Source organism: Monodelphis domestica, chromosome 6 (assembly GCF_027887165.1).
Source record: "Monodelphis domestica isolate mMonDom1 chromosome 6, mMonDom1.pri, whole genome shotgun sequence".
NCBI classification, from domain to species: Eukaryota; Metazoa; Chordata; class Mammalia; order Didelphimorphia; family Didelphidae; genus Monodelphis; species Monodelphis domestica.
Window position 1 is genome coordinate 263034495 of NC_077232.1, and position 144179 is coordinate 263178673.

Here is a 144179-nt window from a genome sequence, read left to right on the forward strand (position 1 = left end):
AAATCACTTAACCCCCATTGCCTAGCCCTTACTTCTCTTCTTCCTTGAAACCAATATACAATATTGATTTTAAGACAGAAATTAAGGGATTAAAAAATCTAATTCTCAAAACTTGAAGTGGCTGCCTATAAATATGAACCCCTTAATCTAGCATTTACAATCCTTTATAGAACAGTTCCAATTTAATTTTCAGACTCAACCAGAATTTGTGAAGTGTCTAATATTCTTTTTCACATTCTTGCTCCTTAATGGTCCTACTGATATTCTGTCATAATCTCCCCCATCCCAATGATTCTGAACCCTCTATTATTATTGTACAAAATTTGTTCTCCATCCTCCACTGTTTGCTCTCTTTCTCCCATCTTCCTCAACTGTACTTCCTGACATATCCCATTCTAGGGATGAGTTTATTCTGTCCACTGTACCTTCTGGAATGCTTATTCCATAATTAACCAATTTTCTTTCATCTTAAAATTTTTTTCTTTCTCACTCACACCTTCTGACTCTTATTGAGACCTGACTTCTTCTTAATGACCCTGTATTTCTAGTCACCCTTTCTAATGCTAGCTGCACTTCTACTCATACCTTACCTCCCAACACACACACACACACTCTTTCTCTCTCTCTCTCTCTCTCTCTCTCTCTCTCTCTCTCTCTCTCTCTCTCTCATCAGATCCCATGGATGCAACTGTGTATATGATTCTCAGATCTCTTTATAGAATCTTAAGTTCTCTCTGGACCTTCTCTCACTTCTCCAACTACCTAGGAGACATCTCAAACTAGGTGTCCCACTGGCATCTCAAACTCAACAGAGCCAATATAGAACTCATTGTCTTTCTCATCAGACCATATCCTATTCCCAATTTCCCAATTTCACAGTCATTTTAAGACTTCTCCTTCTCACTAATCTGACATTTCCAATCTGTTTCAAAGTCCTGCTTATTTTACCTTTAGAACATTTCTCATACACATATACTTTTATCTCCTCAGGCAATAGCAATCCTGGTGCAAGCTGTCATCATATTTATTGCAATAGGTTTCTGTTCCTTGCCCCAAACCTCTCTTCCACTACATTCTATTCTCCACCTGGCTACCAAAGTGACCTTCCTAAGTTGCAGGTCTGTTCGAGTCATAGGCTACTGTTTGGACACCAGGATTTTGATAGTTGAGCCTGTGGTCACTCAAAGCCGAGGGTCCTGCTGTCTAGGTGGAGCGGTCAGGTGAATAATGAAAAGGTGAGAGACAACTGAGTGCTCAGAGCTGTGCTTAGGCATCATGAGGTTGTTCTGCCTTGGCACCGAGTTTGTGTTTATTATGTAGCTTCAGTGAGTACATGCTTTTCTGGCACATAATAATTTTTCAACATACATGATCTTCTACAGATAATTGGATATATCACACATTAACAAATCACTTAATCAACATTCTGTGATCATTTGCCATGTTGCTACAACAGAATGGAGATGAATGACATAGACAGGGTTATCTGGAGGTTAGTTCCCCTGACCTGTGGGATGACTAGCTAAGGGAATCATTGTTGCTTTTGATCAGCTTTCACAATCACATTTACTTAGGAGATGGGTAATAAAACATTTTGTAGCTAGGTACGGGTTAGAGGGTAACTTAAAGCAGACCAGAATTGGAAATTTCCTCAATTTCCAAGTTACATTTTTCTTGTGTTTCATTAAGGCACCTTTACAATGTTGCCCAGTGATTGTAAACATAACAAACTACTGAAGGTGTGTGAGTAGCTTGTGTTTCAGAGGAGTAATTGATGTGGTGCTTGTATGTTTGGCTAACAGATGGGTGTGTGACCTCTGAATGTACTGCTTAGAGAGAAAGGAGGGGGTAATGGGTAATGATCTTTAGGTTTGAATTCTGTGAATGTAATCTTTTTGGGGTAATAATCTGGAAGTAATCCTCCCAGTGGGACATATGTGTGTTAACTCTGTAAGTATTTGCTCTTATATTATTTCTCCTATATTGGGGAGAGAACAATAATCATAACAATTCAATTAGTAAGGGAAGTTAGTGAGACAAGTCACACAAAGGGGGCTGAGTGGGTACCTCATCTTTTCTGAAGGTTGCTCTGCAGCCTTCATTTCCCAAACTGAGACTCTGTCAGACAGCAAGGGTATGACAGCTTTCCACAGCCATGTACCCAAAAATATGCATCATTCTGAATTCTAAGTTCTTCACCTTCACCTTTCTATCAGGAGGTGTTTCTTCTCTGTAATCCTGGTTGGTAATTTCACTGATACAAAATCAACACAATAGTATTCCATCACATGAATAATTCTATAACCTATTCTTCTTTTCCTCAATATAGAGTCAAACTCTCAGATTCCTATTCTTGGTCACTTTGAAAAAAAGCTATCGGTATTTTTGTACATCCTTAGAATTTGTTTTGCTTAGGACTAATCTCTCCCTTAATCTACCCTTCTTCTAATTCCCTCTTTCCTCCTTTTCCCTTTCCATCTAATTCTTCTGTTGAGTTTATTTCTCAACCCAATTTGAGTGTTGGGTTGAGTGTTAGTGGGTGTGGGTGAATGTATTCTTTCTTCTTTTGACCAGTTCAAGGTAAAAAAGATGGGGTTCAAGTGTCAACTACTTCCTACTCTCTCTTCCTTATTTGAATAGATGTCTGTTTGTGTGCCCTGAGTATATGAGATAATTTCCCCAAACTTCCCTTCCCTTCCCTTCCTTCCTCTGTTCCTTTTTCCTCTCTTTTCTTATCATCAAGATATAACAAAATTATTAGCAGGTCTTGTCTAATTAAACTGCTGATGAACCTGATGATGACAGGGATCAGAGGGAACATAAGTATCATCTCCCATTGAATATAAGTAGTTCCTCCTTGATTAGTTCTTTATCATTGTTCACTGATATTTACGTTTTTGTGTTTCTCTGAACTCTCATGTTGAACTTCCCAGTTTCCCTGCAGCAATCCTTTTTTATCAGGAATGCTTGGAGGGCATCTTTATTGCATTAAAGATCCATTTTTTCCTATAGCATATTAGATTTGCTGGATAAATTATTCTTAGCTGTTAGCATATTTTTTGCCTTCTATAATATATTTCAAGTTTTAAATTCTGATATAATAGTAGCTGCTAAATTAAACATGTTCCTTACAGTGGTTCTTCAGTACTCTTTTTCTTTCTTTCTGGATATTTGTAGCATTTTTCCTTTGACCTGGAAGTTCTGGTTTTTGGCTATGATATTTCTGGGAGTTTTCATTTTGAGCTCTCTTTTGAGAGGTGTCTAGTGTCTATTTCCACTATTTCCTCTAGTTCTAAGAGATCTGAGAGGTTTTCTTTGAGGATTTCTTAAAATAAGATATCTAGGCTCCTTTTTAGTTCATGAGTTTCAGATACTGCAATGGTTCTTAAGTTTCTTCTTGATCTGTTTTAAGGCTCAGTTGTTTTTGCTATGAGATACTTTACACCTAATTTTTGATCTTTTGATTTTTTTAATATTTGTTGTTTCTGCATAAAACCATTGGCATCTATTTAGTCCATTTAATTTTCAGGGAATTTGTCATTTGGGCAAGGTTTTGCATCTCTTGGGTCATGTTGTTAATTCCCCTTCTGATTCTTTCTTCCATAGCTCTCATTTTTATTCCATTCCCCTCACCCCCACCAAGCACTCTCATTCCCTTTAAACAAAAATTTCAACTCTTTTAAAAAATTCTTATTTCTGATTGAGTTTGGGTTCAAGCTGTGTTCATCTTTGAGGTTTTGCTTGTAGATGATTCTTCTGCACTTATGTCTTGAGTGTCCCTGCCGCCAAAATAGCTCCTTATGGCAGAATTCTTTTTTTTTTTTTTTTGGTCTATCCATTATTCCTTTCTAGCTTTTAATTTTAGACTCAGTGTTAAAAGCTTGACTGAGCAATATTTCTAGAGGGAAGGTCTGGGCTGATGTTGCTGCTGCTTTATTGGAGGTATTAAGTGCTATTTTATTCTAGAATTTCAGGAACAAGGTGGGAATCAGCAACCTTTTTGTGCTCCCAAAATGGTCTAATGCAGGGCAAAGTCTGATTGATGCCTCCACCACTCTGAACTCTTCAAGTTTTGGCCTGGGTTTTGTTTGGTCTGAAAGAACAGATTACTGTTAGACACCATCTCTATCAGCCAACTGGAAAATTCTTTTGGTTGAGAGCTTCAGAATCATTGGCTCCTCTTTGGTCTGGAACTCTTACCTTAGTTATTACTCTACAGGTTGGCTAGAAGATGACAGTGAGATTTTGCTTCACTCCTGAAGTTTGAGTCATATTGCCATTGCTGCTGCTGCTACTGGCTTTCTAAATTTCATCCTTTCTCCATACATAGCCCATGGTGTCCTCCCAGGAGAGCCAAATTCCTTTGCATAATCCCCTTCTTGCTCCACTCTGGATCTGTGACTCAGGCCTGGGTAGTAGGCAACATAGCCTCCCATTTGCACAGGTCTGTATCATAATAACTCTGTGGATATGGAAGTGCCCTATTTTGAATCTGGAACCTCTTCTTGTTCAAGTACTCTGCCTCTCCCTGGGCTCTAGAATATTCCTAACAGTATGCCCAACCTATCTTCAGTTTCCACAGATCCCCTTGTCTGTCTCCCTTTGCTGAGTTGAGCTAGACAAGTGACTTACTGTAACTTTTTTCTGAATTTTACAACAGGATTCAGTCTGGTGCATTTTCTAGATCTGCTGGAGAAGCTTGTGAAGCAGTTTGGTTGTATTGCTTCCTCTTACTCCACCATCTTGGCTCCACCTTCTGCTTCATATTTCAATTTTTAAAATGTTGAACCCATTCACTAAGAACTCCCCTTCTCCTCTCTTCCTCATGCCATGTCATTCAGATATCTTCCATTACTATTTGCTCTTTCTCTCTGCTCTTAGATGAAAAGGTAAGCCTTCTTCTTGACTAGGTCATCCCTTCTACATGCACCCTAGATTTCATCCCCTCCCTTCATCTGTAGCAGATTGTCCCGCTATGATCCCTAACTGATCTCACCATCAACCTCTCCCTCTCCACTGCCTCCTGCTGCCTACAAACTCTTAAAAAAAACCCTCATTGAAGTCGATCATCTACATCACACTGGAAGCTAAAGTGGAAGATGGGTTGAAATGAGAAAAGGCTTGAGCAGGGAGAAATTCTTTTTTTCTAAATCAAGATCTGACTGAGATGATGTACTTCTCTTACATAATGAGCTCCAGTGATTCCATGTTCCCTTAGGATGCCTCTATTTGTTGTTTCCAGGTCTTCAGCACCTCTTTTCTTCCTGTCTTTCCTATGCTTTACTCTTGCCCACAAACTCTGCAATCCAATTACTTGCTGTTCCTCACACATGACCCTCCATTTCCTGTTTCCATGTTTTTTTTACTGGCTGTCCCCTCATACATGAAGTGCTCTTCTCCCTCATCTCCACCTCTTAGTGTCTCTTGTTTCCTCTAAGACTCTTCTCAAATCCTTCTTTCCTTAGGAGGCAAAACCTGATTCTTCTAGCTACTAATGCCTTCCATTCTCAAATTGATTTCCATCTAATCTAATCTATCTAAAATACAACATATACCACATATGTATATTGTATTCACGTGGGTTTTTTTACATGTTGTCTATCCCATTGAAATGTATGGCATCTTGAGAGCAGGAACTATATTCCCTGCCCACAGTTTATAACAGTGCCTTGTGTGTAATAAGTAGTTAATAAATACATGTTAATTATTGAGGTAGGAATATGACAGCCCCCCGGACCACAGCAAGGAGGTACCCTGAAGCCTCTGGTTACTGGCTCCTACAGAAGCGCCCTATTCCAAATCACCCTCTTTCTGGCTCCATCAAGATGCATCTCTACCTACTCTAACATAATTCTGTCTGCCAGATCTGGGACCTGTCTTTGTCCCTATCCTCACCCTTATTTAACAACTCTGGTGGAGATTTTGAGCCAGTCAAGGATCAGAAAGCAGAAGAAGAGTTATTTCAGAATCATGTCAGAGAGGTGGTATCCTCCAGAAAGAGGTCTCTGGAAGAAAGACCCATCTGTCTCACCTTAGTTATGGCTCTGGCAATAAGACACACAGAGATGATCCATCTGTAACTCCACTATAATAAGATGATATCATTATGGTGGATAGAAAAGCCTAGGGATGGTGAGATCTTGGAATCTGTCCTCAGACACTTCCTAGGTGTGTGACACCGGGCAGGTCACTTACCCTAATGTCTATCCTTTCCAACTCTTCTACCAATATTAATACTTAATATTGATTCTAAGCCAGATGATGAGGGTTTTCAAAAAGAGATAAAAAACATGATTTTGACTACTAAGAAGACCCAAGTGAAAGGCTTGAAATGCAAATGCATCAATAACTGAGATAGATTTGCCCTCTTTAGAAGAGGAACTTGGCTCTATTTTCTTTCCTCTAAACTTAGAGCAACTAACACTAGCCACTGGGTTGTAGTAAAAAAAAAAATGCAATCACAAGAGCATGACGATATACCACCAAGCAAATAATTTTTAGTCAGTCCTAGACTGTCATCCAACCTGGCTGTGAGCTGATAATAAAGTCGTTTGAGTTTTGATGTGTGATTCAAATTCACATTATTGCCTAAAGGTAGTACTTGGGGTCTTGAAAGTTAACCCTTGGGAAATCCCCTGAGCATCTGTACTGTTGATTAATGTAACCAGCCATTTTGTTCTCGCCAAATGTAGCTTAGAGAACATTCATCTCTCCCTAAGACATTTGACTCTGGAAACAGCAATGAAAAAAAAGTGCAGAAGTTTCAGCTAGCTTTTTCATTTTTTATTCTTTCCTTTGCCTGCTTGGTGCACTAGCCTGACATTTTTCTTTGTTCTTATGGGCATATATCTAGCTTCCTCCCACAGATTTTTTGCATGGCAAGAAGGATACAGACTCTAAACAGTATTCTTCCCCCACAGATGTCAAAAATGCACAGGAGTGCACTGTGTGCCAGGCTGTGGGTGGCAGAGAAAAAAAGGGGCCAAGACACACGCCAAGCCGGAGGGGTTTCACTGTAGTGATAATGTGGTCTTGTCCCCATCACTGCAGCAGTTGTCATTTACATCAATTAGTCCATATTTGATCATTTAGAATACTGGGGGTTATGGGTAGTAGTACAGATGAAACTGAAGGTATGCGTCCTTCACTCTAATCATTCATAGTTTAGAGGATATAGCCTGACAGACAGACGGGAAAATGGCATTTGAACTCAAAGAGAGAAAGTAAATGCCATGTGCAAACTAATAAAACTCTTTGCAACTTTCAATATAAATTTGGTAAGATAAAGAAAGGGAACCAGAGCATTACAGAAGCCAGTATATTCTAGTCCAGGAATACAGCCTTGATGCTCTAATACCCCTAAAAGAGAAATAGGCACTTTGTTAACATGCACTGACTAATTAGCTATCATTGTACTTGGAAACCTAGATTATCATCACCCCCATTTTGTGAAGAAGTCTAATGGCTTGGAAGATGGAGGGAATTATGTAGGCCAGGCTCATCCCTATGAGGAATTTTTTGGTTCTATTTTTGATTTTTAACTATAGCAACTGTTGGTAAAGCTTCGTTCCCAACCATTTCTCCTTACCAGTAAGGCAGATTTATATTTGAAGGAGGAAGGTGAAGAGAAGATATCTGGGCTCAAATAAAACTTAATTTTAAATTCATGGGGTACCAGGTAGATAGATGATGGTAAGTTCCAAGTCCTATTCCACTGAGAGCACAAGACAAATTATCTTACATATAATCAAGTAAATCCAAGATTATAGATTAAACAAAGTTAGAATTAATTCCTACCTGTAGTTTGCCTGAAGGGAAAGAGCTGCTTTACTCTGTCCAGTGTCCTGAGACTCAGTAGTCTCTTTTATTGATTGCTGAAAACCACATTCATAGTAGATCCTCTGACAAAGCCAGCTCACCTGATGGTAGGTAAGCTTTAAAAGGAAAAATAAATAAATTGGATTCCCATTCTCCCCCAATTTCTTTCAGTTGAGACTTCATTTTCAAGCCTTTCCTCCTAGAACCACAAAGTCCAAATACAAAATCAGAGTTCTTGTATGTTCTTTGCCATCTTAAATAATCTGTAGTAAGTGAAAAAGTCTCACTAGCCAGTGGAATATAACATTAACAAATGTGCAAAGATGCTAGTTTAGGGGAATTAATAGCTGTGAAATCAGAACAATGTGAATTTAGTGGTAAGTCTGCCAGTTATGGGACTTTGGGAAAATGGTAGAATGTAAGCCCCCTGAGGGCAGGTACTAATTTTGTGTTTGTATATCTATGGTCTAACACCAGTACTTAGCCCATAATAAGAACCTAATAATTTTTTTCAGTTGGTCAATTTGCTTTGCTAAAGTTTAGTTTTTTTACTTCTAGAATAAAGATAATAATGCTTATTTTTACTCACTCACAAGTTTGTTGTAGAGATCAAATTAAATAGAATGTATTGTAAGCCATAAAGTCCTCTGGAAATCTATTATTATTATTATTATTATCATCATCATCATCATCATAACTGTGTGCCTGACACATAATAAGTACTATATAAATGTTAGCTAGTAGTAGTAGTAATCCAGCTATTATTAATCTAGTCCAAGAAACAGTTTTCATAGGTTGTATTTGTTGCCCAGTTGTATCCAACTCGTTGTGGCCCCATATAGAGTTCCCTTGGCAAAGATAATTTTCTTCTCCAATAGATGAAGGCACATAAAATTTAAGTGACTTACCCAGAGTCGCTTAGCTAGTAAGTGTCTGAGGTCAAATTTGAACTCAGGTCTTCCTGATTCCAGGTCTATCACTCTATCCATTGAAGCACTTTCCTGCCTCAAAGGTATTCAAACCTAAAACTAAACCACCAAGGAAATGAACTAAGAAGCATATGTTGACTCTTCATTTTTCTTTTCACAGATGAGACTTTAAAATTTATTACCACACCCCCCATCAAAGACCAGGGAAGCACCAGAGGTCTGTATGTCTTTGTGTGGAATGGGAAATATAACTCCCTCCTTTTTTCCCTTTTGGACATTTTCTTAGGATAAATCTATGAATCTTTCAGAATGTAAGTCATGTGTTTTTCCATGGAAATATCACAGAAGTTTCTGCTCACATTTCATTGTGCATGTGTTCCTGTGTTTGCCTGCAGTGGTTAGGAGTGATTTAAGTAGCAAGCAAGGGAGCTCAGATTCATTATGATTTCCCATCTTCCCCCCAGGAATCCCATGAGCCTTCTTGGGTCTAGCTCTGAGTCTGTAAGGACAAAATTGGTCATTAGCCTTTTGGGAGTTCCTTACCTAGTTCTTTTCAAATAGCTACAGGTAGGATTCCTACAGGAGCATTTTCATCAAACATAGACTCTAGGAGGTTGAGGAGGGGAGGATGGAGAGGTGAATAAAAGCCAAAGCCTTAGTGATAAACTTTATTCCAGAAATAGCTTAAATGGAGCGTTATAAAGGGATGAGACAGTGAGACCACAATTGTCACTGAAAACATTTCTATTAACTCAAGATAAAATTTATTTCTTGCTCTTTCTTTTTTTGAATGACAGACTCTGGCACCACAAGCTCCCTTCTTATCAACTCCTCTTATTCAAGTGAGTAAATATGAATCCTTTTCCCCTAGTCTTCAAAATTCCCTAAGAAAACTGTGTGTGTGTGTGTGTGTGTGTGTGTGTTGGTGAGGATGTCTCGCATGAAGGGAGTGATTAGAGCACAGGTAGCCTTATCTCCAACCTTGGTGAACCAAAGACCCCATTATAAAACCAATCTAAGCATCCTTGCTGTAAGAATCCCCTCAGAGGGCAGCCAGGCTTAACAAGCATCCCATCTGCATTGCTCCCTCACCCTAGGGCACTGCAATTACTACTAGGGATGAGGGTTGAATTGATGTGATGGAACACAGATGCCCCATAGAGTACAAACACCAAAAGCCATGTACAAGTGAACATTAGTAGACCTTCAATTTAACACATATACACATATACAAAATCTTTCTGACTTTTCCTTCTCATATATATATATATATATATATATATATATATATATATATATATGGGCTCATAGAATTTATTCATTTAAATATAAATAGCTAATGTCTGAGGAAAGCAAGAACTAGAAAATTCAAGAATTGGAGTTTTAGTTACATATAATGAAGGACAATAAGCTGTTATTGAATCAAAGATAAATATTTGCACCTGAAGTAATAATAGGTAATATGTATATAGCATCAATGGACCAGACACTTTACAAATATTTAATTTTATCCTCATAATCCTCCTGGGAGATAGATGTTACGATTATCCCTATTTTATGGATGAGGAAACTGAGGCAATCAGAGGTTAAGTGGCCAACTTAAGGTCACTCAGCTAGTGTCTAAATCTAGATTTGCACTCAGAGTATTCCTGACTCCAAGTCCTGTGCTCTATCTAGCTATCCCATGGAAGAGAAAAATGGCTTCATTTCTGAATGACGTCCCTGTGAAATCCAAATATACCTGTCAATTTATCCATGCTTTCATTCACTCATGGATATTAATGGTTTTACTTTCATTCTAATCAATTCAACCTAAAGGCTTATAATGTGCCTAGCCTTTGCAACAGAAATATAAATAGCCCTAAATAATGAATTGACTAGATATTCTCATTTCCTGGTGGGGGAAGAAATGTTATTCACCAAGAGTAGGAGAGGTTAGAACGAAAAAGGCTGTGCTTCTCTGCTCCGCACACGAATGCTCATGAACAAGCACATGTGTATAGGGAAACACATCCTGTATACCTGTATGTTTACCTATGCTCTCCCCTTCATTGCATAAGCCTTGTCTCAGAACAATTTTTCTTATCTGGGAATACCTATGAGAAATGATGACAGCTGTTCAAAGAAACCTGCCACACATTCTAAGAAGGAATCTAGCTGAAAAATTCTACCTTACCAATCCAAACCATTGCCAGGAATATTCCTTTGTTGTTGTTTTTTTAACAGAAATCATTTTCTCTTCACCATTAAAAGGTGATTCTTAATTTTTCATTGAATTGAGAAGGTATCTTGTTTCCTTTTCTGCCTTCTCGTCCTTTGAAGGGACATGGTGGAAAAAAAAAACTCTGCTTCTTTAGAATTGTATTGTGATGGAAACAGTACAAAGGTGTACCAGGTGTACAGCCACTAACTTAATTATAACATTATAGGAAGGCTGGCAGTAGCTGTGAGCAAACCTATATTACAAGAGAATCCGCCACTACCTGGATTTCTTTCCAGCCCTAAGTACCCTGGCCCCACCCCAGTTTTCCACACAGGAGCTAAGAATCATTTGGAGAACTGCTGAGAGGAGAAAAGTGATAGATTTCCCTTCTGCTTGGAAACCATTTTTTTTCCCCAGAAAGGTTGCAAGAGTGACATCAAGTGGATTCATCAGAAATAACAGCTATAGAATCTCAGAATTGAAGTGGGTTTTTTGATCCAATTCATAATAGAACAGAAGTCTATCATATTATAGACCCAATAAGTGGTCTTTCAGCCTTTGCTTTAAGACCTGTAGGGGATGTGAACTTACTGGCTGCTGAAACAATCCTTAGCAAATTTCCCTTTAGGTTGGCTTCACTGCAACTTTCCCTCCTGGTTATAGTCTTTGGGGCCAACAGAACAAGTCTAATTCCTTATTCACATATCATTCCCCCATGTCCTCGAGGGTAGTTGTCATCTAGCCCTTCTCACCTTCAGTAGACTAAGCATCACTTTTTCCTTCAACCAGTCTTTGTATGGCTCAGTCTCTCATTCTTACATCAACCTGGTTCTTACATCAACTTTTGAACTTGTTCCCACTTTGTCATTTTATTTCCTAAAATGCGACTCCGAGGAAATGAATACAAAATATATATGTGATTTAACTAAAGTAGAATAAACACCTGGCACTAATAGGAGCATCATCTGCCAACTTCTAGGCTTTCCGCCACTCTCAATGGAGCCTAAGATCCAGCGAGCTCTTCTGATTCCCTTGCCAGACTGTTTACTCAAATTGGAATTGTCCTTTACAAAAATTTCAGATTTTATCACATAAACTGTCTTCTAGCTACATCTGTCCCATCCTATACTTGAACAATTAGTATTGTGAACCCAAGTGAAGAAATTTAATTTATTCCTATTAAATTTTAACTCCTGGGACAGTTAGATGGTTCAGTGCATTGACAGCCAGGTCTGGAGATGGGAGGTCCTGGGTTCAAATGTGACCTAAGGCACTTCCTAGCTAGGTGACTCAGGCACAATTAACCCCAATTGCCTGACCCTTAGAGCTCTTCTGCCTTTGAACCAATATTTAGTATCTATTTTTTTATTTAAATTAATTTATTTAGTCAATTTAGAACATTATTCCTTGGTTCCAAGAATTATATTATTTCCCTCCTTCCCTTCCCTCAGCCGACGCACAATTTCATTGGGTATTACATGTGTTCTTGATCAGAACCTATTCCCATGTTGTTGGTGTTTGCACTAGGATGTTCATTTAGAGTCTACATCCCCAATCATATCCCCTCAACCCATGTATTGATGCAGTTGTTTTTCTTCTATGTTTTTACTCCCACAGTTTTTCATCTGAATGTAGATAATGTTTTTTTTTTCCTAGTAGATTCCTCCAAGTTGTTCAGGATCACTGTATTGTCACTATTACATTTGATTGTACCATAGTGTATCAGTCTCTGTGTACATTGTTCTCCTGGTTCTGCTCCTCTCACTCTGAATCACTTCCTGGAGGTTGTTCCAGTCTCCATGGAATTCCTCCACTTTATTATTCCTTTGAATACAATAGTATTCCATCACCAATTGATACCACAATTTTGTTCAGCCATTCCCCAATTGAAGGGCATCCCCTCATTTTCCAATTTTTTGCCTTTAGTATCTATTCTAAAACAAAGATAAGAGCATTTTTTTTGTTTTGGTTCATGTCAACTCCCTAGATATAGGCCATTGTATGCCCAAATGAGTACTTTTTTGGATCCTGACTCTGTCATCCATGACATGAATCAACCTTCCTCACTTTGTGCCATCTTATAAATTTGGTAGCAGAGACAGGGAATTCTAGCCTCTCTTCAAGCCATATACATGACAGTCATCCAAGACACCAATAAAAATAACGACCATCCCAAAGCCATAGAAATCCTTGGGGTAGTACATACATGCATACATCCACGGACCATTCAACCATTTCAGTATCCAACAAAATGTTCTAGGATCTAGTTTATGTCACTCCATTTTCTCCACAAGAATAGTATGAAAGATTTGCCAACTTCTTTGGTGAAATAGAGCTAGGTTATGTTTATGGCATTCCTCTGATGTTCCAGTCAAGTAATACTGTTAAAGGAATAAAAGTAAATGATATTACAGGCTGACATATGACCTGAAGCAGTCATGCTTGTTCTTAGTGATTATTGTTTCTCCTTTTAGCAATTTAAAGGATTAAAATTTTTTTTGATATCTTTTGTTTTTATATTGTCCTCATTTCTAAATATATCTCTTACCCACCAAGCCATTTCACTTGTAACAAAGAATAAAAAAGAAATTAAGGGGAAAACAGCTTCTCTTTTTAAATACTCACCAACCATCTGTTCTTAAAAAGAAGAAGCTTATTAAAAATAAGCTATTCTAGAATTTTTGCCAGGAATCGAAGTCCAAATCAATGAAGATTCTACTCTGCCCTTAGAGACACATTTCTGTCTCTAAGACCTAGGCACCTCTCCTGTTCTTTATGATTCTTCAATGACCACTTACAATAGCTCAGCAATCACATCTGCTACGTTATCCAGCATCCATGGATATACAGGGGGTCACCCAAATCTGCAGCTTTAGGTTGCACTTTGGGGACACCAGGTATAGCTCTCCTGGGTCTATTAACTTGACTTTATTAAAAGGTGCAAAGTGTGTTCTTTTACCTTACAACTTAACTCAGAAGTCAACTCCCCATTTGCTAGAGCTGGTCTTACATTTTTTTTTACATGGTAGAGACAGAAAGAAGCAAAATAGAAGGGCTGAGAAGTTCTGTTTTCCCTTTATCATCTGTTGGCATCTCATCTATGTCCTTCTTTAAGCTTCAACACAGGAAAATAAAAAGAACAAGATCCTTTTCTGGTTTTGTCTCTTATGTTCATGGCCAGATCAAGTAATTTGAGTGTTCCTAATGGTACTCTTAAAGGAGGATGCCCGTTCTGGTCCTCACCCTCCTTCTCTCTGACAATGCATCCTTTAGACCACTTCTCTTGAAAGATTCTTAGCAGGTAAAATGTTGTAGTGCAATCAGGCTCCCTGTCCCTTTCAATATGCTCTGGATGACTTGTAACTTTCATTCTCCAGACATGGTAGTGCTTTGCAGCTGTGAATCGCTGGGAGGATGTGATATTAAAAAGATATGCTTTTGTTTCAGGGAGAACTTGGGACTATTTAAAATACTACTCGGTCTCTCAGATATATCCCAGACCATTTCTGGGCTCTGTTCATGACCTATTCACAGTGTTCAGCTGAAATACATATATTCATAGACTAGCCTTATGGGTTATCCTTTCAACTGCATGTGATGGCCTGGAAAATAGACATTCCTTTCCTATTTGTGTTTGTTTCTGTATTCTGGTGGAATGTTTAGGCCAGCCTTTTGGGGAACTCACTTAAAAGGCTCAGCATTGTTTCAAGACTTGATACAATCAGTACAATGTGATCCAGAAATAGTCCCATTTGAAGAATCTCACAAGCTATAGACAATCTCTTGCACCGGGAATTCTTCTATGTGTGTCTTTTCATTTTAGTTATTAAAAATCATTTCTATTAATCATTGCTTCAACTAATGGCAATAATTCCTTACCCCCAACACAAAAAAATGAAAACAATAAACAATCACAGTTATAAACCACCACCAAAACAAAGAACACCCAGAATAGTGCCATTCAAGATTCCTAAATTAGTCATCTGGCATGATTTTGCAGTCTTGCATATATTTTATCCAACTTCTGACATCACATAATCACACCAAGCAATTAGTAGCATAATAATAATAGTATTTAAAAAAACACTTTAAAGTTTAAGAAACACTTGAAAAACACCATCTCTTTTATATAGAAATTCTATTACAATTCACTTCCCCTTTACAGATGAGGAAACTGAGGCAAAGATTAAGCAACTTCCTCAAGATCACACAGCTAGTAAGTGTCTGAAGTTAGATTTGAACTCAGATCTTCCTGATTCCAAGTCCAGAGCTCTATTTAGGTACATAGTATGTAAAATGCTAAATGTGAAAGATAGAAGACTTGAGAGAAAAATTTGAGTAGAAAAACAACGTCCATCACCTTCTTAACTTTTTCTAATCTCCCTTCCAGACTCTAGATTCATATTCTCAACTTTTTAATTCTTTGCCTCACTGAGGCAAAATACAATTAAATGAACTAAAATTTCTATGCCTAAATTTTAAAAGACTAACTTTTCTCCATTCAAAAAAAAATGAAGGGGATTTTCTTTTTACTAAACAATAAAAGAGGCAGATCATGACACCTGCCTATACAGTCTACCTCACAGAATTATTATGAAGATACGAAATGAATTTGTGTGATTCTCTTTTTTAGGCTATTAAGTGCTATACAAATGCAATATGTTATTAATCTTAATATTATGATGATCTATTTATTCTCTAGTAACACCCCTGAATCATACAATTTCCTTACTCTTTTTAGGTGTGATTTTGCCTGTCGTTATTGCTCTGATAGCAATAACACTCTCAATATTCATTCTGGTAGGACTGTACCGAATGTGTTGGAAAACAGACCCAGGTATGTGTTTAATATTTTTTTGTAGGAAGGAAAAAGGCAAATTATCCTAGCCCTTACCAATTTTAAGTCTCAGGGGAGACAAAAGTATACTACTAGAGAAGAGAAGGAAGGAGAAGTATCATTTCTTGATTGTGAGTTTTGCCCTCTTCTTCACAAAGGGTCAGACAAGAAGCATCCTTACCTTGCAATCTCATACAGGTAAGGAGTAGGGATGTTATGTTGACTCTTTCATATTTAGAGAACCATTGGGGAAATGTTTAAGTGCTTAGCACTACTAAGTGAGATTTTTGTACCTACTTCCCTCTGTGAAAAAAGTATCATTGCTATCCAAACATAATGTATAGTGTGCTAGATGTGGAATGAGAGTTGCCTCCATTTGAATCCTACCTCACATATTTACTAATTATGTGACTGTGGCAGGTACCTTAACTTCTTTAAGCCTCAGTTTCTTCATCTGTAAAATAAAGGGCTTAGATGCAATCCCTTAGGTCCTTTCTAGCTCCAAATCTCTTGATTCTAAAACCAGAACCCAATATTTCAAAAGAATGGGGTTTTCATTTGACATTTATTTTTTAAATATCACATAAAATGGCACCCTTGATACTAAATATTTCATTGAAGAAAAGCCTACCAAACCATTGTCAGATGTATAAAATCAATAACAATTATTTTTATAAGACATACAAAACCACAGTGTTCTTGGCTCTGCCGGCTGGTGAAGTGTTACTAGCTAGCTCACAAATGCAGTTCCTGGGACTAATCAATGATTATAGGGCACACAAATGGTTTGAGGCATGAACAGGAAAAGTCCAAGTTAAAATTGTGAAGGAAAAGCAGCCATATTCATTTCAGCTCTCTGTGGGAAAGAAGAAGAAAGCAAATCAATCTCCCTCACCCTGTTAAGGAAGAATGTAGGAAGGGTCCTGAAGATCACCTAAATTTCCTTAGAAGGTTTCCAAGAGGTGGGGGAGAGAGCATTTTCATGAATTAGTTTAATTTCCTTTACCTTCTAAACCATCGGTTCTGCCTTTTATGGGGAATCAAAAAACCTAGATAAAGCTAGTGGGTATTGTCAGTATGTGAGCGAAGAATCAGGAGCTGAATTCATCAGTCAAAACATTTTAAACTGACGAAGTAGTTTTTCATTTAAGAATCTAAAAGTAAGTTATCTGGAAAGTTAATTTTTTCCCTGTGAATGAGGACGTTTGTCTGTGGGTGAGGACTCTCAGAACAAAGTCCAAAGAGAAGCAGCAGCTTAAAACCAAGGGCACAAAAACAAGCTTCTCATAGGTACCTGGATAATCACCAAATTAACCAACATGGTCTGAATGATGTTCAATTTGGAGAGAAAAAGCAAAAGTTCCAGCATGGTTATCATGGTACCATTGCCATTAAACACCAGGAATTAATAAACCCTTCAAGAATGTGAGTGAGGTTTCTCAAAAAAAAAAAAAAAGGAAAACTCATCCTATTAGCTCCCTGTAAGAGTTGAGGATGTGGGATGGGGAAGGTAAGCGCTTTACTTGAAATCAAAAGATTTTAGCTCTAGTCTTGATTCACCATTTGTTTTATGACCTTGGGAAAATTGTTAAATTTCTCTGGGCTTCAGTTTCCACATCTATAAGATGGGAATAACTGCCCACAGGGGAAAAAAGATTGGACATGTTCTACCTGAACCAAGAGGACACAATTGTGAAAATTACGATTAGATTTAGGCTAAATATAAAACTAACAATAAGAATTGTCTATAAGTGGAATGTCTTAGCAAGTAGTAAAGATTTGTAGGGACACAGAAATTAAGTTGAACCTGGATGACCATTTGCCATGGATTTTGTAAAATTTTTGTTAAAAAAATAAAAAAGAATGAGGATGACTACTGAACCCTGGGACAGATAAGTAGTGCAGTGGACACTGATGTCAGAAGGACTCATCTTCCCAAGTTCAAATCCACACTCTGACACATACAAGCTATGAAACCCTCAGCAAGTCACTTAAAGCTATTTGCCTCAGTTTCCTCATCTGTAAAATCAGCTAGAGAAAGAAATGGCAAACTATTTCAGTATCCTTGCCAAGAAAAATTGAGATGGGTTCATGAAGGGTTGGACATGACTAAACAATAACAACAGAAGATGATCCCTAAAGTTCTCTTTGGCTCTTGGCATTCTACTCTTCCTTTCTCAGAGGGGATTCTAAGTATATCAAATGAGATAATTCATGCAAAACTGCTGTGTGAACTATGAATGATAACAAGATTCTCAGAGCCTACCAAAGGGCCTGGAACATAGCAAGCACTTAATGAATGTTTGTGAACATTCATCAAACTGTGACAATGCATATGTTATGATATAAATGGTTAAAAATGTCAATTTTCAATTGTAATGGTGAGAAAGCCAATTCAAATGAAGAAAAGTATTTATGAACATTTAAAATCAATGAGTAAATGGTTCAATTTGAAAGGAAGCTATTAGAAATCTGGGTATGACATATCTACACTTGTGAAAAGTATAATTAATGAAATTATAAAATTATTAGAAGACTTGATTTTTAGAATAGTTGACTTCTGTGAATTAGAAAGAAAAAAATTAATCTTTATAGTTTAGTTTGTATTATTTCTCTGTAGTGAGAATCAATTATTTTGAGTTGTTTTATTTTTCCTTTTTTCATTTGGACTATAATCCTCCAAAAAATCTTAGTCCCTACCTCATCTTGGGATAGAGGTGACTCTGGGTTCCTGAAAGCTTTGTCTGCAGAGCACAAGTTTCAGCCATACTGGAGAAACTTCAAATATGGCTGTGACAGAATCAGTCATTTTTCCAAAGACCAACTTGATTAATTTCAGAGAGGTACAGAACCAGTGGTCTGGCCATATGCCAATTATTTGGGCCAGTGGGAGAACCATAGCAACTAATCAAACCAAGAAATCACAAATGTCTCTCAGTTTTTGTGGCCCCCTTCTACTTCTGTGGTGATGGTGAGAATCATAGTGTTTTAAGACCAAGGAAAATTTCAGTTTGACTTCTGGTACTTGAAATGTGAGATACCTGTAAAATAGCCAAATATATTTCTGGAAGAACTAAATCATATCAATCTTGACATTCTTACATGATCACATAAAAGAGAAAGAAGTTGTAGCTAAATGAACTCATTGGGTTCTTAGGTACCCTTTGGAGAAGTTAAAAAAGAAATTGGTACAGTGGGATTTATGGTATTATAAGAAACATTTAGCATAATAATCATATGTTCTCATACTAAATATAAGTATTTATAAAAAGGTTACTATGAAAAATAATTGCAATTTATGCACCAGTGAAGGAAAGGAATATGTCCAAAGACATGTATATTATAAAAAAAAAGACTCACACCTCTATATCATGAACATTGTATTTTTTAAAGGGCAGGTAAGTACTATTTATAGAATGCATAAATAATATTACATGGAACAAAATTGATTTTATTTTGAAAGACAGGAAAATGCCTTTTATTGGTATAGGAATTATGCCTCAGTTAGTTTTGTATAGTCAGACCATTGACTTGGAGCTAAAATCAGAATGTTATTTTTTTTAAAAAGAAGGAATAAAGAATAACAATTAGAAATGAGAAAAATATATGGAGTGCAAATAAATTAAAAGGTAATTGAAAATAAAATATATGAAATAGACAACAGAACTGACATTGATGCCAATTATAACAATTTTATACAGAACTTAATGTAGATTAATTATTACCACAAGGAGATCAAAAAGGTTAAGCTTAATTAAAAGACATCTGAATTATTTTTTTAATATGGAGAGAGAAGGTTACCAAAGGCAACACTGGATTAGAATATAAACTCATCCATCAAATTTTATGAAGAATGATGTATAATTATGAATGGTATCACCTCATACAACAGAAAAAGCAACACAGTATAAAATCAGTTTAAGGCAACTGTGGAAAAATCCTAATTAGTCACTCCGAGGGCATTCAACAATGAAAAGTTTACCACCCAGTTGTTCCCCTGGGTAGAGGATAGATCTCAGAGAGTTCCTTCCAGATGTTCCATTTTTTTAAAGGTGACCCAGAGAAGCCATTTCATCATTTCCCACTAGCTTCAGGATTTTATGATGAATCCATGTCTACTGGATATCCTTTCTCCATTATCCACCCTTACCATCTTCTTTCAGCTTTTTTTATGTGATGTCCTTTCTCATTTGACCATGAGTTCTTCAAAAGCAGAAACTGTCTTTTGCCTTTCTTTTTAAATCTAGATCTTAATAAATGTTTATTGACTTTTTCTCCATCAAGAGTGATAGATTCACTATAACTGAAAGTAACACCACAGTCCCTGAAGTGCTCTTAGAAGAGGAAGAAATGGCACTAAAGAGAACAAAGATAAGAAAAGCAGCTATATTGGACAAATATAGTGAAGGGAGATTATACTGGAGGCAATACAACTTTGAGGGTATTAAAGAACTGTGTATAAGTTATCTAAAGGAGAAGACACCAAAAGCATTGTAAAAATATTGAACCTTGGTGATTATGGGGGTAGAGAGAGGGGGAAAGGTCAAGAATAAGTACATCAATGACTATTGACCTACATGCTTCCTCTCCAATTTATAAAAAGACTTTATCAGAGTAATCTAGACATAAATTGAAGGCACCCATACCCATTAACAAGGGGACTAAGATGGAGCAAGAAGTAATATGGAAAGATAAGTAATATTCAATAATGGACCATCTTATTTTGCAACATAATGGTAGATATAGCAAGGACATAAGATTCCTTTGTGTTTCTTCTTTGTTAAAAAGCTTTTAAATGGAAAAAATTACTTTGCAAGATCTTTTATAGCAACTGTCTCCCATCAAAAGACAGAGATCATTCAGGATTCCTTATAAGATGTTATAATAGAATTAGTCCTGTTCTATGATAATTGAATAAGCCTCAGGTGAGGCATTAATGCTCACCAAATGTATTTTAATTATTAATTAACTAATTAATAATTAATTTATATTAATTTGCCACAATGGTAGAAGAGACGTGGTGCATAGTCCAGGTCAAAGAGGAACTTTGGGGGTAGCTAGGTGACTTAGTGGATAGAAAGTAAGGCCTAGGGTACGAGATTCTGTGTTCAAATATGACTTCAGACACTTCCTAGCTGTGTGACCCTGGGCAAATTACTTAACCCTTGTTGCCTAGCCCTTACCCCTCTTCTGATTTTGAACCAACATAGTATTAATTTGAAGATGAAAGGTAAGAGTTTTAAAAAAATTCCCTGTTGATCATAAGGTCCTCTTGATTCTTTTATTTGTAAAGGATATTATAGTAACCAAATCAAACTTCAGGACTTTAAAGAGCCTCCAAACAGAACTCAAAAGAGATTGATGTGTCTAAAGACCAAATGGATGAAAAATGCCTCTTGTCATAGACTAATAGACAAATATCACAGCAGGCCAAAAGTTCCTCCTGGCTCTTTAATACCAAGCAATGAGGAAGTTCTGTCATTAGTCTAAGTCTTTAAACCTTGACTTAATCAAGTTTCAAGAATGGTTTCAGTATCTTATAAGGAAAAAAGTAGCCTATTTTTCAGAGAACTAAGGAATTACTGTATTGCTCATAACCTAATAACCCATAGATCCCAATAATAGATGTATCTGGGATAGAAAATATAGATAGAAGGTGATCTTGGCCCAGAGTTGGACAGAAGAAGTTGAGCAGTTTGGATAATGTTCAGAAATTCTCATCCTATCACCTCTTTTTTCTAACCCCAAGCTTTCCATGTGAGCATAAGACCATTTTTCACCACCGCCATTTTTATTTTGGATGCTTAATGAATCTTAACTGTGAACTATTGCCCCTGAATACCTAAAGTTGAGCATCAAAAGTTGAGTAATAGAGTAGTACAGGGTGAGGCGCCATCAAGCTATAACACAAAACCAATAAGTCAATTAAGAACCAAAGAAGAAGTCAATTAAGAATGTAATTAAAACATTTTTATATCAGGAAGAAAAAAGGGGAAGCTCCCATGGCAACAATGAAAGATGAACAGTGCTCTATTCATACCTGACCTGTAGAATGTCAGGACAGACTGAGCAAGGTCTAGAGTATGTTGAGTGGAATTGATGTGCTAAATTTTGGGGAGAACATGGGCAAGATTCTCAAAGGAAAGGCAGAAATGAGCTATCATCTGAACCATTGGAGGGAGCCAACAAGCCAACAACTATATAGATGCAAGATATATGGAGATAGATAGATATGAGAGAAAGACAGAAATGTATATATTTATATCACGCTGTGGACCTTTTGACAAAGAAATAGTTATTTTAGAAAATATAATCACAAATATGCAAATTTAGTGCATCTCCAGCATGTGGGAGCATAATTTCCCTTCCCCTTTATACCCCCTCCATCTTTGGGGATAGGAAGAAGATTATTATGTATGTATGTATGTATGTGTGTATATAGAGAGATATATATAAATGCAAATGAATATACACATACATATATAAACACGGCTGTGTGTGTGTATATATATATATACATATACATACCTATGTATCAATACATAGACATACCTAAATGCATGCATGCTATACATGATATAAATGTGAGATATAGATGTATATCAGCTAGGTGGTACAGTGGATCAAGTACCAAGCCTGGAGTCAGGAAGTTTCCTCTTCATAACTTCAAATCTAGCATCAGATATCTATAAGCTATATGACCTTAGGCAAGTCACTTAACCCTGTTTGCCTCAGTTTCCTCATCTATAAAATTATTTGGAAAAAGAAATTGCAAACCACTCCAATTTCTTTGCCAAGAAAACCCTAAATGAGGTTATAAGGAATCAGACAGAACTGAAAAAGATGACTGCCCACATTTATATTTTATATATACATATATGTATACACATACACATTTATATAGTATATATGAATATATACATATACACACATTTATATTATAGGAGTGATAGAGAATGAGGGAGAAGGTTTACAAAAGTCAGAGGCTTGGAAGGCTATTTCAATATTGTATATATGGGAAGGAAAGCACTTAATGAAAGAAGGAATAAGGCTACATAAAGGTCCTTGTCGATTTGGATGTGGTAAAATTGAGTGAGGTCCAAAAAAAAGGTCATTTTGAAAAATAGCCAAAGAAAACCCTCATAACAGAATAATTGAGAGACCAGATGTCTGTGAAACATGGAGACCCAAGCAAGGGACGACTCCAGTTTGGCAATATGTTTCAGCTAAAACTAAAATCCACAGACGAATCCCAGGACACATGGAGATCTAGCCACAGCTTGGGTGACGTTTCTGTGGGGCTAGTTCCGACCCTTGCCTTGAGAGATAATTACAAGCAGGAGTTTGTGGTACTGCTGCTCTACAAAGACTATGATTTGCATCCTGAGTAAGAGAAATGCACAAAGGAGAAAGTGGAAAATCCAATTCCCCTCTCTGGAAAGTAATTTAATCCATTGTTCCTGGAAGCCCTAGAGTGACATTAGATATTTGTAGAACCTGCCATAATGGGCAGTATTCTCATACAGCTGCGTGGAAGCATAGGGCCCCCCAAAAACTCAGAATTCTCTTAATTATTTGGGAATGAAATTCTCTGGATCTGACCTGATCAGGAAGACCCCAGAAATTCCAGTATGATTGGTAAGCAATTCTAAGGCAATGGTTTATGGGGGAAAAGAAACCATAAGTTGGCTCTAGGACCAGCAATACGGAATTCTGAAGCCACACAGCATCATTCCTTGGACATTGGAAACTGTTAATAAAAGGTTTTGTCATTATATTTTATTTTGTCTTCCTACAGACAGGGATTGGACTAAAAATTACTCTTAAAAGTTTCCTTCTAGATAGAAAATTCTATGATTCAAACATAAACTCTCTACTGTATTTTATTCCAGGTACACCAGATAATGGAACTGACCAGTAAGTAAAGCCATGATTTTTTTTTTCCTTAGGGACATTTATAATGGTGGATTGATAGGCATTGGCATGGGGCTATAGAAAGATCATTGGCTTTCTAGATAAAGAACCTGGGTTCCAATTCTGTTTGCTTCATTTACTTGTGTGGTGAACCAGGTACATTATTTCATTTTTTTTTAATTCTGTTTCTTCATCTATAAAAAGAGAAAGTTGGGCCATCAGTCAATAAACAATTGTTAAACATTTATTAAGCACCTAGAATGTGCCAGACACTGTACTAAGAACTGAAGTACATGGCTCCTAAGTCTAAGGTACAATAGGATCTCATTTTATAGGACCAATACATCTCAAGACTCTTCATGGGGGGGGGGGCAGCTAGGGAGCCCAATGGATTGAGAGTCAGGCCCAGAGACGGGAGGTCTTGGGTTCAAATCTCACCTCAGCCACTTCCTAGCTGTATGACCCTGGGCAAATCACTCAACCCCCATTGCCTAGCCCTTACCACTCTTCTGCCTTAGTACCAATCCCCAGTATTGATTCTAAGATAGAAGGTAAGGGTTTTTAAAATATGTATATTTTTAAAGACCCTGAAAATGTCACATAATACTAAATAATACTACATAATATTAACCCAAATAAGCATTTTTTATCAAAAAATACCTAGACACTTTTTGAATTTCTTGGGCTTATCAGAGCTATCAGCATCACTACTCTTGTGCTTCGGGGCCATTATTAATGACCAAAGAACATTAATGAAACAAAAAGAAGCACTTCTCTCACGCTGGCATGACTTATTGCAAGTAAGAACTCTGGACAAAGACTGATGATGTAGGAGCTGATGTTTGGCTCAAAACAATGTAATGACTCATTCTAATGTTTCTCAGAGTGAGAATGAATATGATTAGGTGAACTGCTACAAAATTTTAAAGTAATTAAATATTTTTTTTATTTTCTATATTTTCTTCCTTTATTTTTAATTGCAAATTGCCTTTACCCAAATTTCATATCTGTTGAGTTCATGTAAAAGAAGGTCCTGCTTCATTCTCTAGATTCAAGATCCTATTGGCCTATATTTTTAAAGTATGTCAGAAAGAGATGAAGTCTTTGAAGTTTACAGACCCAAAAGTAACCACCAAATCAGATATTTACTAGTTACAATTATAGGCTAGTTATTTAATTTCCCTGAACCTCAATTTCCTCATTAATAGGATAAGAATAATAAAACTTGTACTTCCAGTCTTAAGGGAAATGATGTTAAGGGAAGTGCTTGGGAAACCTTAATAGGTTGTAGAAATGTGAACTATGTACCTCTCTTTTCAAGAGAAGTGCAATATAGCACCAAAAAAAAATTTTATTACGTAGCTAGTATGTGCCTGGAATGCTTCTAGCTTCTGGGGATATAAATAAGAAAAAGAAAAATAGCCCTTGTCCCCAAGTTGTTTATTTTTTATATAAATTTTAATATAATTTATTTATATTTTATATGTATATAAAATATAATTTAATATAATTTTAATATAAATTAATATTTATATTAAAGGAAGGCAATATACAAAAGGATGCAGGGCAGAAAGGACATAAGTGAATAGAAAGCCTACTTACTACATAGGGTTTGGCAGACTAACAATTAAAGATACATGGAAATTCTATAGAGAAAGAGTAATGATGTTCAAAGAGGTCTTGCTGTAAAGGGCAGAATTCAGGGATGCTATTCTGGGTTGGAACATATTAAGGACATCCCCAAAAAAATATATTTTGAGAAAAAAAAGAAATTTCTAAATACTTAGATACCCCATAAAAGAGAGAAGGAAAGGGAAAGGGAAAGGGAAAAGGGAGAGAGAGACAGACAGAGAGAATTTGCTATAGTAAAGAATATTCTAAACTTTGATTGGATTTCCAGATCTTACACTTTTATTGCTGAGTTGCCCTGAACAAATCACTTAACTTCTATGGGTCTCAGTTTCCTCATTTATAAAAATAGAGGGTGAATTCAGTGATTGTTAAGATCCCTATCTCCTTTCAATCTACGATCCCATGAGCTATAGCACAACTTGCCCAAAGAAATTTGCAGCCTGTAAACAAGACTAAACTGAGCCCTGGGTGCCTGCTTAAAGAATAATTGTACATGACATTTTGAAGCTGACCTGCATGGCCTCATCCCCAAGAATGACTGGAACTGCAGAGTCTTTGTTAAAAATGGCAAAATAGTTGGAAGCAAATAGTCTGACCATTAGAGCCAAGGTGAGAGAGAAAGAGAAGACCTAATTATTTTTAAAGGCAAATAGGAAACCCCACTTTGAATATACACATGCATTTAGGGGGAGTTGTATTAACCTCAACCTAGAAAGATGGAAAGTTGTTGATTTTTTTTTTAATAAGCATCAGAAACTTTTAAACATTTCTTTTCCACTCTGCCTCACCACATGAAGTGAGAATAGAGAATTTGGAATAAAGATAGGAAGGGAAGAGGGGAGAAGAGAACAAGGATGGGTATCCCTTCCACATTGCAACTTTCCCCATCTCAGTATATTGATTGTCAGAATTGAAAACAAATGGGAATTTTGGAGTTTTTTGTGGAAGCCATGGAGGACACGCAAAGGCCAGCAGACAGCAGAGAATAAGTTTAGAAACTGTTTAAACGATGACCAAATACTTACCACAATTTTTACAATAAGGTACTATAAACACCCCAGGAAAGAAAAAGAAAAAAATTCAAATTTTTTCTTCGAAAAATTGTACATTTTCAAGATTGCAAGAGTGTTGTGCCCATCACCCCTGCAATGTAGAAGGGATAGCTGTGTTTATTTAGCCCCTTCTATGTGTCAGGCATTATACAAAGTGCTTTAGAAATAATATTTAGAAATATTGTCTTCTTTGTCGATCAAAGCAACGCTGATGAGAAAACTCAAGCAAACAGAAGTTAGGTAATTTGTTAGGGGTGGGGCCACATGTCTAAAGGTGTCTGAAGCCAGAATTTATTCAGTTCTTCCTGAATCCAGGTCCAGCATTTCATACATGTGCCAAGTACTCATACAGTACTCAGGTCTGTAGGAACATTTCTCTCTCCTGTACTTTCTATCTCAGTACTGGAGATGTATTTAATGCATTTATTCTGAAAGGTTCAAGTTGGTCTTTCTTTGCTGTATCTCATGGATATTTTTTAAAACAATCTATTTGGTTTGGGTGAAAAGGAGAGTGAAAAGACTGTGTATGCATATATGAATAAACATAGTGTTTACTACAGACATAGACAAGTAACTATTTTTTTTAATTTTTCTTTATGCACTTTTTTCACAAATAAATCATGCTAATTACTTTGGTACTAACTTAATCTTTCTAATATTAATAGGCCCCAATCAGATAAAGAAAGTGTTAAACTTCTCACTGTCAAGACAATTTCTCCTGAGACCAGTAAGTACCTTTTTATTGTATAGAAGCAGGATGTTTTACTTAGATTTTGGTAATGTAAAAATGGCATGAAAACAGCACTTTATTAGAAACAGTCAAGTAGGAATTCCAATAACTCGAAAATCATTTTAAGGGAAAATGAGGCATGGGGATACCCCTGCCTAATGAAGATACTGGACTAGATGACCTCAAAATGTGTTTCCAGCCCTGCTAGAATAAGAAGAAGCGGGTGGGATGAAGAATGGGAATTGACTTAAAGAATTTCTAATACCAATTATGTCAGGAAGTATATAAGTCTAGAAACAACTATATTTTTCAAATGTTTAAGCATTTACCCTTTGGGGAAGCAAAAAAAAAAATCCAGAATGGAATCCAGCTTATTAACTCTCTCATTAAATTTATTAACATGTATTAATTGCCTACCATATGCCAGACTCTAGAGAATGCAAAAAAAATATGAAATAGCTCTTTCCCTCAAGAGAATATTGTTAAGCAAATCTAAAGTAGATATGAAATATTTTGAAAGAGAGAATAAGAGTTAACTGAAGATTCCAACATAGGTCTTCTGCAAGAGATGGTGCTTAGGTTGAGCCATAAGTAGGGATTCCAAAAGCAGAAGTGAAGAACAGACCATGGGACAACCAATCTATGCAAAATTCAGAGAGATGGGAGATGCAAAGATCAGTGATCCAGTTTGAATAGATCATAAACATGAAGGGGAATAATGTACAATGTTGGCTGAAGCTATACAATGAAGGATTTTTTTTTATTTGATCCTAGAGGCAAAAAGGACCTTACAGTAGGTAGAGCAAAACTCAGGAGAGAGACAAAAGTTAAGAAGAAATCTAGGAATCACTTTGTTGGATTCTGCATTATCTACAGAACTACTTTTCACAACTGAGAAAAAATATCTGCAACTCAGAGATTATACGCATTAGTCAACGTTTATATTTTTTCTTTGGAAGTTAGGAATGATTGCCATCCTTGATCAAGAAACCTTAGTTCATACTAAAATTCTCCAATACATTTTAAAATCTGACTTTCTCTCAGAGTTTTAATATATCAGTCATTTAAAGTAAAGCAAAATTGTGTCAGAATAATCTTTAGATATAGGTTCATTTGGGGGAAAATGTATTTGCCCTTAAACTGAAATTTTGTGAAACTAATAGCTGAATAGTCATGTATTAGTCACTCAAACTCTCTCGAAGAACCAATTTCTAAACTGAGGGTGATAAAAACACCATACCCATGCTACAAGACTGCTGTTAGGATTAAATGAAACCTCACATATAAGTCACTTTTCAAACCTTAAATTTCAGTTATTATTATTGGGAAAATTTGTCCTCAGATTTTTTAGGTCTAGAACTCTGAGGATCCAGAAGCATGACGAAGTATAGAGTTCTTGTGTGCTGAGTATGGAGTGGAGGAATACTTTAATGGGGGGTTATGGAAGAAGAGATGTACCAGAAAGGAAACTAATCCCCTGTATTCATCTCTTCCTTCTGAATTTTTCTTCTACAAGTTTACTCTGAGCAAATTGTCTTTTCTTATCTAGAAATGTGATTTAGCCTTGTTCCATTGCCAAACTTATAAACTCTGATTTTCTGTTTGTAACCTCAGCATTTAGAACAGTGCTTTATACATAGTAAGTGTTCGATAAATTATTTTACCTCCTCATTCAAGAAAGAAGTGTGGTGATCTGGGTTTAGCTTCAGTGCTCTATGCCTCTCTAATATTCATTATGGGACTAGGTCAGAGTGTGAGCATCTCTTGGTAGCTGCTCTGTCCTCCCTCCTCTTGCCCCACTTCTCTCACACATCAGAGGCCAGAGATTTAATCAGCTATACCCTCTACAACAATAAATTCCTTTTTGTTCTAGAGGAAATATAATTGTTTTGGGGTCCACATAACCCATTCCTCAGCTAGTTTACAGAATGTATTTTAAATTAAAAGTTATTAATACAATAATAATAGCCAAGAGCCCCTAGTTAGAAAACTTACTAATACATGGACAGAGATTTAGCTCTCTACCCTAATTGAAATTGTGGATATTTCCAGCTAACTAGTCTACCATGTTCTTTTTCTTGGCATGACCTAAGTAAACAGATGTGCAATAAAAGTCTTCATGACTTACCATGAGCTTTTAATGGAATTAAATTAAAACAATTAATAATATCTATAAGTAAGTGAAATTTTGTTTAAATTAAGAGGCATTTAGTTGGAAAATTAAGTCATTCCTTCTTTTCATGGGAAAGTTAGATAGATATCAAAGTGGATAAACCACAGGGCTTGAATTTGGGAGGACCTGTATTCAAATGTGGCCTCTAATACTAACTAGCTATAAGATCCTGGCAGAGGCACTTAATCTCTATTCATTTCAAAGTCTTCATCAATCAAATGGAAATAATAATAACACCTACCTCTGAAGATTGTATGCCATATAAATGTTAGCTACTATTCTATTCTATACTAATCTATTACTAATGTTCCTACTGAACTGAGACTACTGTAATCAAATCTTTTATTTTGACCCCTACATACTACATTTCAAGCTAATTGATCCAAGAGCTCTTTTTTACCTACTTTTTTCCTACCCATCCACTAAAAAGTCACAAATTGGAATGCCTCTAAAAGCCTACCCTATTTTTGAGTTCTGGGTGGGTATATTTTTCAAATTAAAACACACACACACACACTTTTCCTTGATGGTTTTCTGCCCCAAAACAAATAAATTTATCTTTTCTAGAAATATAATCAGAAAAATTAACTAAATTTTCAGACAGAAATTCATAGGCTTCTTTCAACAGAGAAGTTTTGCAACTTCTTGTATTAAAATGAGCCTATAAACTATATATATATATATATATATATATGCATATATATATGTAGTGATGAGATAGGGTATGATAATGTGCATGTTCATAAGTGAATTTATTAAAAATATTTATTGAGCTCTAATTATGTGCAAAGTACTATGCAAGGTATATTGGGTGACATAAGGATAAATTAGACATGTTCCCTGCCTTTAAGAAGCAAGGACAAGTCAGTTGGGGGGATGGAGAGGAAGAGATAGGATATGTACAAAAATAACTGTGATAGAAGGCAGACTGTGAAACATGCCATAAGAGAAATGAGAGGTGTGGGTATTCAGTTGAAAGAAAAAATCATGTCCATGCAGTCATGCTTAATCATATCTCCACCCACTACCCTCAAATGGAATTGGCATTTGATTTGAGCCTGGAATGATGGGTAGATTTTTATATAAAGGTATTACAGAGGTGAAATAAGAAGGGCAGAAAAAGGGGAGCATTCCAGGCACAGGGAATGATATAAGCAAGGGCATTGAGATAGGAAATGGTGGATGGGATGTATTTAGGAATGACAGGCATTCTTCTCAGTTGGCTGGGTCAGAAGTTTTCTGAAAGGGAATAATGAGAAATACGTCTGAGCATATTGGTTGGAGCTAAGAAATAGAAGAATTTGGATTTATTCACTGGGCAATAGGAGTAATTTAAAATTTGGGACCCAAGGAGTAGTGATGATATTTGATGAGGGGACTCAAAACCATATTATATAAGAATCCATTGAGGAATTTGGAGTGTTTTGCCTGAGAGGAGTTAAGGGATACAAGAGAGCTATCTCAAAATATGTAGGCAATAGACACCACCAATGGTTCAAGTGATGTAGAAGACTTTTTACTCAGTATAAGGAAAAACTTCCTAATAAATAATTGTTCCAAAGATGTATGGGAAGTAATTTTCTCATCACTGAAAGCCTTCAGAAAGGGGCTTGATGATCACTTGGGTGCCTTGTAAAAGAGTTCCATCCTTCAAGTATGGGGTTAGGCTGGAAGACCACCAAGGTTCCTTTCAACTCTAATATTCTATGACTGTACTGTCTGAGCCATGCTTGAGGAATACATCCAGATACATCTGTTTTTCAATGGTGAATAAGATAAATTGGACAAAGGAAAAACCAGAAGCATTTATGTAGGTTTTTTATAAGGGAAAGTTAATGAGTGTTTCATCTCCTAATATTTCAGATAGATGGCAGCACTCCCCTACCACCAGTCCATCATCTTGTCAAATGACTTGCTACCTACCCTGTGCCTACCCTTGACTCCACTACCCCTTCTAGTTCTAAAATCATAATAAAATCAATACAGTTAGAGATCCTGGAAAGTATATGGCCATTCACTTCCCTGTATTTCCCCTTATTCCTGTAACTTTCTAAACCTAAAGAGCCCTCCCTATTCACTTTTCCCCAATGTTATTTCTGTCTATTAGAAGATGTCTTGAAGACAGAAGAATCTTTGATTTTAATTTTGTGTCTTTTTCACGTAACACAGTGATTGACAAATAGTAAATGCTTAATAAATTACTTTTCATTCATTCATAATGAGGGTCTGAATTTCAATGATGGTGGAGAGGAAGGAAATAAGTGTTTCTTAAGCACCAACCATGTTCTAGAAACTGCCATAAAACTTTACAAATAATATCTCATTTGATCCTCACAACAACCCTATGAGCTAGGTTTTATTGTTATCCTCATTTTTCCAGTTGAGGCAACCAGGAATTAAGTGACTTGTCCTGGGTCACACAGCTAGGGAATTTCTGAGGCAGGAGTTGAACTTAGGTCTTTAAAAAAAAATCTTTATATTTCATCTTAGAATTGACACTAAGTATTGGTTCCAAGACAGAAGAGTAAAAGCTTGGCAACTGGGGTTAAGTGACTTGCCCATGGTCATACAGCTGGGAAGTGTCTGAGGCCAGATTTGCACCTGAAGACCTCTCATCTCCAGGTTTGGTTCTCTGTCCACTGAGCTACCTAGCTTGTCCAGAACTCAGGTCTTCTTAACTCGAGTGTCCACTGTGCCACCTAGTTTTCCAAGAGTGGCAAGAATGGGGTGGATTTGAGAGAAAGGAGGTGATCAACATAATAATATAAAAATCTGGCAGAGAATTCCAGGAAGATGAAGATAAGCATCAAGCCATTAATTTCACAATTATGGGGGAGAAGGATTCTTAGACAACTAAACAGATTATCTATTCTCTTCTTTTTCTGAACTGGAGAAAAAAGCAAGGACAAGTAACCTCTGAGGCCACCAGGAATGTTCCCAATAGCTTTCTGTAGTAGTTCAACTGCATTTAAATCTATGTCCCAGTATAATTTACTTTTTTTTTTTAACACTTACTTTCTGTTTAGTAACAACTTTAAGAAAGAAGGGTAGTAGCTAAGAAAATGGGATTAAATGACTTACCTAGGGTCAAACAGATAGATTATCTCCTTTTGAGTCGAGAGTATGTATGACAGGCACCAAATACTTTTTTATATAAAATCTATCCATCCAGGTCTGCTTTTCTGAGCTCCTCACTAAGCAACTATTCAAATCAAATATCTTTTGAACTTTTACATGTTGATTCTGGGAATTTGAGACCATTTTTAATATAAGAGGTAAGGAGCACAACCTTATAACTGAATGGAGGTCTGAAGAGACCTTCAGTTAATTGAAAAGACAGTTAAATTATTTTGTGACAAGTACTATATTAATCTGAATATAGTATATAGAATATGCCCCTTTTCTTTTAATGTAGATTTATATGGGAAAATATATATTATATGTATAGGTTGTTTCAAAAAGTCATTGAAGCATAGCTTAAAATATATTAAAATATAGCTTCAATAAATTGAAACTGCATTAATATTTTTGGGACACAACATATACACACACATATATACATGCACGTGCATACACATAGTTAATGGGCACCATACATATACATACACATATTGATGTGTATATTTAGTGGGAAAGATATTTTTAATCTATGTATGCTATAGAAGTTTTGAAGTCCTGAGATTCATATTCCCACTGACAGATCAGATTCCTAGAGTTTGGCTATGTTTCCTCCTCAGGAAAAAAATGTATAAATAATAATATATTTTTAAGTTTAATCTGAATTATTAACATTTTCTACATCATTTTCTTAAGTCTGGATCAAATTCAAATCTAAATCTTACATAAGGATCCCTGTGGAGTTGACTAAGAAAATCACATTATCATTATCTATGTTCTACCGTGATTTTTATTTATTTTGTTAAATAGGATAGCAAGGTGGCTCATTGGACAGAGTACTGAGTCTGGAGTCAGGATGAAATTAATTCAAATCCAACCCCAGGTACTAACTAGCTATAAAAATACATGGATTTATCTTCCTATATAGGGCCCAGGCTTAACCTCTTGCCTCAGTTTACTTCTTGTAAAAATGAGGATAATAATAGCATCTACCTCCCAGCATTGCTCTGAGGATCAAAAAAGATAAAAATTTAAAGCACAAAGTACCACAGTGCCTGGTACCTAGAACATGGTAGGTGCTATATAAGTGTTAACTATTAATATTATTATTATTATTATTATTTTTAATATTTCCCAATTATGTGAAATATTTTTATTTTGTTTATTTTTAACATCCTTTTAAAATTTTTGAGTTCCATATTTTCTCTCTCACCCACTGAGAAGCCAAGCAATATAATATCATTTATGCCCATGAAATCATGTAAAACATATTGGCATGTTAGCTTTATGGCAAAAAAAATATATCAAAAAAGTTGAGATAATTGGACTTCAGTTTGCACTCAGAGTTCATCGGTTTTCTCCCTGGAGATGGAAAAATTTTACATCATGGGACCTTTGGAATTGTCTCAAATCACTGGATTGGTTAGAATAGCCACATCTTTCACAATTGATCATCATTACAACATTGCTATTACTGTGTACGAGGCTCTCCTGGTTCTTCTCACTTCGTTTTATATCAGTAGATCTTGCCATGTTTTGTTTTGTTTTTCCAAAAATCACCCTTAAGTCATTTCTTATAGAACAATAGTACTCCTTCATAATCACACACTACAATTCATTCAGTCATCCCCTAGTGATAAGCGTGTTCTTGATTTCAAATTCTTTGCAACATAAAAAGTGCTTCTATAAATATTTTTGCTCTTATAGGTCTTTTCCCTCCTTTTAAAAATCTCTTTAGAGTACAGAATTAGTAGTGGTGTTGCTGGATCAAAGTTTATGCAGTTTTATAGTCATTTGAGCATAGATACAAATTTTTCTCCAGATTGGTTGGATCAGTTTACTACTCTACCTGTAGTTCATCAATATACCCATTTTCCCTTATTCTCTCTGGCATTTGTCATTTCTGATAGGTAGGAGGTGGTATTTTAAAATTGTTTTGATTTGCCTTTCTCTAATCAATATTAATTTAGAGCATTTTATATGACTATAGACAGCTTTGATTTCTTCTTCTGAAAACTGTTCATATTTTTTGACCATTTATCAATTAGGAAATGGATTTTTTTTATAAATTTGACTCAATTCTGCATACATTTGAGAAATAAGGCCATTATCAGAGCTTCTTCGGTAAAATTTTTTGTACATTACATCATTATCCCTGGTACCTTTTAAAAGAATGTAGTTTCTCTGATTCTCTTTCAATTAGGACTGTTTTTGTTTTTGCTTTGTCTGAAATCACTCTTGTTACCCCGTGCTCTTCACTTCTGCTGAAATATAATAGATTCTGTTTCAGCCCTTCATTTCAACTTTATGTTTATCTTCCTTTCCCAAGCATGTTCTTTAAATACAACATGTTGTTGGATTCTGATTTCCAGTCTATTCTTTCATCCATTTCTGTTTTGTGGGTTAGTTTATACCATTTGTATTCACAGTTATGATTATTAACTGTGCATTTCCCTCCTTCCTATTTGTTCTGTTTATCATTCTTTCTCTTGTTATCCTATCCCACCTCAAAAGTCTATCTTGCTTTTGACTACTGTCTCCTCCAATTGATCCTCTCATTATTCCCCCACCCTAATATTTTTTATCCCCTTCCACTCCTGTCTCCCTGTTGGCTAAAAAAGATTTCTGTGCCCAATTGAGTATGTGTGTTTGTTTCTACTTCCCTCTTTGAACCAATTCCAGTGAAATTGATATTCAAGCACTGCCCATCCCTTCCTTCCCATTTACCAGTCCATAATAAAAACTCTTCCTTGCATGTCCTCTTTATGGAAGAAAAATTTGTCCTATTCTATGTCTCCCTCCCTCTCCCAGCTCATACCCCTCTCCCATAAACTCACATGCATGTCTTCTGAGTTTATAGACTGTTCTAACAGTGATAAAATCCTTAGAAGATACATGTAGGAATACAAAAAATTTTCCATGTAGGAATACAAAAAATTTCCATGTAGGAATACAAAAAATTTCAATGTAGGAATACAAAAAAATTTCCATGTAGGAATACAAAAATTTCCATGTAGGAATACAAAAAATTTCCATGTAGGAATAAAAAAAAAATCCCATTGGGTCCCTTAATATTTACCTCTTTATTCTTCTCTTTATTTATTTACCTCTTTATTCTGTTCAGATATAGTCTTTTCATTATGAATACTTGTAAGTCCTCTATTTCATTAAATATCTATATTTTTCCTTTGAAGGATTCAAGAATATTCAGTTTTGCTGGGTAGGCTATTCTTGATTGTAATCTTAGTTCCTTTGCCTTCTAAAGTATCATATTCAAAACCCTATTGCTCCTTTAACATGAAACCTGCTACATCTTGCATGATCCTCCATAGTATTTTAATTATCCTCCACAATATTTGAATTATTTCTTTCTAGCTACTTGTGATATTTTCCTCTTTGCCTGGAAGCTCTGGAATTTGACTATAATATGCCTGGGACTTTTCATTTGGTGATCTCTTTCAGGAGATGATCAGTCAGTGGGTTTTTTCAGTTTCTATTTTATGCTCTAGATCTAAGATATTGTGGAAGTTTTTCTCTGTAATTTACTAAAATATTATGTCTAGGCTCTGTTTAAAATTATGACTTTTAGACAATCCATTAATTATTAAATTATCTCTCCTTGAGCAATTTTCCAGGTTATTTCTTTTTTCAATTTTCAAGTTTCTTTTTTTTTTCATTTTCTATAATTTCATTACGTTTTTTGAAGTTTGGCGGAGTCTTTAGGTTCCACTTGCCCAATTCTAGTTTTTAAGAAATTACTTTCTTCACTCAGCTTTTGTACTTTTTTCCATTTGACCTATTCTGCTTTTAAAGTACTTTTTTTTTCTTCCAGAGAATTCTTTTGCCTTTTTTACCATTAGACCAATTCTAGTTGTTAAAATGCTATTTTCTTTAGTATTTTTGTGCCTGTGTTTAAATCAAGCTATTTATTCTTTCATAATTTTCTTACATCATCCTCATTTCTTTTTCCAATTTTTCCTCTACCATTCTTATCTCTCCCTTTAATTCTTCCAAGAATTTTTGTTGGGCTTGGATTCAATTGGCATTTTTCTTTAAGGCTTTTGTTGTAGTTCTTTTCACATTATTGTCTTCTGAGTCAGTGTCATGGTCTTTGCTGCTAACATAGTAGTTTCTTATGGTCATTTTGTTGTTACTGTTTGTTCATTTTTCCACCCTTTTTCTTGACTGAAATTTATGTTAAAATTAGATTCTATTCACCTAAGAGTGGAAAGACAGTATGCCAAACTTAAGACTTTTTTGCATTGCTATTTTCAAAGTTGATTCTGAGGCTCTGTAAGTTTTTGGTGTTTCCAAGGTGATGTTATCCTGGGAGAGATGTGGTCACTCCTCCTCTGGCCAGTGCTCCAGTATTTACACAAGAAGGGGCCCTGATCCCTACAGCAACAAATGTTAGCACTGTTTATGGCTCTACTATAACTAGGGATCCTACTACCTTGTGACCTCAGAAATGCAATCTAAAACTCTGTATTAGTAATAAAGTGCCAGCAGTACCCAGTGCCAACAAAGGATCCACTGCAATCTCTTTCTGATAAACCAGAGGTTGGTTTCTGTCCAAACCCTATTTATTGCCTCTGGTCTGAGAATTTCTGAAGCTGCTGCTGCTCCACAGCCCACCACTGGTACTCCTGCTTTGCTTTGGACCTTTACCCACCCTGGTGCATAGACACCTCCTTCAGATTTCTTAATTGGTTTAGACTAGAAAAATGTCTCTCTTTGCTTTTTTGTTTTCTCTTCAGCTCCAAAATTTTATTTGAGGCATTATTTTAAAGTTGATTGGAAGGGACTGTTGAGAGGGTCCAGCTGAGTCCTGGCCTATATTCCACCATCTTGGCTCCAGTATGATACTCTCATTTGAACCCACTCAGGCAAGAGTGTGACCCACTGGCTGTCTGTTTGACACCTGTGTTCTAGATAAATCAAAAAATAAAATAAATTAAGCCCTTAATTATAGCACTTATAAATTATGCTATTTATTGATTTCCTAGGTCTAAAAATTCTCACAATGAAAATTTAATAATCTATTCTCAAGTCATTTTACCTAACTGCTGCACATTGTTAGGTCATCAGAGGTCATATAGTCCAAGCCCTTTATTTCATAGATGAAGAAACTGTAGCCCAGGAAAATTAAATGGCTTGTCCAGAGTCATATATGTAGAGGAATCATCAGAGAAATGATTTAAACACAGAATCTCAGACTCAAGAGCCATTATTCTTACATGTAAACATGTTCCCCAAAACAAACCTTCCATACTGTATTTTTGCATGTTATTGCCTCTTTAATTTAAAGGATTAATGCAAACTATTTCTTGTTTTCTCCCAAGTAAAACTAGATAACTGAGAGAACAACTTAAAAGAGTTAAATGTACCATTTGATAAAAGAAAAATTATAATTATTTCCATCATCTAATTGTTTTCATAGAAATTCTGAATTTAGGAAAGAAGGGGAACAAAGGAAACTAAATGATTCTTTCCAAATTATCACCTAGTAAACAATCTTCTGTTCCCATTCATTCCCTCTCCCCCTCCGGGTTGGGGCACTTTTTGTCTTACCTTAAGATATAGGTCTATTGCCAACAATTTCCTTTAAAAAAGGGTATAACTTTTCTTTCCTTCTTTGTGACCTTAGCTTCCAAAAGGGAAGGAACAAAAGACTGGTTTCTGACATGGTCAGATAAAGGCTTAGTTATTCCAAGTGGGTAGTCATTTGTCAGGTTTTATTGCTTTTCTCCCAGGTGATTAATGTGGGTGTTTCAGTGTCTCTGAATGATATTGGTGACATGGAATTAATTAAGTTACCATTAGAAATGCCAGGCACCAGACAAGCCCCCATCCCCTAGATTAGTGTTTCTGTTGTTGCTGGTTATTGGACACTGTCCATTTTTAATGGTGTCTTTTCATGTCCCTCTTCTGCTTCATCAAACTTATAGTATTTCTGGGCTCAGGCATCTCCTGGTTGTTAAATTTGGCTTATGAGTTCTTAATCGTGTTAATACTGGAGTTAATTATGTAACTAGGGGATTAGTTTGTCATTTCATTGATAGAGGGGATTCCTAGGCAATGAAACTTCCTCCAAGTTGGCCTTGTCCTAAAGAGTTGCCTTGAGTAGTAGTTAAGTAACTTTCCAGGATCACATAGTATATGTCAGAGGTGAGAATAGAACCTAGGTTGTCCTGGTTTCAGAATCAAATCTCTTAACTATCATCCATGCTAATATGCTAATGTTAATCACAGAGCTCTTACTGAGGCTTGGTCTCATAGCTTGATAGAGCTAGAAAAAATCTTAGATGTGATTTATACTAGTCACCCCTCTTATTTTACAAGTCAGGAAACCAAAGTTCTGAAAAGATATGGCATGCCCAAGATCACACAGATAATAGTATGAGAACCTTACTAGAATGCAGATCACCTAATTCCTACTCCAGGATTCTTCCAAGTGAACTGAAAAGCTCTTAATAGTTTCCCACGGTGGGTTCAAAACTCAAAGGATTTGGTGAAGCAGAACAAAAGCTCTATTTTTGAGTCAACCCACTTCACAGAAAGCTCCCACTTGGAGTGAAGGAGTTATTCTTTTCTTACGCCCTAATGAATGAAGAGCTAGCTTTCCTGAGGAAAACCTGAGTTCAAATTCTTTTTCTGAAAACATGCAACCCTTCAGTGCCCTAGAAACCTTTCTATTACAATAATTTGTAAAGGAGGTGCAGACTGCTGGCAATGATTTTTCTTCACCACCTTTTCCCCTTACTGGTGAAATCATAGCTCTAGTATAAAAAAATTACTTTGACAGCAAAGAAGTCTAATTGATTCTATTTTCACAGAATATAGACAGGAAGATATCCATAAAGCCAATCTGGATATACCCCCTCTTTTTAAAGAGGCATAATATTCTCCCCCTTTGTGGTTTAACAAAACTATGAGATAGGGGAGAGGAGGGAAGGAAAACAAGCTGAAATGTAAATTGAAAGCCTTTTAAATGCCAGAGAAACATTCTACAGCTAAGAAAGGATCTGAGGATTAAATAGCTCAATTGTATACAAAGAGGACAACAACAATTTTCTGAGGGTACAGAACAATTCAGCACCTTATCCCTAGCCATTCAACCCCATAAGACTCCACAAGATCCTAGGAAGTATGGTGGACATAGCACTATAAGTAAAGACAAAGTCCCTCACTGATGGAAGCCACCTCTGAACCATGAAGAATTGTTAAATAGAAAGGATTAGACTTCTTCTAACTCTAGTCCAAAGGTACTAAACCTCAGTACTGAAATTGTGATTCAGGACCAAGGAGAAAAGCCTTCTGCCAATTCTTGGTCTTTTTCCCCAGTTGAAAAGATAATATCCCTGCTGAAAAGGATGCTAAAGCAACCAGTCAAGCCAGAGATTAGAGGTAGTGAAGATTACACCCACCCAAAAAAAAAAAAAGAGCCCATCCTGGAAATCCAGTGAATTTACCCATCAAACAGTAAACACCATGCTTACAAAGAGACCAGTAATTGAGTTTTCTTCCTGGTTCAATCTGGCCAATCTACCTGGCCTATTCCAGGAGCCACTAAGTGACCTGCTTAACTCAGCTTAGGAAAAATTGGCCAATTCAGCTTAAATACTGTGCTTAGTAAAGAGCCTGAGTAGCAAAGCAACTTGTCCATCACATCATTCCTCAGTAAACCTCAAGAGGACCCTCTGGAGAAAGAAAGGACACCAAAGTCTTTTAATGCTACTTGTGAGTTGTTTTGGCAATGTGTATTCCTTACATGCATGCCTCACTATCATTAGCATTCCATGACTGCTCTTTCCCACCATATAATTCATATATATTCATGGGAAAGTGGGCTGCAGGCTAGATGGAAAATGTTTTGAACTATTGTTCTTCTAGGGCTACTTACTGTTTATAATATATAATATTTTATAATTATATTATGTTTATAATATAATAAAACAAAAATTATATAATATTTGTATATAATATAATTAATAATCATAATTGTATCATCTGTAATAAGAACTAATTATTGTTTATAATTTATAATCTATAAATAATTATAAAAATATTTAATATAATCTATTGGGTAATAATTAGGGGGAAGGAAATTGGTGGGGACTCATGAGCTAGAGTGTCAGGAGATCAACCAACCATAAAGATGTTCCTAAAATCTTGGGAGTAGTAATATCCCTCCAAGACCCACCTTGTCAATGCTAATTTGAGATAAGAGTTGGCCAAGAGGGGGAAAAGGGTTAAACTGAGGCCTGGGAGAAGATAAATAATTTGCCCAGATTCACACAGGTTAAAATTAGAAGACATAGCATACCTACCCAGTTGCCTTTACTCCAAACCCAGTCTTATTTCAATTTGCTCCATACTGACCCAGTGTTCTTTTTTTAATGGAACTAGAACATTCAAACAGCAAACAGAGAAACCAAAAAATCTGGGCAAACACCTACTGAGCCAAAGTGAGAGGCCACCTGTGTCTGTACTGACATTCTAGCAAGAAAATTGGGTTCCCTTTGAAAAAGTAGACTGTGAAACTCTATTTGTGTTCTCATTCCCTGTCTGAGCTAATAGATGAAAACATATCCTCTCACCCTTAGGTGAGCAGTCTGCTCAAGGAAAAAATAAAAACTGACAACCTGAGGAGCTCTCTCCATACTTCAGCCAATAAATATGTAAGTTTCCAGCTTTCATTCCATTTGCTATGATTTTCATTAATATCTATTATCATTAGCCTGCCTCAGCTTAGATCTCCTTTTTTTGAGACCATTATGAATGGAAAAACTAATGGATTGTGTCAGTGAAATGCTCAAGTCCTATTTCTCTTTATAAAATTTTCAAAATCAAAGGAGAACATCAAGAAAATGAAAAAAATTTTGGGTTGTTATAGGTCCTTCTGGTCTCCCTATATCAGTGTAGGTCACTCATCCAAAGCAGTCTAGTTTGATGAGACATGACAGTAACTTTTTAGTGATGTTTCTAGAGTTGGCTCAGGTGTTTTATCTTAATAGAAATAATTAACAATACTTTTCTATCAGCTATTCACATATATAATCTCATGTAAAGAGAACAACAACCCTCTGACATTAGTAATGATGTAGCATAATAAAAGATGGCAGTATATAACATATTGGGGTTTACTATGTGCTTTCCCCCTAAAAACTCTGTACTAGGATCATTGAATCCAAAAATTTACTACTGGAAAGGATTTACAGCTGGGTCATCTAGTTTAACCCCTTCACTTGACACTTGAAGAAATGGGTTCAGAGAGGTTTAGACATTTGCCCAAAGTAGTGGGCAGCTAGGTGGTACAGTGGAGAGAGCACCAAGCCTGGAGTCAGACATAGCTTCCTGAGTTCAAATATGGCCTCAGACACTTACTCAAGTCACATAACGTATTTGCCTTTATCCACTAGAGAAGGAAATGGCAAACCATTCCAATATCTTTGCCAAGAAAACTCCATGGTCCATGGGGTCATGAAGAGTTAGTGACAACTGAACAACCATCTTCCCACTACTTAGACTTTGCCAAACAGTTTTCTATCCTTGGCCAATCCTTGGCAAACACTCTGGTTTCAGGATTTTAAATGTACTAAGACTTGTGGGACACCCTATATCTCTGCTTTGGAAAAGGCAATATCTTTATTCCTCTCCCCATGCAAGTTAGGCAAATTGTTTTTTGTTGGGTTTGTTGTTGTTGTTTTTTCCCCTAAAAAGCAATTGAGAGCTTCCTGGATACTTGATTGCCTTAGGGAACTAAAAGCTTACATTGCTGATATCACTTTATTATTATCCTAGTATAAAGTCGCCATGAGGAACTCTGGTCAAACTGGGATGTTTGACTGGTAAATCATGGTGGGTAACTCAGGCAAGACAGGCTGTCCTCAGTGCCTATCCTTGTTAAATATCCTTCTGCTATAGCTAATTTGATTTCTTTGTTGTTGATCAGGCATTTCAGTCCTGTCCAATTCTTTGGGAACCCATGTTTTCTTGGCAAATATATGGAGTGTTTTGTCATTTCTTTTTCTGGTGGCAAATAGAGGTTAAGTGTTTTTCCCAAGGTCATGCAGCTAGGACTTTTCTGAGTCTGGATTTGAACTCAGGTCTCTTGATTACAAGCCTAGTACTCTTATTCCCTGTGCCTCCTAACTTCCCCAAAATGTGTGTACACACACACACACACACACACACACACACACACACACACACACACATATATATATATATATATTTCTCATTCTTCCCTGTCACTTTAACCATAATGAAGAAGGAGATTCAGAATGTACTTTTTTGGATTCTGAACCAGGTGTCTGGTATCATCCTTTCCATCTCCTTTCCCTTGTCCCCCTATCCTTGCCCTGACCTCAATGGATCAGGGTGTTCCCAGGAGGGCTGAATTTGTGACAAGAACTTTCAGAAAATAGCTTTGGCTGCATTTCTAGCTGGATCCTGATTGTGACACTGCCCTATCAACCTAAGAACATGTTTCAAGAAACCACACACCTACCACTGAGTGGGAAAGTGATAAATGAAGAGAGAGAAAAAAAGGATTTATGGCGGAAGTAGCATTTGAGATGGCCTTTAAAAGATGGATGGCAATTCAGCAGATGAGGACAGGAAGGTACAGCATTCCAGTCATAGAGAACAGCATGAGCAAAAGTGCAAAGGCAGAAAATATAGGTTGTGTCCAAGGCACATAGAGTACCCTCTCTTGGCTAGAGAATAGAATATGTGCATAAGAGAAATAAGAGATAAGGCAAGCTGATACCAGTTTGTGAAAGACTTTAAATTCCAAGAAGAACTTGAATTCAATTCTTTGCTGACCACTGAAGACATATGAGCAGAGGAGTGACATAATTAAAACTTTGCAAAAAGATCATTCTGGGAGCTGTGTGACAAACAAGTTGGAGGATGGGAAGGAAGGGAGACAGAAAACTATTAACAATAATCCAAAGGGCTGGTATAAAGACCTCTATTTAGGTGTTGGCTCTAGTAATAGAGAAGATAGAAATTTATGCAAGAGATCAATTAATCAAAAAAATTTGTTAAACATTTTAAGTCATTTTTCAGTTGTCTCCAACTCTTCATGTCCCCTCTTGGGGTCTTCTTGTCAGAGATATGGGAGTGGTTTGCACTTCTTTCTCCAGCTGAAGAAACTGAGACAAACAGTTAAGTAATTTGTCCAGGGTCACATTGCTAGTAAATGTCTCTGGCCTGATTTGAAGTGAAAATAATGAGTCTTCCTGATTCCAGGCACTTTATCTACTGTGCTGCCTAGATGTCCCTTATTAAATGTCTTACTAGGTGCTAAAAAACCTGGATTAGGCACAAAGGCAGAAAGGAAGTATTCCTTTCCCTCAGGGAGCTCACATTCCATCAGGGGAGGCAACATCTACATATAAAGTGTATAAAGAATAAATTCAAGGTAATTTTGAAGATAGGAAAGTAGAGTGGACAGAACTTAGAGACAGCTTCGGTTGAAAGAGATCAAAGGAGATCTCAAAGACAGCACCATAAAAGGTAGAAAAATTATGGTGTCTCCATGCCAAGATGGTGAAGTCAGAGGGAGGATGAGTTTTAAAGGCCTGGGTAAATTCTGTTTTGTTTGATGTTGGGTTTCAGAAGCTGGGAATAGCTGGGGATGTAGTTCTTTCACTCAGCAGAGAGAGTTGTCTCTTTAGGAGTCATACACAAAGAGGTGGTAGTTGAACCTATGTTGAATGAGAAGGGAATTTGAAAAACATTTTACCAATTTTTTAATGCATGGAAAAGAAACTGACCCTGTAAAGCATCTTTTTAATATGCATCATAGTAGCTATCTTAAAATGCTCTTTAGTGAGTCATGGAATAAAGAGTTTGATTTGGATTTTTCTTTTTAAAAAAGCAAAATGAGAGAACCACAGGAGAGAGCACAGAGAAGAGAGAAGGAATCCATAACCTAGGGGAAATAACCAGCTTAAAAAGGCAAGGAATCATAGTCAGTAAAAGAGATGGTAAATGTGGGTGCAGCTAGGTGGTTCAGTGGATTGAGAACCAGGTCTAGATATGGGAGATCCTGGCTTCAAATCTAGCCTGTGTGACCCTGGGCAAGTCTTTTAATTCAGTTGTCTAGTCCTTATCACTCTTTTGCCTTGGAATTAATACATAGTGACGGTTTTAAGATAGAAGGTACAAGTTTTTATTTTTGTTTTTAAGAGAGAGAGATAGTATATGTAAATACTCAAACAGGAAGAGTTGTTTCTCCCTGCTGCCTCCCTAAGTTCAAATTTCCTTCTCTGACATTCAAAGCCACTTACATTCTAAAGTAATAATGATGATTTCATACTAATGCCTTCTGTGGACACTACTTGATATTCCAGCCAAATTGGATCCCTTTCTCTGCTCCTGGGTCCTTGTTCATGCTGTTTCCTTTCTCTGTCTTGTCCCACCTCTTCTTTCCTTTTTGAATCTCCTTATTGAGAAATGGAACTCAAATGCCATCTCTTTCATGAAGCCTTCCCTGATTCTTCTTGTCAATAACAAATTCCCCCCAGATTTTACTTAGCTCTTTGGTTTGCACTTCTCATAGGATCATAAATCTAAAGGTGGAGGGGCCTCAGAGATCACCTACGTTAGAGATGTCTGACACAAGACCAGTGGTGGCATGCCACCTAAGACACTCCAGAGAGTAGCTTGAATCAGATTAAAATGGAATCAGGAAATATTTTACAAAATAAATTTTAAAAATCCAATAAAACGTAGATAGTATCATATTATAAAACCAAGTCAATATGTTCCCCAGAGATTTTTGGGGATTTTTCTTGACAAAAATACTGGAATGGTTTGCCATTTCCTCCTCCAATTCATTTTCCAGATGAGAAAACTGAGACAAGCAGAGTTATATGACAGGGTCTCATAGCTAGTGAGTGTCTGAAGCCACAACTGAACTCAGGAAGATGTCTTCCTGACTCTGGACCCACATTCTATCCACTATGCCACTCTCGTTGCCATTTTTCAAGGAGATAGGAGTTCTAATAGATGGAAAGGAGGAATCATAGGAACAGACTGTGCAAAGGAAAGGAGATGATTCATCTATTCTATCAAGCAAACCAGTTTAGCAAAAACATAGAGTGACAGAATAGGAGGTGAATGGTATCAGTGTGTGAAGGCAGGTTGGAGCCAGACGATAAAGAGCTTTCAATGACCAAAAGAGGAGTTTGGGATTGTAGGGAGACATTGAACCTTTTAGAGCAGGGTCATGGCATGGTCAGATTTTCACTTTCTAACTCATTTTAACTTGTTTTCTTTAACAAATTTTCACTAGAATTGCTTTTCTCCAGGATTAGGTAACTAGGGAATAATTGCTTTCAACCTGTCAACTGGAAATGAAATATCATCTAGAGACTAGAAGAGATTGGAAATTTACTGACATGAACTAGCAGAGTTATAGAAATGAAATTGGGCATGTCATTCACCCCCACCTGAGAAAGAAGGGGCTTTTAACCCTTTTCTGTGCTGTGGATTTTTTTGGCAGTCTGCTGAAACCTATGGACCCCATCTCAATTATCTAATTTTTTTTAATGCATGGACCTCTCAAAATTTAGGCATTGGGGTCAAGGGATCTGAGGATAGGGACCTCTGTTATAGGGAATATCAGTTTCTGGTGTGGCTATTCATATTAATTCACATCTCAAATAATGATTCACATCTTTAAAAGGAGATTGTGGAAGGGATACAAGAGGAAAAAGTTAGGCAATAAGGGAAAAGATATCCCAAAAAATCTATTTTAAAAGGAGATTGCCATAACTTATGCATAATTTATAGAATTTGCTGAAATAAATTCTTTTGATCATTGTGATCCCTTTCCTGGATTCATTACTATAATAATAGCTAGAATTTATATTGTTGTTTGGTCATGTCCAACTCTTCATGAACCCAACACTTTGGGTTTTCTTGACAAAAAATACTGAAGTGGTTTGCCATTTCCTTATCTAGCTCATTTGTCAAATGAAGAATAAGGTCAACAGGATTAAGTGACTTGCCCAGGGTCCCACAGCAAGTAAATATCTGAGGTTAGACTTGAACTCAGGAAGATAAGTCTTCATCTCATTACATATTATTTTATTACATAGTATTTTACAAATAATATCAAACTTTATCTTCACAACAATCTTGGGAGTCAGGTTCTACTATCGTCCCCTCTTTACAGATGAAGAAAATAAGACAAACAGGCAAACAGAGGTGAAGTGCCTTGCCCAGGTTTACATAGCCACTAACTTTCTGAAGCTGGAATTGGACTCGGGTCTTCTTAAGCCTGGGCTCAGAGCTCTATCCACCCTACCACCTAGCTATCTCTCAATTGAGGGAAAGAAAACAAGCCAACATTTTTTTTAAGTTGCAAAACAACATTATCTATAGATTGAAAAACAAAGAAAGAGAAATGGAATACAATAAAGAATTCACTGAAATTGGATGGAATGATTCAAGGGTCTATTATTGGAGCTGCAGCTGAGAGGTCATCTGGGTGAATGGAATTAAGGTTTCTGCTTCCCATCCAATCAGCCCAAACAAGTGTGCCTGAAAAATAAAAATGAAGGAAAAATCAGTAGAGGTCTCAGAGGGCAGTCGTTTCCCTATACATTTACTATCATATTGCAGAGCCATCTTTTCCAGAAATCTGGGGGGTTTCTTCACTTCTACTCTCTCTTCCTAGCTCCCTTTGGTGTGGAGTACTGACCCTGAGAACTATTACTACCAAAGCACAAATATTTCATTATAGAAGCCCCCCTGACCCAAGCGGAGTAAAGGCGAATGTCACCCAGATCTCACACTAAGAGGTGCACTCGAATGATAGGATTGTATACTTGTGGCTATAAAAGCACTCTTAACTGTCATCCATCTGTTCTAGAGGAGGTTTGGGTCTGCCACTGGAGACCAGGGACTAATGGTCTAGGGTAGCCAAGTCAACTTATCCTGTAGCTACCAACCCATTCAGCTAAGGTCAACTGTCATGTTATCTAATCTGTACAGTGAATACATGTTAGCTACTGAGGCTGTTACGTCTCTGCTCCTTTAAATCCCCCAAAGAGTCCCCATCTCCCAGACCCTTTAGGTGAAGATCAATTGGGCAGTACTGTGAAATCCATTTTAATGAAAGCCTGAGACCTTCACCCTGTACATTTCTGATTACCTTTATGCTCATTTACATCCAACTTAAATTCATTCTCTTTTAACTTCTTGGGTGATGAATCTTTTCCTATCAATAAGTGACAGAGATGACTGTTGAAGAAACTGATTTCTGATTTATGAGCTTCAAGAAAGGCTAGCTTTAGGAAAAAAATGCAAAATGTTTCTTCTTCCTCCTTTTGCTAAAGTGTCCATCCTATGCCATATGCAATACTGTCTACCTCCTTCCCATACTGTTCTCTGCTTTTCCTGTATCTCCCCTATTAAATAGGAACCTCCAGGTGCTCAGGTAATCAGATAGATTGGCATCAAACTAGAAATGGGGGAAAATAAGTCATACCTAAGAATCTGTGAAGGAAGGCACATATAGATTTAAATTTAAAATGGAATGTTATCTAAAATGAAATGTTATCTATTTAAAATATAATTGTTTATTGTATTTTATTTATCCTATTAAATATTTACCAACTTCATTTTATTCTTGCATAATTAAAATTAAAAATAACAAAAACATCTAATTGATTCATGCATAAGATAAGTAATATTAAAGTTCTAACATGAAACAGACATTCAGGTTGACAACAGATGGCAGAAATTTTAAATTTTCTTTAAGATGTGCTTAACAAACATCAATAAAAGGAAATTAAAATTTTATTGATGGCACAATTTCCATTTCTGGAGAAAAATGAAAATAATTTATTGGAGAGCTATAATTAATTTATCCTACATGATGTCATGTTATTTTTAAAAAGTCAACTCTTTCCTTATCTGTACCCCAGCCCTCTCCATTTCCAGAACTTTTTGGGAAACTAAAAGTTATGGTATAGATAATGAGCCAGTCCTTACGCAGACATAACAGGTTAAATGACCTAAATCATAAAAAATCTGGAGCATGGCTTCAAACTCATCTCAATTAAATTTAGCATTAAACAAGTTAGGGAATTCCAAACATTTCTTTCCAGACATTAATTCATCCTTTTCTTAGGAGCAAGATAAAATCATCTAATTCTCTTCTCTGCCTTTTCTCAAAATTTGAATGGTTTCTTGGTCCACAGGGTTAGATTGATCTTTGCTTTCCTAAGTGTCACGATGTCATTTGAAGGACCATCACTATCTCCAAGACCTGCAAACTGTAGTAAACTAGTCAAAGAATCAAGTTTGACCTCTTTGAACAAAGTTTTATTCAGATGACACCAAATCCTTTAAACTACTTCACAAGGAATCTTAAATCTTTTCTTTTCAGGTGTGAAAATGCAGATTGCTACATGTGACAAGAGATTCCCTTGAAGATCAAGTTTCAGCTATGGACTGTTTATTCTAAGGACTATCATATCACAGGCTGATGAACCAACTGGCAACATTCCCTCTTTCTCTTAAGTTTAAGATATTTACAATTATTCAGCCTTGGAGACTTTTGTTTTCTCAGTGGCTTTTTATTACCTTGTGATCATATTTATTTTTTTATGTTAAAGAAGGAACTTTTCCAAATCTCTTTTTTATTGTCATTGCCACTGTGTACATAACAAGTGTTTTATTCAGTTTTTTCATATACCAGAAACATATTTTTCACATATCAGAAGTATGTATATGTCCTTTTTATTGTGCTTTTAATAAATAATGACTTTCTCAAAATGCTTAAAGGCAATGTGAGTATAGAGATGGCAATAATTTGTTTTCTCCACACACAAAAAATAATGTACATTTCCTTGTTGATATCTTAATGCCATGGTAAAAACTGCATAGGACATAAAGAACAAAAGAACCAAAGGCAAAGCCAGTGAGTTGTAAACTAATGCACTCTCTATGTAGCCTCTATAACTTTTCATTTTTAATTCCCACTGTGACTAGAATTTGGCACCTCCCAGATGATATTCATCAAAGATATGAGAACACAGATTCATAATTAATCCACTTACACTATATATATATATATATATATATATATATATATATATATATATATATATATATATGTATTGTAAACCTTAAAATTTCTTAGACTTATAAATGTTGGAAATTTCACCATTGGGAAATTTCATACTTGGAAAATTTCTTAGTGATAGTCTATTGGAATGTGCACCATTGGCATGGGAGGTTCCTCCTCCTCCCTTCTTAAGATTACTTTAGGACAGAAACCTTTTGCTGAACAATGGAAAGGGCTTTGACCTATGCTTAAGCATAGAACAGGAAGTTCTTTGAGTCATGATTGATTTTAGAATTGATACAATAGAGATACTTGGAATGACAGAACCAGGTCTTGGAAATTACAATCTCCACCCTACTCAGTCCTAACAGGATTTAGGAAGGGCTGCAGCAAAGGATCAAGATTTAATTATTTGAGAATATGACCTTCAACAGACATGTGCAAAGCCACAGACCTCTGGGAGGTCCTGGGTTAAGGTAGAGCCACCATTGGCACAGGGAATACATGGACAGTGATTGGTAGATGTGAGAACTGAGGGAGGGAACTTGGATGGTTTCCTTAAAAATAGCAGGGTCTGAGGACTAAGGGGGTTGGTTGGAGAGGTTTTTGCTCTGAGAGGTGGTGCTTTGAGAAGTTTGCTCTGAAGGAAGCTGGAGGTGGAGGCCCCTGAGACTGTTTCTCCATTTTGGTCACGTGAGTGATAGGGACTGATCTCTTTTCTTTGCCTCAGCTATCTAAGGGCTTGGGCCTTTTGGCCCAGCCTAAACAGAAGGGGTATTTAAGCCCTATTCCCTTCTCTCCCCTTTCTTTCTCTCTCTCTCTCTCTCTAATACCTTTCTTCCTCCTGTTTGTAATTAAACTCCATAAAAGGTTGACTGCTGAATTGAGTTTTCATTTAGGAATTACATAGCTGAATTCCTTGGTGACCTTAAATTAATATATATCAGTTTTTTAAAGTGATTTCCTTGTCACAATATTTAACTCTTTTATAAATTTAGGGAAAATTTCCATTGATCATTACTGAATTTCTCTGGTAATAGAAAATGGCCATTTTACCTGCCAGTGTACTGCTTGCATTGGAAGATAACAGTCCATTGGGAATGAAATCATCTCTTGAGAATTTCCTGATCAATTTTGATCCCTCAGTACACAGACAGCTTACACACACACACACACACACACACACACACACACACACACACACACACACACACAAATCAGACTAAGTTTTGTGAGATGTTCAGGTACTAATGAGAATGCTATAATTAGTACTTTAATTTTCATAATTTCTCATACTTAATTTGTATACTCACTTATCTGCGGGACCCAAGGTTAGTTTATATGTTGTAAACTAGTATGTTTTTTTTTTCCTTTCAATGGCCATGCACTTGAAGAGATTTATCTCCAAGGGTTTCAATAAATTATCATATTTGTTTTAGATTTCTGATGATTGATAGTTTTCCAATACAAATTGAAGCAATAAGCACAATCCTACCATGGATATTTCTCTATTTGTTTATTTGGAGGAAGAAGAGGGAGTGATCTTAGGATCATATATTCACAACTGGAAGGGGTCTTAGATGCCATCTAGTTCAAACCCCTCATTAGATTATTTTTTATTATTTATTTTATTAAATAGATGGGAAAGCTGAAGCCTAAAATTTTTAATTTTTCAAGTTTACACAGATATTGTCTATGGCAGAATTTGAGTCTAAGTCTTCCTTACTTCAAGTCCATTACATCACACCGTCTCTCTGTGGTTAGCAAAAGGGATATTCTTCTTGTTCAGTCATTTTCTTTTCTTTTTCTTTCTTTTTAAACCTTTACCTTCTCTCTTAGAATCAATACTGTGTATTCGTTCCAAGGCAGAAGAGTGGTAAGGACTGGGCAGTGAGGATTAAGTGACTAGCCCCATGTCACACAGCTACGAAGTTTTTGAGGCCAGTTGTTCAGTTGTTTTCCATCATGCCTGCTTTTTCATGACCTCAATTGGGGTTTTCTTGGTAAACATAAAAGGGATGTGGAATATAGGCAAGTGAAGGAGGGGAAGGATCAATTCTCTCCTGCAAACAGAGTCTTCAAGCTGCTTCATTTGCATCTAAACCTAATAGTCTCCAAAGTCTGGTACATTCGAGTGGAAAAAGTCAGTGTTTCCACACCTAAGAGAGAACATCATTTCTGATGCTCCTTTATAGTCACTATTCTCCTTGGCTAGAAACTTGAAGAAAAATAATAATGCTTGTCTGTTGCTTAAGTGTTGCTCTAAGAGCTCTAGCATATCCTCCAGGCAGTTATCTTCCCAACCCAACAAGACATAATGGTGGCCAAAGCAGAGTTTATGACAGACAATTGTTTCTTTTAGAAGTTCTCCTGAGCTCTCCAAGTCAACTTTAATGTGAAATGAGAGATACATCATTAAGTAAATAATTTTTAAAAAGAGGATTGATTCTAGGATTAGAATCTTTGACAAGACAAGTGGTTACAATGAGGGCCAAAAATCTTATGGGTAGAACTGTGCACAAATATTCAAGAGTCATCTTGTTATAAAAGACTTAATCTAGGATCATGGAATCATGGAGAGAGCAGCAGTAAAAATAATTAAAATTACTCCCTTAACCCTGAGAAACTTTCAGAGCCTACTAAGGGAAAAATCCCAATAGCCCACAGCCTTCTATTCCCAAAAGCCTTTTTGTCCTCCCAGGCCAATGAAGGAAAGTAGCTCCCTGCCTATGTGGAAGCACATGGCAGCTGACATTTTTACCTAGGGGTGGAGAGGGCAGAGGAGGGGGGAAAGAGAGAAAACTCTTCCAAACCACTTAGCTAAACTCCAGATGTACCCTTAGGGTTTTTACCTACAAGAAAATGTGTCTTATTTTGCCTAAAATAGAAAACTTTGGCTTTTTGTACTTACACCAATTTTTTGTTTATCGAAAGTCTTTAGAACACCCACCCTCCAGTCTTGTGAGACTCTGTACACACTGTGGGGTAGTGCCACCTACAGACAGGAAGCAGAATTGCAAGAAATTTAATAATTAGATTTAAAAATAAATAGGTGACCAAAAAAAATGGTGTTGAAAAGCATGGCCCACACTCAGAAAGACTAGTTTCCTGACTATCTCAAATAGCTCCTCTTCCTGGAGAGCAATACAGAGCTTACACAGCTCATAGTTTTAGAATATCTTTGTTTAGCACTGTTCCTGGGTTGTATTTATACTGATAGAATACCTTGCAGTTTATCTATTTTTCCTCAAGAAAAATAATATAAAATTAGCTTGATTGATCTAAAGACTTAGATAGAAAATCTTGAGAAAAGCATGAGTAATATCAAAATTCAGAAGGGAGATTCATCTCTCTATACCCCCTTACCATCTAAGACTACTCAGCCTCTGCTTCACTCTGACTACCCTTACTCTTGCCATGGCCACCTTCTCTCTTACCTTGCTCAGCTTTTCCTCTCCCCTTGCCCAAACCCACCCTTTCCTCTCTCTCCTTCAACTTCTCCCTCTGTCTCCCCTGACCCCTCCTCTTTTCCTGATGGCTCAGCCCCCACCCCCTCCTCTCCCCATCCTCCTTCCCATGTCTACCCCAACTTAATATCCCTTTGCTTTGCCTCTTCTTCCTTCTCTGCCCCAGCCCTTCCATCCCTTAACCACCCCCTTGCTCCTACCTCTCATCCCTCCTCTCCTCTCTGCCCCAAATTGCTCCCCCAACCCTGTCCTCCAACCCCAGACCAACCCCTCCCTCTCAATTTACCCATTCCTTCCCCTCCCCTTACCTACTCCATTGAAAACCAAACAACGCACCAATCGTCAGAAATTGAAAATAACTCTGTTAAAGGTCTATTCCCCCTAAGGGAAGTCCCAACTTTTAATAGTGGAAATTAAGTGAATATTAAGTACCTTTTACTCCCCAAGATATTGAGAGATTCAAGAAAAATGCCACTTCTTTTGAAGATGAGTCCATTGTGGTTATAAAAAAAATCTAGAAAGTATTTACCACAGTATTAATCCCACCTGTATTGATGTAGAAAATTTGGTCCAAGCCTTTTTAATGGAAAAAGAAAAAAATAAAATTGTTCCTCTTACTAATCGGGCCCAGGGAAGGAGAACAATTCATTGGCCGCAGGAAGACTCAAAATGGAACTTGAATAAATAGGAATATTATTCAAAACTATGTCAGGCTAGAGAGGCATTACTAAAAGCAACAAGAGCTCGTTCTGATAGGCCTGATACATGGACAAAATTTGAAAATCTTAAACAAAAGCATGATGAAAATCCCTCCCAGTTTATGGATAGACTTATTGATCTGGAAGATAGATATATAGACCTGGATCTTTCCAGAGAAAGGGATGTCAGACAAATAAGAAGACAGTTTGTAAAAAACTGTTGTAAAGTGGTCAAATATTATTTTAAGACCAACTGCCTAAACTGGGCTAATATGGATCTTGAGGAGTTAAGAGGAGTAGTAGTTTATGCCTTTAACAGCCATGAAAAGAAAGATGAAGACACAGTAACAGTGTTGGAATGAAATGAAAGTATTAACTGAAAAAGTTGAAAGAAGAAATGCAAATCAGGGAGTGGCCATAACCCCTTTGCAGAAATACACAAGTAAACCAATAATGTGTTACTTTTGCAGGAAATGGGGTCATATAATGATGAACTGTAGGATGTAGAATTAAGCAAATAGAAATAATAAAAATTATAGAAAGAATGACAATAATAGAAACACATTTAGAAATAATAATTGGGGGCAGCTTGGTAGCTCAGTGGACTGAGAGCCAGGCCTAGAGATGGGAGGTCCTAGGTTCAAACCTGGCCTCAGACACTTCCCAGATGTGTGACCCTGGGCAAGTCACTTGACCCCCATTGCCTAGCCCTTACCACTCTTCTGCCTTGGAGCCAATACATAGTATTGGCTCCAAGGCCTGGCTCTCAATCCACTGAAATACCCAGCTTCCCCCATTTTTTTAAACCCTTACCTTCCATCTTGGAGTCATTACTGTGTAGTGGCTCCAAGGCAGAAGAGTGGTAAGGGCTAGGCAATGGGGGTCAAGTGACTTGCCCAGGGTCACACAGCTGGGAAGTGTCTGAGGCCAGATTTGAACCTAGGACCTCCCATCTCTAGGCCTGGCTCTCAGTCCACTGAGCTACCCAGCTGCCCCCATTTGACTTTCCAGACCCTGATGTTTTAATGCCAGTTATCCAAGTCCATTCTCCCATCCTCCCCATAATAATGAACCTCATATAACTCTGAAAGTTGAGAACAAGTATTATGATTGCCTCTCAGACACTGGAGTTTCCAGATCAGTATTGGTGAGTAAAACTGATTCTGAATGCAATTCTACTGGCTTTTTAAATGTAATGGGTATATCAGGAGCACCTCTAAAGGTACTAAAGCTTTCCCCTCAAAAGGTGTCTGTGGGACCCCAATAAGTAGAACGTTCTTTCCTTTTAATGCCTCGTTCCCCTATAAATTTGTTAGGGACAGATCTTTTATGCAAACTTAGAGTCACAATAACATGTTCCCAAGATGACTCTATAATACTAGAATTTCCCGAGGAATCCTTAAATTTGCTTCTTGTATTTTTTTTAGACAGTCAGGAGGTGAAGGAGTCCCCTCCACCTTTCAAATCCCAGCTGATATACCTGAGTCTGTCTGGGCTACGTCTTCTTCCAAAGTAGGCCTGCTCAAATCAACTGCTTCTATTCAAATTAAGACAAAATGTGGTCTACCTTTTTTCCATTCCTCAGTGTTCCCTATCAAAAGAGGCAATTGATGGAATTACCCCAGTAATAGATTAATTAATTGAGCAAAGAATAATAATTCCAGGCAAATCTGAGTATAATACACCTATTCTACCTGTAAAAAAAGAGCCAAAATTGTTCAGATGGAAAACCTGCATATCAATTTTATAGGATTTAAGGGCTGTAAATAATCATATCATAAAAGGCACCCTGTTGTTCCCAACCCAGCCACAATTATCTCCTCTATTTCCAACATAGCCACATATTTTATGGTGCTCTGCATTCTTCTTAATCTCTATTAATGAAAATTCCAGGAATATATTTGCCTTGACCTGGAAATATTCCCAAGACATGGTCCTCTCTACCTCAAGGTTTTGTGGGCAGTCCTGCATTGTTCTCACAAATTTTAAAACAATATTTAGAAAATATTAATTTTAAGCTGTTTGATACAATTTGTAGATTATTTGCTCTTTGTCTCACCAAATGCCACAGTATGCCAGGAAGATGTCAAACATCTTCTTTTAGAGCTACATAAGAGAGGCCACATGGTCTCAAAGGTAAAGGTTCCCTAGTGTCTCCCCAAAGTGGAATATTTAGGATTTATTTTTTGCTGTTGCCTTTTCCATTTCCCCTAAGTGCATTGAAGATATTCAGAAATTGAGACCCCCTTCCACTAAGATGTAGTTGAGGGAAATTCTAGGAACAACAGGATTTTGTAGACAGTGGATCCCTTGCTATGGGGATATCGTTTAAACTCCTTATAGCTTCTACAAAAAATTCAGTCCCTGAACCACTTAGATTAGAGGTGGAATACCTGTCAGCTCTTTCAAAATTAAAACAGGCTATCCTGTGTGCCCCTGTTATAGATATTCCAGGTTACAAAAAGCCATTTACCTTGTATGAAAATGAAAAGAGAGGGGTAGCTTCAGGAGTTTTAACTCAAATTTTAGGATCTCTTCAGCATCCAGTTATTTATTATTAGGCCCAGCAGGACCCAGTAGCTTCAGGAACCCCATCATGTCTTAGAGGCATAACTGCCACAGCTTTATTAGTAACTAAATCTACTGATTTAGTATGGGTGATTTAGAATTGGGATGCCATTAACCATAATGCACCCACATGAAGTCAAAGCATTGTTGCTAAAACATAGAACACAGGCATTTTCTGATCAAAGACTTGCAAGGTTCTAGGTAACCTTGTTAGGTAATGAAAATATTACCTTAAAATGCTGAATAGTTCTTAACCCTTCCATCTTGCTTCTAGAATTACCAGTTTCAGGAGAACCATTGCACAGTTGTGAATCTTTAGTGTTCATGGCTGAAAAGCCTTGAGATAATCTCCTGAACATGCCATTAAACAACCAAGACTTAGTTTTATTCATTGATGGTTCTTCTTTCATGAGGGATACCATATGTTACACTGGAGCTGCTAGAGTTACAGAATTCACCACTGTGTGGTTAGCTTCACTACCCTCAAATATAAGTGTTCAAGGTGCAGAACTGATAGTGTAAAACATGCCCATATAATTGCCAAAGATAAGAAAGCAACAATTTACACATCTCTAGATATGCATTTGGAATGTGTCATGTAGTGATTATGCTATGACTCCAAAGGGGGTTTTTAATCTTGGCTGGAAAATGTATCTCAAATGCAGAAATCATTAATGAAGTTCTTTCTGCTCTCCACTACCTGAACTCCATGAATCTGGAGCTGCTGTACAAGTGGGGCCTGTAGATTTCTTCATGACCTACCCAGGAGACAAGATATACATAAAGAATTTCCAACACACTGGAGGAACTCAGTTGGCCTAGGAAGGTCTGTTTCAAGTCCTGTTAATCATTACAATAGTTATTGAAATTGGAGAAAAGGACTCTTGGATTCATTACTCACATGTAAAATGGGCATCTTCTATTGCCACTGATTGACACTGATTGACTGTAATGCAATTGCTTTTATTTTTACTCCTTCTATGATTGTACTGGAGATAATACCATTACAAAAGTACATAGACAAGTTGGACACTGTTTTGGCTGACATATTGTCATGGAATGTTAACTGTGATTTTTTTAAAATTGTACCATTGTTTTTCTTTTTATTTGCAATAGAATAAGTTTAAAATATCTATTTGCCCTAATATCTATGCATACCCAAAAGCTATGAAACCCTGCTATTGATTGTTAAATATCAATGGACTGTTACTAATAATTGTGTCTGATTCCAGAATGAAGAGATCACAAAAGAGCCACTGTGGTGCCAAGAAGCACAAGGTCAAAGAGACCAACCAACCCCAGTGGGATTGATTAGAATCTGTGAAAAGACAGAGGACTTGTTTTGAGATTCAAGGAAGTGGCAAGGGAGTGGCTATTTGACAATGTCAGATGCAGTATTTCCCCATGCCAGATTTCTGACAAGTACCTTAGTTTGGCTGTCATTTTGGCTCCCCTACCCCTGAGAACAAAGGTAAAATCAGACCAGGGTAACATATTTCCTCTTTACTTCAAAATCTAGTACCTTTTATTCTCTCTAATAGTATGGCAATTTTCGGTAGCCCTGGTTGCCATTGGGTAACTGCTATATTGTTACAATTATCCTGTGAATTTTAAATTTACTCCACCTTGCTTAGTCTTTAGAATTCTAGCAACCAGGAATGTATACACCCCCAATTAAGGATTAAGTGTGGGGGAGGATGGTCTATGATCCATGTGTGCTAGCAAGTGACAAATCAGAACACAACTGACTGACCCCATGGGCTGTCCAAAGCCAAGTTTAAGTCAACATTGGTACATGTGAGACAGAGGAAGTAATGTAAAGAACTGCCTTTATATTTTGTGTAACTTCCTGTGAGAGGGACTTTGGTGGTGGAACTTGACTTGGAGCTCCAGTGTGGGACCTCAGACAGCTTCCCTTAGACAACCACATGGTGAGTGCAAGGCTTAATCCCCTTTTCTTGTCTTTCTGTACCAAGCTCAAAGCGGGCCCCTTGGAGGAGGCCTCTGAACTCCCCCTGGCTCAGGCCAGGCCAGAGCAAATCTTCCCTTCTCTCTTTCTCTCTCTCTCTCTCTCTCTCTCTCTCTCTCTCTCTCTCTCTCTCTCTCTCTCTCTCTCTCTCTCTCTCTCTCTCTCTCTCTCTCTCTCTCTCTCTCTCTCTCTCTCTCTCTCTCTCTCTCTCTCTTAATTTCTTCCTTCTATTGTAAATAAACCATCCTAAAATTCCATTCTGACTTCAGTATTTCATAGGGATTTAGAATTTAAATCCCTGGTGACCTCTAAAAATATATTTAGTCTCAACTCTAAAAATTTGTCCTTAACAATCCTACATGCTTGTGGGACATAAATCACTTTAATTGGGCCCTGATTCAAGGACCTGTTATGAGCTTTTTCTTACTTACTCAGAATTTTTATGTACAATTTGATTTTCATATTTTATTTTTTGAATATTTTTGAAAATTTTTGATATTTAATTTTTTCTCTTTTTTATGTTTTTGTATTTTCTTTTGATGATTTATATACCCTGTAACTCTGGCATGTATCATGGGTTGATCTGGGTGTTGGTCAATAACCTCCTCAAGGAGATTGTATAATTTTCATTAAATCTAAGATTTTAAAAACATTTTTGAGAGAAATTTCAGGAAAAGAAGCTCGCTAACTCCCCAAATCAAGAAATCAAACTTTTTGAAGAAGGAGCTATATAGAAGACTGCAGAAACCACATACTGCATCAAAAGATCCAGAATGAGCTCTTGGATGTAGTGAATCAAACTGAAGGAACACAGTTACTCTGAATATAAACCCTTATGCCAAAGGGATTTGCCCCGTAATTGGCTTTTTGTCAATGTACCTGCCAATCGATGGTTTTACACTCTCCCTTTCTCTTTTATTTTCTTTTTTTCCCTGAATTGTTGTAATTTCTCCTAGAAAATGCAATATTGTATATACTTCTAACCAGAAGATCTTTAGAGATATAAGCTGGTTATGTGAATTGATTCATTGTTGTGACTAGGCATGTTAATCTTCTGAAATCCTTAATTGGGGAGATTTCAACATGCTCATCTCCCAATAGAATCACAGTAGGGATTGTATAAAGAGAACCCCTTTCTCCCAAATCATGAACTTTCTTTTCATTAGTGTGGTTGGAATGTTCCAAACAGACTTCACAAGTTAAGAGCCCTAGGAACATGACCCAGAACTAAGGGTTATGGGCCCAGGGTCAGAGAGATTTTGATTGGTTCCTGGGAGGTGATAGACCAGCTCAGAGAGAGAGGAATGGATGTGGAAAAAAGGACTAAAAAAGTTGAGACTAGAGTAGAGATTGAGATATTTGGCATGAGTTTTCTGGGATTGATTTTTCTACTCCACTTGGCATTGGTGGCTCAGGGGGAAGACACTCTTGTGGGCTGGTCAGACTCTTGCTCTGAAGAGACAATCAGACTTCCACATGGAGATTGGAACCTTGTTGGAGAGCAAACTGAAATTCCATGGATCAGACTTTAGAGTGGTCAGTTAAGAAATAATTTTCTACTTCCTTCCTTACTTATCTATTTCTTATACTATATTTATATTAACTTAAATTGTTAATTTTATAAATGGTGACCACAACATTTTTTACTAATATTATTTAATAAAACCAATTTCTAAATTATAGCATGTAGCATTTTAATTATCACATATTACATTTGTTTTTGTTATTACAGTTGGAAGCCTTAGAACCTTTTAGATGGTGAGGTCCTTGAGGTCAGGAACCATGTTTACTTTCTTTGTAAAGAAAATAAAGTACCTAGCATAGAGTAGGTTCTTAATTAGATAGAGCTTGTTAACTAAATTGGAAGAGACATGTTGGATTTTCTTGACAAAAATCCTGGAGTGATTAGCCATTTCCTTCTCTAGCTAAATTATTTGGTCAATGTTACACTGGATTCTAACTTGGGTCCTATGACTCCAATTTCTGTGTTTTTTGCTCTGTTCCATGATCCTTAGTCTGCTTTATAATTTGTGTCTGCCAGTTCCATAGTTAGATGAATGATAATCAGATTTCCTAATTATCTAGTTTGCAATATCTCTTTTTCTCTATCTGACCTACAGCACAGTTTTCATTTACAAACAAGTTCAAGTGTCACCCAGCAGAAGAAATGTTATGTTCTTCTAAGAATTAGATCAAAGGCAAGAGCTCAATTGCATTTATTCCACATGCCCAAATGAATAGAATTTAAATTTCTCAATAGTCAAAATATAAACAAAAGCTAATTAACTGGCACTATTGTCATCTGAGAATAAGTGGATGTTGCTGGCTGACAAACAGGATATAATTAGCTAGTGGAGAGAGGTTTCCAAGTCCCCATCGCTCAGCTGAAACACTATGCCACATATGGCCAACAACTGTCTGAGCTGCTCATAGTCCCAATGCCATGTTCAAGTTCCAAAGGGTCAGCAAAAGGCATGGTGAGAAACAATGAAAGAAAGCACTCTAAATTTAGTCTGTTTCTTCCCATTAGACTCAAACTGATTTTTGGTCCCATTTATCCAAATGCTCCTTCCAAAAATGCAGATGGCAATCTATCAAGTCCTTCTTATTGGGATATATAAACAGGGCCTTGACTCCCTGAGGTCATTTTAGACTCCCATCATTCAGTGCTTTAGGTAGAAGTTGTGCATGTCTTAACCAGCTTATGTTTTGATTGATCATATTCCCCCTACCATAAACATGTTCATCATTACTTGTTATTACAACTAGTAATCATCTTGATTGATTAAATAATAAATAATCAGTATAAGAGTTTTCTAGGTTTGGGAATCTCCTCTCCTAAAGGAAACTCATATTCCACTAAATATATTAGCTTTTGTTCTGATCCTAAGTGGTTCTGTCTTTCAAACAGGGCAATGGCTTGATAATGCCATCAAGCTCCCCTGCTTTCTGTGTTGGAGATCATCCCAAAGGAAAAGCTCATTGTAAATCTGAGCATTCTTATAACATCCCTCACTGCCATTTCCTTCCACATCAAGAATATCATCTTAGAGTCATTGAGAACACCAAAAAATGTTGGCATGAAGAGTTTATATTTATTCAAGTTTCCTTGCCACCCAAGTGGCATTCTCCACAAATAAAGCATCATGGTATGGTGACTGAGTACTGGACTTAGAGTCAGGAAATTGTGGGTTCAAATCAAGGCACTTTGAATGATTTAAAGTTCAACATGAATATCAATTATTAATAATATAAAAGTAATAACTGCAAAGTTCATGTTGTCACCAGGTGCTACAAATTTAGAAAATTCCCTGATAGTCAATGCCAACACATTAATGATAGGCTTTTCCAAATTTAGTTAGACAACACTCCATCACAGGGTCTATATATATCCTTACTATTTCAGGCTCTAAAGCATCCATCAGGCCTTGCCCATCACAGCAAAGCTCTAGGACACATCTCTAATGACCACTAAGTTTGAAGCCTTGCTAATTCAAGGTTATGATTACTATTCTTCAAGGGCTTAATTCTTACTTCATGCCCAAGTTTTGGGGACCATTTGGTCCCATTCCTTTTTCAGGCTGGTGCAAATATAAGACATTCTTCCACCAGTACATTCATATACTCCAGTTGCTCACAAATAGTTTGATACCACCAAAAAATGTCCACTTGCCTTTTCTGAACAGGCAACAGGACCTCTTTGGATATTGTGATAATATGTTAGCAGTAAGATTTCCCCTGTTGACACTTTGGTCCTATCTAATAATGTTCTCTGTGTGAAATGTTGTTACTCCAACTCTATTGCTTTTTAAGTCTCAGTTAGATTAGATGTTTTAATCTATGTAAATTGGCACAGGGTCTTCTCTGACTTGAAAGCAAGGCTTACTTATGTTCAAGGATACAGGGAAACTGTTGGTAATGCATATTCTTTAAAAGACAATTTTTAAAGAATGGTACAAGAGGGTACTTAAGTGGCTAAATGGATAAAGAACCAGGCCTAGAGACAGGTCCTGGATTCAAATTTGATCTCAGGCATTTTATAGCTGTATGACCGTGGGTAAGCCACTTAAACCCCTTTATTAAAACCCCTGTTTTTAAAGAGTGGGGGAACAGGGTTAAGCAAGGGATGGGAATAGAAATATCATATTCTAAAAATGGTCTGTTCTAAAAATATGTCATTAACATCAATAAATGTTTATCATTTGTTGAGCATTATCTATGCAGAAAGTCCTGTGCTAGGACATAACAATATCAAGAGATTTAAGACTATTCTTACCATCTTGAAACATACATATTTATGAATTGCCCAATCACAGTGAGTAATCTATAAATATTTGTAGAATCAATTAGTTAATGACAACAAAAACAATACACTAAATATTAAATACGAAATGAGCAGTACAGACAAATGGAGAAGGAAAAGAAGACTGTTGTGGGGTGGTTGGGAAATAATAAGAATGGAAAGAAGGATTTGATTTGGGACTTGATGTAATATTAAGAGCTCAGCAAATAGAGAGGTGAGAGAGGAAAATTCCTGGCAGGGAGAATATTCTGAAGTAGAGTAGGAGTACACAGAGTACAGAGTACATAAAATTAAATTGAATAATGTAGTAGTTTGCTTAAGGTACTAGCAAGAGAAAATCATGTGAATTTATAATGTAAAAGATGTTGTATACCATGCAAATGGATTTGAACTTTTCTTATAAGTAGTGGGGAGTCATTAAAGGTTTTGGAGCAGCAGAATTGATACTTACAAAGTAGTATTTTAGGGTTAGTCATCTGACAGTAACGTATAGAAATAGTTTGAAGTAAGGAGAGCTTGACAAGAAAAGTAAAGTTATGGATTATCGGATTATTGCAGCAAATGTAGCCGGTAGAGAGTAGCTATAGGGTGGGAAAGAAAACAAATAGAATTTGATGAGTAACTAAATATGAGAAAAAAAAAGAAAATGGGATTCTTGTGTGCCCAGACTTAATGTGAGACTGAGCCTGTTGGATTACTATTGTCCAAAAGAGATGCTTAATTATACTATAGTGGAACTAAAACCATTATGTTTGGCAGACATCTTCCAGCATGGAAATGGATGATCTCAAACAAGGTGGTCTAAACAGGCCAATTCATCTAGCTTCCTCAACTACCAGAACTATTTCCCTGTGGGCAGGTTGTCCACAGGGGAATAGGAGGCACAGCAGGATTCAGTTCTATTCAAAATCAAATATTCTAAAAGTGGTTGTTTTAGTGCTTTATGTTATCAAAACATTAAACTGGCAACCCCTGCCCTGAACATCTTTAAACCACATTATCACTCCTGTTCCACATGGCTCACAACTCTGGGGTCTTGATCATGTTCTTATCTAAATGTTAAAACAAATAAAACTCTGTTGTTATTGTTACTTTTTTATTTAATAATTTTTATTTTGATTAGCCAAAATACCCAAACAAATTCACAGAGAAACCACCCAAAAAGTGCATTCTCCTGAAGCAGTTACAGCTTGAAAACTCATGAGCTTTAAGGTCAGTGGTCCATTTAGGAACACCAGTGCCATATGAAACTTATTCTCTGCTCACTGCCTGCCACGGATCCTCACCACTCTCTAGGTGAGGAAAATCCTCTTCTCTATTGGAACATAACTGTATCAGATTCTTCAAGTAAATTGCTCCTTCAGATGCTGTTGTCTAATCAGAACAGAACATACAGCAACAATTCACGTTTTAAGGAAGTCACCATTAAAACATCATTAGGAAGTCTCCTCTGATTTTCCTTTTCCAACCAGGGGTAGCAACAGAGAGCAACAAGTCCATATGAAAAGATTCACCTCTCTCCAAGTCTGGGTGATGGTGGCTGGCAATAGTTGCCAATGGACTTATATTCTTAGCTTGTGAGGTCAGTTCTCTCTCCAACCAGTTAGGAATCATTCATCTATAGCCTTCATATCAACTCCCATGGACTCAATTATAATCTCTATACTAATGATTTTCAAATCTATTTATTCAATCCTAAACTCTCTCCTAACCTCCTAACACATCTCCAACTGCCCTATCAGACATCTCAAAATGAATGTCCACAAACATCTTAAATTCAACATGTCCAAAACTGAACTCAATATCTTTTTCTCAAAACTGTCCATTCTAGCTAACTTTTCTATTACTATCAAAGCAATCACCATTCTCCACTCCCACCATCACCTAGGCTCAACCTATCCTTGATACTTCACTATTTGTCAAATTCCTCCCCTCCCTGGATCTATCTTATACTACATCCTATTCATTTGAACTTCACAACATTTCTCATGTATACATCTCCCATTCTTCTCTGGTGCAGAGCCTCATCACCTCACACTTGAACTCTTGCTCTCAATTCCCCTTAATGCTAATGCCTTTCCTCTGTTGATTATCTTCAGTTTATACTAGACAACAGATGATAGATACATAGATAGTATATAAATACTACCTATCCATATTTTGTTCCCAGCTATTATTTGTCAGAAATAATAAAGCAATTAATTGTTAATCAACATTAATTTTTTTCTTAACTCATTTACAATTAGCTCAATGTTTCAGAGATTGGACTGTCTAGATATTCTCTTACATTTTATTAATGTATTTTATGTAATCAATCAATCAAAATCAATATTTATTAAGCATCTACTCTGTGCCAAGTACTACAAAGTATTAATTACTTAACAATAAGCAATCAGGACACATAAGAAAAAGAGATAGTCCATGTCCTCAAAGAGTTTACACTCTAATAGGGAATTGAACACACAAAAGGAAGCTTAAAGAGATACATGAAATTATACATGTTTTTGCAACCATTGATCTATTTAATTTAATTTTATTCTTTATAAATAAGTAATTTCTAAAATAAATATTGCCTATAGTTATATAGGTTATAGATACATGTATTATGTATCTGGATTCAAAGACTAGATAGATAGATAGATAGATATAGCATATATACAATAGATACATTTTGTATAGTAGAGATAGATTATAACAAATATAGAATATAGGTTTGGGGGGGAAAGATACTATGCATCTATATACATATATTCATTGAGAGAGAAAGAGAGAGTCTATGTATCTATTTCTATCATTTGTGATCGTTTGCATATTTTCTCCCCCATTAGACTGTGAGGTCTTTGAAAGCAGGAACTCTTCTCTGTTTCTCCCTAAATCCATGCCTGGTACATAGTAAATGTTTAATAAATGCTTGTTGACTGATTGATCGCATGACTAACTTAGCTTCTGTCGCAGCTTGAACTGAGCTGCTTTTCAACCCCCCTGCTATGTCTTCAGCTTTCCCTAATGCTTCTGCCTTGTGTGATCACTTGTTTAGAGGCATTAATAACAGTCTTCTGACTCTCAGGGACTTCCTTACCTTTAACAATTCCCATTATCAAATTGATAATCTTTAAAAATTTTACATTTTACCTTTGTCTCCAAATGTTAGTGATTTCTCATTTTATTACTTTTGCCTCTTTAGCATAAATAAAGCAGACATATGCAAATTAACTAATGCACTTAATGTACCTTACTTCTGAAGTCTCTAACAAGGTAGTATGTATGTCTCTTTAGTGCCTTTAAAATTATGTTCTTTACAATCATATTTTTCTCATTTTTAAATGAATCAAACATTTTTGTCTCTAACATTAAATTGTTGCCACACAAGTAAGGAATCATTCCACATTGTTGATGGTCCTCCCTTCTGCACTAAAGTTCATTTTCTTTCTAAAACTTTCCAAAATCCCATCTGAAAACTATATTTCTTCATTTACAATTTTGGCAGTGTTTATTAAAACAAAATTCCTTTTCTACTTGTCAGATAGCAAGATTTACATCGACAACAGAGGTAATATGCTACATCCTTTAATAATCAACATAACTATTTTACTTTATGCAAAAATATTTTCTCCTAACATTTTCATCATTAATTGATCATTATGAAGACAGTATAGCTCACACCTTCAATGGGAGCAGACTTCTGTAATTATTTTCTACATTGTTTTAGTAATTGCCTTGAGTCAGTCTATACAAGTCTTCCCATATTTTCTCTGCATTTTTTTCATGTTTATCAATTCCTTTCTCATGAGTTTCCTGCATTAGACACACTCCCTAATTTGTCTCTCTATTCTCTAATCCACTGTCTTTCCAGCTTGTTGTTAACATGTATAATAAAATTAAGAGGTGATGTGGTATATTGGTTAGAGGCTTCAAGGTTCACCTCTGGCATTTCTGGACTATGCAAACTTAGGCATATAAGTTAACCTCTTAGTGGTCTGATGTGGAAAATTGATATTGAATTGTAATAATTTTTATATGAAGTCATTCTTAAAACTCATGTTTGGAAGGGCATCCAGGCTCCAGTTAAAGTAATTTACTCCCAGGCCTCAAGACATGCCACTTGACTGGCTATTGTTAGAGGCATGGTGGAAACCTGATACTTGTTTATCTTTAAGCAAGAACTCTCTTAGGTAAGAAAAGTCAGCAAGCTCTAGCTTCCATGTTGGATTACAACGACCCAGACATGTGGCAAGAAGAGAAAGGTCTGTTGGTAATCTCATTCTATGGACAAAGGTCCATCACTGCCTCTGATGATGTAATGAGGGAGGGGTTGAGGGGTCTCTAAGTACACCTCCTCAGTGGCTATTTATCAATCAGAGACATCTTGAGGGGTCCAGGGAAGGGACTGAGTTATGACATCACAAGGGGGTATATAAGATGTGTGACAGAGGAAGCTCTCTCTCTCTCTCTCTCTCTCTCTCTCTCTCTCTCTCTCTCTCTCTCTCTCTCTCTCTCTCTCTCTCTCTCTCTTTATTTTTTTCTCTCCCTCATCTTTTGCCCACTCATGGATATTGAATGCCCATTTAGATTGTGGAGGAAGTCAACTAGACGGTTTAGATTGCGTTGATTAGCTGATTAAATAAATTAATTTAAAATTAAGAAATACTGCCTCTTGAGAATTTCAGTCATTAGAACAGAAAACTCAGAATAGATGATGATCTCAACTGGTAGACAGTTTTTGTTTGTTTTTTGTTTTTTAACTAGGAGTTTTCTAAACCAATCTTGACCAGACTAAATAATAATAGCAGCTCACATTAAATATATTATAGAAAAGTATGCTACTTTTCTATGCTACATATAGTTATGGGTCTCTAGTTTGTGGTTCTTTGAATATGTTAAGGGATAAATTGAATTCCATCTTTCCTTAACTATGGAATTCTTCATGGGAAAGATGGGTTTCAGGCTGTATTTAAAAGCTCAAAAGGAAAATGGCTTGGTGAATATCCTAGTAACATAAATCAAAATTTTAGTGTTCTACTTTATAGAATTATCTAAATGAAATCAGAGGTCTGAAAAAATAGAAATTTCTCTTCATTCTCAGTATGTACCTAAAAGCAGGGACAGAAAATAAAGAATTAATTTGACAAATGGGACTCTTAGTGATGTTCACAGTAATATATTCTTCAAATGAAGTACTCCAAGCTCCTGCTGCCAGCATCATATGGGAAAAAGAAGATAGATAGTAATATGATTTATGTGTTTTTAAACATAGATAGGATATTGTACAGAAGCATTTTACTTCTACAGGTTCCTTTGATCAGGGAATTGCAGTACCAATGAAGGTTACAGTTGATGAAGAACTGCTATGATAACAACAGAATGGAATGCAATGGAAAATTGCTGAAGTGGTTAGTGCAGGATCATTACATAATTTTTGTGACCCTGATAAGGTGCCAGAATAATGGCATACTGCAAAATGGACAACATTAATGAACAAGTATAGATACAGCTATGGATTTATCACTAATTAAAGGAAATTTAGAATGAAGAACAGAAAAACTTAGGAAAGAAGCTCACATGATTTTAATTTATTGCTAATATGCTGAGGCAAAACTCATAAAACTTTCATCCATCAATTGTTATTGCTCCTAAAGTAGGAGTTATTGGAATGAAGTTCGTAAACATAATTTTTTTTGATAGCTATCTTTCAATATAATTGGTTTTCTTTGAAATCTTATGTTTTTGTACTGTATGTATTTAATTTATTAGTTTATTTAGAATTTTTTCCATGATTCCATGATTTATGATTTTTCCACCCCTTTTCCCTGCCCCCTCCCAGAGCTGACAAGAAGTTTCACTGGGTTATACATGTATCATTGTTCAAAACCTATTTCCATGTTATCCATATTTGCATTAAAGTGCTCTTTTAATACCCCAATCATATCCCCATCAAACGTATGTTTTTCTTCTGATTTTCTGTTCCCACAGTTCTTTCTCTGGATGTGGATAGCCTTCTTTCTCATTCATTGCATTGCTACTAGTAGAAAAGTCTGTTACATTTGATTGTGCCATAATGTATTAGTCTCTGTGTACAATGTTCTCTTGGTTCTGCTCATTTCCCCCTGCATCAATTGCTGAAGGTTGTTCCAGTTCACATAGAAATCCTCCAGTTCATTACTGCTTTCAGCACAGTACTATTCCATCACCATCAGACACTACAATTTGTTCAGCCATTCCCCAATTGATGGGCACCCCCTCATTTTTTAATTTTTGCCACCACAAAAAGCACAGCTATGAATATTTTTGTACAAGTATTTTGCCTTATTATATCTTTAGGATACAAACCCAGCAATGGTACAGAGGGATCAAAGGGCAGGAATTCTTTTATTGCCCTTTGGGCATAATTCCAAATTGCCCTCCAGAATGGTTGGATTAATTCACAACTCCACCAGCAGTATTAGGGTCCCAATTTTGCCACATCCCCTCCAACTTTATTACTTTCCTTTGCTGACATATTGGCCATTCTGCTAGGTATGAGGTGGTACTTCAGCACTGTTTTGATTTGCATTTCTCTAATCAGGAGTGATTTAGAACATTTTTCATGTAATTATTGATAGTCTTATTTCTTCATGTGAAAACTACCTATTCATGTCCCTTGACCATTTGATTTTTGGGGAAAGACTTGATTTTTTGTAAATTTGACTTAGTTCCTTTTATATTTGGAAAATTAAACCTTTATGAGAGAGTTCTGTTATGATTTTTTTTCCAATTTGTTACTTTCCTTCTAATTTTGGTTGCATTGGTTTTGTTTGTACAAAACCCTTTTTAATTTGATATAATCAAAGTCATTCATTCTACATTTTGTAATGTTCTCTGTCTATATCTTTGTAATATCTCTATCTCTTAAGATCTTAAATTCATTCCTTTCCCACAGATCTAGCAGGTATACTATTCTGTGTTCACCTAATTTATTTATGATTTCACTCTTTATGTTAAAGTATTTTACCCACTTTGAATTTATCTTGGTATAGGGTGTGAGATGTTGATCTAAACCTGATTTTTCCCATACTGTTTTCGCACTTTCCCAGCAGTTTTTGTCAAATAGTGAGTTGGGATCTTTGGGTTCATGGAGCACTTGCTTCCTGAGGTCATTTACCCCTAGCCTATTCTATTGATCCACCCTTCTGTCTCTTATTGAATGCATTTAAAAACATTATTCTGGGGAGGGATGCACAGGCTTCACCAATGACAAAAAAAAAAGAAACCTAAAGACTTATTTAGTGTGTCCTCCCCAGCAGCTGTTCCCCAGTCTCTTTGGGTTCTAATATTTTTCATTCCTCAACTGCTTCCTACAAAGTAATCATTCTATTTCTTTTACTCCCTAAATATGGACATTCCCCAAGATTCTGTATTTGGCCTTCAGGTTTTCTATCCCTGCATTAGATCCTTTGGAAATCTATTTTATTTCTACATTTTTACTATCTCTTTACCTGACTCCCAAATCTTTATGTAACAGTGTTATGATTAAAGGAGGTTAATTTGTACATATACCTTATAAAACTATGGAAATAACAAGGCATTTCCTGAGACTCTTTATGTAAGAGTCTTTGGTGAGGAAATAAGGAGAATTTAGAACTATAGTCTAGTGCCTAAAACAATAATAATAATACAGGTTGACTTTGATATAGCACTTTAAAATTAAATATATATATATATACATTATTAAGTTGTTTTGTTCCAATACTATTGTAATATCTATGACTTTCTTCCTCTATATCTTTCTGTTATATTTATTATGTTTTTAAAAGGACCATTAAAACCACATGTAATGATTATGTTAATTATTATAATAATGTATTAATTATTATGTTGTGTCTTTTTGTATTTTGATTAGTTTTTTTTCCCTTTTAATGCTTGGGTACACACACTTTCATATGCACACATACAGAGAGTAAATAGGATCATGGTATATAGGTTAATGTACTCTCGTTGTTGGACTGCCTCTTTACTAACCAAGAACATTGGAACTTGAGGTTCCAAATGACTTATCAAAGGTATTTGCAATTGTAAAATACAATATCCTATACATGCATAGAATACATCTAAATGTTTATATGTATGTATATATAGACATATAATTTAATTATATAGTGGCTTTAAGTTTAACAATTTAACTCTTTTTTCTTCTCTGACAATATGAAGAGTTATTATTGCCTTATCTAAAATCAGTATTGAAACATCCAATTTTTGGAATTGTCTGAAATATAATCAATTGTATTTCAGTGTCTTATTTTAACTCCATTAGGAAATTATAATTTAAGTGTTTCTTATATAGATCAAGTTGTTGGATTCTGTTTTATAATCCAGTCTTCTACATTTTTCCATTACATAAGCAAATTTAATTCATTAACAGTACAATAGTTAATGTTGTATTTTCCTCCAACAAATTTTGTTCCCTGCAGTTTATTTTGCTTATATCAATATGATCCCCATTTTCCTATATAGCCCACTCTCATCAGCTGCCCAAAGCTCAGTTCTCTCTGTCTCTGTCTGTCTCTGTCTCTGTCTCTGTCTCTGTCTCTGTCTCTGTCTCTGTCTCTCATCTCTCTCTCTCTCTCTCTCTCTCTCTCTCTCTCTCTCTCTCTCTCTCTCTCTCTCTCTCTCTCTCTCTCTCTCTCTCATCCCTCACACATAGAAGATTAAAGTTTGAGATCCTCAATCTAAGCCATCACTTAGTTTGAATGACATCCATCTGCATCACCCATTTCCAAGAAATATTCATTCAGTTCTTCCTTTTCCCTATATCCTTAACCTGTAACTACAATTAGAGGGCTTATTAAGAACACAGCTACACAGCTATTAGCTGTCCTTCATATATGGTATTCAATTCAATAAAATGTTCAAAACACTTAAGTGAAGAAAATACTTCTTTAGAATTTGAGAAGACTCCCCCCAAAATTACATTTATATAAAATGAGACTAAAACCTGTTTTAGTTTATTTACAAACTAAAAGGAATGGGGTGAGAGAAAGAGAGAGCTAAATGCTAACAAACACCTGCAATGAATTAATCACTATAATTGGGGATTTCGTGTCCTATCAGTTAAGGGAGAAGTAGATAAATATTTCATTATATAAATTTGTATGTCAGATAAAGAAAGCAAGCAAGGTCATGTGCAGAGATGGTTTTCCTCCTAAAACTAAATTTGGTAACATATTTGTTATATTCATCCAAATACAAAATACCTTGAGAACATTATGAAAAATGTTCCTTGGCTGTGTAATGAGTAAAACTCACAAGAAAATTTATAGTTATATTCTTCACGAAAGTCATTGTAACTTACAATCTAGACAACCAATAGGTACAAAAAATTAACATTAAGCCATAATGCCCTGTAATGTTTATAAGAATCATCACTTGAGTTTCAAAAAGAGGAAGAAATATCTTTTTGTCTAGATTAAGCAGCCTACTGCAATAGAAAACACATTCAATTCAGAATCAGAGAAGTTTGAAGACTTCAGCATAAATCTCAGTTTTTCCACTATGTGATCATGAGAAAATCATATGAATATAGAATTCAGTTTCCCCATTTGTAAAAGGAGGGTAAATTAGATTAAAATGCCTTGAAGATCCCCTCCATTTCAAAACCTATAATTCTACAATCTTGTTTCTTATATTTATCCTCTACAAAGGCAGAAAAATATATCACATTATAATTTAACAAAAACCATTTTTGCCTAGAGAATTCTGGGAATATGGAGTGAAAAGTAAGGTAGGGGAAGATCTAGCTTCACACCAAAAAAATAAACAAACAATGAACTCCAAAATGCAGCAAACTCAGCAGTAGGATGAAAAAAAAATTGAAAATTCTACCTTCATTTAGTTTTCACAGGAAAAAAAAAAAGATAACCAAAGATTGTTATACTAGCCTCTCATTTCTGGTGTTTCCATCCTCTCTCACATTTGGTTATGACCTTTCCATTTCATAACTATACTGCAGTTTTAGGTAATGATATCTCCAGTGTCCCAAGGAGGTCATCACAGAGCTAGAGCAAGAAAGGAACTCAGAAGACATTACAGGAGGCAGCTAGGTGGCTCAGTGGATTGAGAGGCATGCCCAGAGATGGGAAATCCTGGGTTCAATTCTGGCCTCAGATACTTTCTAGCTGTGTGACCCATTGCCTAGCCCTTACTGTTCTTCAACCTTGGAACCAATACATAGTATTAACTCTAAGATGGAAGGTAAGGATTTAAATAAAAAACATTTTTCAAATAAAAAGACATTATATAGGGAAAATGAAAACCAAAATGATTAATTGATTTCCTCAAGTTCACTCACAGTAAGTTCTAGAGTCAGAATTTAAAACTAGATATGTGCTCTTTCCACTAGTTTACATTTCTTGCTCAACTCCCTAGGATCCTGAAGATCAATAACATGAAGCGCAAAGATCAACAAAAAGGAAAGGGGGTAACTGGGTATGAATATGAAAACTCAAGGGACAGGATGGTGGAAAAGAGACCAGAAGTATGCCATTGAGTCTATGAATATAGCACAGAATAAAATCAGAAATCCACAGAAGAAATGATAGAAAGTTGAAGAAGAAATGGAATTACAAAGGCTTTTTAGAGTCATACCTACTCTAAAACAAATACAAATCATGGGAGAACTTTCTATAGTTTTAATGAACAACTCTCTAGGGTCATCTTGTAAAAACATCAATCACAGAGATAAAGAGAAACTTAAAATAATGGAACTGGAGAAACAGATAATTGGGCCAAAGTTAGGGACTCTTGTGGTCTTCCAGTTCAGAGCCCAAATAGTTATCCTTATTTCCTGAATAAAACAGACCACATCTAAACTTAGTGGTCTGAGAGAAAAACAGGGAAGGAAGAGTAGCAATAATAAGGTAGCAAAAAAGAACAGGCATAATAGAACTAGACTTTAAGAAGAAAATGGATAGGTGGTAAGAAGTACTTGTGAAAAAGACAGTATAGAAAAGTTGAAAGAGTGATTGATAAAAATATACAAAAGCTGACCAATAAGGAGAAATTAACATTTGAAGAAACAGGTGTCTCTAAAGACAAACTCATACCAAAACTAAACTAAGTTAAAATCCCCCAAGGAAGATGAAAATATTGCAACAATGGATCAACTCTGAGAATCTCCAAAATGGTCCAAAAGAGCACTTAAGAAACTAAGTGAAAATATCATATATCCAGTGATGCTGGCCTTCTTGCTATTTTTCATTCAAGATTTTCCATCTCCTGAATTTGCATTTTCATTGAATGTCCCCCAGAGTCCCACCTTTTACAAGAAGTCTTCATTCCTCCTAACACTGTTACCTAAACTGAGACATTATGTCCAATTTATCCAGTACATGTTTTTATTTGTGCATTTATTTGCATTTGGTCTCCTCCATTAGATTATAAATTCTTTGAGGGCAGGCACTAACCAGAATATATCTGGTTATAATAGTTATCTCCCACATAGTAATTCCTTAATAAATTCTTATTGTTGGGGGCAGCTGGGTAGCTCAGTGGATTGAGAGTCAGGCCTAGAGACATGAGGTCCTAGGTTCAAATCTGGCCTCAGACACTTTCTAGCTATGTTGACTCCAAGATTGAACATAAGGGTTTTAAAAACAAACAAACAAACAAACAAATGCTTGTTGTTGATGTTGTTTTTAAAAATAGAAAAATTAAAATTGTAGGAGACTATAGAATTTGGAACAAAAGATACAGGTATTCTCCACAACAAGAAAGTTTCCGAAAAAAGGCATAATTAAATTGTAAAAATGTGGAGGCAGAAAGTAAGCTAATGTAACTTTTTTATAATATATTTTTTGTAAAGAGGTTTCTTTTAAAAAAAAAGTGCTTTTTATAAAGAGGTTTAAAAAATAAATGATAAGACCACAAACAAAAATACTGACTGAAGAATGTGAATGTATAATTTAAAGATTAAATTAAATAAAAATTTAATTTATGGAAGAAAAAAAACTTTAAATAATATTTGAATGTCATAATTAATGAAATCACACAGGAAAATTGCTCAGCAATACTTAATAAAACAACAAAGTAAAGAGAGAATCCATAGTATACCAAAAGAAGCCCTACATTTGCTAATCCAAGAAATATTATAATTAAACTTCAGAACTACAACAAGTAACAAAATTTAGTAATTCCAGTAATTCCAGTAAAGAAAAAATAATTTTTCAAATTTGAAAAGCAATCAATCAGTATAGCACAGGTTTACTCTAGGGTTATAAGAAATAAAACAACAAATTAGAAAATAATATTCAGAAAAGCAAAAAAAAAAAATCAATTAGTTAACTAAAATAACATAGCTTACAGAGTTGATAGAATTGATCCTAAATAATATATAATTAATTTCAGCAAAAGGGAAGAATCAGAAATATTTCTCAAAAGAACTGGACTAGGCCAGGTATTTCACATGCAAACTGAATAAACAAACAAAAAATCTAATACTTCTGGGTAGCAATGAAAGATTAAGAAATTAAATGTGTTTGTATTCAGGGATAACTATACAAAGCCATAAGGATGGGTTGAAGTATATTAATTATTGGTTGATTTTCCTTTTTTTTTTTTAAATCATGGAGAGACTAGGGAAAGACAAAAAAAGATCAACAATTGACTAAAGAATGGGCTGAAGAATGGAAGGAGCAAAAGATGTGACAGGAACAATCAAGGAATAATTTACTACTTCAAAGAGGATATCTAATCAACTCACTAAAAAAATCATTATTACAGGAGATAGGTAGGCTAATACAGAGGAACTCATCATAGATGTGCAGAAAAGAAAGTGAAGCAGAGGGACCTATGTAGACATTGCTTAAGATTTAAGAGGAGATGGAGATGAAAAGCTTATAAATTGCTGTATTGCCAAAAGAAGGAAGCATAATACTGTATAAAGATCATAAATTGGAATGGCACTTAGGCACTACAAACAAAAAGGGATCAATCTGACATTATAAAAAATAGTCCAGAACACAGAAGAACTGAGACAAGAGTTTTACACTGAACTCTACTTAAGGAATACTGGTTTGGACACCTCAGAAAATCAGGTTCTGCAAGTTGAAGTCATGCCTTTTGGCACTAATTTCCACTAGAGGGTAGAAAATGTTTGAGATGCTAAGGAAGTATCACTCAAAGAGAATGGAAGAGGTCATGAATTCAAAAGGAAGATAGCATGGCCACTTTTGAAGAAAAAAAACAAAGAATCAAATCAGTCCTTCTTCACCACAGAGTAGGGTTACAGAACACTTTCCAAAGTTCTATCTACAAACCTTCAAGAAGTAATATTTCTAGGATCAGATGCTAGGAAGGGGTTCTTAATTAACCTTTAGATCTGAAAATATATTTTATATCCATATAGATTTCTATATATAATACTGTTTTAATATAATCAACTTCCTTTGTAATCCTACATTTTACATATTTTTAAATTATTATTCTGAGAAGGGATCCACAGACTTTACAAAAAGGTCCATGATATATAAAAAAGTTAAGAACACCTTTCAAGAATATCTTAGAGACAGAGTAAAAAAAAATAGTGAAAGGAAGATTAAAACCACCCTATTAAGATGGCTCAGTGGCCATCTAGCCCAGCCTTCTGATTTTGTAAACAGAAGTTGAGACTTAGATAGATTAATGTTTTTGTCCAACAGGCAGCTAGGTGGCTCAGTGGATAAAGAGTCAGGCTTGGAGACAGAAAGTCTTGGGTTCAAATCTGATCTTGGACACATCCTAGCTATGTGATCCTGGGCAAGGCTCTTGATTCCAATTGCCTAGTGTGGCATTTAAAAGAGTGGATGCCATAAACTGTAAGAGTTAAAATGGTTGAGGTTGTAAACTGTAGTGAGTAAAATAGTGGAAGATATAAAGTGTAGTAGATATAAGAGTGGGTGAGTAAATTGTGACCGCAGAAAATATGTTTTCCCTACAGTGTCTTGTTTTAAATCAAATATAAGGTGGTCGCCAAGAAAATATTCCCAATTATGAATATACCCAAGTCAACTGGGTTTTATAGAGAATTTAATTGATAATATAATGAGGAATCAAAGAAAGAGAGAGATAGAGAAAAAGTAAATAAATGAGGAAAGAATAGGCCGGCCCAGGCAGCCCTGGCTAACCCAGGCCTAAGCCCTAAAAAAAAAAGATCAGTCAGTCCTAATCACTCACCATAAGATCTGTTCAAGCAAGGGATTTTAGTGACACCAGGCCAGCATCATCTCAGCTGCCTCCACCAGCTCAATCCTCAATCTGAATGTTTCAGAATCAGTTCCTTGAGCTCCTATCTGAACTCCTATTTAAAGGGCAATTTCTCCTATGTCACCTCCCCTAAGTCCTTACATCTACCAATCACAGTAGATATTTTTCAAAGGACAGACCATTCTTAGTCCACACCTAAGAAGGTGTGGATTTTTGAGTAATTCACACCAGGAAAGCTCTGAGTAAGTTTCCAGTTCTTTGTTCCTTGTAAATGCACAAGTTGCCTGACCTTTATAGGTACTTAGCTTAAGGGCTTTTGCCTCACAATAAGTATGAGTTAAGTACTTTTTCATTGTTCAGCAAGGAGTTTTCTCCCCTAAAGCACTCTTAAGTACTGGTGGAATAGAGGTCTTCCCATCTTTGATCTAAGTAGAATTCTCACATTTTAGATATAAGTAGCTTCACTGTTTAAAATGGGGAATGGTCCCAATAGGGAATTGTCCCAATAAAAAATTCCCCAATGGGGAATTTTTTTAACATTCATAAGTCTGAGAAATGTCAAGATTCACACTAGCTCTTACCACTCTTCTGCCTTAGAACTTAGAATTTAGATACTTAGTATGGATTCTTAGACAGAAAGTAAGAATTTAAAAGAAAAATGGTTTTTGGATAAGTACATTACAAATTAACGTTGCTGAAAGAGAAGAGTTAAAGACCTGGAGAATGGAGTATTGTATAAGCCAGGAAATTAGGTAACACACTTTTATCTGAACTAGAAAAAAAGAAAGGTTGAGAGATAGAAAGAGAAAAAGAAATAGTCAGAGAGGAACAATGGAGGGAGATTTTTGTGGAGAGGACACAGTGTACAATTCAAAGTAAGTCAAATGAAATGACAGGCTGCATACTATTCAAAAAAAAGAGAAAATGTATATTTTGGTGTGTACATGCATTTTGATACCATATTGATATCACTTTCTTCTCAATGTGCTCTTCACTCTAGGTTTTTGACACACCATTCTCCTACTAGAACATAGCAGCTGATAGGAACAATTGATACAGTTCTATACCTAGAGTCAAGAAGACTGAGTTCAAATCTGACCTCAGGCACTTACTAGCTGTGTGACCCTGGGCAAGTCACTTAACTTCTGTTTACTTCAGTATACTCAACTATAAAATGGATAATGTAGTAAGCACTATATAAATGCTTATTCTCCTTTCCATTTTCTTCCCCTTTCTTGTTCTCCTATCACTCTGACTGTTCCTTCTCAGTCTCTTTTGCTGGATCTTCACTCAGGTTACATTTGATAACCTTGGATGATCCACCTAGCACCATGGATCTTCTTCTCTTCTACCTTTACGCTTTGGAGATATCATCAATTCTCATGGATTTAATTATCATGTCTTCTAATGATTCTCAAATCTATTTAGCCATAACCTATCTACTTACCTCCAGGATCTCATTTTTAACTACTTATTTGACATGTCAAACTGGATGGTCCATAGACATCTTAGATTGAAAACTGAATTCATTATCTTTTTCCTCAAACTTCTATCCTTGTCAAACTTCCCTTTTACTGCAGAAGGCACCAGCATCCTTAGAGTCCTCTGGGTTCAAAACCTAAATGTGATCCTGAACTTCCCATATCCAATCTCTTGCCAAAGCCTCTCTCTATGTCAACATTTATGAATAGAAGTCCTCTGTGGTTTTAAAAAGAAGACTCTGATGAGCAGAACCAGGAGAACATTGTACACAGAAAGTAAAATATTATAGAACAATCCAATGTAATAGACTTTGCTACTAGTAGAAATGCAACAAGCCAGGATACTCTAATGGACTTAGGTGAAATAATGTTATCAACATTGAGTAAAAGAATTATGGGAGTAGAAATGCAAAAGCAAAACATATGACATCACATATCACATGTGTATATGGGTATGTGATTTGGGGTTTAAGCTCTAAAAAAATCACTCTATAACAAAAATGAATAATATGGAAATAGATATCAGGTGTGTGAAGATTGGATTTAGCTATTTCCTGATTGTAACAATGAATGTCTTGGGAACTTTAAATTACTCCACCCTACTTAAACTGTACTTTAGGGGAAGATAAAATTGTAATCTCCTGATTGAACAATGAAGGTACTTAACTCTTACCTTATACTGAAGCTAGAACTTTAAGCGAAGTCTATTTTAAGATCTTAATACAAAAAGGTGTTAAGTAACTATAAAGGTTAAATTAATCACAAAAAGGTCAAGTAACTAACAAAAGGTAAACTTAACAAAGAAGTTTTAAGTAACTCTAAAGATGTAATATAATCAAAAGAAGATGAGAACTAAAAGTATGGGCAGTCCTGGAGAAAAGCCTTTGATGTGATTGGTAGACAAGAAAATTTAGAGAAGGAGACACAAGGGTGAAAGATCTATATATTTGGGTCACTTCCTCTCTGTGGCAGAGAGTTGGCTGATAGCAGCATAGTGGGCCTTTTGGCATCTTAGCATGTCTACAAGCTATTGTCCGGTTTCGTGGTGAGTTTCTGGCTGAGTTTCCCTCCTTTACTTTTCATCCCCTTAGAAGCCTCTAATCTTCTTCAGAGACATAGAGGCAGGAATCTTAAACTCCCCCTAGCACAGGCCAGGCAGGAGAAATCCTATATCCTCTTCCTTCCTTCTCCTTAAATTCCTTGCCTCTATATTAATTAAATTACCATAAATTTCCAGACTGACTTGGGTATTTTATTTGGGATTTCTGCTGGCAGCCAATTAAATCTAGATTTTAAGTCACAACCCCAAAATTATCTTCACCAAGTAACAACATTTGTACAACCAAGTGGAATTGCTTGTCAACTCTGGGAGGGGGGAAGGGAAAAGAGGAGGGAAAGAAAATAAGTCATGTAAATATGGAAAAATATTTTAAAATTAAAATTAAAAAAGAAGGCTTTGAATTTGGAGACCTAAGAAAAGACTATATATGATGTTAGTGAAATGATTAAGAATGAAATGGAGACCCATCTGCCCTTTGAACATTGCTATATTACATGAGATATTGGAGGAAAATTCAGAAAACTTTTAATTCGGAATTAGGAGAGCTGTACTGAAATCACAACATCAACATTTACTAATCATGAAGTCTTAAATAAGTCATTTTGCTTGTCTCCATCCTTTATTTGTACTACCTACCCCCAAGGTTGTGATCAGAAAATAAACCTTATTTATAAACCTTAAAATTTATAAACCTTAAAATGTGTGCATTTTCTAAGGATTATTGACAATTTTAAGTCAATAGTTGCAATAATTTCTTACCTACAGGTAGTTATACTAAGACAATGTATGCATGATTTCATTGAGAACAGTTTTCTAGCAAAATTATTTCAAGTCCTCTACATCATTGGGACAATTAGATGTCACAGTGGATAGAATGCTAGGTCTGGAGTCAGGAAGATCCAAGTTCAAATCCCACCATGTGCACTTCCTAGCTATGTGACTGTATTTGACTTAGTTCCTTCATCTATAAAATAATATGTAGAATGGGGAAGTTAGGTGGATGTGTGCATAGAGATTTTTAAAATATGTATAGAGCCACCATGATCCAAAATAATATAACTTTACGGGGTAAAATCAAGGTGGCAGCATAGAAGCAGCAAAAATTCAGACCACTGAAAACCCTTCCTGTCAGATCACAATCTGAATGTTCCTAGGGGACTAAAAATTAAACATAATAACAAGACAGAGCAAAAGAACCCTCCTGCTGGACTCAATTCAAAAGATTGCAATGAGAGATCTGGCAAAGCTCCAAAAGGGGAGAATGATAGAAAGCCCCAAAACCAAAAAAATGAGAGGAGCAAGAGCACAGTCAAATATGAGGAGCAAAGAAGGGGTAAATATGAGCAAACAACAGAAAAAGAAGAAAAAAATTACAATCGACAGCTTCTGTACAGGCAACAAACCAAGAACAAACAGAACAGAGGAGGCAAGCAATAAAACAGAAATCCCAGTGAATTGGATACAGTCTTTGGAAGAGCTAAAAATGCAATTCAAAACACAATTAAGAGAGGCTGAAGACAATTGGGAAAAGAATTTAAAAACTAAGATAAGTCATCTGAAAACAGAAAATAGTGTCTTAAGAGCCAAAATCAACCAGCTTGAAAATGAGGCAAAGGAGATGAAAGATGAGGCAAAGAAGATGAAAGATGAGGCAAAGGAAATGAGAGATGAGGTAAACAGAATGAAAGATGACCTTCAAAGAAAATCAGACCAGAAGGAAAAGGATGACCAAAAAACAGAATACAACAACTAGAATTAAATGACCTCACAAGGACACTATAAAACGAAATCAAAAGAATGAAAAAATTGAGGAAAATATGAAGAATCTCATTAACAAAACAGAGGTTTTAGAAAATTGTTCTAGGAGAGACAATTTAAGAATCATTGGTCTACCAGAAGACCATGACAAAAGAAAAAGCCTGGACATAATACTACAGGAAATTATCCAAGAAAACTGCCCCAATATTCTAGAACAAGCAGGAAAAGTGGAGATTAAAAGAATCCACAGATCATCTCCTGTACTTAATCCCCAACTGACAACACCCAGGAATGTTATAGACAAATTCAAGAACTATCAAACCAAAGAAGATATTACAAGCTGCCAAGAAGAAGTCATTCAGATACCATGGAACCACAGTGAGGGTAACATAGGATCTGGCTACAGCCATACTGAAGGACCGAAAGTCATGGAATATGATATTCCGGAAAGCAAGGGGAAAAGATTTACAACCAAGAATCAACTACCCAGAAAAACTGACTATATTCTAACAGGGGAAACTATGGCCATTCAACAAAATTCAACAAAATAATTCCAAGAATTTGCAAAGAAAAGACCAGAAATGAACAGAAAATTAGATGCCCAAGCACAGAACTCAAGAGAATCATCAAAGGGTAATTTAAAAAGAGGGGAAAAAGTAAAACAAAACAAAACAAAATTTTAAGAGACTCAATAAGTTAAAATGATATGTATCCCTATAAAAAACAGGTCATTGGTAACTCTTAAAAATTGTTATTATCACCTGGGCAGCTAGAAGAATTACACTTAGAAGGAACAGTGAGAAAACTGTTTAGGATGAAATGACAAGACATAAATAGGGATATAGATACATGTATGCACACACACACACACACACACACACACACACACACACATATATATATATACAACTAGAGCTAAAAAAGAGGTTAATACTAAAAGAAATAGGAAAAGAAATAAATGGGGGTAAATTTATATGTCACAAAGAAGCTCATGGTGGGGAAGAGAACATCAATACACTGGAAGGGTAAAGAGGTTGGAGATAGGAAATACTCAACTCTTACATGCATTGAAATTGACCCAAAGAGGGAATAACAATCCAATCCATTGGGGGCAGAGAATAGATTTGTGCCCTATATGGGAGTAGAAGGATAACAAATGGACTGGAGGAGAGGGAAGCAGTACAATGGAGGGAGAGAGTGGAGGGTAGTTTTAGAAAAACTGCAGGGAAAATAAATGGGGGAATAAGAAGGGAGGGGGTAGAAAGGGAAGTAAAATAAGTATGGGAACTAGGGCAACTGATTAAAAACAAGCATTGGTGTAGAAGGAAATAGAGAAAGAAAAAAGGCAGGACTAGGAGTAGAAATCAAAATGCTGGGAAATACATAGCTAGTAATCATAACTCAATGTGAATGTAATGAACTCACCAAAAAAAAAAAAACACAAGCAAATAGCAGAGTGAATTACAATCCAAAACCCTACCATAAGCTGTCTACAAGAAACACACATGAGGAAGGTAGATACACATAGGGTGAAAGTAAGAGGATGGAGCCAATCTATTGGGCATCAACTGATAAAAATAAGGCAGGAGTCACAATCATGATATTTGAAAAAGCCAAAGGAAAAATAAATCTAGTTAAAAGAGATAGAGAAGGTAATTACATCCTGATAAAAGGCAGTATAGACAATGAGTAAATATCTGTATGCAACACGTATGGACCAAATGGCATAGCATCCAAATTTCTAAAGGAGAAACTAGTGGAGCTCAAGGATGAAATAGAGAGAAAAATTTTAGTGGGGACCAGAACCTTCCTCTATCCAAACTAGATAAATCAAACCAAAAAATAAATAAGAAAGAAGTAAGGGAAGTGAATGAAATCCTAGAAAAATTAGAGTTAATAGATAAGTGGAGAAAAATAAATAAGGACAAAAAGGAATACACCTTCTTTTCAGCAGCACATGGTACATTCACAAAAATTGACCATATGTTAGGGCATAAAAACATTGCGAACATGTGCAAAAGAGCAGAAATAATAAATGCAACCTTCTCAGATCACAATGAAATGAAAATAATAATTAGTAAGTGTACATGGAGAGGTAAATCAAAAATTAATTGGAAATTAAACAATACAATTCTCCAAAAACGGTTAGTTAAAGAACAAATCATAGAAACAATTAATAACTTCATTGAAGAAAATGACAATGATGAGACATCCTTTCAAAACCTATGAGATGTAGCCAAAGCAGTACTCAGGGGGAAATTTATATCCTTGAGTTCATATATTAACAAATTAGGGAAGGCAGAGGTCAATGAATTGGGTATGCAAATTAAAAAACTAGAAAGTGAACAAATTAAAAATCCTCAGATGAAGACTAGAGATCTAAAAAAATCAAAGGAGAAATTAATAAAATTGAAAGTCAAAGAACTATTGATTTAATACATAAGACTAGAAGCTGGTGCTAAGGCAATCATTAAAAACTATTATGCAAATTACATGGCAACAAATATGGCAATATGGGTGATGTGGATGAATAATTACAAAAATATAAATTGACTAGACTAACAGAGGAAGAAATAGATTACATAAATAAGCCCATATCAGAAAAAGAAATTGAACAAGCCATCAAAGAACTCCCTAAGAAAAAATCCCCACGTCCAGATGGATTCATAAATGAATTCTATCAAACATCCAAAGAACAACTAATCCCAATATTATACAAACTTTTCGACAGAATAAGCAAAGAAGGAGTTCTATCAAATTCATTTTACGACACAAATATGGTAATAATCCCAAAGCCAGACAGGTCAAAAACAGAGAAAGAAAACTACATAGATGAATATAGATGCAAAAATCTTAAATAGGATACTAGCAAAAAGACACCAGCAAACCATCACAGGGGTTATTTAATATGACCAGGTAGGATAAACACCAGGAATGCAAGGATGGTTCAATATTAGGAAAACCATTCACATAATTGACCATATTAACTAGCAAACCAACAAAAATCACATGATTATTGCAATAGATGCAGAAAAAGCCTTTGACAAAATATAGCACTAATTCCTATTGAAAACACTAGAAAGCATAGGAATAGAATGGCCTTTCCTAAAATGGGCCTTTCCTAAAAATAATAAACAGTATATATCTAAAACCACCAGCTAACATCATCGGAAATGGGGACAACTAGAAGCCTTCCCAATAAGATCAGGAGTCAAACAAAGATGTCCATTATCAGCTCTATTATTTAATATTGTACTAGAAATACAAGCTTTAGCAATTAGAGAAGAAAAAGAAATTGAATGTATTAAAATAGGCGATGAGGAGACCAAGCTATCACTCTTTGCAGACGATATTATGGTTTACTTAAAGAATCCTAGAGAATCAACCAAAAAGCTAGTTAAAATAATCAACAAACTTTAGCAAAGTTGCAGGACACAAAATAAACCCATGTAAGTCATCAGCATTTCTATATATTTCCAACATATCTCAGCAGCAAAATTTAGAAAGATAAATTCCATTTAAAATCACCCTAGACAATCAGAGAAATGCAAATCAAAACAACTCTATGGGATCACCTCACAGCTAGCAGATTGGCTAACATGACAGCAAAGGAAAGTAATGAATACTAGAGGGGATGTGGCAAAGTGGGGACATTAATGCATTGCTGGTGGAGTTGTGAATTGATCCAACCATTCTGGAGGGCAATTTGGAACTATGCCCAAAGGGCCCTAAAATCTGTCTGCCCTTTGATCCAGCCATAGCACTGCCGGGTTTGTACCCCAAAGAGATTATAAGGAAAAAGATTTGTTTAAGAATATTCATAGCTGCACTCTTTGTGGTGTAAAAATTGGAAAATGAGGAGATGCCCTTCAATTGGAGAATGGCTGAACAAATTGTGGTATATGTTGGTGATGGAAAACTATTGTGCTCAAAGGAATAATAAAGTGGAGGAATTCCATGGAGACTGGAACAACCTCCAGGAATTGATGCAGAGTGAGAGGAGCAGAACCAGGAGAACACTGTACACAGAGACTGATACACTGTGGTATAATTGAATGTAATGCACTTCTCCATTAGTGGCAATGCAATGATCCTGAACAACTTGGAGGAATCTATGAGAAAAAAAACACTATCCACATTCAGAGGAAACATTGTGGGAGTTAAAACACCTAAGGAAAACAATTGCTTGAATACATGGGTTGAAGGGATATGGTTGGGGATGTAATCTTTAAATGATCATCCTAGTGCAAACATCAACATGAAAATAGGTTCTAATCAAGGACACAAGTAATACCCAATGAAATTGCAGGAACGGTGGTTGGAGGGGAGGGAGGGAAATAATGTGATTATTGTAACCAAGGAATAATGTTCTAAATTAACTAAACTAATTCAAAATGAAAAAAAAATAATATAACTTTAAACTCAATTTAATATGGTTCCAAATTCCAACACTGCATACAAATGGTATGAACATGAAGCATCTTAAATGGTAAATAAATATTTATGTGATCTCATTTTTATATTCATGTTGATGGGGGAATCAAGCAGATCCTGATGAATTGATTAGAATGAGTTTGGGGATTTAATTTTTTTTTTCATTTTGTAATAGAGTAATCTTTTAAAACCAAAACTAAATCACATAGCCTTACAAACAAGTGATAAATCATGTTTTCTTCTGGATTCCTACTCCCACAGTTCTTTCTCTGTATGTGGATAGCATTCTTTCTCATAAGGGGACTTATATTTTAAAGGAAACAGTGGAGTTCACCTTAATGCTACCTCTCTATAAAAATGATTATTATATAAACAAAAGATCTCAGAAATGAAAGATACATTTTGTAAACCTATAAACTCAAAAATTATTGGAAATCTTATTTCTGAGAACAGATAATAATTGCAATGCTAACAAAATTCAAGGGAAAATAATTTGGTAATATGGATCTCAGAATAATACCATATAATATCCAGGAGTCATTTTACTTTTATTGTCATTCCTTACTTAAAGGGCATTTGACAATCCCAGGAAAGATAAGCAGCTAAAAGTTTTAAAATATATATATAGCTTTACTGTTAAAAACAAAAACTTTTATTTCAATTCACAAGAACATTAATAAGCTATCCTATAAGGTAGCCTGTAAGCTAGAAAGACACAAGCCAAAAAAGTGGTTGTTAGTGGAAAATAAACTTTATATCCATGCTGAGGAAGGCCAAACAACAGGAACTCTTGAAAAGTGACGTACAGAAAAATAAAGTATCCATTAGGCCACTAGCAATAATGGATATCTTTCACATACTCAATTGAAGTATAGTCTAATTCTCAGATATTACATATACTTGCAACAATGACATTATGACATTAAAAATGCAAATTAACTTTAGTAGTATTATAACTTTTATTATATTGCCATGGCATAGACATGAACAACTGAATACACCTCTAGTTATTTGAGTTGATTTTTATTCCTTTAAGGAGAACTTTGGAACTGAATTTATATAAACTTTTATAAACTTTTTTGGTTTTATTATATTCCCATCACATGTGATGTATGCTTTTGGTTTTAGATAGATATTTTAATTATTATTTAAAGTAGTAGCTAAGTTTTTAAAAGAAATGCTAGTTGCAACAATACATTGATAGTAATAAACAGAATAATAAAAAATAAAGTACATATTTATATTAGAAAATTTGTTAGAAATGTTAGATCTGCATGAACTATGATGACTTGAAAAACAATTATGAAGAGGCAGAATTAATAAAAAATTTTACAGATGATAATGAAAATAGTAAAAATGAAAGAAATGTACAAAAGATATGACACAAAAGTGAGACTAAATAAAGCTGACTGAAAAATCTATAACAAAATAATCATACTAATATTAAAAATTATGGAGACAACATAAAAAACCCATGAGGATTAATAAGCTAAGTATTCACTTAAAATTTAGAAAAATAAAGTAATTACCCTTTTTCAAAAGGAACAAAAGAAGAAATTTTGCAAATTAGAAGGTTAAACAAAATTGCAAGCAAGGTTTGTTTTTTTTTAAAGAGAAACAAAATCAATAAAACATTAATTTGTCTTAACCCAAAGAAGAAAAATCAAATTAGCTGAAATGTTTAAATGAACACAGTAAAATCACAAAACAAGTAATAAGCATTAGCAGAAATTACTATAAATGCCAGTGAAATTTAGAATTCAAAGACATTTATGAACTTCTATTTTAAAAAGTACTCAAACTAACAAAATAAGAAATAGAAATATTAAACAACTTCATCTCAGAAAAAAAATTGAGCAAGAAAATGAATTGCCAAAATGAATCTTCTGGACCAGATGGTTTCATAAGTGACTTTTATTAAACACTTAAAGAGCAATTAATATCTATGTTATGAAAATTATCCTTAAAAATAGACAAGAGGCACTCTGCCAAACTCGTTTTATGAAACAAATATGGTCTGAATAACCAAAATACAGAGAAATCAAATAGAAAGAGGGAATTCTATATTGATCTCCCTATTAAATACCAATGCAAAAATTTTAAATACAATTCCTCAGTAGGAAATTATATCAGAATAACCACTATATAATTTAGTGTGACCAAATAACAAAAACTACTATTATTTCAACAAAGGCAGAAAAAATGCCTTTGATACTGCACCTATTAAAGAGACCAAACCTAGCAAAGTTGGGCAGAAAACCAGGCAAACTTGACCATGGTCCATAGACCACAAACCACATCTGGGTCCCTATGAGGGTAAAACCTATGGTACCCGCGTGTATGCACACACACGTGCGCGCGCACAAACACACACGCACACTTCAGTCCCGGGGAAAATAGCAGAGTAGAGAAGAATGGCTCTGGCCAACTGGCAGAAGTTCCTGACCTCTATACTTCTGAAGAACTGTCAAAATGTCACAGACCAGTGATTGAGTGAGCTGCCCTGGATCTGGGGACTTACTTGGATATGGAGAAGCAAACTTGGAATCTGACCCCTGCTATTACCATGAGTTATTCAAATACCCAGGATTGATGGGAGGAGGATTCCTTTTCTAACAATTCAAAAGGCATTTCTCTTAGTAGTAAATCTCAAAACTCTCAATTTGGAGAATTTTACAGGTCTCTATGGGAAAGTGTAACTCATAAGAGGATGGGAAGCAGTTATCTCCCTAGCAGTTTTCTGATTTTCTTCTGAAAGACTGTAAGGACCATAGGGAAGAGATGTGATTGGCAGGAGGATGAGGGGCTTCTGCTATAACCACTCTTTCCACAGAGACCCAGACCCTTATCAAAGCTAGACAAATAAAATTATTCCTGCAGAGGAATCCCTTAATTAAGCTAAGATGCTATAAATCCAGACTTAAAACTACAGGTTATATCATGGGGGGTAGGGGGGGGAGTCGTCGGATATAACCATACCCCATAATTTGAAACTCTTGCATCTGAGTCTTGTCTAGATAGAGTTGGGAATAAGGGTCTTCCAGAGTCCAGCTTCCTTGCTCCCAATTTCCCCCTTTGTTTCAGTGAAAGCTTCAGCCCTTTATAAAGAAAATTAAAATCTCTGCTGTCTTTGTACAATTTAGGATTTCCCCCCTTCTCATTAGCTCTCACTCCAAAACACTTTAACCCCCCCCATAATGTGTGTTGCCATGGTGATTCATTGTACTTGCTAAACAGTTTTGCAGGATTCAGCCATCCTTTTCTTGTATTTCATTAAAAAAAAGAAAAGCAGCAAGAAATGAATGTTTTTAATAAAATAAGAAGTATGCTTTTAATCATTTGGAAGTGAATGAAAGATCACCATGAAGCAGGATCTGCTAGGACATTTATAAGCTTCCCAAGGGGAGAAGATTTGGAGGATTGTCTTGGGACCTAGAAATCCTTGTCATAGTCAATGCCAGTGCCAACTTCATAGCCCACTAGTTTTCTGAGCCTGGGTGTTTTAGGTCGCCAAGAGATAAAAATTAATGACCGAAGAAAATAGCCAAAGGAAATCACTAATTACTGTCTTTTACATTGTAGGCCAACTGAAATAGGAATATGAATTTTGTTCTTTAGGTGTTGTCATGATGGTTGATTGCAAAAGAGTATCTGCATTTCTGTTCTAAGTGTAAAGGAGACCAATCAATAGAGGGCCATTCCCCAACCCCTAGCCTATCAATATGATGAACTTTCTGAGAATAAGCATTTGTCTAGAAATTTTAATTGTCTATATTCTGTCTGGGATCTTATTAAAGGACAAAAGGCAGCCCAAATTCAGTTGCATGTAGAGACTATAGGAAAGATGGAGTCTTGCAAGAAGGTGTACCATTTGGGCCAGCCTATAAAAAAAACAACCACTAGACATACTTGTTTATCCTTTATCTTATTTTCTATTTCAGGGGAAAAGACCAGCATAAATAGACCAGGGTGTACCAATAAGAACTAATTCCTGAGGCTGTTGAGACAAAGTCTCCCCCCCACTCAACCCTTAAGGGATAACTTGGGTGACAGAAATACAATAGAGCTTCCTATGCCCACCCACACAAATTAGAAGGCTGTGTTAAGCACCATGGTGGAATCTTCAAAAAGTATATAGAGGTAATATATTCAGCCACTCAACCCCAAGAGAGAAAGCATGGGAAACATTCCTGAACCTCAACTCCCTCTCTAGATAATGAAGGATTCTTGTTTCTTAGGAAGTACAATTCTAGAATCTAACTTACTGCCCAGAGAAAGGAGATTATTTGAGAAATTCTAGCCTTGAGGGTGACTCACATTTAGCTGAAAATTGAAGATTTCATTTCTAGAAAGGAGACAGTCCCCATTCTGGAGAGCGAGATAGAGATCCTTAGAACTATGTCTCTTAAAGAGAAAAAAAATCACCAAAGTGGCCTCCTCTGTCATAGAAGCAGCAAGTGGCTAGAGCTGTACTATGGGGATATTCCTGTATTCTGGTCCCTGTTATTCCCAGGAGTTAATCCAACAGAACAAATCTTCTGGGAAGAGAATTAACTATCCATCAGTATCCAATTTTGTTTGCTTTCCAAATGGACTCCAAATCATAGGATAGTACAGTAAGTCTGACAGGTACTGAATAAGAGAATTGGATGTTGTTCTGATAGGAAACAAAAACTTCATTTTCATTCTAAGTGGAGTACAAAATCATGTAGTTATGCTTAGTCAGAAATACTACAATGCTGGTGGAAATGTGGAACCCATTAGAAAAGAAGAACTGCATTGAATGTTTTTAGGAAATAATTCATTGTGTACTTTCACTCTCTGCTTATGGGTTTACAGGATTCTTTTCTTTTTTTGCATTTTCTGTGGAATAAAATAAAGGTTGTCCTCTGCTTCATATATACTGTTATATTGAGCTTTTGTGACTTCCAGGGAAATATGGATGCATCTTAGATGTAGGAATCTACCTCTCCTCAATGCCTACCTATATAGACTACTTCAAAAGGACAAAAAAAAAGAATTCATATGAATGAAGGGATTCCACAGTAGGGCACAGCATTGAAGGTATATGGGATTTGGGCATTTCCACACTATAAGGGGGTGAAATAGCTTCCAACAAAAAGCAAGCCTATATACCCTCCCTCACCCCACCTACAGAGCCAGTGCACTAGATTCAGAACCAGCACATGCTAAAATTAGTGAGCGAGTCAAGGACACCTCTAGGTCTTTGGCAGCTGACTAAGATCACCAAAGGTCTACCTCTGAAAGCAGCTAAACTTGAGACCCCAACAGGCAGAAGAACACAGAACTCAGGGGCTGAGATAGTGCAGAGAAGGGCTCCAAACAATAGAAGCTATGGAGTCTTGAGAGAAGTGGCCTCAGGCAAAAACCATGCTCCTTAGATCCATACACACAGAGAGCCTGCCCTCCTCACTCAGACTTCTGAATGGAAAGGGAAGGAAAAAACAGCATATTGATGGCAAAAAAAAAATCAACTTCCCAACACTAAGAAGAACAAGAAGAAGGCTTTGATAATTTTTATGGAGGAAAAATCCAGATTACAGAGGAAATAGCAGAAGAGTACCTTCAAATAAATGCATCCAAACCTTCCAAAAACAATGGAAATTGTCCACAAACTCTAGAAGAATTTAAATCAGAGCTTATCAAAAAAATGGAAAAATATTGGCAAGAAAAGTGGGAAATAGTTCAAAAAGAAAATAACAGTTTAAAAGTCAGGAACTCCCAATTGGAGAAAGCAGCCCAGAAATCAAATGAAATGATAAATTAATTAGAGACTAAAATTAAGCAGTTGGAAATAATGAAAAGCAGGAAAGACCAAACCAAAAAGGGAAATCAAAAGATTATAGCAGAAAGCTATTCTTTAAAGACCAGAATTGGGCAATTAGAAGCCAATGATCTCACAAAAAAGCAAGAATTAATAAAGCAAAATTAAAATATTGAAAAAATACAAGGAAACATGAAATATCTCACTTAGAAGATGAATGCCCAAGAAAACCAGTCAAGAAGACACAATTTTGAGAATCATTGGTCTACCTGAAAACCCAGAAATAAACAGACATCTTGACATCATACTATACGAAAATATCCAAGAAAACTATCCTGATGTTCTTGAACAAGGGGGCAAAATAGACATTGAAAGAGTTCATAGAACACCCTCTACACTAAATCCTCAAAAGACAACCCCAAGAATGTAATTGCCAAATTTAAGAGCTTCCAAGTTAAGGAAAATTTTTTACAAGAAGGCAAAAAGAGGAAATTCAGATATCAAGGAGCACCAATCAGGATCACATAAGATCTGGCAGCTCCCACATTAAAGGACCTTAAGGCTTGGGATATGATATTCAGAAAGGCAAGAGAGCTGGGTCTTCAGTCACGAATAACCTACCCATTAAAACTGACTATATGCTTCCAGGGGAAAGTTTGGGCATTCAAAAAAATCAAAGATTTCCAAATATTTGTAAAGAAAAGAACAGAACTAAAAGTTTGATATCCAAAGACAAAGAACAAAAGAAACATGAAAAGGTAAATAAGAAAGAAAGAGGAAAGGAGTGAAAATGTTTTTATTTATTTAAACTTTCTTCTTTAAGGGCTTCAATAAGATCAAATTGTTTATATTAATATATGGAAAATATTATTTGTAACACTCAAAAATTATATTCACTATTATAGCAATTAGGAGAATCATTCATAGATGAAGATTTGTGTAATAAGTGGTCTAAGACGATATGCAAAAGAAAAAATAAAAGAAAAAAGAAGGAATAGAAGATGGCACCAAGAAACTTAAAGGAATAAGATAAATAGGATAATCTATATTGCACAAAGAGGTGCATGGGAAGGAGAGGGAAAGAATACTATTATAAGAAGGAGAGGAAGAGAGTGCTAATAGGAAATACTTAAACCTTATCCTCAGTGAAATCAGTTCTGAGAGGGAAGAGCATCTAGATACATTGGGATATAGAATTCTATTATACCCTATAGGGAAAGTGAGAAGGGAAAAACTAATGGTGGGGTGGGATAGGGAGTACAAAAAAGTAGGGAAAGAGAGGGGGAGAAAATTTAATAGACACTAAAAAAATAAGAAGGGGATAAAAAAGGGAGGGAGCTGAAAGGGAAGTTTAATAAGAGTGGGGATTAGGGGAACTGATTAAAAGCAAACCACTGGTTTCAAAAGATATAGTAAAATAAGAAAGGACAGAACTAGGAGAGGTTATCAGAATATTGGGGAATACAGTGGTGGCAATCATAACTCTGAATGTGAATGGAATGACTTTATCCATATAACAAAAACAAATAGCATAGCGGATTAGAAACCAAAATCCTACCAGATGTTGTCTACAAGAAACACACATGAGGCAGGAAGACACTCACAGAATAAAGATCAAAGGCTGGAGCAAGATCTATTGGGCCTCAAAGCCAAAGTAAAAATAAATCTGATCAAAAAAGATAGGGAAGGTAATTACATCCTGATAAAAGACAGTATAGACAATGAGGAAATATAAGTACTCAACAGCTATGCACCAAATAGTATAGCATCCAAATTTCTAAAGGAGAAACTAGTGGATTTGAAGGAGGAAATAGATAGTAAAACTATACTAATGGGAGACCTGAACCTTCCTCTAGATAAATCAAACCAAAAAATAAATAAGAAAGAGGTAAGAGATATGAATGAAATCTTAGAAAAATTAGAGTTAATAGATATGTGGAGAAAAATAAATAGGGACAAATAGGAATACATCTTTTCAACAGCACATGGTACATTCACAAAGATTGACCATGTACTAGGGCATAAAACATTACAAACAAGTGCAAAAGAGCAAAATAATAAATGCAACCTTTTCAGATCATAATGCAATACAAATAATAATTAGTAAGGGTACATGAAGAGACAAATCAAAAATTAATTGGGAATTAATTAATATGATTCTCCAAAACCAGTTAGTTAAAGAACAAATCATAGAAACAATTAATAATTTCATTGAAGACAATGAAAATGATGAGACATCTTTTCAAAATCTATGGGATGTGGGGGCAGCTGGGTAGCTCAGTGGATTGAGAACCAGGCCTAGAGAAGGGAGGTCCTAGGTTCAAATCTGGCCTCAGCCACTTCCTAACTGTGTGACCCTGGGCAAGTCACTTGACCCCCATTGCCTAGCCTTTACCACTCTTCTGCCTTGGAGCCAATACACAGTATTTACTCCAAGATGGAAGGTAAGGGTTTAAAACAAAACTTTTTTTTTAATCTATGGGATATAGCCAAAGCAATACTCAGGGGGAAATTTATATCCTTGAATTCATATATTAACAAATTACAGAGGGCAGAGGTCAATGAATTGGGAATGCAAATTAAAAAATTTGAAAGTGAACAAATTAAATATCCCCAGATGAAAACTAAATTGGAGACCCTAAAAATTAAAGGAGAAATTAATAATATCAAAAGTGAAAGAACTATTGAATTTATAAATAAGACTAGAAGCTGGTACCAAGATAAACTCAGAATAGGTGAATGACTTGAACATAAAGAAGGAAACTAAAAGTAAATTAGGTGAAAACAGAATGATATACTTGTCAGATCAGTGAGAAAGGAAAGAGTTTAAGACCAAGCAAGAGATAGAAAAAATTATAAAATACAAAATAAATAATTTTGTTTACATTAAATTAAAAATGGTTTGTACAAACAAAACCAATGCAATCAAAATTAGAAGCAACAAATTGGGAAACAATTTTCATTACAAAAACTCCTGACAAAGGGCTAATTACTCAAATTTATAAAGAGCTAAGTCAATTGTACAAAAAAATCAAACCATTTCTCAATTGATAAATGGGCCAGGGTCATGAACAGGTAATTTTCGGATAAAGAAATCAAAACTATTAAGCACATGAAAAAGTGTTCTAAATCTCTTATAATCAGAGAAATGAAAATCAAAACAACACTGAGGTATCACCTCATGCCTAGAAGATTGACTAACATGATAGCAAAGGAAAGTAATAAACATTGGAAGAGATGTGGCAAATTGGGGACATTAATGCATTGCTGATGGAGTTGTGAAATGATCCAGCCATTCTGGAAGGCAATTTAGAACTATGCCCAAAGTATGCTAAAAGATTGCCTGCCCTTTGATCCAGCCATTGCACTGCTGGGTGTGTACCCCCAAAGAGATCATAAGAGAAAAGACCTGTAAAGGAATATTCATAGCTGCACTCTGTGATAGCAAAAAATTGGAAAATGAGGGGATGCCCTCAAAATACACGGTATCTGTCAGTGATGGAATACTATTGTGCTCAAAGAAATAATGAACTGGAGGAATTCCATGTAAACTGGAATGACCTCCAGGACTTGATTCAGAGTGAAAGAAGCAGAACCAGGAGAACATTATACATAAAGACTGACACACTGTGGTACAATGGTACTTCTCTACTAGTAGGAATGCAATGATCCAGAACAATTCTGAGGAACTTATGAGAAAAAATGCTATTCACATTCAGAGGAGGGACCTTGGGAATAGAAACACAGAAGAAAAACAACTGCTTGATCACATGGTTCTATGGGGACATGATTCAGGATATAGACTAAATGATCATCCTCCTAGTACAAACATCAATAATATGGAAATTGGTCTTCATCAATGAAACATATAAAACCCAGTGAAATTGCCCTTCAACTATGGGAGGGGATTGGTGGGAGGGGAGGGAAAGAACATGTATCTTGTAACCATAAAAAAATTCTACCATAACTAATTAAAAACTTAAAAAGAAAGAAACAAACAAAAAAGAATCTGTGATTTTATTAATGCAGACATGCCTTTCATTGATGCAACCTTAGTAAACTATTTATGAGAGTTGTCATAATCAAAAGTAAAGAACTAATCTCCCCTAATTATGAGTCTCTACAAACTAGACCTTGAATGACAAGCCTATAGTCTAGCTGTATCACTGAAGTCTGAAGCTTTGGTAGAACCTGTCAAAGCCCATGTTTGATTCTGCATTACCTTTGGGAAGTGAAGGGCATCTCAGGAGAACTTTAGAAGAAAGACATCTAAACTCTTGTGTATTGCTTAAAACACAAATATAAAACAACCTTGAAATATGTCACCATTAGTCAGAAGGAATTGAATGAAAATCACCACAGATTTCTTTCTGGATCAGTTCTGAAAACTTAGAATGGGCATTAATTTATTTAGTTATTTTAAATTGGACTTTATAAACCAGGTTTCAGGTAACTTTCCAAAATGATAGCTAACACCTACTATGTGCCAGGCACTGTGCTAAACATTTTATAGTTATTATCTCATTTGATCCTTTCAAAACTGTGGTTACTATCACAGACCTCTTTTCTTGGCTAAGGAAATTGAGGCAGGTAGTGATTAAGTGACCTCTCTGGAGTCACACAGCTAGGAAGTATCTGAGGCAAGAATTGAACCCAGGACCTCTCCTCTCCAGGTCTACTTCTCAATCCACTGAGGCATCTAACTGTCCCATGTCATCCCTTTTATAAATCTATTTGTCTTTATCAATACTAATCTGCCATAGAATTGAAGTTCAAACAGGGCAGGTCTCGGTGTCTATCACATCTAGCCAATTATGGGCACAGTCTAAGAACAGCAAAAATATGTAAAAAGAGATTTAGGAAATTGCATCCAAATCTTCCTCCAATTTCCTTTCACATCCTACTATTGTTTCAATTCTTTGCTGGGTGGTCTTTTGCTTTAAGAGGAAGCCAGTTGTTGAGATCAAACAGCCTGTTGACACATTAAATGTGGGAAGCAAGGATGATGGTCCCCTTTGCCATGGATGTGAAAAATCACTCCCAGGCAAGTGAAGTCAACCTGCAGAATGATAGTACCCATCAACCTGCTTCGGAAACCCTGGTCCTGACTGAACAAGGAACTGATTGTGTTGGAGTCTGATTATCTGCCTGGGTCCTCATCACATTTTCCAGGGAGCTTATTATTAGCTCCACTCACAGCCTAGAGACACCTTGAATATATTAGTATAATCCCCATAGCTTTGTCTTTCAAAAGATTTTGAGCTCAGGCTTCAATTAATGTCGTTTTCCAGGGGAAGTATAATCCTGCCAAAGATACAAAATTGGAAACAGTCCCCAAACCAAACCTACTTATTTTTAATGCATTATCTCCTTTGGGAGAGTCTGTCAAATAATACAATATCATCTTGTTTCCAATAACATTTGCTTCCATGGAAAGGACTTGAGATGAGCCTTAGTGATTTAGATTAATGAGATTAACATGTTAGCTCCTTGAGTGCAGAGAGTGTTCTGTTCTGCCTAACAGGGTCTGGCACATAGTAGGCACTTAATAAATGTTTGTTGATTTATTGCTAAAGATAAGGGAAAAGACATAGTAGAAAAAAATTTTAAGTAGTAACAATTTTTTTGTTGATTTTTAGTTATTGAACTGTGCCACTTTATTGGCTTTGTCCATAGGAGTTTCCTAGCAGACACTGGAGTAGTTTGCAATTTCTTCCTCCAGTATGTCCCCATTTTACAGATAAGGAATTTAGGCAAATAGGCATTAAGTTACTTGCCCAGGGTCACACACAACTAATAAGTGTCTGAGACGAGATCTGAACTCAGATCCTCTAGACTCCAAGCCTGGTGCTCTAACCATTATACTATCTAGCTGTCCATCACTTAATTTTAGATTTTGTGAATCTATTTCCAAAAGGATTAAAATATTAATTCCTCACTTCCAGGTAAGCATGGCTGCAGAGTAGACACAGCTCACTTCCTCTCCTCAGACCCAACGACACAGATGACCTCAAAAGACCCCCCCCCCAAAAAAAACAACCATCCTCATAAGAATGGAGGGACCCACACTAAGGCGCAGCACTGAAGGTAGGTGGGATTCCGGCATTTCCACAATATAAGGGAATGAAAAGTTGACCCACTCTCCCCCACTCACCAGACTTACGGATCCAGAGTTAAAGTCAGCACTGGCCAAAATCATTAAGTGAGGGAGGGGCACCCCAGGACTGAACAATGAGCAGCCCCAGGTCCGGGGACCTGACTAAGACCACCAAGGACCTACTCCTGTGAGTAGTAACACCTGAAACCCTGGCAGGCAGGCAAGGGGAACTCAGATCTCAGGTGTCCAGAACTAGTGTGCTATAATCAAGGAGTGCACAAAGGGATCCCCTGAAGTGAGCAAGGAACACCCACAGGTCTTGGGAGTTAACTAAGACCACCAAAGACCTACACCTGAGAACAGTAAGACCCAAAATGCCTGCAGGCAGGGGAGGGCAGACCCTGGGCTCCCCTAGGAATACAGTGCAGCTGTGGAGAACTGAGAATTTGCCTGAGGCTAAAGCCTTGATCATTAGACCCTTACACTGAAAGCAAGGTCTCCTCACTCATATTTCTGACTGGAAAGGGGAGAAAAAAAAAACATAGAGATGGCAAACAGTGCTCAGGAACAGCCTCCCAACACCAAGAAAAGAAAGAAGAAGTTGGTGACTTTGGATACATTTTATGGAGGGAAAATACAGAATACAGAGGAAATAGAAGAGGAAGCACAAACAAATGCTCCAAAACCTTCTAAAAGAAAAGGAAATTTTCCACAAGCTCTTGAAGAATTTAAATTGGAAGTTATCAAAAAGATAGAAGCCTTCTGGCAGAAAAAAATGAGAAATAATGAAAAAGGAATTCATCAATCTGAGGGACAAAAACATGCAATTGCAGAAACAGTTTGAAGCCTGAAAAAGCATGACAGACCAAACTGAAAAGGAAAACCAGTCTTTAAATGTCAGAATCAGGGAACTGGAAGATAATGATCTTGCAAGAGAGCAAAAATTAATAAAGCAAAGTCAAAAGACTAAGGAATTACAAGATAACATAAAATATCTCACTGACAAGGTGACAGATCTGGAAAAGAGAGGAAGGAGAGACAATCTGAGAATCATTGGTCTACCAGAAAAGTCAGAAATAAACAGTAATCTTGATATCATAATGCAAGATATCATCCAAGAAAACTTCCCAGAGATTCTAGAACAAGGGGGCAAAATAGGCATTGAAAGAGTTCACAAAACACCCATTACAATAAATCCTCAAAATACAACTCCCAGGAATGTAACTGCCAAATTCTAAAGCTTTCAAGCAAAAGAAAAAATCTTACAAGAAGCCAAAAAAAGACAATTTAGATATAAAGGAATGCCAATCAGGGTCACACAAGACCTAGCAATTTCCACACTGAAAGACCGTAAGGCCTGGAACATGATATTCAGAAGGCAAGAGAACTGGTCTTCAATCAAGAATCACCTATCCATCAAAACTGACTATATACTTCCAGGGAAAGTATGGGCATTCAACAAAATAGAAGATTTCCAAGTTTTTGTAAAGAAAAGACCAGAACTCTGTGGAAGGAGGGGGGAGGGGAAGGGAGTATAAAAAGGAAGTAAAGGAGAGGGGGGAGGGAAGTTAACAGACCCTAAAACAAACAAACAAAAAAAAACTCCAAAAACCAACAAACAAACAAGAAGGGAACAAAAAAGGGAGGGGCTAGAAAGGGAAGCATGTCAAGGGAGGGGACTAGGTGAACTGATTTAAAGTAAATCACTGGTTTAAAAGGTTATAGCTAAAGAAGAAAGGTCAGAATTAGGGTAGGATATCAAAATGCCAGGGAATCTACAAGAAATAATCATAACTTTTAATGTGAATGGGATAAACTCACCCATAAAACGTAGATGAAGAGGATAATGGATTAGAATCCAAAGCCCTACCATTTGTTGTCTTCAAGAAACACACATGAGGCGGGTAGATACTCACAAGGTCAGAATTAAAGGATGGAGTAAGAATTTTGGGGCCTCAAGTGATAGAAAGAAGGCAGGAGTTGCAATCATGATATCTGACAAAGCCAAAGCACAAATAGACCTGATTAAAAGGGATAGGGAAGGTAAATATATTGTTAAAAGGAAGTATAGACAATGAGGAAGTATAGACAATGAGGAAATATCACTAATCAACATGTATGCACCAAATGGTATAGCATCCAGATTTCTAATGGAAAAACTAGGAAAATTGAAGGAGGAAATAGATGGTAAAACCATATTAGTGGGAGACCTGAACCAACCACTATCAAATTTAGATAAATCAAATCAAAAAATAAATAAGAAAGAGGTAAAAGATCTGAATGAAATCTCAGAAAAATTAGAGTTAATAGGCATATGGAGAAAAGTGAATAGGGACAAAAAGAAATACACCTCTTCTCAGCACCACATGGCACATTCACAAAGATTGACCATATACTAGGTCACAGAAACATGACATACAAATGCAGAAAAGCAGAAATAATGATGCAACCTTTTCAGATCATGAGGCAATAAAAATAATGATCAGTAAGGGTACATGGAGAGCCAAATCAAAAATTAATTGGAAATTAAATAATATGATATTCCAAAATCGGTTAGAGAACAAATCATAGAAACAATTAATAATTTCATTGAGGAAAATGACAATGGTGAGACATCCTTTTTAAACCTTATGGGATGCAGCCAAAGCAGTACTCACAGGAAAATTAATATCCCTGAGTGCTTATGTTAACAAATTAGGGAGGGCGGAGATCAATTAATTGGAAATACAAATCAAAAAACTTGAAAGCAAACAAATTAAAAAGTCCCAGAAGAAAACCAAACTAGAGATCCTGAGAATTAAGGGAGAAATTAATAAAACTATTGAACTAATGAATAAGACTAGAAGATGGTACATTGAAAATACAATTAAAATAAACAAAATACTGGTCAATCTAATTAAAAAAAGGAAAGAAGAAAAGCAAATTAACAGCATCATAGATGAAAAGGGGGAATTCACCTCCAATGAAGAGGAAATAAAGGCAATCATTAAAAACTACTTTGCCCAATTACATGGCAATAAATATGGCAATCTAGGTGATATGGATGAATATTTACAAAAATATAAATTACCTAAACTAACAGAAGAAGAAATAGAATTCTTAAATAACCCCATATCAGAAAAAGAAATCCAACAGGCCATCAAAGAACTCCCTAAGAATAAATCCCCAGGGCCTGATGGATTCACAGGTAAATTCTATCAAACATTCAAAGAACAGCTAACCCCAATACTATACAGACTCTTTGACATAATAAGCAAAGAAGGAGTTCTACCAAATGCTTTTTATGACACAAACATGGTACTGATTCCAAAGCCAGGCAGGTCAAAAACGGAGAAAGAAAACTGTAGGCAAATCTCCCTAGTGAATATAAATGCAAAAATCTTAAATAGGATACTAGAAAAAAGACTCCAGCAAGTGATCAGGAGGGTCATTCACTTTGATCAAGTAGGATTTATACCAGAAATGCAGGGCTGGTTCAATATTAGGAAAACCATCCACATAATTTATCATATCAACAAGCAAACCAACAAAAATCACATGATTATTTCAATAGACACAGAAAAAGCCTTTGATAAAATACAACACCCAATGTTATTAAAAACACTAGAAAGCATAGGAATAGAAGGGTCTTTCCTAAAAATGATAAACAGTATATATCTAAAACCATCAGCTAACATCATCTGCAAAGGGGGTAACCTAGATGCATTCCCAATAAGATCAGGAGTCAAACAAGGATGCCCATTATCACCTCTATTATTTAACATTGTACTAGAAACACTAGCAGTAGCAATTAGAGAAGAAAAAGAAATTGAAGGCATTAAAATAGGCAAGGAGGAGACCAAGGTATTGCTCTTTGCGGATGTTATGATGGTCTACTTAAAGAATCCTAGAGAATCAAACAAAAAGCTAGTCAAAATAATTAACAACTTTAGCAAAGTAGCAGGATACAAAATAAACCCGCATAAGTCATCAGCATTTCTATATATTTCCAACACAGCTCTGCAGCAAGAATTAGAAAGAGAAATCCCATTCAAAATCACCTTAGACAAAATAAAATACTTAGGAATCTATCTCCCTAGACTAACACAGGAACTATATGAACACAACTACAAAACACTCTCCACACAACTAAAACTAGACTTGAGCAATTGGAAAAACATTAACTGCTCATGGGTAGGATGAGCCAATATAATAAAAATGACCAACCTACCCAAACTTATTTATCCATTTAGTGCAATACCCATGGAACTTCCAAAAAAATTTTTACTGATTTAGAAAAAAACATAACAAAGTTCATTTGGAAGAACAAAGGATCAAGGATATCCAGGGAAATAATGAAAAAAAAAATCAAAGGAAGGTGGCCTTGCAGTCCCTGATCTCAAACTATATTATAAAGCAGTGGTCATCAAAACAATCTGGTACTGGCTAAGAGACAGAAAGGAGGATCAGTGGAATAGACTTGGGGTAAGTGACCTCAGCAAGACAGTCTATGACAAACCCAAAGACCTCAGCTTTGGGGACAAAAACCCACTATTTGACAAAAACTGCTTGGAAAACTGGAAGACAGTATGGGAGAGATTAGGTTTGGATCAACACTTCACACCCTACACCAAGATAAATTCAGAATGGGTGAATGACTTGAACATAAAGAAGGAAACTATAAGTAAATTAGGTGAGCACAGAATAGTATACATGTCAGACCTATGGGAAGGGAAAGACTAAAACCAAGGAAGACATACAAAGAGTCAAACAAAATCAATGTTACCAAAATAAGAAGGGAAGCAACAAATTGGAAAACAATCTTCATAACAAAAACCTCTGACAAAGGTCTAATTACTCAAATTTATAAAGAGCTAAATTGATTGTATAAAAAATCAAGCCATTCTCCAATTGATAAATGGGTAAGGGACATGGACAGGCAGTTCTCAGCCAAAGAAATCAAAACTATTAATAAGCACATGAAAAAGTGCTCTAAATCTCTGATAATCAGAGAGATGCAAATCAAAACAACTCTGTGGTATCACCTCACACCTAACAGATTGGCTAACATGACAGCAAAGGAAAGTAATGAATGCTGGAGGTGATGTGGCAAAGTTGGGAAATTAATTCATTGCTGGTGGAGCTGTGAATTGATCCAACCATTCTGTAGAGCAATTTGGAACTATGCCCAAAGGGCAATAAAAGACTGTCCTCCCCTTTTATTCAGCCATAGCACTGCCAGGTTTGTATCCCAAAGAGATAATAAGGCAAAAGACTTGTACAAGAATATCCATAGCTGCTCTCTTTGTGGTGGCAAAAAAATGGAAAATGAGGGGATGTCCTTCAATTGGGAATGGTTGAACAAATTGTGACATATGTTGGTGATGGAATACTATTGTGCTAAAAGGAATAATAAAATGGAGGAATTCCATGGGGACTGGAACAACCTCCAGGAAGTGATGCAGAGCGAAAGGAGCAGAACCAGGAAAATATTATACACAGAGACTGATACACTGTGGTATAATTGAACATAATGGACTTCTCCATTAGTGTCAATACAATGTCCCTGAACATTCTGCAGGGATCTAGGAGAAAAAAACACTATCCATAAGCTGAGGACAAATGGTGGGAGTAAAAAAAATGAGGAAAAGCAACTGCTGGACTACAGGTGCTGAGAGGAGATGATTGAGGAGAGACTCTAAATGAACACCCTAATGCAAATACCAACAACATGGAAATGGGTTTGAATCAAGGACACATGTGATACCCAGTAGAATCACACATCAGCTATTGGAGGGGTGGTGGGAGGGGGTGGAGGAAATGAAAATGATCTTTGTTTCCAAGGAATAATGTTTGAAAATGACCAAATAAAATAATGTTTAAAAGGAAAAAATATTTATTCCTAAAGCTCCAATCTGACTCCTGTATAAGAAATGGGTATGATTTACCAAATATCTTTTTGAGGCATTCCTTGTATAGATAACCTCTTTATGAATTGTCCCAATTAGGAATGAAATAATAATAAACTTATTATTATAGCTAAAATTCATATAACACTAAATTCCATGCACTGTGCCAATTGTTGTATAATTATTATCTCATTTTATTCTCAGTACAACCCTGGGAGATAAGGGTAACTATTTTACAGATGAGGAAACTGAGGCATGCAGAGATAGTTACTTGCCCAGGATCATGCAAGTGTCCATGGCTGGATTTGAACTCAGAGCCCCCTAACATTAGGCCCAACATTTTATTCACTGTCATCCAGCTGAGAGACCCTGCATTCCATGTCAGAGTATGCAGAGATTCTATGAAGGCTTCACATAGTGAAGAAATAGACTAATGAGTCAGAACAAAGGATGAATTTGAAAGACTTTAATTGGCCAAAAGCAAGATTTCTTCATTTCCTTCTTGGCTACATTCAAGTGAGGAGTCAAGGACTGCTATATGTTTCTGGGTAAAGAGAAAGAAATAACTGATGCCAGTTGTCTTCCCAGGTCATTATGAAATCATAAGCAAACATGGTTGCTTCTGTTTTGATTGTGTCTTTTTTTTTTCCTGACTTGGATGATGGAATATTGGATACCAAATGAACAAGGATACAAGCTGGAGAGCTTTGAAAAGACAAGAAACAAGCCACCAAAGACCCATTAATGAGGGTCCATGCCTGGGAAAGTTTGCTAACAGCTTAACTAAGTGAGAAGCAAGACCCAAGAGACCTGTTTGACCCAATGTAGCCACAGATAGAAGAAGGCAACTGAGAAAAGGCATCCTCTGCAACAGCGACACTGCATTGATAAGTGTACTTGATGGGGTGAATGCTTTGTAGAAACTTGTATAAGCTTAAATGTACTTTTTCAAGAGATTGAGGTATAGGAAATAGCCTTTCCTAAAGAGTTCAAGAGAAATGTTTCTACTTCAGTTCTTACTATATCTCCTCAATAAATATCCCTTTGTAAAAACTAACTGCTATTAATTAGGTAAATTAAACTGTGGAACTAATCTTTGGCAATTGATATTTAAGAAAACACTTGAATTGGGATTTCAAGCCTTACAGCATTAGGAAGACACCCCTGACTTCTCAGGGGTATCCCTAGAAACTTGTGGGGAAGATGCACTAAGAAGCCAAAGTGAAAGTGAAAGTGAAAGTGTAAGATGGGATAAGAATTTACAAAGGCTAGAGATCAATCACTGGAAGCTCCTAGTAACTGGAGGATAGCTTATGTAAAGCTTCATACCCTTCTGTTTGCTAATGAAAGAGAGAGGTAAACCAAAGGAATGGAGAGGGGCAGGGAAAAAACTTTTCTTTCCAAAACTGAGAAGCTCTGCTCTCACTGTTTCCCTTGTCAAAAAGGACCTTAGGATTTTTTAAAAGGGGGCGGTGTCAAGATGGCGGCCTAGACAGAGCAGAAGTTCAGACCTCTGAATACCCTCCCTTACTGATCACAAACTAAATGCTCCTAGGGGACTGAAAATCAAACCAAACAACAAGACAGAGCCAAGGAACCCTCCTGCTGGACTCAATTCAAAAGGTACGCCCCCCCCCCACTAAAGGTGGTATCCGAGAACACTCAGGTTTAAGGGGAAGGCAGAAGGAAGATCCCAGGACCCCGTAACCCACCCACCTAGAGCATTGAGCCCCCAGCGGTACAGGGAACCTCTGGGCAGACAAAGGTGCTGGTCTGGAAGGTATGCATTGCAGGCTCAGAGCATCGAACACAGACAGCAGGGAAAGAGCTAGAGAGGGAGCAAGCATAGAGCTAGCAGCCTGCCCAGAGCTCTGGAGATTTTCCATATTTGCTCCAGTCTTCCAGGAGGTTTTGGCCTCAGAGCACACCCAGACCAACTCAGCCATACGTAACCCCCTCAAAAGTCTTCAGAACTCAGGGAAGCCCAGACTCCACACCCCTCCCTCATTGATTGCTGGACTTTAATCCAATCAAAAGTCTCCAGAGGACAGGGAAGCTCAGCCTCCCACATTAGCGGGAACCTCTGGGAGAGCAAAGGTGCTGGTCTGGAGGGTGTTCATTGCGGGCAGCACTGTGCGAGGCTCAGAACATTGAACACAGACATCAGGAAAGGAGCTAGAGGGGGAGCATAGAGCTAGCAGCCTGCCCAGAGCTCTGGAGATCCTCCATATTTGCTCCAGCCTTCTAGGAGGTTTTGGCCTCAGAGCACACCCAGACCAACTCAGCCAAACTTAACCCCCTCAAAAGTCTTCAGAATTCAGGGAAGCCCAGACTCCACACCCCTCCATCATTGGTTGCTGGACTTTAATCCAATCAAAAGCCTCCAGAGGACAGGGAAGCTCAAACCCCCAACAACCCTCTCCCAGAGACTACACCAAGAGATCTTCTGTTAAGGCTCCAAGAGGAGAGACTGACAGAAGCCCCCAAAACAAAAAAAAATGGGAGGAGCAAGAGCACAGACAAATATGGGGAGCAAAGAAGGGGTGAATATGAGCAAACAACATAAATAGAAGAAAGAAATTACAATAGACAGCTTCTATACAGTGAATGGAACAGAGGGGGAAGGATCAGCAAACGATAAATCAGAAATCCCAGTGGATTGGATACAGCCTGTGGAGGAACTCAAAATACAATTCAAAACACAATTAACAGAGACTGAAGACAATTGGGAAAAGAACTTAAAAACTAAGATACGTCATCTGCAAACAGAGGCACTTGAACTAAAATGAGAAAATAGTATCTTGAAAGCCAAAATCAACCAGCTGGAAAATGAGGCAAAGGGGATGAAAAATGAGGGAAAGAAGAGGAAAGATGAAGCAAAGGAGATGAAAGACAAGGTAAAGAGAATGAAAGATAACCTCCAACGAAAATCAGACCAGAAGGAGAAGGATGACCAAAAAGCCAGGGATGAAATCCAGTCTTTAAGAAACAGAATGCAACAACTAGAATTAAGTGACCTCACAAGGAAGCAGGACACTATAAAACAAAACCAAAAGAATGAAAACTTTGATGAAAATATGAAGCATCTCATTCAAAAAAGAGAGGATTTAGAAAATCATTTGAGGGGAGACAATTTAAGAATCATTGGTCTACCAGAAGAGCATGACAAAAGAAAAAGGCTGGACACAATACTACAGGAAATTATTCAAGAAAACTGCCCCGATATTCTAAAACAAGAGGGAAAAGTGGAGATTGAAAGAATCCACAGATCACCTTCTGTACTTAATCCCCAACTGACAACACCCAGGAATGTTATAGCCAAATTCAACAACTATCAGACCAAAGAAAAGATATTACAAGCTGCCAAGAAGAATTCATTCAGATACAATGGAACCACAGTACACTGAAGGACTGAAAAGCATGGAATATGATATTCCAGAAAGCAAGGGAACTAGGTCTACAACCAAGAATCAACTACACAGCAAAACTGACTATATTCTTACAGGGAAACTATAGTCCTTAAACAAAAAAGAAGAATTCCAAGAATTTGCAAAGAAAAGACCAGACCTGAACAGAAAATTTGATGCCCAAGCACAGAGCTCAAGAGAATCATCAAAAGGTAATTTAAAAAGAGGGTAAAAAAGAAAAAACAAAACAACAACAAAAAAAATTTAAGAGACTCAATAAATTTAAATGATATGTATCCCTATAAGGAGTCATTGGTGACTCATAAAAACTGTTGTTATCACCTGGACAGCTAGAAGGATTATACTTAGAGGGAACAGTGACAAACTGTATAGGATGAAAGGACAAGACATAAATAGGTATGTAGATATATGTATGCATAAATACATATACATGTGTCTGTATATACATATATACAACTAGAGCTTTAAAAAGAAGTTAATACTAAAAGCAATGGAAAAAGAAATAAATGGAGGTAAATTTATGTCACCAAAAAGCTCATGGCAGGAGGGGGGAGAACATCAATACACTGGAAGGGTAAAGAGGTTGGAGATAGGAAATACTCAACTCTTATATGCTTTGGAACTGACCCAAAGAGGGAAGAACAATCAAATCCATTGGGACAGAGAATATATATGCACCCTATAGGGGAGTAGAAGGGTAATAAACAGACTGGTGGGTAGGGACAGAGTAGGGGGAAGTAATTTTAGAAAGACTACAGGGAAAATAAGGGGGGAATAAAAAGGGAGGGGGCATAGAAAGGAATGTAAAATAAGGGTGGGAACTAGGGGAACTGATTAAAAACAAACATATCTGTAGAAGGAAATAGTGGAAGAAGAAAAGGCAGGACCAGGAGTAGAAATCAAAATGCTGGGAAATACACATCTAGTAATCATAATTCTGAATGTGAATGGAATGAACTCACCCATAAAACGCAAGCGAATACCAGAGTGGATTAAAATCTAAAACCCTTCCATATGCTGTTTACAAGAAACACATATGAGGAAGGTAGACATTTATAGGGTGAAAGTAAGAAGATGGAGCCAAATCTATTGGGCATCAACTGATAAAAAGAAGGCAGGGTTCGCAATCATGATATCTGACAAAGCCAAAGGAAGATGAAATCTAGTTAAAAGGGTAGGCAAGGTAATTACATCCTGATAAAAGGCAGTATAGAAAATGAGGAAATATCTTTACTCAACATGCATGCACCAAATGGCAAAGCATCCACATTTCTAAAGGAGAAACTCGTGAAGCTCAAGGATGAAATAGATAGAAAAACTATACTAGTGGGAGACCTGAATGTTCCTCTATCAGAACTAGATAAATAAAACCAAAAAATAAATAAGAAAGAGGTAAGAGAAATGAATGAAAACTTAGAAAAATTAGAGTTAGTAGACATGTGGAGAAAAATAAATAGGGACATAAAGGAATATACCTTCTTTTCAGTAGCACTTGGTACATTCACAAAAATTTACCATGTCTTAGGGCATAAAAACATTGCAAACAAGTGCAAAAGAGCAGAAATAATAAATGCAACCTTCTCAGATCACAATGCAATGAAAATAATAATAAGTAAGGGTACACGGAAAGGTAAATCAAAAATTAATTGGAAATTAAACAATACGATTCTCCAAAACTGGTTAAAGAACAAGTCATAGAAACAATTAATAACTTCATTGAAAAAAATGACAATAATGAGACATTCTTTCAAAACCTATGGGATGAAGCCAAAGCAGTATTCAGGGGAAAATTTATATCCTTGAGTTCATATATTAACAAATTAAGAAGGGCAGAGGTCAATGAATTGGGCATGCAAATTAAAAAAACTAGAAAGCGAACAATTTAAAAATCCTCAGATGAAGACTAGATTAGAGATCCTAAAAATCAAAGGAGAAATTAATAAAATTGAAAGGCAAAGAACTATTGATTTAATAAATAAGACAGGAAGCTGGTACTTTGAAAAAACAAATAAAATAGACAAAGTACTAGTCAGTCTAACTTTAAAAAGGAAAGAAAAAAAAAAACAAATTGACAGTATCCAAGATGAAAAGGGAAACCTCATGTCAAATAAAGAGGAAAATAAAGCAATCATTAAAAAACTACTAAACCCAATTATATGGCAACAAATATGGCAATATAGGTGATATGGATGAATATTTACAAAAATATAAATTGCCTAGACTAAAAGAGGAAGAAAAAAATTACCTAAACAACCCCATATCAGAAAAAGAAATTGAACAAGCCATCAAAGAACTCCCTAAGAAAACATCCCCAGGGCCTGATAGATTCACAAGTGAATTCTATCAAACATTCAAAGAACAACTAATCCCAATATTATATAAACTATTTGACAGAATAAGCAAAGAAGGAGTTCTACCAAATTCATTTTATGAAACAAACATGGTACTGATGCTAAAGCCAGACAGGTCAAAAGCAGAAAAAGAAAACTATAGACCAATCTTCTTAATGAATATAGATGCAAAAATCTTAAACAGGATACTCACAAAAAGACTCCAGCAAGTGATCATGAGGGTTATTCACTACGACCAGTTAGGATTCATACCAGGAATGCAAGGATGGAAAACCATCCACATAATTGACCATATTAAAAAGCAAACCGACAAAAATCACATGACTATCTCAATAGATGCAGAAAAAGCCTTAGATAAAACACAATACCCATTCCTATTGAAAACTCTAAAAAACATAGAAATAGAAGGGTCTTTCCTAAAAATAATAAACAGTATATATCTAAAACCATCATCAAACATCATTGGAAATGGGGACAACTAGAAGCCTTCCCAATAAGATCAGGAGTCAAACAAGGATGCCCATTATCACCTCTATTATTTAACGTTGTACTAGAAACATTAGCAGTAGCAATTAGAGATGAAAAAGAAATTGAAGGTATTAGGATTGACCATGAGGAGACCAAGCTATCACTCTTCGCGGATGATACGATGGTTTACTTAAAGAATCCTAGAGAATCAACCAAAAAGCTAATTGAAACAATCAACAATTTTAGCAAAGTTGCAGTATACAAAATAAACCCACATAAATCATCAGCATTCCCATATATCTCCAACCCATTTCAGCAGCAAGAATTAGAAAGAGAAATTCCATTTAAAATCACCCTAGACAAAATAAAATACTTAGGAATCTATCTGCCGAGACAAACTCAGGAACTATATGAACACAACTACAAAACACTCTCCACACAATTAAAACTAGATCTAAACAATTAGAAAAAACATTGATTGCTCATGGGTGGGACGAGCTAACATAATAAAAATGACAACCCTACCCAAATTAATTTACTTATTTAGTGCCATACCCATTGAAATACCAAAAAAAAAATGTTTTTACTGAATTACAAAAAAAATAACAAAGTTAATTTGGAAGAACAAAAATCAAGGATATCCAGGGAAATCGTGAAAAAAAAAATGCAAAGGAAAGAGGACTTGCAGTCCTAGATCTCAAACTATACTATAAATCTGTGGTCATCAAAACAATTTGACACTGGCTAAGAGACAGAAAAGAGGGTCAGTGGGATAGACTTGGGATAAATGACCTCAGCAAGATAGTCTATGATAAGCCCAAAGTTCCCAGTTTTGGGGACCAAAATCCACTTTTTGATAAAAAAAAAACTGCTGGGAAATTGGAAAACAGTATGAGAGAGATTAGGTTTGGATCAACATCTCACACCCTACACCAAGATAAACTCAGAATGGGTGAATATCCTGAATATAAAGAAGGAAACTATCAGCAAATTAGGGGAACACAGAATAGTATACTTGTCAGATCTTTGGGATAGAAAAGACTTTAAAACCAAGCAAGAGCTAGAAAAAAAAAACCACAAAATGTAAAATCAATAATTTTGATTACATCAAATTCAAAGGTTTTATACAAACAAAACTAATGCATTGAAAATTAGAAGGGAAGAAACAAATTGGGAAACAATCTTCATTACAAAAACCTCTGACAAAGGTCTAATTACTCAAATTTATAAAGAGCTAAACCAATTATACAAAAATTCTAGCCATTCTCCAATTGAAAAATGAGCAAGGGATATGAATAGGCAATTTTTAGTTAAAGAAATCAAAACTATTAATAAGCACATGAAAAGTGTTCTAAATCTCTTATAATCAGAGAAATTCAAATCAGAACAACCCTGAACCTCACAAATCAGAACCTCACACCTAACAGATTAGTTAACATGACAGCAATGGAAAGTAATGAGTGCTGTAAGGGATATGGCATAGTTGGGGCATTAATTCATTGCTGGTGGAGTTGTGAACTGATCCAACCATTCTGGAGGGCAATTTGGAACTATGCCCAAAGGGCGAAAAAAGACTGTCTGCCCTTTGATCCAGCCATAGCACTACTGGGTTTGTACCCCAAAGAGATAATAAAGGAAAAAACATGTACATAAATATTCCTAGCTGCTCTCTTTGTGGTGGCAAAAAAATTGGAAAATGAGGGGATGTCCTTCAATTGGGGAATGGCTAAATAAATTGTGGTATATGTTGGTGATGGAATACTATTGTGCTCAAAGGAATAATAAAGTGAAGGAATTCCATTGGGACTGGAACAACCTCCAGGAATTGATGCAGAGTGAGAAGAGCAGAAACAGGAAATCATTATACACAGAGACTGATACACTGTGGTACAATCAAAAGTAATGGACTTCTCCATTAGTGGCAATGCAATGAACCTGAACAACTTGGAGGAAAATAAGAGAAAAACCACTATCCACAGTCAGAGGAAACACTGTGGGAGTAGAAACACGGAAGAAAAAAAAATTTTTGAATACATGGGTCGAAGGGATATGGTAGGTGATGTAGACTCTAAATGAACATCCTAGTGTAATCAAAAACATGGAAATAGATCCTGATTAAGGACACAATAATACCCAATTAAATTTTGCATTGGCTGTGGGAAGAGTGGGAGCAGAGGGTGGGAAATAATGTGATTGTTGTAACCAAGGAATAATGTTCTAAATTGACTAAATAAACTCATTCAAAGGGGGAAAATATTTTAAAGTTTAAAAAAATTTTTTTTAAGCTACTTAGAATTTTAAATCTGAGTTCATTTTACCTCTGATATCAACAACTGATGGGATCATGGGCAAATAATTTCATCTTTCTGAGGACCAGTTCCCTAACTGTAAAAAGGAGATAATAAAATTTATGGTATCTACCTCAAAGGATTGAAGTGAAGCTCAAATTGGATAATGTATTCAAAGTATCATGTAAATGTCAATTATTTGCATTGTCTGATAATTTATTTGCATCCTGATGAAATGTTTTGATGTTTCAGTGATGTTCTATGCATGAATCTTCTTGCATGGGAACAATATCCCTGAACTTCTCCAAAAATCTCCAATGTTTCAACTAAGTTGAGGCAAGTCTCCCAAGCTAGATAAATTACCATCAAAAGCTCTCTATATTGAATGTGAATTCATGAGGGTTCAGAAGTGATGTTATTCATTGTTTACATACATATCTTACCGTCATGTCTTTGCGTCAATCACAAGTAGTAAGTTTCTTAAGCAAACGTTCATTAAAACTTACCATTTCAGCAATGAGTCAATATTATTTACTATTTAACTCATCACTCTGGCTATAATTTGGGATCTTAAATGTGTTCTTTGGTATGTGAAAAGCAAAATCAAGGAAGATTGTCCTTTGAAATCAATGATGAATTAAAATGAAATAGAATGATACAGTAGAGAGGGCATCAAAGTGGTTCAATGGATTAAAATCCAGACTAGAGACAGAAGATCCAGGGCTCAAATCTGGTACTTCCTAGCTGTGTGACCCTGGGCATTTTACTTAACCTCCAATTGCCTAGCCCTTACTGCTCTTCTGCCTTGGAATCAATATAATTTCCCTACTACACAAATATTGTTGCCAAGATGGAAGGTAAGGATTTTTTAACAATATGGAAAGAGTGACAGACTGAGAGTTACACTGCCCAAATTTGAATCCTAATTCTAACACAAATTATCTGTGTGACCTTTAATGGTTCTGAGCCTCAGCATCTTCCCCTATAAAATGTTGAGATTAGACTAGATGACCTCTAAGATTCTTTCAAGTTTTATCTCTGTTCCTATTAACTTTCTAAATCTGTGTGAATTATTATAATACTTGCCTAGAAATCTTCAATATCTTTGTGTAAACACACTTGGTTATTGCTAAATTAAAATCTTAGAATAAAGGAAAATATTTTAGTCTGCTGATATGTGACATAAATGTGCATTTGGAGATTCTAGTGTACCAATGTGTACAATTCTAAGGTAAAGATAATTGCCTGAGCAAATAATCTATCCACCACAAATATTCAAAAGGTAAATTAATATTAAGCAAATCATTGCTGTTTACTTCTTGATGGAAAGCATCATTTAATATATGATAGTCATTATTATTCAGTTATTCAGTCATTTTCTACTCTTGGGATTTTCTTGGCAAAGATACAGGAGGGATTTGACATTTCCCTCTACAATAGATTAAGACAAACAGAGATGAAGTGACTTTTCTAGAATCACACAGTTTAAAATAAGTGTCTGAAGTCAGATTTGAACCCAGGCCTTTCTGACTCTAGACCCAGTTCTATAGCCACTGAGCCATCAGTGCTGCCACAAAACTGGCCTTAATCAGGGCCAGGTGTTCTGTTCCATTGTAGACATGGCACATAGTAGCATTTACCATTCTTATATGCAGATGACAGAACAGACATAGAAGATAACCACAGTGGAAAGATACAGGACCATAAATCAAAGGGCTATTTATTGTGTGCCTGCATTCTGTTTGTTTTAAATACAAAGGGTCATGTCCCATGGTTCCCACTCAGATCCCTTTAGGGAAACTTTGTTTGCAAACATTGTCTTTTCCTGGACACATAAAACTAGTCAAGTTAGCCAAATGACCACCAATGTCACAGTACAATCATTGTACTACTCAACAGCACTTGCTCTTTTCCACTGAATTCATGCTAGGAGAATTCCTTGTTGGTTTTTAAATTTTTTGTTTGTTTGTTTTTCTTCTGGAAGCAAAATAAGGAAATGATTTGGTAGTTCTAAGAAGTCACAAATATTAAAGCTAAAAGAGGTCTATGGGCTTATCTATTGCAGCTTATAAGAAGTCAACTTCCAGCCTTCAACTGAAAACCTCCAGCAGCAGGGAACTTATTACTCCTCCAGGAAAAGTATTTTACTTTGGAACATGTCTAATTCTTAGGAAGTATTATTCTCACCTTATATGGAGCCAGTATTCTCCTTTCTTGTATTTTTTACCCATCGATCTTAATTTTGTTATCTAAGAAAGAAGAATAAGTTTAAACCCTCATGCCTATAAAAACATGAAATGTTAATAGTGTAATTCAGAAAACAGAATATAAGACAAGGATCTCAGGGTCTCCCTAAGTCTTCTTTTTTCTAGGCCAAACCTTTAGTTCCATAAACACTTACCATCTTGGTCATCAAGGCTAGAACTTCTCTTATTGTCAATGTTCTTCCTAAACTGTGGTATTGAAATAAAAATCCTTTCTAATTGAATGGGAGATGATAAACCCACCTAGGGACCTCCCCAGGGCCAATAAACCCTTAAAATTACAAAAAAAAGTTTATTAAGGATAGGGAAATGATAAAGTCCTAAATCTATACATCTATATATCCTCCCACCAATCTACATCTCCCTCCACAGGATTTGCTCTTCTGATCTTCTCAAGCCCTTCCTATAGCTCCCTGCTCTTATCTAAGATCCCAAAAGCTATCTGACTATAAATTAACCTAATTAATGTGGATTATCAAAAAGATAAAGAGAAAGGACTCTTAGGTGTATTTGAGCCCTTACCTAAAGCCTGGGGTTGGTTTCACTAGGTAAACCAGAGTCCCAGGTGACAAACCCTTCCAATTACATTAGCCAAGTAGATTTCTGGCAGTTGGATCATAGGCAAATGGTCTCTGTACTTCAGGGGAAAAGCAGTCTACTCCAAAGCAAACTCTCAAACCAAGGAATCATTAACTTCTCCACGAGATTAGGATTGCCAAGAGAAAATTGCCAAAGCAAAACCTCCTTCCAGCTCAGTCCAAACCAGGAGAGTGACTGTTAATGGCAGTAAAACTCCCACAATCCTCTTCTCCCTGTCAGAATCTTCTACAAGGGCTTGTATTTAAATTCTCCTCTTTTCCTCTTAAAGCTAATCCATGAAATTACTCTATCCCTTACTTACTTCCAGCAGTATCTAGAATTTTCCATAATAATGCAGATATGGCTTGGTCTGGTCAGATGACAGTGGGAAGATCAACTTCTTATCCTATACACCAGAAATCCATGACACTCCCAGACACATCCCCATCCAGATCAAAATGTCAATGGAAACTATTTGACAAAATAAATTAAAAATACTCTAGGTCATTACAAAAAGAAATGTTAATTCATTGCTTACTATGTCAACATGCAGTCTTCAAGTAACCTTATGTTGATTTTTGTGGTTACATTTCTATGTCTATTTATTGACATCTATTATCTTTGTCAATGGTCTCCATTAAACCTTCCTTGGTCTTATTTTCCTACTATATTTCTCTACCATTTGTTTTTTGCTTTAGCATTTTATGCTTTCTGACAGAGAGAGAGAGAGAGAAAAAGAGAGAGAGAGAGAGAGAGAGAGAGAGAGAGAGAGAGAGAGAGAGAGAGAGATAGAGAGAGGCACACCATATAATTAATTATCACTAGAAAAAAGACTTTATTACGTGACCCCAGTTAAATAGTAATTCAACTATCTTCATTTTTGATGAGTTAATCAATTGTATTTCCTTTGGATTTCTTGTTGAAGTCTAAAATTAACATTCATCTTGAAGGATTTTCTATATTGGGTATCTTATAAATAAGAGATAAATAAGGAAAGGTATTTTACATATCAAGTGAAGTTATACTTCTCAATATTATGAAATTGAAATATTTTTAATTTTAAAATATTCACTAATATAGTGTCCACTATAAAGTGTATTAATATTCATTCATATACTAAACAAATATTTATTGAAGACCTAAATATGCATAATAAACTATCCTATTTATTAAATAAAATCAACAATGATTGACTCCATACAACAGGAAATTACTGTTGAAACATAAATAATTTCTTTACAGATAAAAATAAAGCCAGGAAAAACACAATAAGAGGAAGATTCCAGAATACATTGCTCTAAGAATCAAAGGTAATATATTGAAAAATTATGTCCCAGAGCAGAGTTAATCCATATAAGAAAAAAAAAATTGTATGTAGTGGAGGCAATTATGTTTACAAGGAAAGAGTCCATTTAAAAACAAAATGACATGTTTCCTTTATGTTCCATACTTTGTAAAGTACTTCATTTTGTGCATGGGTCACAAATTATGAAATCTGAGTGGTCTAATCCAACTTCTTCACTTTAAAAACAAGGAAACTGAGGTTACTACTACTAATAGTAATTGTGTTGGCATTATCAACTCTCAGTCTAAAGCTTATAAAGAGTGACTAAGGAAAGAAATGTGTGGATGCTTTCCATTATAAGAGAATTACTAAATTTTCAAACCAGACTTACCTCTATTAGGGTTTGACTAATTGCATGCCCATCTGATTTTCTCTTTGACTCTATCAAAGCACAAACTTCGAATTTCAAAGTTAAAATTCAATATTATAAACTAAAGTTTTAAGCAGCTTTCTGGAAAAGGGTAAAACCAAATCTTCAACCAAATGTTGATTTGAATGCATCCCTAAATCTAGTAGGGCCAATTAGCCCTTCTTTATAGGGTATTTTTAAAGTTGTTGTTCAGTTGTGTCTGACTCCAAGTCTAGCACTCTATCTACAGCACCTCCTTGCTGCCCTAATAACAGAAGAAGACAACATATTAAATGAATGTGTGCAATATAGCTTGGGGAAGAATGGGACATAACTGGTCAGAGTGCCTTCTTTACATAAAGGTTTGGGGAAATACCAGCTGATCAGAAAGAGAGGTAGAGGCAAAAGGTACTCCCAAACATGTGAATTCCAGGACTAGAGCAAGACTTCAGAAGGAAAAATCAGGTTTGGGTTCAGGAAATTTGGAGTGCACCCTAGAGATGAGTGAGGCTAGAGGTCCTTTATATCTCTTCAGAGAGTCTTCATACAATGGCCCTTGAGTTTGGCATCTTTGCAAGGCTCCTAGGGTCTCCACACTTGGTGAGTCCAAAGCCTGCATTCTCTCTCTGATCACAGGGGCTTCTTGATATCCACAAACATTTTCTAAAATGTGTCTCTCTGCCCCCAACTGAATACATTGTCTTCTACTGGTCCTCTGCCCCCAACTGAATACATTGTCTTCTACTGGTCCTCTGCCCCCAACTGAATACATTGTCTTCTACTGGTCCAGTAGTTGCAATGAGATGGTCACTTGTAGGAGGGGAGGCAGAGAGGAGTCCCCTCACACCTTTGCTACCTTATGGTCCCAGAAAATCTTTCATTGCTGAATAAATTGCTTCTTTATCTATACACAGAAGGAATATAATTTAATCTCCAACCAAAATTCAAGATATTTCTTGCTTGTCTGTTTACACACCCAGTGATTAATTCCCTGTAATCTTAATAATTAAGAATTTATTCACATTTTTGTGAGATTTTGGAAAATTTAATGGCTCTGGTATATTCTGAGTTCTATGACCACATAAATTGTGAAGAAGAGGGCAACTCTCCCTGAAACAAGTATTTGAAAGTCTGTTCTGTAATGTGGAGGATATTGAGTGTGACTGTTGGGCTCAGGAAGGGAGAACCAGAAACAATGGAGAGGAATTGGAAAAAAAAAAAGGCAGAATTTGACTTGATGTGGACAAGTGAAACTTCTTAACTAGAGCTGCCCCCAAAGTGGAATAGATTGCCTCAGATGGTGACGTGTTTCCCATATTTAGAGGTTGGATCACTACTTGCCTCACATATTATTGTAGGGATTTCTTCCAAGTATGGGTTAAACCAGTGTAGTTCTTTCTTACTCTCAAATTCTGTAATTTTTTATGCCTCTTTCATATGCTGTACAATCACAGAATTTGAGAGTAAGAAGTGCATGAGGCAAAATTGTTTCTTTAATATATATATATATATATATATTTAAATTTTAATTAGATTTTCAAAGCACTAGACAAACATAATCTTGCCATCCTTTGTTTGACACACTCTTCTTGTTTCAGGCATCTGTGAATAGAATGCTGGGACTTGTCAGGAAAACCAGGATTCAAATCTATTCTCAGCCACTTATTAGCTAGGTGACCTTGAGCAAGTCACTTAACCACTATTTGACTCAATTTCCTCAACTCTAAAATGGGAGTAATGATAATACCTACCTCTCAGAATTTTTATATGGATCAAATGAAATAATATTTGTAAAAGGTACTTAGCATAGTGCCTGACACATAACCACTGCTATGTAAATGCTTATTCTCTAAAATCTGTTTTTACTATATTTGAAGACATAGTCCAAAATCCAAATCTCATTCTCAGACATCAGCTTCTAAGTCAGCTCCTCACTTCCCAAATCAATTTCTCTTACTTTTGTCTTCAATGGTTAACAACGAGAGAAATGTAAACTGTGCTTCTGTGATATTCAGTTTCTTGCCGAAACGCTTCAGGGTCTTTGGCATTAGGGTCACTTTTGCCCATGGAAATCACCAGAAGGAGTAGTAATCATCCCTTTCGTTGTCTTTTTTTTTTAAGGTTAAGTATTTAAGTCTCTTAAGATTCTCTTATATCTTGAATGCATGCCCTAGAAAGACAACAAATCTGTTATAGAAGCTACAAATAGTTACCTCCATATCCCTAAGCAGAGGGTCACCAATCAACATTCTTCTTTTTCAGTTGAGTCATACTTGGGGTGATCTCTCACCTGATACCTTCAGCAGTAGTAACAGTATCTACCATCTATATCGTGATTTAAGGTTTGCAAGGCACTTTATAAATTTGCATCTAACATTAACCCTTAGAATCCTCAGATTCTGGGAGGTGGGTGCTATTATCATCCCTTTTTTACTGAGAAAGGAAACTGAGGCAGAATCAGGATTGCTTGCCTCACATAGCTAGTAAGTGTCAGAGATCAGATTTGAACTCAGCTTTTTCCCAACTCCAAAACCAGGGTTCTGTGCCTTGTGTTATCTACCTGCCTACAGCTACTACTAACTCCTCTTTATCATTCTATGGAGACCTAATTCATTTTTTCGTAGGGCTGCCTCTTCTTCAGATTCTTATTTTGTTTGAAAATTCACCTGAAGTTATCTTTCCCTTCACTCTTCCTTCATATCCTACTGTTATTTCACTCTCTTCACTTCATCAAGGATGAATTTTCTCCTTGCTCCCTTGTGATCCTTTCATTACCCCAATAAAATTCCACTTTTAGGAGGTTAGAGTTTTACTATTGCTTTGGTTGCTATTGTTGCTGTTATTGTTTTAAGGAACATTCAATCAACTTTGATCATCTTGAAGATGAAAACACTTCCTCAAGCTTTGTCTCAACCTTCTCTTCCATGAAAAGATGAGTATCAGAAAGAACACAGACAGTTGTCACTTGGCTGTGCCAAAAAAAATACCACCCTGGCAAGTCAAACACAAGCCATTGTATAATTTGCCCTGCTCACCAAACATGATAGGATTGTCAGCACAGACTTTTTATGGACTGTAATAATTAAAATTATGAAGCTGGCTGTAGCTTAATAACTTTAATAAATCAAAGTAGTGATAGTAGGAAAGAGAGGGGGGAAATAGGAGAGAGGTACTTAGCTTTTTAATCAATGGCCACCATTATGGGGCTCCTTCTACATTGTGCCATGCATCTGATCTGCTCCTCCACAAGCACACCGAAGACCCCCACTTCCTCCTTGGGTTGGCTTAGAAGATTTTTTTCTCCACCCACTAACTCTCACATGTCACATCTCAGGAACCAACCATAGTTTTTAGCCTTCTTATGCAGTTCTTATGCATTGTTTCCTCTCTCATTGGTTCTTAACTTCCCCTGGCCTGGCCCGTTTATCTCAACTCACTTAAGGGTATTTGGCCTCCAGATGATGTCCTGTGAGTAACATGGGAAAAATGAGAAATTTACGTTAGACCGGATTTAGACATATTTCTATTTCACCTATTGAACATTTCCTTCATGCAAGAACAGATTCCCTTCTTCTCAACAATTTCAGTACCAAGGCATTTTATTTCCTTTTCTTTCCTTATTTGTCTCTTCTATGTTTGAATAGTTTATTTTAGTTATCCAATTTATTTTGCCAATTTTGCTGACCCTTTCTTACTACCACCTTTTTAATATAGTCTCTTCAGGTTGTGAAAAATCAATATTGAATTCAAATTTTTGTGAATTAATTTTCTCTTTAGCCATTCATGATGAAAAACCATCTGATTCTAAACTAAATCTACAGTTTCTTCCTCAAACTATGGAACTGGGTTGGGTTCTCCCTTCTTTTGTTTGGATTTTGGAAGGATAATGGGATTAGAGACTAGTCTAGCAGTTTCTTGACCTACTTGAAAGATTTAATACCAGCTTTAACCACCATTGGCCCAGGTCTCTCTTTTGTCCTACTTATGCCCTCTCAATATTCATTTGAACTATGGAAGGAGTCTACTAGCTAGTTTAGATTTTTGAATGGCTGATTAGAATTACCTTATATTTAATAAATACTGCCTCTCTAGAAATTCAATCATTGCAAGGCTTTTTCTCCTTAATCTTTTTCTTCCTTCAGATTAAGCCCCTTTCTTTCTCCAGCTCATCTTTCTCCTTCAGTTTAGATTCAAGAGGTTCCAAATATCTCCTCCCTATACTCAACTTCTGACCTCCACAATCTTGAAGGCCTCAAAATCACCTTCCCCATTTTTTTCTCTTTCTTATTCTGCTGAAGTACTTGTTTTCTTCCATGTTTCTCTTTTTTACTACTCTTTATAGAAGCAAGATGTCAAACATGAAACAGGATAGTATATTCCTTCGACTTTTCCTCACTTTCCTCCAAGATTTTCTTACTCAGTTAATCTCTGGTAAATGATAGCACACTGGGCCTATAGACACAAAGACCTGATTTCAAACCTGGCCTCAGACACTTAATAGCAATGTGTCCCTGAAAAAGTCACGTAACTTCTTTCTGCCTATTTCCACATCTATAAAATGGAGATAATGTGGATCAAATGAGATGATATGAGTAAACAGACGATGGATATAGTAGAGTAGGAACTAAATACATGTTTAATTACTCTAAGACTTTTTTCTCAAGTCTGAACAGCTTTGGAACTTTAAACCAACTTTACATCCTTCTCTTTGTTGAATTCAAGTTTGCCCCCACTTACATTCTTTTCCTCACAACCATCTGATAAATTCTTGAAAAGCATTTGAGAAATTGCATGTCACTTTCAAAAAATCCAAGCTATTCCCTAAAACAAAAATCATATTTTTATTGCTAATAGTTTTCCAGTGATATTATATGACTATGAACCACAGAATATCCTAACTTTGGAAGAATCAGAATCAAAAGTGACCCAAAAGATAAGGCAATGTGTATCATGGATTGTGAATGAGCTATATTAATATACCTGATCAAGAAGTATAACCACAACAACAACAATAAAAACATGCAGAAGTCAAAAGACTTGGGTAATATATATTGGAAAAATATGTATATTGGAAAATTATATTGGAGAAAATCTTCAATATATTGGGGAAGGGAATTCCTGATTGATAAGTGTTCAATAATTGTGTAAGTTTAAAACATCCACATAGCTTCAGCTCTAGGTCTATGATCTTATGATGGATGAGATCTCAGATCCACTGAGAACTGATATTTAAAGTTCAACCAAAGAAAAAGCAATGCTCTACAATCCCAGGCAAGGCAGTGAATGATGATGATATTCCCTAATGCTAAGTTGTAATGAAGGTGTGCCTAGAATGCATCTCCACCCATGCTAGAATGCCTCACATCTCTCATCAGGACATTTACTCTCTCCAAAATTTTCCTATCTTTCCAAATGGTTCTTACACTGGCAGATTTTGATTCCCAGAAGAAACAACAGGTTCGCCTTAGATTATACTGAAATTCTCTTGGTGTCATAGGGATAACCTTTTCTAAAAAAAATACACACCCCCTTCATATGATATTAGCTGTCAAGTCTCATTGATGTTCTTCCAATTAAACAAACCAAACCTTCACCATGATGACACTTTCAGATATTAAATATAACCATTTACTTAGAAATAAGACAACAGGATAAAAATATCATAAGTACACATATAGTAAAGCAAATACATGAGTAATAAAATATATTTCAATCCACACACCAATCCAATTCATACTTTTCCACAAATGAATTAAATACCTTTAGAAAGACTGAGCAATCAAAGGAATGTGTAGAGAAGTACCCAAGGAAGGAAACTGTGTATGGAAGGAAACTCACCACTCTGGACCACAAGGCTTTGATGCCATTGATCAATCCATTTAAGAACACTTATATCTGTTTCTCAAGGAGAACAGGGGAAAAGGAAAAGTACCCATATGTTCCAGAATATTTATGGCAGCTTTTTTGTGGTGGCAAAGAATTGGAAATTGAGGGGATGCCCATCAATTGGAGAATGACTAAAAAAATGTAGTATATGATTCTGATGAATCACTGCTGATCCATAAGAAATGACAAGCAGGTTAATTTTAATAGATCTAGGAAAGTGTAATAATTAAAATGGTTGAAGTCATAAACTGTAGTGATTAAAATAGTGGAAGACTTAAATTGTAGTAGATATAAGAGTGGATGAGTAAGTTGTGACCTCAGGAAATATGTTTCACTACAATGTTTTGCTTTTAAATCAAATATAAGGTGGTCACCAGGGAAATATTCCCAATTATTAAAATATACCCAAGTCAACTGGGTTTTATAGAGATTTTAATTAATTAATACAATGAGGAATTAAAGAAAGAGAGAAAGAGAGAAAAAGGAAATAATGAGGAAAGGATAAGCCAGCCCTGGCCAGTTCTGGCCAACCCAGGCCTAAGCCCTAAGAGAAAAGATCAGTCAGTCCTTAATCACTCACCACAAGATCTGTCCAAGCGAGGATTCTAGTGACACCAGGCCAGCTTCATCTCAGCTGCCTTTACCAGCTCAATCTTCCTCTGAATGTATCTGAGCTCCTATTTAAAGGTCATTTTCTCCTATGTCACCTCCCCTAAGTTCTTCCATCTACCAATCACAGTAGACGTTTTCCAAAGGAATTTCCAATTCCATTCTGAATTCACACATGAGTAGACTAAACTTTTGAGTATTTCACACCTGAGTAGACTAAAATCTCTGAGTAAGTTCTCACCTCTTTGTTCCTTGTAAGTTCACAAGTTGCCTGACTTTATAGGTACTTAGCACCCCTTTGTATTAGTTCTAAAAATAGGCATGGCTTAAGTATGGGTTTAAGTATTTTTCCATTGTTCAGCAAGGAGTTTTCTCCCCTAAAGCAGGCTTAAGTACGGGTGGAGTAGAGGTCTCACATTTCTGATCTAAGTAGAGTTCACTGCCCAAATGGGGAATGGTCTTAATCCAATCTTATGAAGTAGGGTCTGGGAATTTTTAAGGTTCATAGTAGGCAGATCTGTGAGGAAGGGGAGAAGCATTTGGGGTGAAAACATGAAAGATTTAATTTGTATGAACATGTCTATCTCCCAGATGATGCCTTCTGTGATACAGGGAGGGCAAAGAGGGGCTGAGACACTTGTGGTTAAATTCTATTCATAATAATTTTTAAAAGAACACTTATACCACATAAACCCACTTCTGCTAGTGTCTACTGGTTCTCTACCATATTTGAACCCATCAAATATTTACAAGGTTTTTCGATTTACAAAATTTTGAGAAAATGATTCCTAGTCATTTAGATGGAGATTCCATTTAAATGCTAGTGAATTTTAATGCTCATCAGACTAGTTATTTCTAGACTAGACATGTTGTTCAAGTCAGTCATTCATTTACCCAGTGTCTACACTGTCTAATAAGGACAGAGATCATGGCAATTTTCTCAGGATGACTGAGCAAATCAAACAAATTTAGCCATCTTTGCAATCACATGATTTCTGCATTTTTGCCAAATAAAATCTCATAATCAGTAAAGTAAGTGAAAAATCTCTGCCCTTTTCTGCTTCCTCTTTTGCCAGAGAAGGGCAACAAAGGTAACAGACCCTTCTGAGAGGCAACTGGGTGACATGCACAGAATACTAGGTCTGGCCTCAGAGTGACCTGAACTCAAATCCATCCTCAGATACTCACTAGCTGTGTGACTCTGACCAAGTAACTTAACCCCTGATTGCCAGCATTAACTCCACTATAAAATAAGGATAATAAAAGCACCTGTCTCCCAGATGGTTGTGAGGATTAAATGAAATAATTGTAAAGTGGTTAGCACAGTGATTGCCACATAGTACATGCTATATAAGTGATAGGTGGCATTATTATTATTATTGATGTGCCTCACCTTCCTCAATTTCCACATCTATAAAACAGGGAATTACCTTGCATAGTTATGAAATTCAAATGAGATAATATTCGTACTGTGCTTTGCAAAATACCTGGCACATAGTAGATAATATAATAAAAATAAATAATTTTATAAGTTAAAAAATATTATTATTATAAATTTAAAATTATGATAAATAATAATTATGATAAAATAGAATAATAATATTAAAGTTTGTTCTCTCCCTTCCCCTTCTAAGCATTTTTATCTCTCAAGTCCCAGAGGACACTAAAGAATTGTATTTGGAACTACTTGAATGGGTCCCATTTGAAATCCGTTTATTGATAAGCACATTTTAGGAGTTTTTTTTAATAAAAATTTGTTTGTTTTTTCCCTACTCCTTTTAGGCATCAAAATGTTTATCTTTACCCATGCCATAACTACTTGGATCTACTTGAATGAGGTTGATCATAATTCATCATTCCAGCTGATCATGAATCCCATAGCAGACTCTTTTGATAAACTAGTGACTTCCTCACACATAGATCATAGAGTTGGTTTTGACTTGGAGACAGACAGACACAGAAAGATAGGATAGGATAAGATAAGATTAGTATATCAAGATGGATAGGTGGATAGATGGATATGGATAATCTTTAGATCTATAAATAGATTATATACTATATATAACATACATATGTACATATATACATGTGCATATCTGTATATGTATAATTTAGGGAAAGTATAGCATATTAACTATAATAAATAGTATCCTATATATTTCCTATATACACATATGTTACAGATAATGTCCTATACTTTTCCTATATTTTGTTTACAATAATTTTGCGTGCATGCGTGTAAATTCTCAAACATTTCTATAGCTTAACTAAGAGACTTCTGGAATTTAATAACTCACCTTTCACTTTAAAAAATAACAATTCAGTGGCAAAGTTGGGACATTAATGCATTGCTGGTGGAGTTGTGAATTGACCCAACCATTCTGGAGGGCAATTTGGAACTATGCCCAAAGGGTAATAAAAGACTGTCTGCCCTTTGATCCAGCCATAGCACTGCTGAGTTTGTACCCCAAAGAGACAATAAGGAAAAAGACTTGTACAAGAATATTCATAGCTGCGCTCTTTGTGGTGGCAAAAAAAAATTGGAAAATGAGGGGATGCCCTTCAATTGGGGAATGGCTGAACAAATTGTGGTATATGTTGGTGATGGAATACTATTGTGCTCAAAGGAATAATAAAGTGGAGGAATTCCATGGAGACTGGAACAACCTCCAGGAAGTGATGCAGAGTGAGAGGAGCAGAACCTGAATGTAATGTATGTAATATGTACATAATAATCAAATGAATGGACTTCTCTACTAGCAGCAATGCAATGATCCAGGACAATTCTGAGGAGCTTATGAGAAAGAGCACTATCCACATGCAGAGAAATAACTGTAGGAGTAGAAACACAGAAGAAAAACAACTGCTTGATCACATGGGTCAATGGGGATATGATTGGCAATCTTTGGCAATAGAACACTCAGAATAGAAGACTTGGGGGATACGGTTGAGGAGATAGAAGGAAAATATCCGTAACTATTGCTATGGAAAATGAAAGAGTCATTTAGAAAAAGTGTTTAGAAGCATTGAAAACGTATCTGTGATTAAATATCAAGAATCTTTAGTCAATCATTTTGATTGTTTTTTTGTAGCAATATTCAATAGTCTAATATTGGAATCAGAGAAAGTTAAATGGCAAAAAATCGATGTGGCAAAAAAATCACAAATGTAAGGGATTCTGATGTCCTAAGTAGAGCATAGATCAACCACGGGGTTCAGGTTAAGGAGGAAATACTGATATACTGAGGAAATAGTGTAGAGGGAGAGGAAAAGGAGGCAATAATAGACACGTGCCTGATTCAAGAGGCATAAAGGAACAGACAAGATGGAAGGACAGAACACAGAACTTTGTGGAAAGAAACTGAAGAATTCAACATCTTGAAAGGAGGGCTACTCTGAATAATAATTATTGATTTAGAATCTTGAACCCTAGAGACTATATTTCCCACAATCCCCTTTTCCTTTTCCTGTTGTGGGGGGGTTGAGTTTCTGTTTCTGCCCACATGGTCTCTCTGGTTCCATGGTGGAGGAGGGAGAAGTGGCTCTTGGCTTTTGCTAGCCTTACTTTCTTATACTTCAAGATAAATATTTAATAAATATTATTAAATATAATACTTGGAGTACTGGATATTAATTTTAATCTTTACAGTAATGAGATCCACAAAGTGACTGTACCTGTGAATGACTGCTGTGGAAGTAATATTGATGCAAATTACTAGAGTTGAGAATAGTAAGAAACTGTGAGAAAAGGGTTAGAAATACTGTAGACATTGAAGAGACCTAAGATAAGCATAAATGATTCTACCAGATTCTGAAGCCATCAAGACAGGCTGAACAACAGGCTGGAAATAAGCAATAGCAGTTATGGCAAAGGCGAGTGATCTAAGTGGATGGTATGCACCTCAAGAGAGGAGAGGTTATGAAAGCTAGAGGCACTATAGAATAAAGAACCCTAGGGAAGGAGTCCAGAGACCTAAATGCTGGCCCTCCCTGCCTCCCCCCTCCCTTTTTTTAGCCACTAACTAACTATATGATTTTAGCCAAGTCACATTTTGTTTCTAGATCTCATTTTCTTCTTCTATAAAATGAGGAAGTTAGACTAGATGATCTCTCTGGTCCTTTCCAATGCCAACATTCTGTGGCTCCATTTTACATGTCCTTTTGTCAAATTCCAGGCCAAGAGCAAAAAATTTATGATATGAAAAGGCTCATTTCAGTTCAGCAACACAGCATGTTTAAAAAAAATTAAAGGCAGGGTTTAGGGGTGGATTTCAAAATTCCCATTTTTCTGAAGCCTTAGCTTTTAAGGTGGAGAAATACAGTTATAATGGAGACAGTTTCACTGTGGCCTGACTCATTCCAGCTGTTTCCATGAAGCCTCCTCCCCACAGAATGTACTTGAAACAATTAGAAGCATCAGTTTCAATCTTCGTTTGGAACAACAAAGGACCTCTGTTATTCTGGAAGAAATAATATTCTACAGGAGAAATATCCATGTGCCAAAGAAAGAGGCCCAGAAAATATTGTCAGCTTCCAAAATGGAGAATTTAAAATTACTAAAGCTGGAACTGGGGCTTGCCACCCTCTTGGAGAAGCTGTTGGGCAACTGGTACTCATCCATTAGGGGGAGGAATAAAGGGAGAAGTGATTTAGTTGGGGAAAGATGAAATGGCTATAAAGCCTCCAGATGGAGGATTTTATAGACTGAAAGACTGGGAACATACAATGTTTTAACAAACCAGAAACATTCTGTAAGTGTTGAAAACAGGGTACAATTCACATTTTCATTTTAATGATTATTGTTAGCAGAACTACTGAGAAACAAGGACAACCTGAAACTTGGGAAACATGGCTGCAATGTAGCTCTCCCCTGTATCCATCCATTGTCATGGAGCAAAGCAGGGCAGGCTTAGGAAAAGATAACAAATGTCCTTTCAGAAAGGAAAAGCAAAGATGTTCAGCTACATCTTTGGAAGTCAGCTGTTTGATGTCTAAAGACATGTGGTTGTTTCTGGGTTTTGTTTGCTTGCTTTTCCATTGGACCAGACCTATGATTTCATTGATCTATGGAACTGCAGCTGAGGACATTCCCTCTACCAATGCATACTGGCACCTACTATACAACTTAGGATCTTAAAGAAATGGCTGCATCACTAGGGTATTAAATAACTTGTCCAGGGTAACACAATGTGGTTCAGATTTGAAACTTGAACCCAGAATGTCCTAACTCTAAGGTCACTTCTCTATAGTGGGACTTAGTATCTTATCTGTCCAAATTTCTCTTCTTTTCATATGTGGATACACAGTGTATAAAGTATATTTATAATCTTATTGAATTTTTGGGTTCTTGCATTCTCCAAAAAAAGTAGATTATAAATTTATTTTTTGTACAATATGTTTTATGTATATATGTGGGCACATATTTATATATATAGTCACAATATTCTCAAATATTTCTAAACAGATCTATGGTCTCATCTTATTAGAAGTTTCCACCAATAATGTATGAGCATCCTCTGTGCTTCTTGCCCAAGTCCTCCTATAAGGTCACGACAGCAGATCCATCAACATGCTGAAGATCTTCTTCCCTTTTTCCTGAAATCACCAAAACACTAGACTCATTTCCATGAGTTACATCCCTTATTCTTGGATACTTTTTCCTTTTTTTTAATCCTTATCTTCTATTTTAGAGTTGGTACTGAGTGTTCATTCTAAGTTAGAAGAATGACAAGGGCTAGGCAATTATGGTTAAGTGACTTGCTCAGGGTCACAAAGCTAGGAAGAGTCTGAATCCAGGTTATCCAAACTCCAGTCCTGGTGCTCTATCCACTGTGCTGCCTAGTTGCCCCTGAAAACTCTTTTTCCAAGTAGTACTTCTCTCTTTCCTCATTTTCATCAGTTTGTTTCTCCTGCCCCACAAATTCCAAAAGGATTTTAAAACCTAGCATGTATTCCTGAAGCCTTTCCAGTTTGGTGGTAGGAATTCTGAGAGTTTGCACTTCATGATACCCTGAGGAGCCTCAGAAGATTTTTTGGGTAGAAGAGTAAGTGACACATCACAGCTAGACTCTCCAGCAATATGGAGGAGCCATAGATTAGAGAAAGAATCAAGGCAGGAAGCCCATTCAGGAAGCTATTCTAGTAATCTAAACAAGAAATGGTGAGTGCCTAAATGGTATATCCCATAAATTTTCATATGATATCTCACTATAATCATTCTCTTCATGAAATTACTGGTTGTGTTTATGATTTGTTTTTTGACCCACTTATCTTTAGAATTAGATCATTTAGTTTCCAATTAATTTTAATCTGTTTTTCTGATCCTTTACTGAATGTAATTTTATTGCATTATGATCTGAAAAAATGTACTTAATATTTCTGCTTTTCTGCAGTTGTTCGTGAGGTTTTATGCCCTAATACATGGTAAATTTGTGTGTAGGTGCCATGCAGTACTGATAAAAAGGTACATTCCTTTATATTCCCATTCAGTTTTCTCCATATATAACTTTTTAAAAATTCTATTCACCTCTTAAATTCTTATTCATTTTTTATTTAGATTTATATAGTTTTGAGACATTATAAATAAAAAGTTAAGGTAAGAAACACCATGGAGGAAGAAATGGCAAGTTTTGCTATTGAAGTGGATGAATGTGAGAGAGAAGCAAAAGCAACTGGAAAGACTAATACCATTAGTAGGGAAATGGGAAGTAAGAGCAAGTTGAGGGTGTGGGGCTGGGAAGAATGCTGAGATAATAAGTTCAATCATATATATGTTGAATTTGAAAGTCTTCCCTGGTTGTTGGCTCTGGTTCTGGCTCTCTCTCTCTCTCTCTCTCTCTCTCTCTCTCTCTCTCTCTTTCTCTCTCTCTCTCTCTCTCTCTCTCGCTCTCACTCTTGCTCTCGCTCTCTTTTTCTCTGTGTCTCTCACTCTCTGTCTCTCTCTTCTCTCTCTCCTTCTTTACCTCCCTCTTCTCCTCTGTCTGTCTGTCTCTTTCTCCCTCTCTCTTACTCTCCCTCTCTCTTCATTGTCTGTCTGTCTCTGCCTCTTTCTGTCTCCATATCTTTATTTCTATCTGTCTCTGACTCTGTCTGTCTGTCTCTCTCCCAACTACTATAAGTCTTATTTTCATGTCTCCATTCTCTATCATTTATGTATCTTTATGTCAGAACAAGCCGAGTAAATTTACAAAGTTAGCTATGAAGAAAATCACATTCTATTTTTACAACTCTCCATTTTTCTCCTTCAATAATTTTCTCGGTTTAATGTGGATCCCTGGAGATTCTGTTAAGTTCCTACATGTAAAGGAGGGTTGTGGGTTTGGAGGGGAGAAGAAAAAGGAAATTATGTTGTGTGGAGTTAATAAATGTTCTCATTGTCTATCAAAAAATAATAATTTTCTTGGTTCAGACCTATAGCTACATCAACCTGTTACTATTTTGCTGAAAGATAGCAAAGCACAGATCTAGGAGTGGAGAAAGTAGATGTTCCCTTTGCTTTTACACCAATTGTTGTTCTACAACCTATCAACATCAAGGTAACCAAATTAAAAAAAGTCACTGACACACATCATGAGTGGGGCCTATCCTAAAAAATAAAAAGGAAGCTGAGAAACCATATTTACTTCTGTCTCACTGAAGCAGCAAAACATACTTCATCTCTGTCTCTCCCAAGGACTCTGTCATCTGTAAAGAATATCATTCAATAACTCTCACTTGGATATATAAATTTTATACATGGGTTCTCTTCTTCTTTTCCTTGAGAGAATGCTGAATTGCCACATAAGTCATTTAGAGAAGTATTTACTTCTCTATCTAGGGAATAATATGGTTAGTGTTACAGAAATGGCGACTACATCCATTCCAAGGGTAGAGAAATTAAAACAAACTCAATTATTTTTAGAAAGGTAATTATACGGATATATAAGACTGCTTACCTTTCCTTTACATGTTATCTCTGTAGATTTCAATAATACTAATAACATGCAGGGGGTAATTTCATTTTTGTCTTTATTTTCTCATTGCGAAACAGTGCTTCGCAGATAATGATGCTGAAAGAAATGAAAAGAACTGGTCCAACATCCCACGCCAAAGATGGTACTTTATTTTGTGGGCACAAAACACAGAAGTCAAGAGATCTGCAAGCCAGATCCCATCTATGTGGCAAGAGATGTCTGATATAATAACTCTAATAAGAGTTATTATAGGTTTTGGAAAATTACTCCACACAGGTCATTAATTGTACATGTTTATAACATGATGTCTTGAACAGTTTGCTGAAATGGTTAACAAATTCCAGGAATGGGATTTAGACCTGGCTCACTCCCCTTATCTTCTTTCCTACTTGGTTATGACACTGCAGGACTCAGTTTATCAAACTATCATAGAGGAACCCTTATAAGCATTAAAAGTTACTTAATTATATTTCTTCTTATGCTGTTTAATAAATACTTGATCATTGTATTTAATCCAAGTGCTGACTTCAATCAGCAGCTGAAAACATGGAAGTGGAGTTCTAGGGAAGAGATAAAGATTTGAGAGTCATACACAGAGTTGTTCATTGAATGATCAGAGCACACAAGATCACTGAAGGAAAGAGCATTAGAGGTGAATTTGGTTGTTCCTTGAGTCACCATTCTTCCCATCAACCAGTCGTGAAAACTTAGATATATTTTTCATAAGGTAGCTATTTAGCTCAAAGAACATAGAGGGTCATGGTTGATATCTTGAAGCATTTTTCTACTTGACCTCAGATCTCAAATCAGGATAGAACAGATAGAAGGTACAGAGAAGCAGTTTGATATAATTATTAAAAGCTACTCCCTGTAAAAATGGAGATTTGAACCCCAGACTTCAATCCCCAGAAGTCCTTGGCACTTCCCAGAATGCCCTATAATCTCACCTGAGTCCTCACCTAAGTACGAAATCAGCATTTTTATTTAAACTGACTGTAACACCTACTTGGTCCCTCTGCTTCTGCTTCTAAGCACATGCGTCTCTCAAGATGTAGTAAGTGAAATGGAATGGGCTTACCAGCCCTAGGTTTTTTTCTATTTTTGTATTTCTTTATCCTTGGTTTCTAATAATCTTTAATAAACCTCTAAAAATATAATGTTTTAGTAGAGAAACTAATTTAACTGTTACACCCCCAAAAACGAAATGGGCTGCTTTGAGACACAGTGATCTTCCCTTCACTAGAGGTCTCCAAGTAAAGGTTTGAAGTCCGTTTCCCAGGTATTTATAAAGGAGATATTCTTTTGGTTTTGTGTTGGAATATGAAAGCTCTGAAAGTTCTTCCCAAATTAGATATTATGATACTATCCTTTGATGACTTCTCCCTCTCCTTCACTCCAATATCCAATCTATTGTCAAGTTGTACTGATTCCCCCCTGAAACTTCTCTCAAAGCCCACTGCCACTAGTCTAGTTTGAACTCCTATCTTTGACCTCCAAGGGACAGCTAGATGGTTCAGTGGATAGATTGCTTGACCTGGAATCAGGGAGATTCATCTTCATGAGTTCAAACTTCACACTTACCATCTGTGTGATCCCTGAGCAAGTCACTTAACAATGTTTGCCTCCATTTCCTCATCTGTAAAGTGATCTGGAGAAGGAAACAGCAAACCACTCCAGTAACTTTGCCAAGAAAATTCCCCAAAATAGGTCTTGGACAAAGACACCCGTAAAACCCAGTGGAATTGGGCCTCGAATATGGGAGGGGGTTGAGGGGAGGGGAGGGAAAGAACATGATTTTTGTAATCATGAAAAAATGTTATAAATTAAACAAATATATAAAAATTTAAAAAAATAATAAAATAGAAAAAAGAAAACCCCAAAATGGGTCACAAAGAGTCAGACACAGCTGAAAAATGTCTAAAACAATAACCTCCTAATACTAAATTCTTCATTTCTTTTCTCACTGTTCACACTTATCCTATATCTTGCCAGATACATAAATCTTCTTTCTAAAGCTCTGTCTTTATTATGTTGCCCCACTGTTCAGAAATATGCAATAGAGTGGCTCGAGCTCTCAAAGTCATTGCAGTACATTGAGCTCCATAGAAACAGCACCGGGACAAGTAAGAGCCAGACTGGCACTGGGCTATTCTGTGCAACACTGAGGGAAAATAATCAAAAGTGGGCAAAAGTGATCCTAAGAAGCCGAGAGGGAAAAATGTCTTCATATGCCTTCTTTGTGCCAACCTGCCAGGAGGAGCACACCAGAAGAAGCACCCAGATGCTTCTGTGAACTACTCAGAATTTTCTAAAAAATGCTCGGAAAGGCAGAAGACAATGTCAACTAAAGAGAAAGGAAAATTTGAGGACATGGCAAAAGCTGATAAGGTTCATTATGAAAGAGAAATTAAAACCTAACTACCACCTAAAGGAGAAACAAAAAAGAAGTTTAAGGATCCCAACGCATGGAAGAGATCTCCTTTGGCATTTTTCTTATTCTGTTCTAAGTATTGTCCAAAAATCAAAGGGGTGCATCCTGATCTTTCTATTGGAGGTGTGGCCAAAACATTGGGAGAAATGTAGAGTAATACTGCTGCAGATGACAAACAACCTTATGAAAAGAAGGCAGCTAAACTGAAGGAAAAGTATGAAAAGGATATTGCTCCATACCAGGCTAAAGGAAAACCTGATGTGGGTAAAAGAGCCATTGTCAAAGCTGAGAAGAGCAAGAAAAAGGAGGAAGAAGATGAAGATGAAAAAGAGAGGAAGAGGATGAAGAAGAAGAAGATGAGGAGGAGGAGGAAGATGGTGATGACAATGAATAAGTTGATTCTAGAGCAGTTTTTTCTTGTCCATAAATCATTTAACCCCCCTATACACAATTCACTCTTTAAAGAAAATTGGACTTCCGGGTAAACATGGCTACAATCTAGACATGACTTGATTCCCCTCCCTGGCACCGAACGAAATAGACTACCTCAAAAGAGCATAAAAATTACCTTTGGAAGAATGGAGGGACTCCCCAGTACCCCACAGAAATGAAGGTATGTGGGGTTTGAACATTTCCACACTATAAGGAAGAGGAAAAGCTCGCACAAAAACGTGAACTGAGCCGCCCCTTTCCCCCCCCCCCCTCGCCCCACCAAACCAGAGTAAGCTATCAGAGCACTCACTGGGACAGCGAGTGAGTGAGGAGCATCTCTGTCTGGGGGGCACACCAGGGTCCTTGGGATCTAAAGACTGCAAGGAAATGACCTCTCAGGGCGGTTTCATGGGAAAATCCTGCACTGAGCAAAGGGGTGGCCGCGCTGAGAGGCTGCGCTGAACAAAGGGGCAGCAGCACTGAGAGGCTGCACTGAGTAAAGGGGCACTGAGAGGCTGTGCTGAGCAAAAGGGCAACCGCGCTGAGAGGCTGCACTGAGCAAAGGGGCAGCTGCGCTGAGAGGCTGCGCTGAGCAAAGGGGTGCTGAGCAAAGGGACGACTGCTCTGAGAGGCTGGGCTGAGCAAAGGGGCTGCTGCGCTGAGCAAAGGGACCTGCACTCGAAGAAACCTCAGAGGCTGGGAAGAACTAGTCTGAGGCAACCTAAATTCACAGAAAACCCGCCCACATCACCCAGACCCCAGACCAAAAAATAAAGTGGAATAAAACCACCAAAGAGATGGCTCACATGTCCCAAAATCAAGCCTCCAAGAAGAAAAAAAAAGTGACTATTGAAAAGTTTTATGGAGGGAGTACCCAAGGAAAAGAAGAAAATGAGGATGAAATCCAAACAAAATCAGAACATGCCTCCCAAAATGGAAACTATCCACAAGCTCTGGAAGATCTCAAACTGGAGCTTACCCAAAAGATGAAAACCCTTTGGAAAAAAATGGGAGAAAGAGATCAGCAGTCTGATAGATAAGACTTCACAATTAGAGAAGGAGCTGGAAGCATCTAATAGAAGAGCAGAAAAAGCTGAAAAGCAAAACCAGTCCCTAACAACCAGAATTAAGCAACTAGAAGACAGCGAGCATGCTCAAAAGATGGAAACCTTTTGGAAAGAAAAATGGGAGAAAGAGATCAGCAGTCTGATAGACAAGACCTCACAATTGGAGAAAGAACTGGAAGCATCTAATAGAAGGGCAGACAAAGCTGAAAAGTAAAACCAGTCCCTAACGACCAGAATTAAGCAAATGGAAGACAACGAGATTACAAAACAGCAAAAATCAATAAAGCAAAGCCAAAAAATTAATAAATTAGAAGAAAACATGAAATATCTCACTGGAAAGGTCCACAGGCTTGGAAAACAGAGGAAAGAGACAACCTCAGAATTATTGGTCTCCCCGAAAAACCAGAGATAAACAAAAATCTTGATGCTATTCTACAGGAGATTATAGAATAAAATTGTCCACATGTTCTGGAGCAAGGGGGCAAAATAGAAATAGAAAGGGTTCATAGAACACCCTCTATACTAAATCCCCAAAAGACAACCCCCAGGAATGTAATCGCCAAATTCAAGAGCTTCCAAGAAAAGGAGAAAATCCTACAAGAAGCCAAGAAAAGGAGCTTCAGATATAGGGGGACTCCCATAAGGATCACACAGGACTTAGTGGCTAACACACTAAGAGACCGCAAAGCATGGAACACGATATTTAGAAAGGCAAGAGAGCTGGGTCTCTAACCAAGAATCAACTACCCAGCAAAACTGACTATATACTTCCAGGGGAAAGTATGGGCATTCAACAAAATAGAAGATTTCCAAGCATTTGCTAAGAAAAGACCAGAACTTAGTGGAAAACTTGACATCCAATCACAGAAATTAAAAACCCCCGGAAGAAAACTAAACTAGAGATCCTAAAAATTAAGGGAGAAATTAATAAAATCAAAAGTGATAGAACTATTGATCTAATAAATAAGACTAGAAGCTGGTACTTTGAAAAAAACAAACAAAATAGACAAAGTACTGGTCAATCTAATTAAAAAATGGAAAGAAGAAAGGCAAATTAATAGCATCAAGGATGAAAAGGGGGACCTCACTTCCAACAGAGAGGAAATTAAGGCAATCATTAAACACTACTTTGCCCAAGTATATGGCAATAAACATGCCAATCTTGGTGATATGGATGAATATTTACAAAAATATAAATTGCCTAGACTAACAGAAGAAGAAATAGATTTCTTAAATAATCCCATATCAGAAACAGAAAACCAACAGGCCATCAAAGAACTTCCTAAGAAAAAATCCCCAGGGCCTGATGGATTCACCAGCGAATTCTATCAAACATTCAGAGAACAGTTAATCCCAATACTATACAAACTATTTGACATAATAAGCAAAGAGGGAGTTCTACCAAACTCCTTTTATGACACAAACATGGTACTAATTCCAAAACCAGGCAGGCCAAAAACAGAGAAAGAAAATTATAGACCAATCTCCCTAATGAATATAGATGCAAAAATCTTAAATAGGATACTAGCAAAAAGGCTCCAGCAAGTGATCAGAAGGGTCATTCACCATGATCAAGTATGATTTATACCAGTGATGCAGTGCTGGTTCAATATTAGGAAAACCATCCACATAATTGACCACATCAACAAGCAAACCAACAAAAATCACATGATTATTTCAATAGACGCAGAAAAAGCCTTTGATAAAATACAACACCGATTCCTATTAAAAACACTAGAAAGCATAGGAATAGAAGGGTCATTCCTAAAAATAATAAACAGTATATATCTAAAACCATCAACTAATATCATCTGCAATGGGGATAAACTAAATCCATTCCCATTAAGATCAGGAGTGAAACAAGGATGCCCATTATCACCTCTATTATTTGACATTGTACTAGAAACACTAGCAGTAGCAATTAGAAAAGAAAAAGAAATTGAAGGCATTAAAATTGGCAATGAGGAGACCAAATTATCACTCTTTGCAGATGACATGATGGTCTACTTAAAGAATCCTAGAGATTCAACCAAAAAGCTAATCGAAATAATCAACAAATTTAGTAAAGTTGCAGGATACAAAATAAACCCACATAAGTCATCAGCATTTCTATATATTTCCAACACAGCTCAGCAGCAAGAACTAGAAAGAGAAATCCCATTCAAAATTACCTTAAACAAAATAAAATACTTAGGAATCTATCTCCCGAGACAAACACAGGAACTTTATGGACACAACTGCAAAACACTCTCCACATAACTAAAACTAGACTTGAACAATTGGAAAAACATTAACTGCTCATGGGTAGGATGAGCCAATATAATAAAAATGACCATCCTACCCAAATTCATCTATCTATTTAGTGCCATACCCATGGAACTTCCAAAAAAATTTTTACTGATCTAGAAAAAAACATAACAAAGTTCATTTGGAAGAACAAAGGATCAAGGATATCCAGGGAAATAATGAAAAAAAATACAAAGAAAGGGGGCCTTGCAGTCTCAGATCTCAGACTATATTATAAAGCAGTGGTCATCAAAACAATTTGGTACTGGCTAAGAGACAGAAAGGAGGATCAGTGGAATAGACTCGGGGTAAGTAACCTCAGCAAGACAGTATATGACAAACCCAAAAATCCCAGCTTTTGGGACAAAAATCCACTATTTCATAAAAACTGCTGGGAAAAGTGGAGGATAGTGTGGGAAAGATTAGGTTTAGATCAACACCTCACACCCTATACCAAGATAAATTCAAAATGGGTGAATGACTTGAACATAAAGAAGGAAAGTATAAGAAAATTAGGCGAACACAGAATAGTATACATGTCAGACCTTTGGGAAGGGAGAGGCTTTAAAACCAAGCAAGACAAAATGCAAAATAAATAATCTGGAATACATCAAATTAAAAAGATTTTTGTACAAACAAAACCAATGTAACTAAAATCAGAAGGGAAGCAACAAATTGGGAAACAATCTTCATAAAAACCTCTGACAAAGGATTAATTACTCAAATTTACAAAGAGCTACATCAATTGTACAAAAAAAATCAAGCCATTCTCCAATTGATAAATGGGCAAGGGACATGAACAGTCAGTTCTCAGCCAAAGAAATCAAAACTATTAATAAGCACATGAAAAAGTGCTCTACATCTCTTATAATCAGAGAGATGCAAATCAAAACAACTCTGAGGTATCACCTCACACCTAGCAGATTGGCTAACATGACAGCAAAGGAAAGTAATGACTGCTGGAGGGGATGTGGCAAAGTAGGGACATTAATTCATTGCTGGTGGAGTTGTGAATTGAACCAACCATTCTGGAGAGCAATTTGGAACTATGCCTTAAGGGTGATAAAAGACTGTCTGCCCTTTCATCCAGCCATAGCACTGCTGGGTTTGTACCCCAAAGAGACAATAAGTAAAAAGACTTGTACAAGAATATTCATAGCTGCACTCTTTGTGGTGGCCAAAAATTGGAAAATGAGGGGATGCCCATCAATTGGGGAATGGCTGAACAAATTGTGGTATATGTTGGTGATGGAATACTATTGTGCTCAAAGGAATAATAAAGTGGAGGAATTCCATGGAGACTGGAACAACCTCCAAGAAGTGATGCAGAGCGAGAGGAGCAGAATCAGGAAATCATTATACACAGAGACTAATACACTGTGGTATAATCGAACGTAATGGACTTCTCCATTAGTGGCAATGCAATGTCCCTGAACAATCTGCAGGGATCTAAAAAACACTATCCACAAGCCGAGGGCAAACTGTGGGAGTAAAAACACCGAAGAAAAGCAACTGCTTGACTACAGGGGTTGAGGGGATATGACTGAGGAGAGACTCTAAATGAACACTCTAATGCAAATACCAACAACATGGAAATGGGTTCGAACCAAGTACACATGTGATACCCAGTGGAATGGTGCGTTGGCTATGGGAGAGATGGTGGGAAGGGAGTGGGGGGAGGAAAAGAAAATGATCTTTGTTTGTAATGAATAATGTTTGGAAATGACCAAATAAAATAATGTTTAAAGTAAAAAAAAAAAGAAAATTGATATGTAAGGCTGTGTAAGATTTGTTTTTAAACTGTACAGTGTCTATTTTTGTATAGTTAACACACTACCAAATGTGTCTTTAGATGTCTTTTAGTGGTATTCTCAATAACCACTAACCTTTCCTGGTACAGTGTGGGGAATTGTAAATTGGCATGGAAATTAAAACAGGCTCTTGTTGGTGCACAGCACAAATTAGTTATATATGAGGATGTAGTTCATTTTCATCTTCAGTTGTCTTTGACGTAGCATATAAAATAATTGTTCTGTTAACTGAATATCACTCTCTAATTGCAAAAAAAAAAAAGTTGCAGCTGTTTTGTTGACATTCTGAATGCTTCTAAGTAAATACAAAAATTTTATTAGTATTGTTGTCCTTTTCATAGGTGCTTAAATCATCACTTCTTTTTGAGGGGAAGCTCGTTTTTACTTTTTGTATGCCCATTTGGGATCACACGAATTACTACAGTCTTCATCTTTTCATATAGTTAGATTATTTAAAAAAAAAAGCTTTGATCTACATGCCCTGCATAATCTTGATGGTGTAATAAAACTTGTATAGAAACGTTTTTCTTCCATAACTGGAAATCAGAAGATCCCAGTTAATAAACTCAAATTTCACATAGCATAGTATTCCATCCAGTTACAAAATTTACCAAGTGGAGAATATAGAAATCAGAGAGCTGCATGGAATTATTTGAGTAAAACATACTAAAATTCTGTCCTGGAAGGACCAGTAGAAAGGTGTGTTCTGACTATGTAACTGAAGTTATGTTTATAGACTAGGCCCCTGAAAGCGTGAGTTGAAATGCAAGACTACCAAAGCAATCTTTGCCAATAGACTTACTAAAGGCTAAGTAGAGCTATATAGTATGAAGGAGCTGGCAGTGAATGGCCCTTGGGAAACTTTAAATTCTTAAAACTGAAAATTCAGATTTGATTTAAGTCAGTCCCAAATAAAATTCAGTCTCATTTAAAAAAAAGAAAGAAAGAAATGTGCAATAGATCCTAATTAAATAAAAGATACAAATTTTACTCCAGACCTCCTAGGATCTGGCTCTAATGTACTTTCCCAGGCTTATTTCACATTAATACTATTTATATACTTTATTCTATCACAGTCAGCCTTCTTTCTCACATTGAGTTCTCTTAGTGTCCTTGCTATTTTGACAATTTTCCTCAAAATCAATCTGTGCTAGAAGGAAAATCTTTAATCAGATAAAAAACTAAAATGTAGAAGAGGGATCAGAAACGTACACTACATATTCAAAGATGGCATAGGGTATGATTTTTCAATGATTTCCACCACTATCTCCTCTCTCCTACATAAAAGAACTTCTCTGGGCCAAGAGTTAGTACCAAGATGATTTCATCCCCAGCTCTCACACAAACACAATTAGAAAAGGTTTCTACCCATTGAGATCCCCCACTTTACCCTAACATGACAGAAGAAGGGTCACAACATTGAACTGCCATATTTATCAAAGGTTGTTTTGCCCTTGTTGTACCAAAAAAGACTGTCCTCTTTTTTTAATGAATTTTTAAAAAAATAATAACAGAGGGGGCATCGGGGTAACTCAGTGGATTGAGAGCCAGGCCTAGAGATGGGAGGTCCTAGGTTCAAATCTGGCCTCAGACACTTCCCACCTGTGTAACCCTGGACAAGTCACTTGACCCCCATTGCCTAGCCCTTACCACTCTTCTGTCTTGGAGCCAATACACAGTATTGATTCTAAGATAGAAGTTAAGGGTTTAAAAAAAAAACTGCTAACAGAAATGGAATTAAGCTATCCAAAGTGATATCTAGACAATGATTTCTAAATGCTGATATTTTTAAAATTGCATTTCCTTTGTGAATCATCTTCTCCCTTTGTTGGTTCATATCTCTATAGATTCCTAATACCCTCATTTTCTCCTCTCTCTACCACCCCCAAACCACTTATCTTGACAAAAATCTGATAAACCAACCCATTCTCACTAAGGTTTTCATAGAATCATCCATTAAGTCTTTGAGAAGGAAAAGGCAAACCACTCCAGTATGTTTGCCCAGAAAACCCCCAAATGGAGTTGTTAATGGAGAATCAGACAGGAATGAAAGGACTGAAGAATAACAATGCATTTGATCTAGAGCTGGGGAGGACCTCAGAGGCCAGCTAGTCCAACCTCCTCATTTTAAGAATAAGGAAACTAAAGCTTAAGGAGGTTAAATTATTTTAGCAAACGCAGACAAGTTTTGAGGGTCAGGGGTAGGATTTGGACCCAGGGGGATCTGACTATGGAGAACCCAATGTTCTTTCCAGCACTGGTCTCTTTCCACTAGACTGTACTCCATCCCAAATGAGAATCTTCCAATTTGCCTGGTTTCCATTCCTTAAGAAGAATCTGAATTATATCAAAAAGATTAGAGAGCAAGAGAATAATTTCAAGGATAGCACTGTGAAGCCAGAGCAGGGGAAGGGATTTCTTTGTCTTAAATGAGAGCTGTAGGCTCATACACACAAACGAAGGATATTTGAGATATCTTCTTTGGTCTCTGATATGAAAAAAAAAATAACTGTATAAACAAAAGCCTCATTAGATGTGCTCAGGGAGAAATACCACTCTACAGTCCATTAAACTGGGACACCTGACTGACTTAGTTTACTGCAACATTTTCAGCAGCTAGATAATTGGGATTTCATTGTTATGCAAAGGAAATGCTTTAGGTTTAACTGAATGGTAGCCATTATGCAAATGTGGTCCTTCTTCCCTAGCCCAGTGTATATATAAAATTGGATATTTTCCCACCATGTTTCAGAAGCACTCAATTATTCCAAAATAAATACAAACGCAGCATAACTCATAGAATGAAATCAACAAAAGCTAATTGTTCATGCTAAGAACTCCAGTCTTCTGCATGTTAAAATACTCTTCGATCAAATCGAAAATTAATCAGAATAAACAGCTTAGGGTTACAAAAACAGAGTTTCCAAATATTCTGAAATTCTATTCAGAAAAAACAAGCAAACAAACTTTGGGAGTGACCCCAGGCAGTGCTTTGTTCTCCTGTCTTTTCCCTATGATAGATTCCCAAAGGAGTCTTTCTGGGAGCAAACAAAGGACCTACCTCATTTTCAGAAGGTAAAATTACCTGGAGTCTGACAAATATATTATTTTAAAAATTAATTCATTCATGTTTACGAGTTTTTATTAGTCATCTCACTGTCTACACCCCACTAAAGAAAAAGAAATTCTCATAACAAATATGCATAATCCAACAAAATAGTTCCCACACTGGCTATGTTGAAAAATGTCTGGCTCCTTTTACATTCTCTCTCTGACAGGAAGTAAAGAATGTATTTCCTCTTCATTTCCCTAGACTTGAGTACATTGATCAGAGTTCTAAAGGATTTCAAAGGGTTTTTTTTTTCTTTTTAATGATGTTATCATTATATAAATTGTTAACCTAGTTCTGTTTACTTCACTGCATCAGTTCAGAGGTCTTTCCCATTTTCTCTTACTCTCCATTTTATAATTTCACATGGAATAATATTGTTCATCATTTTATATGGAATAATATTATTCCATTATTTTCACATGTCATTATTTGGGTAGTTATTCCCTTAGTTTCCAACTTTGGGCTAAATGTATTCACATTCAATAAAAACAAAGTTTCTAAGCATTTTATATTGGTAGCATAACTTCAGATGTCCCTAAAGAATTCAGGCACTATCATGCACTACAGCCTTTCTACCCAGCCCCACAGTGGTTGGAGGCTTGAGTACATAGGCTTTACTCTGAATCTTCCCGGCAAATCCATTATGTATATTTCTTACTAACATCTTGTGCTAAATATATACTCATGAAGTCACTGAAATTATTCGAATCTCTCTTTGCTCCAGGTTGTGAAACCTAATGTCTAATTGTAATTCATTCCCACATGGAAGTTGTTCAGTTTTTTTTCAGTTATATCCCACTCTCCATGCTCCCATTTGGAGTTTTCTTGGCAAAGATAGTGGAGCAGGGTGCCATTTCCTTCTCAATCTCTTTTTTGACAGATAAGGAACTGAAGAAAACATGATTAAGTGACTTGCCCAAGGCCACAGTGCTAGTTAATATTTTTAGGACAGATCTGAACCTAGGAAAATGTATTCCAGATTAAAGGACAAATTCTAGTAGGCACTGCTAAAGTGGAAGGATTTTGAACAGAAATTCAGCAGCAGAATCCTCTAAGGACCATCTTAACTAAACTAAGAGCTTATCCCCCCAAATTTGGTCACCAGTTGATTGATTGATTTTATTTTTTGGCCATAATAGCTCATTCAAGATTGTCTAGTAAGATGGAAAGGAGGTTGAAGTGATAGTCCAGGTAATGCCCATACTAAAGAAATCATTTGTCCTGAAAGCGATGAACTAAACAAGACAACTAAATCAAACAAGATGATTAGAAAATAATTTGATGAATTTCAGTGAGAAGCCAATGTATTTACACAAATTCCAACATATGGGACCAGAAGTCAACCTATTCATTTATCCAAGGTCCTCCAGTGATGGGGAGCTCACCACTTTCAGAGGTAGAAAGCATTCTATTTTAAGTTTCATTCTAATTGTTAGGAACTTTATCATCTAAATTGGCATCTTTTACAGCTTCTATTCACTCCTCCTGGTTTAGCCTTGTGAGGCCAAAGAGAAGTCCAGCTTGTCTCTAATATAACCTTTCAAATACCTGAAGACAGCTCTCTTGTCTTCCTTGAAGTCTCCCCTCTCTGCACTAAACATTTACTAAAAGAAAGGGCAATCTGTGTTTTATAAAAGCAACTCCTGCAATTAAAGAAAAAAAGAAATAGATGCCATTTTCCTTTACACTGATTCCTGCTTATCTTCTCTTTGTTTTGATGGGTATTTGTATTTTTATTTTCTTTTCACCTCTGAAAGCAGAGGAGGGGGGTCATAGCAACCACAGAAGAAAATAAGAAAATGGAAAAGACTATTGTGTTCTGAACAAACACCAGCAAGGAGCAATCAGAAAGCTGCTCAGATAAAGCTTCCCATAGTACCCACTGTTTGTTTTTCCTTGTTTCAGACTTGTCAAGCAAAGCGTTTCCTTAGGCAGTTCCTGGTTTCCTACCTTTCAAAATGTTATTTCAATAAATGTAATTATGAACTGTAGAAAAATACCAAAACCCTCCAGCAGTAGAATAGTATAATCAGCTCTTACTCCTTTTTTTGCTGGTGAAAAACAAGAATTCCTCTCTCCTCAGGAGTACTTGCTTTAATTTGACTCAAGAGGCAGGTGAGTAGAGGGCAGGCAGAGGAGCACCTAGGTTTTCTATACATGGGTGACTAGAAAACTTTTAACAACCAGCTCTCCCAAAAAACCCACACCTTTGAGGCACCTAAATTTAATCTGCAGCAGTAACATTTTCTCCATTATTTTCTTAAGTCTAGACAATAAATAAAACAATAATCCAAGTCCTAAT

At 36.2% G+C, this 144179-nt stretch overlaps 1 long non-coding RNA gene and 1 pseudogene across 1 annotated transcript; both read left to right on the forward strand.

The window, feature by feature from the left end:
- Positions 1-8544: 8544 nt before the first annotated feature.
- On the forward strand, positions 8545-49216 carry LOC130455104 (uncharacterized). Its single transcript, XR_008913000.1, has 7 exons — positions 8545-8964; positions 9545-9589; positions 15692-15787; positions 23680-23704; positions 27051-27112; positions 41012-41086; positions 48820-49216. It is a non-coding gene; the product is annotated as an uncharacterized LOC130455104 (long non-coding RNA).
- An 80177-nt stretch (positions 49217-129393) lies between these two features.
- On the forward strand, positions 129394-133563 carry LOC130455239 (high mobility group protein B1-like; annotated as a pseudogene).
- The last annotated feature ends 10616 nt before the right edge of the window (positions 133564-144179 follow it).